The following is a 108,900-nucleotide window of genomic DNA, read 5'->3' on the forward strand; positions in this document are numbered from 1 at the left end:
CGAAGGGGTACCTGGATAATCATAAGTACCAAATTTTGGAGAATACTTGGTCATTTTTTTTAAAGTCTCCTGGTAGACGGAATATCGAAGACGTACTTGGGATATTCGTAAAGGTTTCTCACCTTCTGGTAACGGGAATATCGAGGACATACCTGGGATATTCATGGAGGTATCCTACCTCCTGCGGTTGGGGAATATCGAAGACGTACCTTAGATATTCATGAAAGTCTCTCACCTCCTGGTAATTGGGAATATCAAGGGCATACCTTGGATATTCATGAAAGTCTCTCACCTCCTAGTAAATGGGAATATCGAGGGTGTACCTTGGATATTCGTAAAGGTCTCTCACTTCCTGGTAATGGGAATATCGAGGGCGTGCCCCGTATATTCGTGAAGGTCTCTCACCTCCTGGTAGTTGGAATATCGAGGACGTATCTTGGATATTCATGAAGGTCTCTCACCTTCTGGTAAAGGGGAATATCGAGGGTGTACCTTGGATATTCATGAAAGTCTCTCACCTCTTGGTAATTAGGAATATTGAGGGTGTACCTTGGATATTCGTGAAGGTCTCTCACTTCCTGGTAATGGGAATATTGAGAACGTGCCCCGTATATTCGTGAAGGTCTCTCACCTCTTGGTAGTTGGAATATCAAGGACGTACCTTGGATATTCATGAAGGTCTCTCACCTTCTAGTAAATAGGAATATCGAGGACGTACCTCGGATATTCATGAAGGTCTCTCACCTCCTTGTAATTGGGAATATCAAAGACATACCTCGCATATTCATAAAGGTCTCTCACCTCCTGGTAATGGGAATATTGAGGACGTACCTGGCATATTCGTGAAGGTCTTTCACCTTCTGGTTTACCTGAGATATTCGTGAATATCTCTCACCTCCTGATAATTGGGAATATCGAAGACGTACCTCGCATATTCATGAAGGTCTCTCACATCCTGGTAATGGGAATATTGAGGACGTACCTGGGATATTCGTGAAGGTCTCTCACCTTCTAGTAATGGGAATATCGAGGACGTACCTGAGATATTCGTGAAGGTCTCTCACCTCCTGGTATTATAAACTTGAATGTGGTATGAGGCTTACCTGGATTGCCGCAGGCACTTAAAGGGGAATATCGAGGACGTCATTGGATATTCATGAAGGTCTCTCACCTTCTAGTAAAGGGGAATATCGAGGACGTACCTTGGATATTCATGAAGGTCTCTCACCTCCTGGTAAAGGGGAATATCGAGGACGTACCTCGGATATTCATGAAGGTCTCTCACCTCCTAGTAATTGGGAATATCGAAGACGTACCTCACATATTCATGAAGGTCTCTCACCTCCTGGTAATGGGAATATTGAGGACGTACCTAGGATATTCGTGAAGGTCTCTCACCTTCTGGTAATGGGAATATCGAGGACGTACCTGAGATATTCGTGAAAGTCTCTTACCTCCTGGTATTATAAACTTGAATGTGGTATGAGGCTTACCTGGATTGCCGCAAGCACTTAAAAGGGGTGGAACACCTGGGTAGCCACAGGTGTACAAAGTACTGGAATACTTGGATTAACACAAGTATTTAATGATACAACCTGGGACCACTCAGTTGGTCCAAGTGTAAGAAAGCATACTTGGGTAGGCGAAGGCACACAAAGCAACAGAATGCTTGAATAGCTACTAGTATTCAAAGATACAATTTTGAGGACAACTCAAACAGGTCGAGTGTCATGAAAAGGGAGTACTTGGACAATGAAAGGTATTCAAAGGTAGTGGGATACTTGGTCAGTTGCAGGCATCCTAGCTATGAAGACAACTCAAACAAGTCGAGTGTTGATAAAAGGGTACCTAGATAGTGGGGGGTACCTAAAGACAAAGGGATACCTGAATAGTCGCAAGTATCAATACTCTGAGGACAACTCGGACAGGTCAAGTGTCATTAAGAGGGAGTACCCGGCAAGTGGTGGGTACTCAAAGACAATGGGATACTTAGACAGTTGCAAGCACCCGAACTCAAGGGACGACTCGAATAGGTCGAGTGTCAAGAAGAGAGTACCTGGACAGCAGTAGGTACTTTAAGACCAATGGGGATAGGGATATGCTTACCTGGCAATATCTCTGAGAGTATATCTGCTATTTGCACAATATGCACACATGATTGTATATGATGTTAATTCATGAGTTTAAATGAGATTCATGTATGACAATTTTGTCAGTTTTTGCATCATCCAAATTCCACTGGGGAAAATTTGAAAGACAACCTTCATTCCAAATGTAGATGTCTTGAGCATGCCAGGTGAGGGACTTTCAATCTGAAAGGTCTTTTTCACTCACTCTCATGGAAAAGGCTATCCTGACCATTGATGCAAGATTTATAAGGACTACACTATCTCACTGTCATCATGTCAACAGGGGTCCGAGTATTCTCGCAAGTGGTACGACTTTACCAACGTGAAAGATCTTTGTTGAAATTGTGATAAAGACTTGGTCAATGGCTCATCACATGGGACCGTTGAGGTCAAGGCTCATGAACGAAGTGCCGCACGATCATCTCCGGGTTTGCAAGTCAAAAATCCTGCGAAAAAAGATAGAGTAATCTTGTTTGTACTTCTTCGAGCGATGCTTATGTACACATGAAATCCTACGTTAATTGAAGTGCCCTAGTATGAAGAGACTTTTACAATGGGAATGTAACATAGACTTGGCTCATGTGTAAAAAGGTAAGAGCTGGCAATTGCCTTGGCACTTGTCACCGGTCTTTCTTCTCATAGTCAGATGAAGATTCCATTAATCGAACCACAATAGCAACTTCTCTCGGGAATACAAACAGCTGTATTTTTTGTTTGGAGACATTGGCCTTGCTTTTACCAGGCACACTGTGTTTTTTTTATATCCATAGTTTTTGCTTTTGTTTTTCATCCACAAGCATTGACCTTGCTTTTACTAGGCACACTGCTTTTTAATGCCCCTATTTTGTTCTTGTTGCCTGAGACCTGATCTTGACAAGTTCAAGCAACCGCATTTGTTAGACTATTGAGTCTTCATCTTTTGCCGGCGCTTCTGATTATGCTGCTCAAACGGCATTAGCTTTTGCTTTGCCTCCATGTGAGGGTGAATTTATAGACTCAATTGAGTTTGTACAATGGATACAAGTGCGTAAAGAAAGAATTGCTCTTCATGACTCTAGGGCACTTAAATTAACACAAGTGTTCATATGCAATAAAGACACTCGAAGATTGATGCAAGTGCAAGCAAGAGAAATTCTATCTCTCTTCTCACCTTGTGATGCTGCTTCGCCTCCGATCTGCCCCAATGTGGGGTGGTTCTTGACGAGGGTATGATTGAAATTTCACTAGTGTATGGGGCTCAATGGGGTGAGCGATGGAATGCCTCTCACTATTTTGGTTATCGTATCATTCGCGATAGAACTCTTTACCCTGCATGCGTGGAATCTTCTGCACTCATCTCACAAGTGTATAGATGGGGGATTGTGTGTAGGATATAGCTTGCCTACCATCATTCTGACGCGCCTCATCCAGCATGCTCAATCAATCTTGTATTCTTCAATTAGCTATCTATTCTAATAATTCTCAATGGAATCAATGATTTAGACAAACAAAATCATCACGCAAAATCCATTTGGAAAATGCATGCAGCATTTTAAATGTGATGGTAAGAAATATATTTGCATAGTTTTTGGTCAAAACAAATGAATGGTTTTGACTCAAAAAAGACCCTATTGACAATTTTAAGGGCTAACATAGTAGTGTTTCCAAATATATTAGATTTTGAACATCAAAAGGGTTATTCACAAATGGGTGTCGATGGTTGTCCCTATTGATTAGGGATATGACACACGAATGATCAACCAATGTTGGGGATTTGATCATTGATTTGATGGGTCTTTCTGCTTTTGCCCCTGCAGAAGAGAAGATGTGGAAATAGATCAATCAGTAAGGCCAAAATTGCACGTCATTTGAGGCCTAGAAGGTTTCTGTCATTTGCTTTAGTGATTACTTAGGACACCATTTCGCTTGGGTGAGCTTATTAGAGTCTGACATGCTTCTCATTGATTTGTTATCATTGCTTTTGATAGTCAAGTGATCCTGCAACAGACAAGATGAAATGTGTTAGTCATAAACTCTTTCAAGAGTCGAATAACTGGAAGTGATACGACTTTACCCTTCACTGGTTTATAGATGATTGGGTGAACCTGAAGTGAGAGGGGGACACGAAGTCCTACATCCCTTGCTTCATTAGGTCAATTATTCTCTGAATTGGCTCCTGGATGACACGTCTTTCTACACGAAGCCAGGTGAATTTGATGTGGGTCATTTCCACGTACTAACTTGGCCAATATTGATTTGTCAAACCTAACCATCAAGTTTGGCTCTTGAATCATGATGCTTCCTGCCAATAGAGGGAATATGTCAAAAGTGAATTCAAAGAGGGGGGAGTATTGGAAACGATATCAAATTACTCTTCTCCAAAGTTTGTATTTGCTAACTCCTATGGATATTTGAATGTCAATGACAGCCTTTTCGTCTCGGCACAGTTTGACATTTTTTTCGATTGGCCTTCCTCACTCATGGTCATGTATGCATGATTGATGGTCGTTGATTCATCTTCAACGCCTTCCTTCTGTGGAATTTTTCCTTCTACCTTTGATTATAGTAGTATCATGCAAAGTCATGTACCTCAAGCTTCTATGGAATTTGAGATAGACAATCAAAACTTTCAATTCTCCGATGGTAATTACTTCTTGCAAGAGCATGTGTCTGGAACAAGAAGTGAGGTTTCTAAGCCCTTAGTCATCATTTGAAATAAGGGGCTAGAGACTGCCTCAACTATCTAGATTTTCTCCATGTTGACAGTAGCCAATTCAAGAGAAGAAATTCCTTTTTTGTGCTTCTTGGCTTGTCAAAGCTGGAAATCTCATTGATGAAACCATGGCATCTAGTTGCTCAGGCACGTTATAAGGAAAAGATATTGCTCCGACTTGAGAAGGAGTTAGGCATGAGCGAGGTGGAGTGTATAGAGCTCTTGGGGATGGCTTGATTTCAACCGTATGCCTGTACCTATCACGTCATATCTTTCGTTTCTTGTAAATAGAAGAGAGTTGACATTATTTCCAAAATTATATTTAGAGAATAAAACTTACCTTCTTTGAAGTGGGATGATCTTTTCTGTTTGCCCCTGTTTTCTTGGCAAGGTGTCTTTGAATTTAGCGAGTTCACATGATACGCCAGCTTCAAATGCCCCATATCACACTAACTCAAAGGGGATAATATTCTGAGACACGAAGTGAATGAGTCAGAAAGACAAACATGATTAACTTTAACATCTTGTTTTGACGAAAGCTTTTGGTAATGAAATATTTTTTTGTTTTCAAAAGTATATCTTTGGAGGGAAAAAAAAAGCATGAGGAAGCCTAGCCCTCAATATTCTCCTTGGATGATATTTTTTCATGGTTGGATAGCATCATTGGGCTGGTTTGGAATACCACCTCATGCTCTCAAAACAAAATATTAGAACTGTACATTAGATTACTAGAATGAAAATGCAACAGTAGCACACTAGATAGGATAAGAAACATGAAATTATAAAAACAAGCAAAACCCATGAAAACTCCTATGAAAAAAGGAGCACTTTGATAGTGTTGGTTCTGAAATCAAGCACCTGAGAGTTCCTTGCCTCCAGTAGACTCGAAGTATTAGCATGAGAGGACCACTTCATTGAAGCTACGGAAGTGCAAACCATGTAACCAACAACGATGCTTGCGAGGTAAAGCTCCTATGAACACTTCATCATTTCTTCTTCAGCCAATTGAGGGTAGGTTTGCATCATAAAAGTCTTCCACCTCCTTTCATATGCTCAAAAATCCTCCATTGGTCTTTTTCTAAAGTGAACCAAGCTCTCGCAAGGCAGTTCAGTTCCAATCAGGCTTTGATACTGAAGCAGGAATGTAGAGGACAACTCATTCCAATCTCTCATGAGGTAGATATCTGCGTTGTGATGAACCATTGCAATGTAGGCCTTGTAAGACTTTCTTGGAAGGCCCGAGTTGTGAATGACATCGGGCTATAGTACCGACTCATTTCAGCGTGGAGATATTGCAAATGAGCCACGGGGCAAGTCGTGCCATTATACTTATGGAGATTAGGTATCCACATCTCTTCAGGAGTCATGATCCTATGAGTGCAAGACGGGCTTGATGTATCCTAGTTAGGCCACTGGTTTTCTCATTGCATATTCGTTGTAGTGGTGAATTTTTTTGTTTCAGGGAAACTGGACTCTGCCGAGATTATCCCATTGCTTTCTTCCGGGTCAAAATCACCAAACGAGGATGAGGCTTTTAAGCCATTTTCATGGTCAGGTGACAAGCTTAGTAGTTTATTGGGATCATAGCGGGTAAGGACGAATGTTCCCTCTTCTGACAAGCTTTTGACCTTGTGTGTGGGTAGAAAGCAGTTATACGATGAATTGCCAATTTCATCTATATAACACTAGTAGTCCTTGGGATTGTATAGGGACTGGAAGTCTTCAGGGTTGTATTCTAGAGAATGCTCGAAGTTTTGGTGCAGCAGCTTATCAGCTATTAGATTTTGCCTATACTCAGTGGCTGATGTTGAATTGAATTGTTTAGGCTTTCTTTTCTTGGCTCCTAGTCCAAACCTTTTGAGTAAGGCCCTTCATTTTGCCAGTTGGATTTTGTCAAGGGGAGTGAGAAATAATGGAGCTTCACTCTCTGCTTTACTCTCTAGATTGATAGGGGTCAGTATTTTTTGGACCCTAGCTCTTGCAGTAAGCTTGGGGAGCTGTCCTGTCGTGCCCTGGTCTTGAACAGGTTATATGTCTTTAACCTCATACATAGGCTCCTTGCCTTTCCCAGTGGGAATTTTTTCAGCAATAGGATGTTGCTCAATCGCCCATTTATCATGCAAGGCTTCATTAACATCTTCTTCTCCTATCTCGGTGACTAACGGCTCCTCGTGCTCCGTGACCATCGATTCTTTGTAGGGCAAGGCGATGTCAAGGCTGATGTCAATATTATATTCTTGGTGGAAAACATGAATTAATTCCCCCTAGGTCTTAAGGGGACTAATCTTCCTGACAATGTACCATCGCAAAGCGGGACCAGTCAAGTTTGATTGGTACGATCAAATCATCCTTCGGACCAGGTAGGCTTGCAAGTAGGTCTTTGGGCGGGAGATATCAGCATACCTTTCGCATTCAAGTGCTTTAAGCTCTTCAGGGATCTCAATGCCGGCGTAATTAGACAGATCTATGGGATTCTACCCCTGCAACTGGTTTAACTTTTTCATGATCTTTTCAAACTGTCTATGGTGTTGCTTATTCTCTGGCAAATTCGCAGGTGTCATGATGGTACTTAAAGCAGCTATGGAGTTGGGCTCAGCTTGAGTGGATTCCATTTGCCTTAAGAGTTGTCAAAGGACAATGGACATCTGTCCCACACCCTCTTCAATGTTGGCGAGGTGATTTTTTACATCATTATGATCAAGCCCTATTACGTGAGGCCATTCGCAGGTGGCTAATAGTCGATGATTCATAATTACCTGTCGTCACAAAAACAATGAATGAGCACGAAAGTAAACAAAGATTGATCCATGGCAATGGTCTAACTGCTTTTTTATTTATCAAAAGAGGATTTTATAGACCGCAGACTTTTGACATCTAAAACTTGAAATTGAAATGACAGAAGGCAATACTAGATATTAAACAAAAGTCCCTAAACAATGGGACAAAACTTTCACGATATTAACACTAAGAGGCACATGATTTCTATTTTATATGCGGCGGGAGCCTTGTTCTTGCGAGGATGCCTGCTTCCTTGAACTAGCTCTGAGATATGTATCTAGTCTATTCCCAAATCCCTTTGCATAAGCTGCTTGCTCTTGCTGGCTAATCTCGCTGATTGGGTGAGGGACCGATGGCTTCAGTTTTATCGGAATACAATGGTTGTGGATGTAGGACTCAGAGGTGTGGTGGGCTTTTTCCTGTCCCTCAAGCCCTTCAGGTACCACGATTCTTTTACGATGGCACCTGCTCCATGCTTCCTCGATGATGTCAATCTCGAATGCATATTCATGACTTTGATGGGTGAAAAGGAGTGGAGGGACCTTCCTTTTAAAAGGCGGTGGGATCTCTTGAAGGGCTCCATATTGTCATGCCACCCGATATGGGAAATAAGAAATGGCACCGGTGAGGCCAAGCAACAGAATTGGATGGCAGCGCTTGTAAGCGAAGCGAGCTCTCTTTTCATGGAACCAACCAGCACGCCATTGGAATGCCTCAGGAGCCGGGTCTCTTAGGAAGTTTTTACACAATTTAAACAGTTTTGATTAGGAATGTATGGTCCTAAAACCATAAATTTCTGTAATGGATTTTCAAAATAATTCGTTTCAGATGATCGCATGAAGAATCGAAATTCGCTTAGGTGAGAAAAGAACCAAACCTGTAAAATTTCCGGGGAGACCCGCATGATTTTTTCCGTGTTTTCTTTAAAACGATTAAGGGACAAGAATGTTTCGGTTAAAATCATGTTGACATAATTTTGCCCCCTCAAGATTTGATCAACTATCCATGCCATCTTAGGACTTATGACATTTCTTTAATGGGGGAAAATGATGAACCCGAAAAAGGCCAAGATGAAAATCTCACTTTTTTGGGTCATAGGCTGATTTTGAAAACAGGCATTCATAAATTCTAGTGGGCGAGTATTATGGTTGTTTTCAAGAATTTACCTCATAACATGAACTTTAGTTCTTAAAATTCGCGCTAATCCACGCAACGGGATGATGCCTGTTGATGGCCTGACAAGCTTATTCTCAAGAGGCATTCCAATGATGATGCTATATTCTTCCAGAGTTGGGGTTAGCTCAAACCTACCAAACACAAAAGTAGTTGTCTTTGGGCACCAGAAATGCGCCATGGCTTGTATGACTTCAGAATGAACAGTGATTTGAATCAATGATAGGAGATGACTGACTTTGGCTTTCACGCGCTCTTGGGCATATTGGTCTAATTGACCCCACCATCTGAAGAGCTCTGCTTTGGGAGCGGGAATAAATTGGATATTGTCTTCTCCCATCGCATATAAACTGGGACTCAAAAAACCTGTCCTAAATTGCCATGGGCCAATAAATAAAGACTGAGTAAGAGTAAAGAAATTACTTAACTTTTAAAGAAAATGGCAAGCACAGAGACATACAGATGGGACGTGCGGCTCGATTTCCAACTGAGAAGGTTTATTGAAATTAAAAGGGTATTCACTCGTCGCAGTCTCGCGTTAGCAGCATACCCTCTTAACCTCGGCTAAGAAATTCCGGGAAAAGAAAGGCAACTTCTACATTGCAGTCTTGCGTTTGAGGTCGTATCTTTCTTAACACCATCCTAGAAATCCTATGGCGGCCCAGGTCCGGCGGCCGGGTTGTGTGTGCCATGTGTAGTGTTTAAAATAGTAAAGCATGCACAACACTTTATAATCACAAGATAATCTATTTTAAGCAAAATTAAATTAAACTTCTAAGCTACTGACCCGCATAAAAAAAACAAAAACAAGTCAATAAAGTGTTTAAACAAGATAGAATGGCCTAAGTCCTCAAATGTCCCTAGTTGAGTCGCCAAGCTGTCGTGACCTCTTTTTTTCAGCGCCCACATCAGGGGCGAGTGCCTTGCAAAGGCTAATGGGTCGGCTGAATTTATTAGGCCTGGACTCTCCCAAGTCCACCAATTCACAACTTTAATAGTCTAAGTTTTTAACCTGTAAATGAATTTTAAAATGGAGTCACCACTAATCGGTTTGGGGTGGGTTGATTAGAAACCCAAGCGAAATATCGGGAGAAATACTCGCTCTTGCGCAACCAGAGAAATTAGGATCGGTGACTTGATTACACTAGTTAATCACTAATGTCATTTCAGTACCTAATCTTGTTTAACCCCGAGGTTTTTTTGGATACTTGGGGGATTTTTCATGCATTTTGGGGTGAAAAACATTCTTTGGGTCTTTTTCTCATTTTTTGGACATAAAAGGGATTTTTGGATTTTTTGTTGTTTTTTTAGAAAATACAAGTCTTTTTTGGCATTTTTTTTTTTTTTTGGATTTTTGGCATTTTTTGGAAAATATTAAATATTTTTTTATTTTTTTATTTTTCTGGAAAATAAAACATTTTTACTATTTTTTAATATTTTTCGAAAATAAATCATTTTTTGATTTTTTTGATTTTTTTAAAATAAAAATTATTTTATTTATTTATTAAAATATTATTTAAATAATAGAAAAGCCGACCCGGATCAGTCCGCAGTTGGGTTCGACCCGGATCGTTGACTTGAAACGAGACGGGCCCGCGATTTTTTTTTTTTTTTTTATTTTTCATTCTTTTGCGGCCCAAGAGCACGTTTTCGAAAAACCGGCCGACCCGACGACCCGGTTCGGCGAAACCCTACCCGACTCGTCGACCCGAATTCCCGCCACCCCAAAATTGTGGAAACCCTACCGACCCAACCCGGATCCAGTCCACTTCATGACCGGAAGATCGCAAACCCTAGGGTTTGCAAATCTGCGGCGCCGAAGGGGGAAACCGAGGCGTTACGGCGGCGACGGCGGTGATGGTGGCAGCGACAGCAACGGCAACGACAAAGACAACGGCGACGGCCCTTTTACCTTTCCTCAAACAGGGACGATGAACGGTGATGGCAGGGATCGATTGGCGATGGCAACGACAGCGGCGAACAACAACGGCGACAGCGGGTCCTAGATTTGGTCAGATCTAGCCGGGACACCTTCTCTCTCCCTCTCTCTACCCTCTCCTCCTCGCAAATCTGGGTTCGCACGCCGCCGGCCTCCACCGAAGTCTCTCGGAGGGAGGTTGTTGACCTCACGACCCGATCGCTTCGCCCTTGCTCACTCTTTGAGTTCCTCGAAGTCTCTCAGGGGATCTCTTGGAGCTTGCCGGCCTCTCTCTCTCCTCTGTTCCGGCGAGCCTCAGATCCTTAGCCGTTCGGCCTCGGACCTCCCCTGAAGTCTCTCAGTGGGTTGTCCGAGGTTTGCAAGCCCTAGATCCGACTCTCCCTCTCTTGATCTGTCTGTGTGTGTTTTGGCTGCTGGGATCGACGGCCTATTTATAGGTCGAGGGGTGGCTAGTCGCCGGAGTTCGACCGTTGGTCGCCGTGGCCTTCGACGGCCGAACCGGCGCCCCATCCGACGCCAACTACCCCCCCCGCACGTCCCCATCTGATGCTAGCTGCCCCCCTGCTCCACGTGCGCTACTGTTCCTCCCTTCTGCTCCAGCGTCGCGCCTCTAGCGCATGCTACCCACCCAGTCGGGCGAGGAAGGAGATGAAGGTGCGGGCCGGGTTGCGGGTTGGGCCGGCGGAGGCTCGGAGGAGGGGCTGCTTTTTTCTTTTTCTTTTTGCGTTGTTTTGTTGTTTTTATATGTTTTTTTTTATATTATTTATCCGAAAAGACAAAATAAAATAAAATAAAAACTTAATTAATAAAATAAAATAAACCTAAATAAAATTAAGGTGTCAACATCTACTCTTGGCATGTTCGCTCGTTCATTGTTATTGTCTTATGTAACGAACCAATGAATTTGTCCATGTAAACGATGCGCACCTCGTGATGCATGGCTCATACTCATGTTCTCCAAGTCACTTCCTGCAAATTCTCAAGTAATCGCATTAAGATTTTGTACGGCCCACAAAGGGAGTAAATTTCATCAACACTTCCACAGATTCATTATCACCAAGATGAAGGTCGTCGAATCAACGAAGATGTAGGCTCCCCTACCCCGGTTTGTGCCCGCAACCTCTGTCCCATTCACCAGCTACTGATCACGTCAAACCAATCGCCCCTCAAAGCTAAGTCTCTGCTTCTGCCGTTTATACATCAATTCCTTTGTCGATGAATCGCTTTCAAATTCCCGCCCTTCGTGAAAGTCCTCACTAGGTTCATTCTATATCATCACAAATTATTGTTCTAGCTACTAATTGGCACTTTCAAGCATGAAATAAACCTCGGTTTCATCCACGAACCAAAATTTGTTAGAATGGAGGAAGAGAAATGGAGAATCAGAATCTCAACTCTGTCTCAAGTTCACCCTATTGCACATGATGTTGGAAGAAGATGAACTTCCAAGCGAAGATGGTGGATCTTCAGTTGAAGATTTTTCTTTCCCTCCTAGAAATGGTTCATCTTCGATCATTGTGCTTCTAGGATCACCCTTTGGTTTTAGTTCCGACATCATCTTCAAAAATTGGACATTCCTATTGATAATTACCTTTTCCATGACTAAATTATATTGCTTATAACCTTTAGTCTGTGAAACTGAAGATGTAGATGATGAAGAATGGAATCAGATGAAGATGATGAAGAATAGACTCAGCAGAAACAAAATCTGTACAAGAAATGTTCTATATATCTTTGTATCAGAATCTCGTGTTTGTACAAAGTATCAACTACAACAATCAATACAAATCCTCTGTTCTTCCTCTTCTACTCTGTTTTCATTGTGTGTACATCTCATAGTCGAGCTTGACTCCCTCAACCCTACGGAGTTTTATTTCTCTTTATATATATAGGAGAGAAGCTAATTTTCCAGTAACAGAAAATTTGAACTACCAAACTTTGCCAACTGTTTACAACAGAACAACAACCCGTTAACTAAGCAAGCTTGGCGATTCGTGTCTTCTACATCGCATGTTCTTCACCGTTGATTAGTTTGGCGATCCGTGTCTTCTGTATCAACTCATGTCAGTCTTCATCACCAGCTTTCCATTGTTGATCATCAGCTTGTTTCTATTTTTCGCATACTTGATTTATCGTTTTCCTTCTCGAAGTCACCAGCTGACTTTATAGTAATAGAGTAAGATAAAGATCCTGATCCTTTAACATCCCCCCTCAAATTGGGAAGGGTGAAAAATCCCACTCCCAATTTGGTTCGGAGAGTAACATGAGCTAATCGTGAGAGAGATTTAGTAAAGATATCAGCTAATTGAAGATGAGTAGGTATATATATTGAACATGAATAGATCCAGAAGAAACTTTCTCACGTACGAAGTGGAAGTCGACTTCGATGTGCTTAGTTCGAGCATGCAGTATTGGATTGGCTGTAAGAGAAATTGCTAATCTGTTGTCACAGAATAAAGGTGTAGCTAATGGAAGAGAAATACCAATATCACGTAATACAAAGCTTATCTAAGTGAGTTCAGCAGTTGTTGAGGCAAGTGCCCGATATTCTGCTTCTGTGGAGGATCTTGAAACAGTGGGTTGTTTCTTGGCTGACCAAGAAAGCAAATTAGATCCAAGAAAGGTACAAAACCCAGTTGTAGAGCGTCGTGTGACAATACAACCTGCCCAATCAGCATCTGAAAACCCATAGAGGTTTACTAAACTTTGAGAATGGAGATAGATCCCAAGATGTATGGTACCTTTGACATATCGAAGGACTCTCTTTAATTGGTGAAAGTCCGCCACTGTAGGATGTTGCATTTTTTGACAAAGAAGATTTGTGGCAAAAGCCAGGTCTGGTCGAGTAATAGTTAAGTACTGAAGACCACCAACCAAGCTTCTGTACTCAACAGGATCTGTTAGCTGATTTGTAGCATCGATCATGGAAAGTGATCGAAGTGGCAAGGGTGTTGAGATTGGTTTGCATTCAGCCATATGAGCTCATTTCAGTAAGTCAGTAGCATATTTTGTTTAACACGGAAATAGATTATGTGAAGTACGTTTGGCTTCGATGCCCAAAAAATAGTGAAGATATCCAAGATCCTTCATATGGAAGTGAAGGCTGAGCTTCTAAATCAAGGTAGTTAAAAGTTGAGATGAGCTACCAGTCAAGATGATATCATCAACATACGGTAGTAATAACACTGTATGTGATTCAGCATGAAAGACAAATAAGGAAGGATCTGTTGTGCTACAGAAGAAGCTAGTTTCGAGTAAAAATTTGCTGAATTTATCGAACCAAGCTCTTGGGGTTTGTCGAAGACCATATAAGGACTTTTGGAGCAGACAGACATAACTCGATTTTTGAGGATGTATAAAGCCAGGTGGTTGTTCCATGTATACAGTCTCATTCAAATCTCCATGGAGGAAAGCATTTTTGACATCAAGTTGATGTATTGGCCACTGTTTCATCAGAGCTAGAGACAGCACTATACGGATTGTTGCATGTTTTACAACAGGGCTGAAGGTCTCAGTAAAGTCAAGTCCTGCCTCTTGGTGAAAACCTTTGGCTACTAGTCGAGCTTTTAGTCTGTCAAGGCTCCCATCAGGTGCGAGTTTGGTCATAAACACCCACTTGCAGCCTATTACATTCATTTGGTCAGTTCTGGGAACTAATGTCCAGGTTTGATTTTCATTTAGTGCACTCATTTCTTCTTCCATTGCGCTATACCAAGCTTTATCAGCTAAGGCTGATTTGATAGACCTTGGTTCCATAGGAACTTGATACTCAGCTAAACAAGCATACTTTGGATTTGGTTTTCTAACCCCAGATTTCAGTCAAGTCTGCATATGATGAACATTAATAGTACCTTGAGAAGAAGAAAGAATAGAATTGTGTTGCTCTTGATCAGGACTAATGTCAGCAGGTAGATCATTGTGTGAAGATAAAGAGCTGGAAGTATGTTGTTCTTGATTAGTAGAGAGATCTGTAGGCACAACATTTATTGAAGTAAAGACTGGTTGTCCATCTGTTACGTATTCATTCTGCATCGATACTGAGGAAGTGGTATGTGGCTCATGTCCACTATATAGGTGATGACTATAATAATCACCTATATCAGGATGATTCTGACTTTTGGTTGACTGATGAAGAGGACTATTATCTTGTTGACCCTGTACTTGGAGGTTCGAACAAATGAATTTCTCCAATCCATTGTTTATATAAAGTTGTATACTGTCCAAACTCATTAGCCAACCGCTTTGTGAATGGATAAAAAGTTTCATCAAAGACAACATGTCTACTGATATACACACGATTATCAGTAGGTACAAGACATCGATATCCTTTATGCATATCACTGTAACCCAAAAAGACACAGGTAAGAGATCGAGGATCAAATTTGTGGTTTGCATATGGTCTCAAGCAAGGATAACAAGCATAGCCAAACACCCTTAAATGATCATACCTTGGCTGTCTATTATGAATTTTGTTATAGGGTGTATCCATCTTTAGTTTTGGTGTGGGGAGAATATTTACAATGTAATTGGCTGTCACAAAGGCATCTACCCAAAATTTCAATGGAACTTTTGAGTGATACAACATAGCTAATCCTAGTTCAACTATGTGTCGATGTTTTCTTTCTAAGACCCCATTCTGTTCTGGTGTGTGTGGACAGGATATAAGTTGTTTTATCCCACAGTTCTTCAGATGATTTTGAAACTTGTTACTTATAAATTCTCCTCCTCCATCACTTTGGAAAGTTTTAATCTAATGATTATATTGCCTTTCAACTAACTTCTGGAATTGGACAAATATATCATAGAGCTCAGATTTCAACTTCATAGGATATAACCAGCTATATCGAGAAAAATTGTCAACAAAAATCACATAGTATATGAACTTCTAAAATGAGCATACTGGTGAGGGTCCCCAAATGTCACAATGGACCTTTTCTAATGGAAGACTTGATGTAAAATCCGAAAAAGATAGTGCTATACTTTTTGCTATTTGACAGCTGCTGCATACATTCTTAGATGTTGAGTTGTAATGGATCAGCTTCTGTTTCTGCAGATGTTTCACTATCTGTGAATTTGTGTGAGCTAATCTCTGGTGCCATATGTTTTCATCCACAGTCCTTTGCCTCTGAGTAAAAAAAGCTTCTGTGGTTTGTGGATTTACTTGATAAAGCCCTCTAGTTTTCCTTCCGAACTTCACCATTATTTTGGTATTGTTGTCCTTTACATAAACATCAGTTTTGTCAAAGATAAACGAGCAAGGATAGTCATCTATAAGCTTAGATACTGAAAGAAGATTCTTCTTTATTTATGGAACAATTAGAACATCATTGAGAGGTAATGTATTACCCTTTGTATTCAGTCAAGTATCACCAATGTATGTAACAGGTAAACATGATCCATTGCCGATCATAACAGTATCATGTCCTTGATATTTAGAAAGGGTATGAAGCATACCAGGATTGGCACTGATGTGGGCTGCAGCACCAGTATTAGGATACCATTCGCTTCCTGTTGAATCTTCAATATGCATTGCTGTTAATGCTGCTGGAATGTCTTCTGCTTGATAAGAGTTGTCAAAACGATACCAGCAACGAAGAGCATCATGTCCAGATCGTTTACATATTTGACATTCCAGTCGAATATTGCCTGTTTCTTTCTCATCCTGTAAGTTCTTATTTGAGTTTACAGAAGGATAAGTTTTGGTGTTTTGGTACCTTTGAGAATAAGTGGCATGGGGTCTAAATCCTTGATTAGTTGTAGAGAAAGTATTTCTCTGTCTGAGATGCTGATCTCCTTGTCCTTGGATTAAGGCATCTGTTCTGTAAGTCTGATTTCTTTCAGCATAACCAAAGCCTCGACCTCTATTATTAATAGCTCTACCATGACCATAGCTTCGGCCTCCTCTGTAACTTCCTCTTTGAGGTATAAATCCAGAAGTTTGAGAGATGTATTTTCCATTAGTATTTTCTTTAAGCTGTATCTGAGATTGTCTTTGCCCAAAATAGGCCAAATTAGGATTGAACTGATAGGTCTTCAGCCTTGATTCAAACCTTTCTAATTGGGCAATAACCTCATCATAATCAGGTTGAGGCTTTAAGCAGTATATGGTGGTTCGAAATTTTTCATATTCAGGGCCTAAACCTTCCAATACACCAAACATTTTGGTTATTTCATCCACAGGTTTGCCTATTGCATTCAACTGATCGCATATGGACTTATATTCTCTTAGATAAACAGAGAGGGCTTGATCATGCTTCCGACACGATTGTAGCTTTCCTCTCAGTTCGAACTCTCTAGCAATTGACTACTGTGTAAATCGTTTTAGAAGTGTTTGCCATACTTCAAACGATGTTTCTAATCCAATTATTAAGCTCAAAATATTCTCAGTAACAGCCCCACTGATCCAAGATGATATCAACCGATTAGTTCTTGTCCAATCAGTATAATCTAGATTAACAAGTTTAAATTCACAGCCTTCAACCTCTCTTTGCAGCATTCGAGGAAGTGAAGGGATATCACCATTAACAAAACCAAAAAGCTCTTGACTTTTCAGAAATCTCTGGATTTGAGCTTGCCACAACAGGAAGTTGTCTTCAGCAAGTTTGATTGTGACAAAATTCGAGATGTTCACATGTATTGGAAAAGGATACTTTGGTGTTCTGATCGCCATTGTTAAAATCCTTTAGCTTGAAGAAGAAGATAACAGTAATACTATGAGTTCTGATATGATTACCGTGATACTGAATGTTGCTGGTGCTTCAGATCTTCCGTCTTGATGTAATGACCTACTGCAGAATGAATCTTTTCATCAAATGTAGTAGAACCGGCTCTGATACCATGTGAAACCGAAGATGTAGATGATGAAGAATGGAATCAGATGAAGATGATGAAGAATAGACTCAGCAGAAACAAAATTTGTACAAGAAATGTTCTATATATCTTTGTATCAGAATCTCATGTTTGTACAAAGTATCAACTACAACAATCAATACAAATCTTATGTTCTTCCTCTTCTACTCTGTTTTCATTGTGTGTACATCTCATAGTCGAGCTTGACTCCATCAACCCTACGGAGTTTTATTTCTCTTTATATATATAGGAGAGAAGCTAATTTTCCAGTAACAGAAAAACTGAACTACCAAACTTTGCCAACTGTTTACAACAGAACAACAACCCGTTAACTAAGCAAGCTTGGCGATCCGTGTCTTCTACATCACATGTTCTTCACCATTGATTAGTTTGGCGATCCGTGTCTTCTGTATCAACTCATGTCAGTCTTCATCACCAACTTTCCATTGTTGATCATCAGCTTGTTTCTGTTTTTCGCATACTTGATTTATCGTTTTCCTTCTCAAAGTCACTAGCTGACTTTATAGTAATAGAGTAAGATAAAAATCCTGATCCTTTAACATAGTCATGTCACCATAGTCAATAAAAATGCACTTTTGACTTTTGCCATCCAACTTTTCCTCCTAGATAGGAATGTCACACGCAAATACTCATAGGAACATAACATTTGACCTATTGCTGCTCCGAAATATTCTAGGGTTCTTCCACCAACACTCTTTGGTAGACATATGTTTGGCACAAATACAGCACAGGCAATGGCTTTTGTCCCAAACTTCTTTGGCAAATCTTTAGTCTTTAATATATTTCTTGCCATTTCAAAATTAGCATATTTTTCTTTCTATTATACCATTTATTTTAGGAGTATAGCTAGTCAATGAGAGATGGCAAATGGGTGACTTAAGTTAGGTTTGGGTCAATCATAAATAGGTTCAGCCCAAATTCATTCATTTAACTCACATTAATCCATTTATTTTCTATACATTTTAAATGGCTCATATCCTACCCAATTCAATCCAGGAGTAACCCAAAATCACCCACATAACTCACTCTTTTTAACTATAGCAAATTAAGCATTTAGCAAATTTAAAATATATTAAAAATAAAGAAATAACATCTCCACAAATTTCCATGGTGTAACTCCGCCCCTTCCTCCGCGCTGGGACCACCCTGACCGCTGCAGCTCCTCAGCCACAACTTAGTTCACCAGATACACAAAGACTTCCTCCCAACCAACCCCCAATTCTCACCGTCATCCTCCGCGGTCATCGACTAACGCTCCGGCTTGAACAGCCAACACTCCATTCTCCGCAGACCTTAGAGCCATGACCGCGTTCAAGTCGGATGTGGAGGCACCGCCACGGACAAGCAAGGACAACGGGGAACTTTTAAATCTAGAATGGCGAAGCCATGCGCGCGATAGGCCTTGGAGCCATCGCCGCACCCAGATCTGGAACCACGCAAAGCCACGACAGCGATTTGCAACTCCGACCATAAAGACGACAGAGATGGTTCGACGCCCGGCTGTGGTCACCTTAGACACGGTGCAGGCAACTCCGCCGGAGGGAGGCGGGGAGTGGGCTCAAGGTGAGCGCGTCGATGGAGGAGAAAAAATGGGGTGGATGAGTAAAAAACACGTTTGTACGTAAGTGTCAATTTGGCTGAGAGGCGGGAAAAAAAAATGCACCACACGTCGATGCTTGCATTTTCTGGCTTAAGTGCGTCCACCCTAGCCTAGCCCTACATCACCAACCAATCTTGCTGGGGCATGCGCCAGAGAGACGCGAGGAAGCTTCCGCCTCTCCTTCCTCTCCCCCTCTGTCTGCTTTGTTTAACGTGTACGAGAAGTCGGAACAAATTCAAAAGCTGCTTCCCTCTGCTTCTCGTGGGATATTCATACACGCACGTCCAAACAAAGTGATGGTGGCGTAGAGGTGTGCAGCTTTCTGAAAAGCGTATCCTGAGTGCGTCGACAAGGCTGGTGGCGAGGACGGACTCGTTGAGGCCTCATGGGGCTGCTTCTCGATCGAAAGAGCGACGTTCGATAAAATGGTGCTGAAGTAGTCCCTAAGCATGCAAAGAGTGGGGTTCGACAAAGGGAAATATATCAATTCAGTTCTAAATCTATTAGATTGATTTCAATTTGTTTTAAATCTTTTAATTGGACAAAAATTCAATTTTAGCCTATTGGCACTGATGTAATAACTTTTAAATAATTTTTATTTTTTTCAATTTTTTATTAGCTTTTTTCTTTTCTTTTTCTTTTCCTTTTCTTTTTGCTCTTCTTCCTCCTTGGATCCCTCCAATGGCCGGTGAGGCTTTGGCAAGGACTTCACGGCCCGAAGCTCCAACAAAGAATAGGGAAAAAGAAAAGAATTAATAAAAAAATTCAAAAAAATAAAAATATATATCTATTTAAAAATTTGCCTTATTAGTATTGGTCGGATGAACAAAATCCATGTCAGCGCTAGCCAATCAAAATTGACTGGATAAACTGAATTAATATTAATATAAAAATGTTTAAGACTGAATTGGTCCAATTGAAAGATTTAGGACTAAATTGTTATCAAATGTAATAGATTTATGATTTTTTTAGCATTTTTCCCATTAGACGAAAGGTGTCGAGAAACTAGCGAAACTTGGAGCAAGCGTTTCTGAGTGGAGGACTTGCTCTTCTGCATCCAGTCAAAGAGGCAGATGAGGATGCCGAATTTGGTGTTGGCAAACACTCTCGATGGTGACAAGACAACACGCTGGAAATCCATTCGTTCTTCTAGGTTATGTTTTGTGGACTCATGAATATGGCATGGCGTCCTTATCAAGCCCCATGACAGCAATCCCTATGAGCTCGACTTTAGAGATTAAATTTTTAAAAATCAATTAAAAACAAGCAATTTATGTCGACATATTTTCCATGCATCATTTTTTAGCCATGCCAACGGGGCATTTCATCTTTGCATGGATAAATTTATCACAAGTGTACTAGTGTGGGATTTTTTATTGTCAAAAAATGTATTTTGGGATAAATTTGTCACGAGTGTATTTATTTGAGATATTTTGTGGCATCAAGTCCTTTTTTTTTAGCTCTCCAAAGCTCCTTTGATAGGTTTTGGGGAGAAAATTATAGATATTCCTTTTATGCACTCAATATACACTCTTCAATGTGATTATGATCCAATGGTCACAATACTTGCTTGAGATGGCAATAATATTTTTGGTAATGACGGAAATTGTTATTTGATTAGTGTCAAGATCGCCAAGGTTGAACAGCAGATGAAAGAAGTTCACCTATACAGAACGTCAAGGTTGAACAGCCATAAACAAAGAAGTGACCCCAAAAAAAAAAATTTGCCACATGGTCCGCCTTATGACCGCAAGCTATGTTGCCATGCCCACAAGCTCCGCGGACAGCTCGACATTGTAATACCCTACTAGGACGTTACATTGAAGAAAGACATGGTAGAAGTTGGAACTTGTAGAAAACCAAGCGGAGACGATGAAGGGATGCTCCGGATCAGGAGCTCCGGGACCAGCCCTCGTGAGCTGGTGACGACTAATCTTCCCTCGGATCACGACATAGGGAGCTTGAGCGCGAGAGCTCGGAAGGGAAAGTATTATCAGCACTAAGGATAAAGAAATTTTCAACATGCTCATCGCCATTTTATTTCATTTCAATACAGTAAAACGTTCTTGGGTTGACGGAGAATTAGTGCTACGACCCCCTATATATAATGTCCTAAGGATGGTTACCTTTTCATTTGTCAAATGATCGAAGTAGATACGGGAAAAGTGAATCCCAGTCACTCGTCCGTTTTGTTCTTGGAGCTAAAAGATTGGATTGGACATTGCTTTATTTGAATCTTCATCTGTTCAATCTTACATATCCAAACCATGCGTGGAGATGCATTGTCGTGTATCGTCCAGGATTAAACAAAACACCATGGCTCTTTTGCTCGAACTCTCTCTTCTAGTACGTAAAGAACTGTTAGTGGTTAATGCCTAATTTCTTCTGTATTTTCTTGTTTTTGACCTTTTGAAAAGGCTTTAAAGTTGGGTCGGTTGTCTCTGCGTATATGGTTGTGGCTAAGCCTAATGCTTTTTCAAGGGAGAAGTACATCAAAAATACCTTTAACTTGTGTACGGTGTTCATTTTAGTCTCACAACTTTTTATTGGCTCACTTAAGTGCTAAAATCGAAGAAAAACATGCCCCCAACGAAAAATTCTGACTAGAGAAATTACATGGCTTTTATAATTAAAAATTTTATATGATGTGGCATTTTTTAGCACTGAAGTGATTACTTTTTAATTAAAATTGACACTGAATGGATCATTTTTTTTACAATGACTTACACTAAAGTGATCACTTCTTAACTTGCCATACGACATTATTTAGAGATTTTTTTTTTGTACTGAAGTGATCACTTTTTCATTAAGAGTGGCACTGAAGTGATCATTTTTTAACTAAAATTATCATCTTTTTTACAACAACTATCATTGAAATAATCACCTTTTAACTTACCCCACAACATTGTTTAGAGATTATATGCTGACCGGGTAGGTCGGCAAGCCATGTAACATTAAAAAATTAATAATATATTATCACATCAAATTTCCGACAACTTAGATCGGAGTTGATACATAAGTAATTATTTTTTATAAAAAAGTAGCACTTAAGTGAGCCCGTAAAAAGTTGTGACAGTAAAGTGAGCACTATACACAAGTTAAGACACTTTTAGTGTATTCCTCCCACCTTTTCACCATTTCAAATGATCTTTTGTGTCCTCATGATTGTCTTACAACAAGAGAATGTTGGTTCTGATTACTTTCCCTTTCCTTAATACATTTGGTTCACTTTGAAGATCACACCATCACTAATGTATGTATTTAACCTTTTTTTTTAACTTTTGAGACTGGCTCAATACAATCTTGTTTGCACAATTGGTCTCGGTCCAAGTGGACAAAGTCTTAGCTCTCGATTCCATGGTGGGAGCCAACCCATCATGGAACCAATCATCCCTAAATTGAACAATAGAGATTGTAGCTTTGTGAAATTAGATTATTTCTCTTTGATTAAATATGAGGATCAATGATAGGTAATGTTCGGGAATCAATTTAACCAAATTTCTCAATTTGTAAATTATTGACGCATTTAATGATGTCGTTAGTCTATGAATTATGCGCCACACAATTTTCAAATTTTCTTTACCAAAACTTTAAGAACAATCAATTTAGTGTCATTTATAAGTGCAACTCCAATGAGTCACATCAGATTTTTCACCATTAAAATTATTTAAGTAATAGCTCCTTAAGCATTGTGGCACGTAAATAGTTATATGTAATATATTCGTATCAAAGTGAGCGTCGCATAATAGTTATGACATTGATACAGTCTTGATTACCACTTATTCTTAAAATAAATTATCTTGATGTTGCTTTTCGGCAAGTGTTCATTCAACTCCATTTTTTTTATTAAACTTCTTTTCAATTTGAAAGTGTCTTAAAGTGTCCCTAACATAACTTCTTACACATATGGAGGCTTCGAAATTAGTGGATGCTACATCCTCAACCAACGATACTCTGTAATGACGTTTTTGGTCCAAACTAGTGGAGAAGATTAACGCATCTAAAGTATGATGTTTCATTTCTTTCTATTTTTTTTTTCTTATTTGACCCTAATCCATGCTAATGGTCTGCTTGTGCTTATTCTCTATTTATCCAAATATGCAACATCATGAGGACTTGTCGCAATGGGAAAAGCATGGTGGCGTTGTAACATTCCGGGTACACATATTGTCCGCTTTGGACACTAAGTACTCACGGTTTTGTTCCTCTCAGGGCAGCCCATATTACCCCAAGAAAACGCGTATGTACAGTTAGAGGAACCCAAGCCTTATAAGTTAGCCCAGGACTCCCTCCCTAGACGATGTGAGACAAGAGAGAAACCCTTCCTTGCGCACATCCGAGGACCACCGCTTGGGCCATCACACTCTCCACTTCTTAATAGAACAGCGTCCTCGTTGTGGCCCCACACGAGGTCGGAGTCAGAATAGCATTTTGCTGTGGCCCCACACGCGGTCAAGAGTCGGATACCACATGTTGGACGCAAATTGCGCAACCCCAAAATTTCTATAACTAGAACAAGAATATGCATTTTAGAAAGATTCCTATTTTGGGATCCATCATTCTTGAAGCAAAAAGCAAAAACACAATGTTCCACGTGCAAGTCATTCTCCTTTATTGCCCTCCATATCACTAGCTCAATGAATATTGCCCTCCGTATCACTAGCTCAATGAGTATTGCCCTCCATATCACTGACTCAATAAAACGGTCCCCCTCACATTTAACGTTAGGTAAACGCTCATTAGGTGATGATACATGTGAAAATTATGGTTAAAGAAGAAACTTGAGCACTATTTATAGAGTTTCCAACCATAGGCTCCCTCATTACGGGTTAGGCTCAACTCAGCCCACACTAGTTAGCCTTATAATAGACTAATTAATCAATCTTATATCTCACCTTAGACTAACCATGGTTTACAGTAACCGTAAAAACAGTAAATTACAATATAAATTAATGTAGTCAACATTAGAAAAACTCTTACAAACGTTACCATCCCGTGGACTTCAAATTTGTCGTCATGAGGTCTTGGTTTGTATTTGATATCATCATAGCTCTTTTGGCTCCACTACATTGGATCTTCTCCAAGTTGTCAAGATTCAAAAAGCTTAGAGATAACAAAAATGCCAACATAATTATTCAAAAATATATTAGCCTTGCTCACAGCAAGTATGGTTGGCCTTGGCTTGTGGTCAGCGAGGGTTGCCAGCCCTTGTTGATGCTTAGGGACCAGGACGAGGGTCAATGGCCGCTGCCAACATATGTGGGTTGGAGGTGCCAAGCCGTTCAAACAACCTAGCGAGACGTGTTCTTTTAATTTTGGGAAATTGTGCTGATGTGGCATCTAGCTTACATCAAATCAATGCCACAGGACCGCTAAAAATATTGAAAAATGTCTTGTCAACAATTTTCCTCTACCGCTCCGGTAGTCATTTTCTTCCTAAACCCCAATTCATTTCCTTTTAGCTTCGGCTTCTTCGCATCTACTTCACCATCTCATCCCTGCAACTCCCTACATCACTTCGATGGAGCTCTCCATCTCCCACACTTTCCACCCTTCCTCCTTCCCTTTACGATTCTTCCTGTTTTCCCATTCCATTTTCTCCGTCTACCCACTATCCCACCTTCTTTGCTGGTTCTATCTAAGTCGTGCATGTTCATCTAGCAACTTCACTGATGCCATTCCCATGTTCTGCATACAACCTCTGTTGCAACCATCACCACCAAATCGAACTTTGAAGTTGTTTCTCCTATCGCAACGATGGACCCAGTTGAAGATGCTCGATTAGCTGCCTTATGTAGCCGATTAGGCAAACTTTGGTCATCTAATGCAATTGAAGCTTGGGACGATGCTCCTCCTACAGCCACAATAGAAGAATGTAAGTTAACTCTTGTCGGTAAACTCCTAGCCAACTCAAATGTCAATTTTCCTGCTTTCCAGCAAACTATGAAAAAAGCCTGGCGGATAGACACTGTAAAGGTTACTCCAAGAGAAAAAGGGTTCTATGTTTTCAAATTTATATCAGAAGCAGACAAACTGAAGGTTCTTGACAATGGACCTTGGTTATTCACTAATAATTTGCTTCTCCTCAAGCCTTGGGTTCCTAATACGCCTCTGCACTGCTACAATTTCACAACTTGTGCCTTTTGGTTACAAATCTTGGGCTTACCCCTTGAGCGATGCACTGAGCAATTCTTGAGAAGAATCGCACAGGATGTCGGCCAGCCTCTAGAGGTCCGGATTGATGCAAAAGAATGACCTACATCCAGAGCAGCAAGAGTTAAGGTCGATCTTCCTCTCACAGAACCTCTCAAACCAGGCAAACTTATACGTGTGGAAGGGAAAAATATTTGGCTCGACTTTCGTTATGAACGGTTGCCACATTACTGCTATTCCTGTGGTGTTTTGGGCCACTACACCTCATATTGCAAAGAAATTCCCTATGATGAGACTCAGTTTGATAGGAGAGACAACATGTATCATGGACAGTGGTTACACGCTGAAGCTAATGAACACAGTCCCTATTGGCAGACATTTTATGAATTTCACATTAACCCGGAGGACATTGAAGAAAGTGCACCTGAAACACCTCAGCCAGGGCTTCTTTTACTTCCTCCTGCCCCTGTGGAGATACCAACTCAGCCAGTTTCTATTGATACACACCATTCAGAATCTTCATAGCTCACCTATTGACAGTCATCATGATGTTCTGCTCTCTCAGAAAGAGATAACAACCCCCCTGTTCAAACACATATAACCGAGGTCAATGTACTTCACACTATTGCATCTCCATCAAAAAAACCTAAACATCCTCGCTTGCAGGCTAAAACTACTCAGTTAAAGAAAGCAAAGAAACGTCATATACTCCTAGATACTGGATGAAAGCACTGTTGGATACCCCCTGTTCTTGGTGGCGGGGCCTATGACGGGCTGTGGTGGCTTGCCCAAATAAGCCACCAACTAACAAATGAAGATCCTAAGATGGAACTGTCAGGGATTGGGCAATTCCCTAACAGTTCGTGCTCTTCGGGCCATAGTGGCTCAGGATAAGCCCGATATAATTTTTTTGATGGAAACTCGGAACCAGCAACCAGTTATTGATCAGCTCCAACGCAGGCTAAACTACAGCAATTGTTTTGTGGTGAACCCTCAGGGCTTGGCTGGAGGGATGGTCCTATTCTGGGAAGATCACATTTCACTTCATGTCCTGGTCCACACCTCTCATCTTATTGACACTGTTTGTTCTGACAATAGGGGTATTTCTACTATGTGTCTTACTGTTTTGCATGCTCCTCCTGTTTATCATCAGAGACAACTATTTTGGGCTGAATTGAGGCAACTTTCATACTCTCACACTCAACCTTGGGTGTGCTTAGGAGACTTTAACGAAGTTTTGTATAACTGGGAAAAGGTGAGTAAAAAACCTGCTGAACCTTATCGACTACAATCTTTTCGGGAAATGCTCCAGGATTGTTCCTTGATGGACCTAGAGACTAAGGGTTGCGCCTACACTTGGAGCAATAATCGAAGTGGACAGGAGTTGGTTAAAGAGAGAATTGACTGAGCTCTATGCACTATTGATTGGCGTTTGACATATCCAGAAGCAGAGGTTGTGGCTTTCCTTGCCATAGGGTCGGACCACAGTCCTCTTATTCTATCTACTCATATAAAATCAGGGAGGGGAGCAAGAGTTTTTACCTTTGAATCTTTCTGGCTTGAGCATGAGGAATGTCGTCGTGTGGTAGGGGATGCCTGGTCGGCTCCATCTCTCAGTAACTCTTCCATCTCCCATAAGATTCGAGCAACCACAAGAGCTCTAATAAAGTGGAGCAAATCAGCCTTTTCTGCGAACCATACTCAGATTGCTCTTCTCCAGCAGCAACTTCAACAACATACTAATCAACCTGTAGGTATTTATGACGCACATCAGGTTCGAGCTTTGAATGATCGGATTCAGAAATGCTGGTCACAAGAAGAACAATATTGGGGAATGCGTTCCCGCATTAAATGGATGCGATGGGGTGACAGAAACACTCGTTTCTTTCATGCAACCACAGTTCAACGAAGGAAAAGAAACCGCATCAGCATCTTGAAGAATGATAATGATGAGTGGATTTGAGACATTGATCAGTTGAAGCATCTAACTCATTCATTTTTTAACAGGCTTTATACATCGTGTGGTCATCGAGATTTTCAACCTATCCTATCACAATGTCCTCCAATTGTCACAGCAAAAATGAACTCATCCCTAACAGCAGACATAACTCGAGAAGAAGTCAAGCGAGAAGAAGTCAAGCAGGCTACTTTTCAATTAGGAGCTACATCTTCCCCAAGACCTGATGGTTTAAATGGTTTATTCTATCATAACTATTGGGATATTATTCAAGAAGATGTTTTTACTACTGTCAACAATTTTTTCTCCATAGGAAGTGTGCCAGCAGACATTAACCGCATTGCCATCTCTCTAATCCCAAAACTACCCAAACCGGAACGGTTAGATCAATTCCGCCCTATCAGCTTGTGTAATTTCATTTATAAAATCATTTCCAAAGTGTTAGTTAACAGACTGAAGCCCTGGCTGCCATAGCTTATTTCTAAAGAACAGAGCGCTTTCATGTTCTCCTTGTTCAAGAGGTCATTCACCGGCTGAAGATTCGAAAACGAAAGAAACACTTTCAGGCAATACTAAAACTGGATATGCAGAAAGCTTTTGATAGGGTAGAGTGGGACTTTCTACAAGCTTACCTTTACCGATTGGGATTTCATAAACGTTGGGTCACGTGGCTGATGCAATGTGTAACTACTACCTCTCTCAGCATTAAGTTCAATGGTGAATTTCTATCCTATTTCCAACCATCAAGGGGACTTCGGCAAGGTGATCCCCTCTCTCCATACTTGTTTATTCTCTTGGCCAACCTTCTCTCCACCCTCATCACACAAGCAATTGACATGGGTAATCTACGAGGTATCACTCTCAATAGAAGATGTCCAACTTTATCCCATATGTTCTTTGCCAATGATGCTATCTTTTTTCTTAATGGTACTATTAAAGAATGTCAGAACTTATCGAATATTCTAAATCAGTATTGCCTAGCTACAGGTCAAGCAATCAATAGGAACAAGTCTGGTTTATTCCTTACCAAATTCTGCCCTTACCCCCCTTAAGACTAACCTAGCAAATGAATTACGCGTTCCTCTGCTGGCTAAAACTAGTAAGTACCTTGGCATTCCATCTGATTGGGGGTCTTCCAAAAGGGATATGTTTGCCTGGATATTAAGCAGAGTCAATTCTAAGTTGGAGGGATGGAAAGAAAAACTGATTTCCAGAGGGGGGAAAGAAATTCTGTTGAAATCTGTGGTTCAGGCTTTACCTCAGTATACTATGATGACATTCAAGGTTCCTGTTTCTATTTGTCAATCTATTGAGAAGAAAATAGCTTGATTTTGGTGGCAAAACAGCAGTAATAAATCTGCTATTCACTGGAAAAGTTGGGATATCCTAACCGATTGTAAAGAGAAAGGAGGAATGGGCTTCAGAGACCTCATATCCTTTAACAAAGCCCTACTGGGAAAACAAGCCTGACGACTATTTCATAACCCTACATCCTTATTAGCCAGTGTATTTAAAGCATTATATTTCCAATCTACATCTTTATGGAAAGCTGAACAGGGATATCGACCTTCTTGGGGATGGAGGAGTATTCTTCTTGGCCGAGACTCTATTAGTGAGGGACTTAAATGGTCAGTTGGAAATGGATCTTACATTAATGCTAGAGAGGATAGATGGCTGAACATTGGCATCCTAGGTAGACCAGTGAACAGAAAGGAGCCTAAACTGGTCGCAGACTATATCCTTCCTGAACATAATACATGGAATGTAGCCCTTCTTCATCAGACTTTTCTACCTCAGGCTGTGGAAGAAATTCTAACCATTCAACTATGGACAATCACCACTGAAGACAAACTATGCTGGACAGTCACTCACGATGGTAACTATACTGTTAAAAGCAGATATCATTACATTACTCAATCTGCTTCTCGCAAAGCACATTCACAAGCTTCATCTTCTTATCACACACCAACAAAAATCTGGAAGCAAATATGGAAGATAAAAACGGCACCCAAAATCCACACTTTCCTATGGTCTCTATGCCATAATGCATTACCTACCAAGGCCAATCTATTCCATCGCCGAATTATCCCCGACCCTTTTTGCAAATTATGCTCAGCTACTACTCCTGAAACTACTGAACACCTGTTTCTACTTTGTCCATCATCAAGAACTATTTGGAGCAATCCGAAAGTGAACATCACTTTTCCCAGTTCATCAACAACCCGCATCGATCAATGGCTTGCATATATTATTGAGTAGAAGGGGAACATACCTATCTTAGAGATCATTGCAGCTCTTTTATGGCATATCTAGAAAGCTCGAAACCAGCTCATCTTTCGCAATCAACGAACTCATCCAGATCTTCTTGTTGATACAGCCCTGCATATGGCCAAATTTTGTCTCAGCTCAAAACAGATAGCAGTCTCAATTGGTCCTCAACGCCAACACCCTAACTCTACATGGCTTCCTCCGAGACAAGGATCCATTAAGGTGAATATGGATGCTGCTTTCCTTAGCCCTAATCATACAGGTGCGATTGCAAGTATATTTCGCGATCACACAGGGAAGATGATCGATGGATTCACACGCACTATTCCAACCTCAACCACACTTGAATCAAAGACTCAAGCACTTCTACAAATGCTAAAGTATCTTATACTCCATCAGCAAACTGATTCTCACCTGCAGCTTGAAACTGACAATCAGATCCTTGTTGAGACCATGAATCGGAGCCGTTTGCCGCCATGGAACTGTCAAGCCCTATTCGCCGAATGCCAATCCCTACTGCTCTGTTTTCCTCATCTCTCTCTGCAGCATTGTCAACCAGAATGCAATGCCCTAGTTGATTGGGCTGCGAAGGCCCACGGGAGTGGCCTCCTTCCTTCCAACTGGGTTTCCTACCCACCTCAAGCTATGTTGGATTTAATCTGTAATGAAGCCCTGGTTTCGGGTTGTACTACATTTCCTATTTAAATATATCTACCTTTCGACCAAAAAAAAAAAATTAGTCATTTGTAAAGTTCACTCTAAATTTTTTATAGAAAATTGACAAAAAGTAGGCATAATCTCAAAAGAAAAATTACAAAGTAAATATTTTAACTTCATTACTAATTTCTTTATTTTGCTCAAATAAAAAAGTAAAATCATAAAGCAAACGATCCGTACAAATAATTTCTTCTAAAACATCAATATCTATCTGTTTTCCTGAAAAAGGAAGTACAATTTTCTTCACCTCTTGTAATTTCGCTTTTGTTTCTTCTCTGACTTCGCTCAGTTTTGAGATTGAACTAAGAGTGAGTGACCAGAAACCGGACCAAACCAGCTGCTTCTAGATGATTCTCGCAGTATTGGGAATTGGCAATAACTTGTTAGGTTCCTGTATTTGCACAAAAAACCGGAACGGGCCAGTATGCCTTAATTTTCCTTTTTTCTGGGTAATTTTTTCGTCTAATTTTCTAAACTAAAGCAGCCTATCAGTGGTTTTTAGGAGAAAAACAAAGCCATAGCCTCTCAGACTCACTCTCAAATAGGCTTACCTCTCGACTCCCTCGCACCGGTCGCCTCTCGTCTTTCCCCTCCCTCGCCTCTCAGTTCACTCTCGCCGACGATGTCGTACGGCCGAAAAAAGGAGTAAATTTCATTGACACTTTGGTTGGAAGTCACTAGCTTAATTGCGTCGTTACTTGAGGATTTTGATTGCAAGCCAACCAGTTCACCTCTTTCGCCCTGTCGCTTTGTGCTTTTTTCCTACGTCAAAACAGAAAGGAGTCGCCCCCAGCTTCTAGAGCTTGTAATTACGTAAGATTAGGGCTAAGAAAAGATTTTGTGCTAAACCAGTCAAAGGGTATCGACGACACGGTTCATTTTTATTTTTATTTTATAGCCAAGCATGATAAGAAGGCATGACCGCACCCTTTCTAACGTAAATGATGTCGTCCTCGTCGGAGTAGCCCTTTTCTTCAGTAGTTCCAAAGTCGTTAAGAGTAACTTAGGATAAAAAGGCATATCCACATCTGAAAAATTCTTCAAAAAATCATAAATCTATTGCATTTTTAACAACTCAGTCTTAAATATTTTAATTGTACTCATGAAATTATAAACATTTTCATATTTTTTAAATTAAGTTCACTTGGCCAATTTTGGCTGGAAATCATTTATGTGAATGTGAGCCATTTTACATAGCATAGTATAAATTATTTTATATATTTTTTCAATTATTTATTTATTATTTTCTTTCATTTTCTTTTCTTTCTCCCTCTCGTTTTCTTTCCCTTAGGTTTTTTCATTATTCCCTTCTTTCTTTGGCCAGTTGCTAGGCCTTAGCATCTAGCCAAAGGCGAGGACCAGCGAAGACCAACGAGATCCCGCATTAGCCCCTAGCAAAGAGTGCATCCGTCTTAAAGTATCAATTTCATGTGCCATTCTTATTTCTATTTGTACGTGAGAGTGGAATAATATTCCACATCTCTTATTTATAGGTTTTATATCAGGAGAGTTATTATTATTTTTTTTTTAAAGTCTTAAATATATTGTAATTGTGATGATTCAATCCTAAACTTATTTATTTATTTTTTTGCCAATTTAGTCATAAAATTTTGTAATTATGTCAGTTTAGTCCATCCAGCCAACTCACATACAAATAGAAATAAGAATGGCGCATGAAATCGATACTTTAAGATGGACAACAACACCATTGATAAAATAATGCTTGCATAGGAGCATATCTCTTTTGGCTCCATTCTCCAAGTTGTGAAGATTCCAAAGCATAAAGAAAACAAAAATGCCAAAATAGTTAGTCAATAGCATCTATATTAATGCTTCACTACTATAAGTCCAATTATGATGAACACGTTACTTGTACTACTTTTCCTTGCCATGCCCAAAAATTGAGGCTGACCTCACTTAGCAACGGCAAGGTCAAGCCTCATCCGCCCTAGCAAGGCTTGACCTCACTAGATCTTACTAGTTCGAGCCTCACCTAGCCATGGTGAAGCCGACCTCACCTAGTAACAACAAGGGCAAGTCTCGCCGAATCTAGCAAAGTCAAGCCTTACCCAATCACAACAAGGCTCAACCAAGGCCAACGAGGTTGACCTTGTCGGCTCTCACCTCTCCACTAAGGGCAAAAGGGAAGAAAAGGAAAAGAAAGAAAGAAAAAAAAATTCAAAAAAAATATTAAAATGTTTTTAAAAATTGTTCACGTTAGAATCGACTATCGACATCCACATAAGTAATTTTTTGACCAAAATTAACTAGATTGACTCAATTAGCAAAACATAAAAATGTTAATAACTTAGTTAATAAAATTAAAAGATTTAGGATCGAATTAATAAAAGTGTTGTCCATTTTGTTCTTCTAGCTAAAATGATTTGATTGGACATTGCTTTGTTTGAAATTCTATGTCATACAATTTTATATTTTCCCACCATGCCCCGAAGACACATCATCTTGTATAATATGTGACATAACGTCATAGGATTCCTTATCTAAATAGTCATTAATCTGTTAAGTGATTAATGACTATTTCAATATATATAACCTCTTGAAGAAGCGTTAAAGTTGGGTCTCTCTCTCTCTGTTTTTTTTTTTTTTTTTTTTTTTTTTCGTATTTCGTTGTGGGTGAGCATAATGCCTTTTCTACTCTTGGCATGATCGCTCGTTCATCATTATTGTCTTATGTAACGAACCAATGAATTTGTCCATCTAAACGATGCGCACCTCGTGCTGCATGGCTCGTACTCATGTTCTCCAAGTCACTTCCTGCAAACCCTCGAGTAATCGCGTGAAGATTTAGCTCGGCCCACAAAGGGAGTAAATTTCATCAACACTTCCCACAGATTCATCATCACCAAGATGAAGGTCGTCGAATCAACGAAGATGTAGGATCCCCTGCCCCGGTATGTGCCCCCATCGTCCGTCCCATTCATCAGCTACTGAATCACGTCAAACCCAATCGCCCCTCAAAGCTAAGTCTCTGCTTCTGCCGTTTATACATCAATTCATTCGTCGATGAATTGCTTTCGAATTCCCGCCCTTTGTGAAAGTCCTCACTAGGTTCGTCCTGTATCCTCACAAATTATTGATCTAGCTACTTTGGCACTTTCAAGCATTTGTTAGAATGGAGGAAGAGAAACGGAGAATCAGAATCTCAACTCTGTCTCAAGTTCACCCTATTGCGCACAATGTCGAATTGAAATCGAATCCTCAATAACTAGGCACCACACGCATATATGTCCATCATGCATTTACTGTCTCACGGAATCAGTATATAACAATTTGCCGTCGCTTCTTCTAAGTTGATTTGATTGGCAAAGAAACTTTTGCTAATAACTCATACATAACAGAGGGAATATCTTTCTAGGGATCATGAGAAGTACTGTCAACATAAAATCATTATCAAGTTCATACTATGAAAAGGTTTGGCGTCTCTCTATTTCAACGAACTATAGCTAAGGATAGCATAGACTTTTTATTCTTGCAACAAAAGCAATCAACCCTTTTATTATCACATAGAGATGCAATATCATGTGGTCAATTCCATTCACATAGAGATGCAATATCACCCACTACTTTCTCGCCTCTATGAGGAATAAAGATTCAACATCAAAGTTCACAATCGATGGAGTGAAAAGTGCGGAGGATCTTGAACAATTAATGTCAAACAATAGTTGAAACTAAGTCTCTCTCAATTTCGCCCCTCAATGATGAGAAACTACCTAGCAAATCATAACTAGCTAAAGACTCCATAATCAGAAAGGGGAAAAAAAAAAAACAGAAATTAAGTGAGGCTAGCAGGGTTTCACGAATGGATGATACAATTATGATCCACTAAAGAGCAATTACTTCAACAAGTGGAGGCAAGCTTCAAACTCTATTACATGATTAATCCACGGCTAACGGAAGGCAAGCACTTACCTGGAAAAGCTCGAGCAGAGTAGAAATAGTCGACAAAGATTAGTTATTTCCCTCGCCTAGCGAAAAGGAAACACAAAATTAGTCCCAATCGACAAAGGCAGCACACAGAGATAGCATATCAGAAGAATAAGACAAAACTTCAGTGCTCAGACAATGACTGACCTGAGAGAAGTTAATGAGTCAACTCCAAGATATTTGTCTGATATTAATCATACAAGGCACGTCTTTGCTTGAAATTTATTTTCTTCTTTGCAAAAATTGATCAACATCTTCACTAAGAGCATCAAGCAGAAGCATTAAGTTTGAGATTTGCAATGCTTTAGTACTGCAGAGTACATCTAAGCACTTCTCTTCAGCATATTCAATCCAGCAGTAATAGATTCTTGCTTTTATTGAATATGTATTGTCAGCAATTTAGCCAGATTTAAGGCATTACAGTATCTTCATTTACCATTCTAGGAACTCTAAACTTCGGACTCTGCTCCAAAAAAGCTGGTGGCCGCTCGTATACCACTGATGCAGCCCTTATTAAAATCCCCGCCGTCAACCCCCATATCAAATACTTCTTGTTCCCCGCCTCATAGTCGAAGAAATGAATGATATATTTATTGCCCAACCACTCTCTCTCTTCATCTCTTCGGTTTTCATCCTGAAAAAAATATACACAGCTCTTGTCATGAGGACCTGCAAGCTCCACTGAGATAACTACAGTCACATGGTGTGTCGAATGAAGCGGTACCTTGATGAACATCTCCAACGGAGCATCAAATACTGCTTCCACTTCTGCAGGATTTGGGATGGGTTTAAATGCTTTTTTGTCGGTAAGTATGCCTATCACCGGAATGACTCTCAAGAGATGCTGCAAAAGATTAATTGGTCATTAAACCCAGACATTCATACAAAAGTAAGACCAAATGCTAACATTTCATTAATTCACATGATGGCAGGAAATAAGCAAACTGACGTAAACAATTTCTAAAGGAACTCATGAATAGGTATAGCCCAAGAGGTATGTCATGACTAGTTTTGTTTCCAAAGTACAAGGAAGACCATCCTTAATCACTGGTCGAGAGACTCTTCAGAACTTCCTTTTGTTGATGATGGAATTCTATTTAAGCATTTTGTCAGAGGATGATAGACAAAGAACCCGGAGGAAGAACCACGAAATGAGAAAATGGGATTAGGCATATGTGCACTTAAATCACAATAATTTATCGAAGGACCAGCATGATATTCCACAGAATTATAGCAATCTCCCAATGCACATGGTAAGAACAAGATAGTAAGACAGTTATATTTATCCTGGTAGGTTTCATAATGTGACTCAGCCCAATTTCGTTTCCTAAACATCCCAAGTATGTAACTCCTCCACAGTTGATGAGTTGGGGAGAACTGGATAGAAATGAAATAAGTTCCGTGTTAACTAGGATTGATTCCAAGGAGGGTTGCCAAACATGAAATGAGTACAGCGAACTGGTTTTTAAACGGAATAAGCAATCAGTTACACAAAAAGAAATGTAAATAATCATTGTTTCATTGCAGACCCTAAACTGAACCACATTAGTTCGGCAATTTCAACATTTTATCCTCCTCTTTTCCCATCAGACAAGTCCCTTCACAAGTCAATCAGTGTGTGAAATTCACAATAACAGATGGCAAACAATGATCATAGACCATTGCGTGTATCAAGCATGGTTGAAGATGAAGTTCTTCTGTCATTCTGCTTTAAGAAGACCCTATAGATGAACACCACTGAAGCCCATACACTGAAGACACCATAATCTCATACAAGCACCAGCATCCCCCCTTCTCCTGCACACAGACTCCAAAAGCACAAGCATGCAAATACAAGTATGCATCCTTCACGTTGAAGAATCAAAGTTGACAATGCATATGCAAATGTTTGACAAACATTGGAGCTATTAAGATCATTCCTTTCCTGAGCCCTTTACCGAGAAAGTTATCAACTGAGAGCATGAAGGAAGAACATCCCACTAAGTATTGCTGACACTATTAAATGGACCGATGGTATCATTTCTTTCTAGAAAGAACATGCCAGTGTACACTCACCACACGATGCACTGAAAAGATCAGAATAAACAGGAGAGACTGCATTCATAACATCGTGGAGCTGTCTTAGTTTGAAAGAAAACTTGATATAAACCATTATTGTAAAGTGGTTTCACTAGGATTCAACTCGGACATGCTTTCATTGTTCCAACTGAACTGCAACTCAATTCTCACAGGGTTCCTATCAATGCCAACAGGCAAAGCACGTGCCATATATGCAGAATGTTCTGGAGATACCATGTCAAGAATGAAAGCCTAACAATGGAAATGGCTGGAGAGATGAACCTTGGAAACAAAGGAACGCTCCATTATGCAACATCAAACATACACTCTTCTTGATGACTGTGCTCAAAAGTACCTACATTCTATTCAACTACTACAGACTATTGTCAAGAAAAGTGGTGAATGCTGGTTTAATGATGCTTTATATTAATTGAGAAGAGACTGCTGACATAGTTCAATCTATTACTACTAAAAGCGGTTCAACGTTCAGCTATAAAGCTTGTTGTTCAGGTTCATACTTCTAAAATATTATCCATTCACATCAAATCCTCAGAAAAGGCCCCCACAACTTTCCATTTTATTATCATGGGAGAGAAGATTTTTAAGTGAAGTTCAACATTTCCATGGCAAAAGAGCGTAATGTATGCTAATACCTTGGACAAGAATGGCTCGAGTACAGTTACCACGTTGACAAGGGAAGGATCCAACCCGATTTCCTCATTGGCTTCCCTTGTCGCAGTATCTCCATCATCCTTATCACCCTCCTCTGCTTTCCCACCTGGCAGTGATACTTCACCTGCAACCCAAAACAAAATTGAACTTAGATCACTGGACAGCACCTTCATGCTCTTGTAGTCACCATGCTTATACCTACTGCAGAGATCCTAATCACCTGACACAGTACAAAACCAAACTTTCTGCGTTCACTGTAGTTGAAGTTTCAGTCCCAACCATTTCTGCTAGCATCGCCTTTCTCTGCCTCGATTTTCTAGAAACAGAGAAATTCAACTTGGCACTAAAAGTACTACAAGATCAAAACCTCCCAATTCAAAGACTAGACTTAAGAACCTACCACTTGATTAAACTGAACCCACATTTTCCGAATCATCAAGAAACCTACAAATGCACACTCGACATGTGACAGCGAATCAAACTCTCTCATCTGAAGCAAGAACAAGAATCGATTACTTCACATCTAATCAGTCATCGTATACGAAACGATACAAAAGGAAGGACCCAAATTCTTGAAAACGAAAAATCCAACGACGACCATCGAAAGAGACGAACCCGAGTGGGTGGACAATCTGGAGGACCTCTTGGTGAGGATGACCCGCAACTCCCCATCATCGCCTTCGAAGAGGCAGATCAAGACCGCGGCTCTTTTGGGCGTGAACCTTCCCGGGTCGCCAGCGATCGGGGTCGCCGACTCCGGGAAGCCCACTTGGGACACGACCTTGCCGGCGGCCTCTTCGATCCGCTCCTCCTCGGCGTCCTCGGAATCGGGCGGCGGCGGCTTGTACAGCCGGAGCTGCTGAGCCAACGCCGCCAGCCTCTGCGACGGAGGAGGAGGGGGCGGTGGGGAGCTGCTCATGAGGTTCAAGAATCGAGACGCCGATGCCGATGCAGAAATTCTTCGGAGAACCGAGATCATCTGCACTGGATCTTATACAAGAAAATGAAAAAGCTTTTGTACTTTGTTGTTCTTGTTTAATTTTAATGCAAATGATTATTTTCTCTTTTTGGCGAAATGTCCTGATACTTGAACCAGTCGTCTCAAAAGCTAAGTAATGACCAATCTATTTTCTTTCGATATCTTAAGTTTGCCTGTGCGACCGTGCTTTCTGATTTGCCCACAACAACGTTGAGAGCGATGCGAGCAGGCCACGTCCTATTGCACAATGAATTTTTAATTTATTCAATATGATCTATTAAATTTTTAATTTGTTTCATGAAGTCCATAAATTTTTGTACATGTTTAATGTAGTACTTGGATTATATGATATTTAATGTTGTCCATAAATTTAAATTAATACAAGAACGTAGTCTAATATTTTCATATAATTAAAGGATTACATTGAACATATACTAAAATTTAGAAACGTTGCATATCATATTAAAGTTTAGAAATTATATTAAACAAATTAAAAATTTATAGACCAATCAAAGTTGGGAAAATTGTTAAATGTGTTAATTCAATTATAAACTTCAATCTTAATTTTTGCATTTGAATTAATTCAGTTCATGCAGTTAATTTTGGTTGACTACGTATTGAAGTGGACTCGAGACGACATTGATGTATTAATTTTAATATTTTTTTCAATTTATTTTATTTTATTCCTTTTTTTCTTTCATTGACATGCTAATCTTTAATATTTTTTATTTTTTTATTTTATTTCTTTTTTTTTCTTTTTTTCTTCTTCCTTTTTTAGTCGCTCTACTCGACCAGGGTTAGCGAGGTCGACCTCGTTTGGCCAAGGTGAGGCTCGCCCACCCTGGCGATGCCTCTCCATCGCAAGCTGAGATGATGCGGGCGAGATTAAGCTTACCTAGCCATGGCAAGGGTACCTCATTGACTTTAGTCTTTGGCTGTGCAACAACCAACTAGAGGAAAAAGGAAAGAAAAAAAAACAAAAACAAAAAATAAAAATATATATATATATTAAAAAGTTACTTTCTCAACGATGTTTTGCAAAAATTGATCAAATTGACTCAACGAGCACAAATGCAAAATGATTAAAACTAAATTGACATAATTATAATAAGTTGAAGACCGTTTTGATAATTGTTTCAGATAAAATTCAACGGTGATTTATGTCATTTCCTCAAATTATTTTGGATATTACTGAGCATTGAGCTTATCGAGGAGCAACATGTCGGGCGTAATGCTAAAGACCAACCAGGCTGTACTGCCACTCTTCATTTATGATGATGGCCGTAACTCGAGACAAATGAAATCTGTCTTACAAACAACAAAGCCCTCACTGCCAATGGATGAGCAGGAGCTATACAAGAAGTCAACTCCAGAAACAACAACATACCACAGTTCTGACAAGTGGAATCAAGGTACTAAATATATACAGCATAAATACAATATAAATCACAGCATTCAGGATTACAGAAGGAAAAAGTGAACAGACAAGTTTATGTATCATGCAACCGTTTTATCCTCAAACCAACAGAATTTTTTAGCAAAAGCTATACACATAATTTCAGCAACAATGAATGATAAAATAAAGGCTTTTCTCTCGCCGTCTCTGCAACTCGAATGATGAAAAAGAAAATGAACACCGGCCATCAAATCTGTGCTAAGCAACCGTGGATACTTTCTTGTTGTTTGCTTCCTCAGATTTACTTTCTGAAAGCAGACTGGTAGGTTTTCCAGCCGCTGGATAAGACAATCTCCTTGCCTTTGTAGTTGCCTTTCCATTGGAGGACGGAGGAGGTTTGGGTGAAGTTACGGCCTTTGGTGTTTGCTGGTTCAAGCTTTTAGCGACATTACTTCCCTGCTTGTTAAGTGGTTTCTTCGGGCTAATGGTCTGAACGGGTACTCGGCTTTCCCATGGGCGAGCAGCGATCCATCGCTCCATCCAGCTCCAACCCCAACCTGCTTTTCCGAGTTCATAGTTCTTCAAGCCATTGGTATTAGAGTCGGCCCTCCACTGTGAATCATCAATTCATAAAATGTGAGGACAACAGGAATCGTATTCAGAAACTATAACCACCTCTGATATGTGAGCTGGCAAGATAAACACCTTAGCAGTATCATCTAAGAACCAAATCCTTCAGCGAATTTCTTTTTTTCTTTACAATTTATTTCCTTTTCCTTGAGAAGACAGGAATTATATTGCATTGCAGAACACAGCCATGAGACCCGAAAAAACTAAAACAATACTAGTTAACAACAAACCATGCCTTATCCCACTATATGGTGAATCTTATCATGGCATTGTGCTTGGTCCTAAATAGAGCCTTAAAAAAATAAATCTTCACGTATGTTATGTGATCTCCCTCACCTGATGGTTAAATGCATATGCCATGCTTCGTTCCCGTTTAACTGCTGCTTCTTCTCTCTGGTGTATCCTTGCAAGAATTTCTTCCATGGTTTCAGAGCCACCGCACCAATCGACCTGTCAGGCATGTAATGATGTAGTTGTAAGAGAATGCCAGGTGGTGTCATTTCAAACACATTACACATTCTTGCAGAACATGGATATATAACTATAAAGCCACAATGGCCACTGGAGAATATGCAACTTATTTCAATGACTAAAATTTGAAGCAGAAGGCTTCAACGACTACAATCCATAATCACATGCTGCAGTTGCCTTTTACGCTACAGACACAGAAAGTATGACTCGACAAGAATCCTTAATCTGGAGCTTTTATGCATAGAACAGGACCATTCTCCCAGCTGGGTTTGATATGCTGCAGGGGGCCATTGATCCCTTCCTTAATCAGTTTTCGATGTCCAAAAAGTTTTGATATGGCTGATGAAATTTACCTCAAGATCGTGGAGTTTAGCCTCAAGTTTCATCTGGTTCTCCAATTTCTTCTGTTTTATCCGCCCTTCTGTCACCATACAGAGACGGCGCTCTCTAACCTGAGACTGTATTTTGCTCCAGGAATGAAGATACCCCAATGTGGTCGTTGCTTGCTTTTTGACCGAAAAGTTTTGTGTCAGAATCTGCAATCTTACGATTCCTTTCAAACGTCGTAACATTTTCCGTGCCTAGAGCAGGATGAGAACAATTCTGTCAAATAAATGATAAAAACGCATCTTCCAAAGAGTTAAGCAAGACAATCACTGAGGACCAGATATAATGGGAAAATTTACATCTTAGGTACCATATAAGTTGTGCCAATGATGATTCAATAATAGCACAATTGAACAGCAAAATTGCCAGCTCAAAGTGAAAGTGAAAACAAATATCTATAGGACATGCTGACACAGATGCAGGACATCTTCACAAGATGCTGTATTTAGCTAGTAGCTATCTAGCCATGGAAAGTTTTAAAAGATGACCAATCAACAGGATGAACCTAAAGGCAAACCATAATTGAATGAAGCATTTGGTGAATGTGGTACCATATATGCCCGGAATGCTGTTTGAATTCGTAGTGCAGCTCTATTCTCAAGGGACATGCCAAGAGAACTTTTTCCAGCAGTAGCACCATTTTCCAAAGTTGTAGACTCTTTATTTGAGTGGGTCTTCCACTTGAAGGAATTTGACTTCCCAGGAGATGAAGATGCCTGTTTTCCGGGCTGAAAGCATAACATCAAGCAGCAATGCAACGTCAAAAGTATGAAAGGCACAACTAAATTTAACCCTATTATCACATATTTGCTCCCTAAGTAACAGAAGTAGAGATTTCTTTAAAATCATAACCAGCTTCCAACTTTTACTCCAATTATAATTTTCCAATGGTTTGATATAGACAACAGAAAGAAAGAATTCACTTAAGACTTCATGATCTTGGTAAGCGCTAAAGTAGAAATTTATTTGAATGTTCTACTCTGTGTCCATTGAATAGTTCATATTAGAAGCCTTTTCAGATGGTGACCTGAGAAGCACCGAACACAGCAGAAGCTCATTAACACTACCAAACACTTATCAAGCAACTAGCCATTACTTCCGGAAGCTGGCACCAATCATGGCAAGTTTCTTATCACAGCGAATCTAATGGGAAAGTAGAGATGACACAACAGATTTTATACAAGGAAGAACAATAAGATTTCAAAGGATAGAAATTTAATAACGAGCAGGAGAAAAGGCAGAACATTTTCAGAAAGCAGATTATTTCATCAAATGACTAATGTGTTCAAAGGGTCACTGTAAAAAGCATTACCAGGAAACGAAAAACTATCCATGAGATAAAGCCCAATCATGAATAGTTCCCATATGCATATAAACCCTTTACGTCATTAGAAACGTTTGCGCAAAATTCGCACAGTTTCAGGAAAACAACTCCAGCAGAGATGTTTCATGATTAGCTAATAACCAGAGAACATGCAATTTATACAGGTAGAATTTAGAGCTGAAAGATCTTTAGACAAGCTTGAAACAGTCTCATCATACCCAACTCAACTATGCTGGAAGCAAAAATGGTTGATCCATGCTTAATACAAATGCGACAGGACTAAGGAAAGAAAAAAAGTATCTGGACTGTTTTATACCTTCGACTGCTTCGAACCATTGTTCTTCACTCTCTTCAGGTTGATTATAGACTTGAACCAGTTCCCAGAACCCATATCTTTAAGTTAAATGCCTTTACCCGTGAAGAGCAATACCCTGTTTCACGAAAGATCAATGACATGAGTGTTGGCACAAAATACACCTTGGAAGATCGCACAATTATGAACCACACCGCCATATATTCAAATCTCTGATTTTTTTTCATCGACTCGAGAATGAAAAGTCATAAACATCATGATATCATCACAATCGATCTCAATAGCATCATATAACAACCCAAGATCCTATTTCTACACTTATAATTGTACGTAATCAGTGCTTTTCATTAAGAGAGCTACAATATAATGTCATTGTATCTCAATTAGGAACACGTAACCACCACCTCAATCAACCACTCTGTTAGACTGCTAATCTCAAACCATGTTGATCCAATTCCAAGAGAACAGCACTTGACATCTCATCAAATACGGACCACATGGAAAACATCAAAACGAAGCAGAACCCTCCATAATTCGAGCGAAATTGCAGAAACTCTAATCAGATTCCCAGATCAAGAAACCAAGCATTTGCTCCGCCAATTCCCCCTAGCCCAGATCCCAGTCTCCCCCCATCACCAAGAAACGCCTACCCCACATTAGATATTCAGGCGGAAAAACAGAATGGAACAGAACAAAAAGCAAAAGGGCATTACTTCTATGAACAATGATGACGTACCCACAGAAGCAGCAACAATGAGGTCCAGTCCAGCGACGACCTTTTTCTTCCTCTTCTTTTCACACAAATGGGTACTCGATGGTCTTGCCTAAAGACTCTGGTGGGGATAGCATTAGTAGTAAAGCACAAGAAAGCTCGAAGAAAAGGTCAGGCTGTCAAAGCAAAGAAGAGAGAGAGAGAGAGAGAGAGAATAAAAAGTGGGTGTGGAATGTGGATATGCAAAAGGTCCACCTCCAATTCTACCCAGAATTTCCTGTTCTTTACTTTAAAAAAATCATTCATTTAATCAGATGGGGTCGATGGAAGATGTTTGCATTCATCCATCTCATCCTTGAATGGAGCACCCTCTCTCTCTCTCTCTCTCTCCTCTCCTTGGTCCACCATTCTCGGCTCAATCAAAGTCTCAACCAACGAAATACAACTCACTCGAAAGGGGTCTTCAGTTTGGTGCGAGGCAGTGTTGTTGGGGTGAAGAAGTCAGCAAAAAACAAAGGAGTCGAACGAGTACAGCGACAGCAGAACAAACCAATGAGAGCCTGACGGTGATGGCCTGCCTTTCTAATTTGGTGTGGAAGAAAGTTCGGATTTTTATTCTTTATTTTTCGTTGAATTGTTTTGGATATTTTTAAGTGTTCTCAAGCTGTGCTACAGTACAAGCAGGAGCTGCAATGATTGGCATTGTGATATGATGATTGGGTTGGTGCAATTTTAAGAAAGGGAAAATAAAAGAATTCACATGAATTTCTAAATCTGGATTGCCTGCTCAAGCAGATATTTATTTCTCAAATGTAAACAGTTAGGGAGCTAATCAAGATGGAGTTTGCTGTCAAAATAGATCTTGTACCGGCATTTCGAAGTTAAATTCATGAGGAACTATCTTTAAGACTAAGCTTCCATATCCCGGGGTAATGTCAAAAATGTCATAACTCGCCTGCAAGATTTGATGAGAGATTCGCGAAACTGTGATGTCAATATCATAAATCATTTTCTTGCGAAACTGACCAAGAAATGAAATGATTTTTGAGAGATATTACTTTAAGAAAACATGTAGATGATCGCTTCTAAGAACGGAAAATCTCTAAAAATGAAGTAATGCATTCAATTACATGGAGGAGTAGTCTATATTTATATTATTAATGAAAAATAAATGTATTTCCTCCTTGCGAGTTGCTTAGAAAAATATAAGTTTAAAAATAGAAAAATGTTAAAAGGGGTCACAGGCATTTTCGAAGTTAAATTTACAAGGAACCATATTTAAATCTAAGTTTTCCTATCACAAAGAATGCCAAAAATGCTACAACTTACCAACAAGACTACCCAAGAGTCTATGAAAATCGTGATATCAATAATAGAGACCAGCTTTTTGCGAAACTTAATCAAGAAATGAAATAAATTTCAAGAAATGTTACTTAGAGAAAACACACAAATGATCATTGGTAAGAGAAAAAACTTTCAGAAAGAAAGTATGCATTCAATCACATAGAATATATCTTCATTTTTTTCTAATGAAAAATAAATGTATTTCCTCCTTACAAGACTCGGCAAGAGTTTGCAAAATCATGATATTAATATTAGACATCAATTTCTTGTGAAACTTGATAAAAAATAAAATGATTTTTCACAAATATAACTTTAAGAAAGTGCGCAAATTAGTACTTTTAAGAACAGAAAATCTCCAAAAACAAAGTATGCATTCAATTACATGGAGAAGTAGTGTATTGTCATTTTTCTAGTGAAAAATAAATGTATTTCCTCCTCGAAAGTTGCTAAGAGAAAAATAAAGTAAAGAGAGGAAAATGATAAAAATAAATAAATAAATAAAAGGTGGTCCCGGCGGGGCTCGAACCCGCGACCTTCGGCTCATAAGACCAACGCTCTAACCAACTGAGCTACGGGACCACGCCGCGGGGGATTTTCCTTGTTTTACTAATTTACTATAAATCAAACATTCTTTCTGTCCTACATTTTTGGGACAAAACACGCCAAGATTTTTCTCTTTCTTTTTCTTTTTTTGTTTGATCACATCCACTTCTTTTGCTGATTTTCGAAATAATTAATGGCCATACGTGACTTTCGACTTCGATTTGACAATTTGCAAGGGAAGAAATTATGTAGCTGAACCTGTTCTGGCGAAGACAAAAAAGGGAAGAATTAAAGGCTATAGTTGGGGTCGGTTCAACCGCCAAGCTCCCCATTATCAAAACATTAGATAATGGCAATAATTACTGAAATGATTTCATGGTAAGGAATATCAATAATTGTTATTGTTCTTATCATTATGCATTAGGAGCCTCCAGATATGGCCAGCACATTTTTAGCCAAATTTAGGTAGTGACGCTGCATGATCTGGACCCTGAGGCAGCATTCCAAGCCTGCTTTCATAATTAGGTCTATTTCGAGCAATGTTCCTATCATCATTATATTTCAACAGCTCCTGATTTAATCATGAAATTATTATCATTATTTCTAGCACCTCCGTTGCGTAATTCAATTAAAGATGTTTTTATGTGCCGAAGCCGCTGTAAGGTCCGTCTGCCTAGTGTTACCCACATAAATTGGGATCTTTGGTGGGATTATCCAATTATTATATTGGGTATTGGCCATTGATTTTATTTTTTTTTTTAATTACTGGAGGAAGATTTTCTAATCCAGACAAGATGACGGTTTTTTTCTCCCGAAAAATAACCTCGTGAGACTATTCTCCAACTAGATTCATGAGAGAACAATTTTTAAGATATGGACTCACGTCACAACACCATATATCAAAATAGGCATAGCAAGGAATATTTCACTAACTCCCCTCTTCTCTACGTGTATGATTCTCCTCGAGTGGTTATTCAACCCATCATCGATTCATCGCATAATCTCATCTACATGTTGCCTTTCGTCGAAATCCAAATTATGAAATGTTGGGCAGAAATGCGTTGCTGCTTTATTTTTCTTCTTGGGAAATGCAACTGCGTCTTAGATTCTTTTGCAAATGATATAATTAAGTCAATCGAGTTCTAAGTCTCTATGGCGATATAATTGACTACTAAAAACTTCATGGAAAGAGTTGCAGCCCAATCATAAAATATTTACTAAAAAGTAGAGCCGTTAAACGGGTGGGTAGGGTTGGGTTTGGGTCGAGTCATTAATGGTCTAACCCAAATTGACCCATTAACTCATTTATGACCTATTTATGCTTAATGTAAATTTTCGACCCAAACCCGGACCCATACTCAACCCATACCCGACCCGACCCAACTAATATTAATAAAATATTTTCATATTTAACAAATTTAGAAAAACTTATTCCTATTTTTTTTTAAATATTATATTATTAAAATACTTCCAAGCTTTTATATATATTATTTTTTTTAAATTGTATTGCTAAAATAATTTTATACAATACAAATTTAATGGACAATTTTTATAAATTTTAAAATAATTATTTAAAAAAATCGAAATTTAATTATTTTTAAAAAATTAAATTTTTAATTATTTTTATTTTATTTTTAAAATATAATTTTCTTTTTCTTTTTCTCTTTTCTCTTTTCTTTTTCCTTTTTCTTTTTCTCTTTTTCTTCTCCTTCTTCTTCTTCTTTGGCCGGTATGTCGGCCACGACGACGGCCAAGAACCGGCCACGGGCGAGCCTCGAGCTCACGGCGTCGGCGAGCTCGAGGCTCGCCGGATCCGGCGAGCTCGAGCTTGCCCGACTCCGGCGAGCTCGAGGCTCGCCCCGACGCCGGTGAGCTCGAGGCTCGAGCCTCGCCGGGCGTCGGCGAGGCCTCCGCCTTGCTAGATCCGGCGAGCTCGAGGCTCGCGGCCGGTCGCGGCCATCGCCGTGCCGGCGACCGGAAGGAGGAAGGAGAAAGAAAAAAAAAAAAAGATAAAAAGGAAGAAAAGAAAAGAGAAAATAAAAATAAAAAAATTATAATTTCGATTTTTATAAAGTTAAAGAGAGGGGGATTATAATGTTTTTGTTGAAAATGAGTTTTCAACCCAACCCATTTAAAAACCCACTTAAGACCCACCTATCTTAAACCTTTAATTGTGAAACCCATTTAACTATCTTTTGTTATAAACAAGTGACCCATTTTAACACCTCTACTAAAAAGTGCAATCTTAAGACCGACACAAAGAAAATTTGGGGTAGTCACATAATCATTTTAATATATTGTAATGGAAAGGACTTGATTGTATTCTATATTTGTCACTTTTTGATCAATTAAAAGAAAATTATTCAGCTATTATATTTTTTTTTTATCAATTTAGTTTTAAACCTTTCAATTTTGCTAGTTGGGTCATAAACTTTTTTTATCTTTTGTCGATTGAATTCATACTTCCAATTTTGGTTGGAAGTTGATGACATGGATATCGACCGTCCACTTGGCATGACCTGACAATGTTAACATAAACAATTTTTAATAATATTTTTTCAATTTTTATTTTTTTTCATTTCCTTTTCTTTTCTTTTCTTTCTCCATTTGTTTTGCTATAGTTGGCGAGGTTGGGCCCTCACCAGCCCCTAGCAAGGGCGGCGACACTCTCGCCTGGCCTCGTCTAGATCTAAGCGAGGCCATCACAACCTGCATCACTCCACACAATGGCTTTAGGGTTCGTCTTCTTCATTTGTAGCACTCCATCTAGCCATTGCCCAAATCTTCTTCTACTCCTTCGTCTTCTTCTTCAAAAATTCTCTGCAAAACCTCTAGGGTTTCCGAGAGCTTCAACCTTGTTGTGACCTTGAACTTGTTTTGATTTCCATGTTGAATTCTCGATTCATCTGTGAAACCTAGGGTTTTCTTTTTTTGTTTACTCGGCCACCACAAAGCTAGAGCTTGAGCTTGAGTGGCCATGGCAGCTACAAGCTCAAGATCTAACAATCATAGCTGAGAGTTGAGCTTGTGTAGCCATTATATGGCCACCTATGCCTGTGGCCGATGAGGCCGTGGGGAGGCTGGGCTCCCCTAGATCTAGGTGAATGTTGCACAACCCTCACCCTCAGCCCGTGAGGTTCCGGCGGTCCTCGCCGTTGGCTGGCGAGAATTCAAAAAGAAAAAGAGAGAGAGAGAGAGAAAGGAAGGAAAAAAAAAAATGAAAAAAATATTAAAATATTATTTAAAGATTTATGATTAAATTGGTAGAAATGCAATAGGTTTAAGGATTTTTTTGACAATTTCCATCAATTAAAGGCAACTAAATCCTACTTTCTCACTACAAGGTCGATCAAAACCGATAGATCTTTAGGTTTGTTGTCCTAGGGTTGACCAAAGATAATAGAGTCATAAGTTTGTCGCCTTAGGCCACTGCCAAGAGGCGATGAAACACCAATTTTGTCACCTTAAGTAAGGGTGTGCAACCAAACTAGTTATACTAAAAAATTGGATTGGATTGCCTGAAAAATAGGTTCGAGAATCGGTTCCTATTGGAATTGGTGTGGGAACAAGTTCATAGTGAATACCCACCTGAGAACTAGACTAGACTATCTTGTTTTGAAACCAGTTTCAGAATTGGTTTTATAAGTTAAAAAACCAAAATCCTAATTTTTTTCCCTAAATTCTAACCTTAGCACTTTTTCATTTTTTGTCTTTCCTCAAAACTCCTCTTCCCCTAAATATTTATGGATGATTGGGGAATGAAGATTTATATTTTATGTTTTATTTATGTGTTTGAACTTTATATCATTTATAAACTGTACGCGACTATGTATTCATATTATGGATTGTTGTTTTTGTGGATTAAGATTTCTATTGTTCATCTTTTACTTTGAATCATATCATTACTCATGACCTAATATGATTTTGCTGTTAAAAAATGAGCAAAAAAATAAAATAGGTTTTCGGGTAGACCCTGGAACCAGACCCGAAAAATAGGGTAGGTTCTATAATCGGTTCCAAGCAAATAAGGTAGATTCCAAGGTCCAAAAACTATGAACCAATTATAATAGGGTAAGTTCCAAGTTCTAGCTTTAAAACCTATCCACCTTAAACCCAATCATCCCCTAATCTTAAATTGTGTTTGGTAGTTCAGATTTGAGCCTGGATATGATAACAAAATATTCGATCCAATATTTGTCAATGTTCTCTGGATTGGATAAATCGGATATACTTGAATAAAAAAATCTGAGCTAGGGGGTGGGATAGACCTGGATTAGATAAAAAAAGTTTTTAAAAAATAACAGTTTCCTTTCAACGATGGAGTGATGGAGTCTGGCTTCGCCAACCATCGCGCAAGGATCACCACCACAACAACCTATCACTCCTGACCACCGCGCAAGACCACCGCCACAACAACCTATCTCTCCCGACCACTGTACAATCATCATCATCTCTGACCAACACCGATTGTCATCGCTGTCCAACCGATTGTCCTCCGACGACTATCGAACCAAATTGGCTATGGATGATGAATGACCGAAATCGATAGATCGACCTGAAAAATCATCTTTGAAAAAGAAGAACAAGAAAAAGGCAAAACGCATGAAGTTTTGGGCATTTGTATTCTGACCAACACCGATTGTCATCGCTGTCCAACCGATTGTCCTCCGACGACTATCGAACCAAATTGGCTATGGATGATGAATGGCCGAAATCGATAGATCGACCTGAAAGTCATCTTTGAAAAAGAAGAACAAGAAAAAGGCAAAACGCGTGAAGTTTTGGACATTTGAATGTTGGTCCTAAATGGTGGTCACTTGATTTTGCTGCGATGCTTCGGCGTCTGATCCTGTCCTCTACTCAGATCTAAGACTTTGCGCTGACAATCTGAAGATTTCATGGAAAAGGAGGAGGAGGAGCTTTGGCGAAAATGGCGATCTTTTAAAGTGGTGCAATTCTCGGCCTTGCGAAATTACGTCAACAAGATGCTACCCTAGGTTTGGAAAGTTTCACCTTTGGGAGCAAGTGAGATATCAAAACATTTTGAATCTTATCTTATATCGCACCAAATATGGGAAAGGATTTTTGAAATTTGAAGGATATTTGAAGGATTTCTAATCCCACCTTATCCTATCTTATCTTAATCCAAATCCAGACAACCAAATACCATACTAAAGACAAGGATATACTACTTTTTGTTGTCTTAGGATTTATCCAATGGGGAACCAAAATTGATTTTGTATCTTTAGGTCTACCTAAGATGACAAAATTTTATATTTTCACTGCAGATTTGAAAGTTTTCCCACTCGATAGCGACAAATGTTGAATTTTGTCACTTGGATGTGAACCTTAGGTGACAAAACCATGATTTTGTCACATCAAAACTCACTCAAGGAGACAAATTTCACGTTTGTGGCACGAAATTCAAAACTTAATGCTGTGAAACTTCGATTTTGTCATCTTAGGATATGATCAAATCGCCTTTGGTGGACCAAAGGCGACGAAAACTATATTTTGCCGCTTTTAGGTAACCTAAAGGCGACAAAAATGTTTGGTCGCAAAAATGTTGTCGCCTTAAGGTATTTTTCATCTAGTCTACCTTAGTGGCACTCTTCGTTCTGCTGAACCAACTCCAACTAAGAGTTGGCCCTTTACCAACGACGACGAAATTGCACAACACAAAATGCTGCCGTGGACATGGACAGTTTATATAATAAATTCTTCTAGCAGGTACCATCCACATGTCATCCATGTAAAAACAATCCCCTCCTCCTTCACACGTACCTATCTCGAAATAAGTCCATTGCCTCACTTAGGATGTATTTATTTTTCAGAAAATGAATAATTTGGATATCATATTTCTAAATATGATTTTTTTTATTGTTTGAAATAATTAGCCGATGAAATTTTTGTCGATTTTTATACACCAACGATGTGGATGCCTTAAATTCACAAAATTCCTTTGATTAAAACATCTTGTTAACCAATCCAAACGGGATGAACAAGTTACATATTCGAATCAAAATCACAAAAGACAATGCCGTCTTGAAATCAATCTCCTCTTCACTAATGTTTCCGTCTCTCTTCTGTATATATAAATCCGATTCGATCTGCGTATCGTAGAAATCGTTCTTGCTGTATATCACTTCTTGACACGACGGAATGTGGCCCTAAGACCAGCCTAAAACACTCGTGAGGATATAAAGAAGCAGAAGAGATAAAGGGTAGAGAGCATACGAAAGAATACACGTCCAGAGCTGGAACTTGGTGCAGAAGCTTGTGATGAACCCCATCAAAGTGCAGATCAGAAGCACGACCAGAACCTCGGCCGGGACGTCCCAGGCTATGTCCTTGATGTACACGAGGGCCAAGAACGTGGCTAATCCCATCACGTTATTCATGAACACCCCGTTGTAAACCTGCGATGCGAAAAAATCGAATTCTTACAACCCAATTCTCGTGAAAATGCAGAAAGATCTGTTAGCAAAAGCTTATACTGTGATTATACAGAACTAAAGTTGTCGTCAATATGAATGCGGAAGCTAAAGGATTTTGCAATTGAGATGGGTCTGCGCATATAGGATTATCCTCATTTGACCCTTCAAGAATCATAAAGTTGATTAATGGCATGATGATCAATGAATTCTTCAAAATAGAGAGGTTCGACATTCTTAAATTTGCTTCCAGCATTAGAACTGTACCTGCCACTCGCTAAAATCTATCTCTGTCAATGATTTCCTTCATTGAACTGCAAATTAGGGCTTGTGGGTATTATAAAAACGACTTATTGGCTGCTCAAAATCAGGCAATACTGATTTAGTTCTTGAGCCTATGAAGGTAAACTCGTTCTAGAATTACTTCGATGACATAACCTGGGGATTCATAGGATAGACAATTAGATTTTAGAGAGCTCTTGACATCTCCGGCCTCGATGTACACAAAAGACAAGAACATGAAGGAAGGAGAAGTACATGTGCTTATATATTCACCTCAGTTAACGCCCCGGAAATGTCCCTTTTGGTCTTCTTCTTCACTGAAATAACGGCTGCGAGCACTTGACGGTAGCTTGTGGCCAAGGGAATCAACACGTAAGAGATGAAGAATGGGCGAATCCCCGCAGCGCGCCCGAATTCTTCGAAGCTGTCCCCGAGGGGTCCTGCGAGCAGAACTGTTATGCCGGATCCTACGATTATCAGGAAACCAGCTTTTGTATAGTTCCACCACACGTCAAATCGACCTGTGGACTTGCTTGTTTTATAACGAGGCAATAACAAGCTCTCTTGCTCTGGTGTTGTTTCCTGCAGATTCATGGCACCAAGAAAGTGCTGAAAAGCAAAATAATCTCAGTAGGTGAGTAGGTCATGTTGATGATATACGGCGAACACATTAGTTAAACTAAATCAGTTGCTAGTTTCAGAACATTTGGACCTCTTCTCATGAATTTCCAAGCCCACTAGGCGACAAGATGATTGAAAATCTTTAGGGAGCATTTCATTTTGCCAACGAAACCCTAGAAACTAATAATTGAGCCAAAATGCACCTTCATTTGCACCTCATGATGTATCGCAAAATTTGCTACTGATACATATCTGAAATTCAGCATATGATTAGTGATGTAACTCAGTCATAAAACTAAGTGTTGTGTAAGACGACTAGGAATGCGTTTGTAGGTACTAAACATAAGTTTGAGAATGTAACTAGAGTTTTTGTGGATGGTTGCACCGAACCTGTGACTGGTTGCCAGCTGAGGATCGAGCTTGAGCAAGACTGTTTACAGGGAGCGTGTCCTCGTCCAACCATTCAGAAATTCCTTGCACAAATTCAGATTCACTTATAAATGCATCAATTGAAGAGTCGAATAGCTTCATCACAGAATCGGTGAAGTCGTCTGTGTTCAAACCGGCTTCCATGATCTGTATTCCCAGCATAAATGAGTACAGTTCGGTTTTTGGTACCCGTGAATCCTTGTTCTGGTCCATCTTTTGAAAGAGGCTGCATGTACAACCAACTGAACTTCTCCAAAAAGCAAACAATAATAACAAAAGAGGCAATAGGAATCTGAAAATCTTGATTAATTTGCACTGTGAATGAAAAATGAAGATAAATTACTCTTTTATACGAAGTACATTCGGCTTGCCATGGACGGTGAGAAGACTCTGCAGTATGCTCTCTCCTTCGTATAATCGCACTAGATATTCAAGTCTCTTCTTCTGAATCCATGGCTTAAAGACCTGCACCAAGATTTCGTATTTCATCATTAAAATTGCAGGAAACCATCAATGAACTCAGTAATTCTAGCAATTCCTAGATGATCAAGAAAGAAGATTAATTTTGCTAGAAACTTTAGTAGATCATCGAATTTCTTTTTGCCTTACCTGGTAAGTGCAATACGTGACGAGGAAGATGACCGTAACTATGAGACTGACCAAAATCACAATTCGTTTCCCAGCAGTAAAATTAACAATCTTCGCCGATTGAAGAATGAGGAATGGAATCATGGAAACGAACATGATTCTGGCAATGTATTTAGTCTCCGGGTCAGTTTCGACACCTGAACCTGCAAATCCAGAGGAGTAAAACATCCAAACTATCACGAATATGAAAGGAAAGAACCCCTTGTTCAAGGTATACGTTAGAAGGAGAGACAAGATTGATGGAGAGAACCTGTCAGACGGCATGGCTCTCTGGTGGGTTGTCGATCGGACGAAGAAGGCGAAGAGCTCGAAAAATCACAACTGCCAAAAGCAACAATGGAACCCCAAACTAGCGAGAGGCTGAAGATTGCCGATCCTGCAAGCATGGCCATTGCCATCGTCGCCACCGACTCAGTCTTGTCCGAGCTTGCTGATATTGCGTTAGCTACAAAGGAATTGAGATAATACAAGATCAAGAAGAAATAGAAGAAGGTGAAATTGCAAAGCTAGGTTAGGAAGATATTTAGTACACCAAAAATTAAGGAGAAATATGTTTGTGTTTACCATATGATTCAAATCTAGTCAAACGTTAAAGTCTTGTTGTGATGTCGCAATGAATGTACATTAGACTGGTCAAATAAGTGAGTCGGGTTTGATAAAAAATGATTCAACCCAAATCAACCCATTAAATCGTTATGACCCATTTTATGACCCATTTCAAACAATAAACATCTAGTGACACATACCCGAGACCCAACTTGTGTTGTTAAAACACTTACGTATATAACCAAATTTAAGAAAACCATTCCCAAACTAAGATGAAAACACTAAATGGGTGAATGGGTGAACAAATGAGAGCAAGAGAGAGTGAAGTGAATCATAGAGGTGGGTTGGGTCTAAGTAAGTGATAAATCTATTTAACATCCGTATTAAACCCGTTTATGACTCAAAGAGTTAGGTCTAAATCCATAAATATAATTAACCAATTTAAGAACCTAGCCCATTAAATATGAGTTGAAATGGCTCTATGGTCCATTTTGAAAGGTCTAATGTACATAAGCAAAAATATCTCAAATTTGCTGATTATTTTTGTTAACTGAGTGCATAAATGATGAATATTTTTAGACAAGAAATAGCCTCAAACTATATGACCTGTAGGCCCGCCCAAAAAAAAATGTGAGAACAGGCCACTTTAGATAATACTTTATACAATCCATCATTTTATAAACTGTACTGTAATTAGTCGCCCGCAAAAATTTTCACATGTTATGACTTTAATATCCCACGTGACGTCATAAATCATGGTGGAGCAATTACTTGAACTTTTCATATAAGCGAGTCTACGTGGTGACGCGATTTGCAAGAAGACGGTATTTAATAGTATTTTGATGTTTAAGTTATTGTTTTAGATAATTCTTTTTTGACACCCTGGTGATCTGTGGTACGAAAGAGACTTCTTATATTTTTTCCCCTCGAAATTATTTGTTTTAATATTGATCTTCTTCATTTGCGATCTGTGGAAGCTTCCAAGTTCGAAGGACCAAAGAATATTAATATAATTTAAGAGATTTTTATTACGTACTGAGATTGCATTAAATGCCCATCAGCAGAAGCTCCTTGGATCAAGTGTCACGTGAAGTGCACGAATGGTACAAACTTAAATGGAGATATTGTTATATTTCTAGGGTCAAAAGGTATAATAAAAAGATAATTTAAAAAAATTGAAAGTGGGTAGAAATGAAAACATTATTCTAATCTCCAAGCAACAGTTTGGTTACAATAACTTATAAATAGTATCGAGGCCTTATTTGAGTTGTTATGAAAAGTTGGGAAATTAGACCAAACAAATTAAAAGTTAAAAATTAGATTGAACATTTACAGATTGTTCAAAAATCACATTAAATAAATTAAAGTCTAAAATATGACATTACACATTGAATTAAATTTGGTGTCATTTTTCCCTATATCCAAATAATGTAGCTGTCACTCTCATATAGTAACAGCGCAAGAATATTCGCCCATTTTGTTTGGCACGCGATGGGGGACTAGAGAAAAAAGTCATGATATTGATGTTATATCTAGAAAACATAGATAGTGATTTTATGCGAGGAGAAAAAACATGAGAATTTGAGAAGCAATTTTATGTAATCGATGGAAAAAGGAATTAGTTTAGCAATAATTCAATTGATGAAAATAGTGTAATCGGAGAGAAATAACTCAATTGAAGATGATAGTGAATGGTGAGGGGAATCACGCGATCTATTTAATTTGTAACGTGGAATCAAAACAAATAAATTATTTCGTACCTGTGCTAAATTAATTTCTTTACATTTTTCCTTTTATTTTGGCCAATTTTCTCTTAAGAAAGTTAGCACTCGGCTAACCAGGCACATAAGTTACCTAGTTTCCTTGAGAGATTACGCGGTGGAGATAGCACTATTATTCTCCTAGTCGTAACGAGTAGTAACACTTCATATGTTAATCAATATAAAGCACAACATAACTTTTTCTAGATATATAAAAGGAGTTTATCACTTATCGGAAAAAAAAAATTGGTAAGAATAAAGTACGAATATGGTCAAACTTGAAGTACCAATTTCCATTATCAAACTATAAACAATATCTCTTTGGCTCCATAAAGAGGGAAAATGCAAACCGACGTATAGCATAAGTCATTAATACTCGCTTGAGGTTGGCGGAAGATCAAAGTAATAAGCACGTTCATCAATCCCAATGTCGAATTTATTGACTAGAGAATTAAATTAAGGGTAATAAATAGTGCCACGTGAATAGTCATAGTCGGTGCAAAAGCAAGCAATTGACATCCGATTACTTAATTTATTTACCCAATTTATCAAGGAGAAAATTTTTTATTAGAAGAATTGATGGATTTTGAGAATATTTTAAAAAATCAATTTTCTCACTTGAAATAATTAGTCGATGAAAATTATTTTCACCATTGATGGACATTTATGTCTAAAAATTTATGTGAATGATAAAAATATTTTTTATTAATTAATTTTTTAAGCGATATAAACGATAATTTTTTAGAAAATATTTTATAAATCATTCATTTTCCGCCAAATAAGTGAAACCTTGGTGATTTGTGACTATTTAATGCTTAATGCAAATTCAACTTTTTCCATGAATTTAATGACATAACTAAGTACCGAATAAATAATATTGGAAAGAGAAGGGTTTGTCTAACTGGAATAACGAGAAAATAAAATGAAATCAGAATTTCTTACCGAGCATTATGATGACTTGAGGGAAGGTTCCCAGCATTTGGAACAGAGAGGCACCGAAGATCCCAGTTCCGAACATGCGGAAGAAGAGCTCCGACCCCGAAGACACGTACTTGCCGGCGAGGGCGAGCAAGCATTCGTACACCGCCACGAGAAACAGCTCGCCCCACAGCTCGGTCGTGCACGGCAAGAACCCGTAAGTCGGCTCGCATGTCACGGTCGCCGCTGCTGCGAGATCCAGGGCCGAGGACGGCGCCCCATCGCTCCTGCCCGAGGTGTCCGGTATCAGGTCGAAGGTTCCTTTAACAGACCGGCTGTCTGCCAAAGCGGTCAGTATGGCCAGAATCACGAAGAACGCAAGCCTCATTGAGAGAGAGAGAGAGAGAGAGAGAGAGAGAGAGAGAGAGTTGTGTAACTTAGAAGGGGAAGGAAGGAGAAACTCAGAAGAGAGAAGGAAGGACGAGGGGTCACGAAGGTATATATGATTCAAGTCAGTAGGTGATGCACTAAAGTTCTGAAAAGAAGAATGTCGAGACAGAATATAACCGTATATTATAGTCTATGAAGAAGTCAAAAGGGTTATTTAATTCGGTCCTTAGAATGATACCCTTGAAAGGGTGTACCGCCTCATGAACTTGTCAGGGACAATGTGGTGATATGATATAATTATTTTCTCAAAGATGGAGTTATATCAGGAATGATCTTTTAATAAATACTTAAAAAAAAACAATATATTTTGTGTCAGTTTTGTCTAAGCATCAATCATTTCAATGTGTTTATTGTCTTTATTAATGACATGGTGGATAGTCTTTTAATCTTTTGGACAAAAATATTCAAGCACGTAAGATGTTTTTTCAAAATTTCAAGGCATCACTTGTTTAGAATTGGTAATTTTCATGAGGGGATGTTGCTAATAAACTGACTTTCATGAAAAAAATTGCCACCTTCTTGCGTTATAAGTTTGAAAACATATAGACGACTTGATAAATAACAAATTAGCATAGGATTAGCGGACACAATTTTTTTTTTTTTTTTTTTTTTGGCGCAGATTACGATTACCATGGAACTCATTTTGTGAATTTCGATACAAAGAATTAGAAATACATGTACATTAGATGAAAGTTAAATTAATTGTGTTTGTATATATTTTCACGTATATAGTTAACATGTATCCACTATGCTAATTTTTGTGTCGAGATCAAGTTGCATTCTTGTATATTGCATCGTAATGCTACCTTGTTGTGTTAATTAATGTGTAGTGCATTTAAACTTATTCTTTTTTTTTTTAAATGCATGAAACGAGGAAAAAATGCATATAAAACTAAAGAAATAAAAATCTTGGAAGTTGAAGTAGAAAGTGGAAGTTAGGTGAAGGTGAAAGTGGCACTTTGTTGACACCCAAAATGCCCTATATTTAATTATTATGGATGTGCGATGATCGTTCAAAAACAATTAAAATGGACTCAACAATCTCATATGCAACCATTAAAAATAGCGATGAAAAGGGAAAAGAGTGAGTAATATATTATCCAAGCATATTTGATCATCCGTAAAGGAAGCCAATTTAATGGATTGAATATTGGTCGATATTACCTATTTGATGACTCAAGTGTAAATGTTGACAAATATCAAGAAGTGGCAAATGATTGCGAATTATTTTAACAAAGTTGTCAATGAGCATGGAGCAAGGTGATTGATTAAAAGGATCACATCAAGGCTCTAGCGTGTACACCTCCCAGTGAAGATCATGGAGAATGGTTACGATGGGAAGTAAACATGGAAAATTGAGGTTGGTGCATTGCATCAAGGCTCAATTTGAAGAACGGTAACAAGAGCATGTGTAGACCTGGAGAATAGTCAAACCGTTGGAGAAGTGGAGGACTATTTGAAAGGAGCTCTGAAAAAGACTTTCTGACGTGGGTTGAGGGGACTATTTCAAAGGAGCTTCAAGGAAGACTTGCCGACTTGGGTGCATGAGACTGAAATTTCGGAAGAAACTACTCCCAAACAATTATAATAGAATGTCTATAAATACCAAGTTTTCATCAACTAAAAAGGCCCCTGATAATCAAAATGTAATATTTTATTATCTTTGCTTTCCTGCACTTTATTTTTCCTTAGTTAATTTCCAACACATATCTTTATTCTAGTACTTCACCGTTCCGATATGCATATCTATCATGGTATCACACTGTTGATTAAATCCCAGCGATACATCTTTGCACGTTCTCAAGTTTTGTCATCGATTAAATTCCGACACATTTCGTGCACATGTATTGCTATGAAAATGGTTGTATTTTCAGGCCTTGTTTTTAATTGAATTTCGGCACGGTTTGTATGTATAATGTGGTTCGAAGTTCAAAATAAATGTTTATAGTTATTTCTTGTCTGTATGGATATTTCCTGTCCGGAGTCGTTATAGAACCCGTCTCCTCTTAGCAAAAGCCGAAGAATGACTTTGGGAAAAGATATATCGTCGACTATATTCCAATGAAACACACTTCAATGCTACTTTCCTCTTGTGGGGTTTATTTTTATCGGCCTACCAATTTTAATGTATTAAGAAATTGGTGAGAGAGGGAAGAACAATCATATGACATGCTAACTTGGCATACAAAATCACTGCATTATCGTCATTGTGTATTTGCTAACGTATTTATTGCCATCTTATGTTTAAAAATCGTGATGAAACTAGTATATTTGATGCGTCTAATTATTTACATGTCAATTAGGGAGGAAAGTACCCAAAAAAGGCATAAATATTTTATATTAGTACCAATTTAGTCATAAATCTTTTCAAATTGATATCAATTCAGTCAATTCAATTAATTTAAACTGGGAATTACTGATGTGGACATTGGCTGTCATACACAATACAACTGACGTTAACGTGAACATTTTTAATAATTTTTTTTTGAATTTATTGAATTCTTTTCCTTTTCCTTTTCTTTTTATTTCCTTTTTCTAGTGGCCATTGTCGATCGCGGGCAAGGGTTGGCCTCGTCAAGCTGAGGCAGGGTGAGCATCGATCATCTAGGCTAGGACCCCCTTGCCAGATTTGGCAAGCCGACCCTCATCCAAGCTAGGATGAGGGGGGGCGTAGTGAGGTGAGGTCGCCTTAGCCTGGGCAAGGGTAGGTCTCTCCCTTGGCCGCAATTGGATGGCTAGCACTCTCCTAAGTGAGGCTAGCCCTCACTAGTTATTGCTTGTGGCCATGGCTGATGAGGGCCACCGGCAAAAGGAAAAAGTGAAGAAAAGGGAAAGAAAAAAAAAATCAATAATTTTTTTAAAAATTCAATAAATTCAAAAAAAATTATTAAAAATGTCTATGTTAGGGCCACCCACATCACGTAGGATGGTCAGCATCATGTTAACAATTTTTAGCCTAAGTTGGATGGACGGATTAAATTGGTGCTAATGTGAAAAAGTTTAGGACTAAATTGATTCAATTGAAATGTTTATAATTGAATGAGTACTAATGCAATAAATTTAAAAAATTTTTGGTATTTTTCCTATTAGTAAGGCCATGTGGTACTAGCACCTATATATGTTTCCACAAAATCGAGAGCTTGAATTGGCAAATGAATGTATTTTAGCTTCCGTCGGCATCACAGAAAATTAATTGTTGGAAATATTGCATTTGATTTTTCCGAAAAATCAATTAATAAAAAAAAAATTCATAGATGTCAACGGAAAATATTTGGAAATACTAACTTTCATCAAGTAACTTCTATCTTTGCAAAGGACTACTAAACACGAGGAAATAAGACAACTTTCCTTGAGAATTATTTTTTTTAATGATTTCCACTCTAGTATGAAGCAAACGAATTTTTTTTAGGCCCTACTGTCTCCCTCTTGCAAAGCTAGTCATGTAATTAGCACAAGCGTAACACAAGTGCGATGCCACATTTAGGCTCCGTTTGTTTTGTAGAAAACATTATTTAGAAAAACATTTTCCTCATTTTTCAGCATTGGATTGCTTTGAAAAATGAATTAATGGAAAATGTTTTCATAGTCAAAGGAAAAGTTTTCCCATCAAAGTTTAAATTTAGGTTAAAAAATCGGAATTCATTTTCCAAAGTATGACTAGGTATTGACACTTGGACTAGAAACTCTATGCTTGAACATGCGATTCCTAACACTCTTTCTTGTGCCCTTAGCAACAAAGCTAAGTCCTTGATGCCTAGGCCCAAACCTAGGTCCATCGAGGCTAGGCTTAGGACTCTAGAGCCTTGGCCAAGGTCCATTTAGGTAGCACTTGAACCCTCAGCCACAACACCTTGGTCCATCAAGGCCAAGCCTGGGACATAAGGCTTGGTAATGTCGAAGCCAACCCTAGGTCTTTGACACCCGTGCAAGGGTCCATTGAGGCCAAAATTATGTCAAATAATTTTCAAAATTTTTAATATTTTTATTTTATTTTTTCCTTCTCTTTCTTTATTTTCTCCTTCTTCCACCATTGGTTGCTAGGGCCTTGGTGACGATTGGCAATTGGCCACAGGCATGGGCCGATGGCACGTGAGGCTCTACTTTGCTAGATTTGGAGAGCTCAAGCCTCATTAGCCTCTAGCAAGATTAAGCCTTCTTGAGGCAGGCAAACTTGAGCTCGCTAGATCCCCATGACATTAGCAATTGCTGACCTTGCTTGCAGCCGCCACTGAAGCTAGACGAACATCAAAGGAAGAAGGTAAAAGAAAAGAAAAGAAAGAAAAAAGAAAACAAAAAAATCTAAAAGACTAATTAAAAATTTGTTTTTTTTTTAAATTGTCCATAATAGTGCTGCCATGTCACGTAGGATGATCAATGTCCATATCAACAAGTTTTGACCAAATTAGATTGTCTTTACCAAACGATAAGAAGTATTTACCAATTTATTTCCAGATTTCAACCAAACACCAGAAAATTTTGTTATTTTTCTTGAAAATGATTTCCTAGAAAACTTTTTCAAAAAATATTACATTTTTCGCAGAAAAAGTGAAGTCTAAGTATAAGAAAATGACTTCTATCTTCGCAAAGGACAATTGAATACAAGAAACTCAAATCATTTTCCTTGAAACTCACTACCTTGGAAAATAATTTCCAACAAAAGTTCACGGGGCCGATACTCAACAGACCTTACCATGTCCACCTTCATACATAAACCGGATTACATTTCTATAACAGAGAAATTATTCTTTTGAGATATATATCGTTTCCTGACGCAACAAAATAGACCTAAGACCAGCCTAAGACACTCGTGAGAATATAAAGAAACAGAAGGGACAGCGGGTAGAGAGCATATGCGAGAATACCCATCCAGAACTGGAACTTGGTGCAGGAGCTTGTGATGACCCCCATGAAAGTGCAGATCAGAAGCACGACCAGAACTTCAGCCGAGACATCCCAGGTTATGTCCTTAATGTACACAATGGCCAAGAACGTGGCTAGTCCCATAACGTTGTTCATGAACACCCCATTATAAACCTGAAATGCAGAGTGCTTTCAGTTGAGGAGACAAGAAAAGGGATACTGTACAATTCTCATCCATGTCAAGATTGATGGTGAAAGATGTAGAGAAAAGAGTCGACCATTCTTATGTCGTATTAAAGCGCTTCCATGCGTGGGATTATAGTTGAAATCTCTCTTGTTCGTTGACCGTAATTATGCAATAGATGATGGGCAAGTTACTTATGTTTACGCAAAATTCATCTGCTCATAGATGTTCCTTAAAAAAAAAAAAAAAAAAAAAGACATGAAGAAACGCGATAAGACTCTTCAATAAAAAAAAAAGGATAATTACTCTCATAGAGATTTTCTCACTGATTTTGTTAGTTGGTAAATTTAACGGATTGGTGACCAAGACAAATAAAATTTGATAACTCAACAGAAAAGTTAGATTTAAAATAACAAACCACGTCAATATTGATAAATAGTTCAAACGAGAGTTGGAAATTCAATACTAAACGGCTGGTAACCTAACAAGAGAGGAATTTTAAATCACAAAGATAAATGTGGTAAATTATAAGAGATGACAAACTTAATATGTGCGTAGGAAAGAAAATTAAAAGGTGGTAAATTATATTTAAAATTGATAAATTGAAAAGAAATACAAATAAACGTTAGTAAGTAACTCAAATGAGAAATAATAACTCGACATTAGCTAGTAAAATCGGAAAAATGTTGTTAAGTCACTCAAATAAAGATAAGCGAAATCTTATAAGGGTTCATAATTTTAAGGGATTGGTAAGCAGGATAAGTAAAAGTTGGTAATTTTCTAATCATCACAAAGGAGAGAGTGATTTTACAAAAATATTGGACTTATTGATGAGTTATGTGGAAATTAGGTGACTAGGAACTTTTTTTCTTTTTTTACTAACGGCTTTTTGGCACTTACCAACTTTTCAAGATACTTGGAAGGAAAAAATCCATCATTTTTAATGGTGTTTTAATAAAATTAATTGGCTAAATTAGGATCACTTAAACAAGATTACCGCGAATTCTTAAAAAACTAGGTTCAGAAATTCAATTGCACATGCGATGACCTACTTGAAAGAGAGAAAATCAAGGAAACCAGTAGTATTCATATACCTCTGTTAATGCCCCGGAAATGTCTTTCTTGGTCTTCTTTTTCGCGGAACTAATGGCGCCGAGAATTTGCCGGTAGCTCATGGCCCAGGGGATCAGCACATAGGAGACGAAGAACGAGGGAATATCTGCAGCAGTTGCGAATTCCTGCAAGCTTTCCATGAGGGGTTGTCCGATCAGGATCATCACGCCGGTTCCTAGGATTATCAAGAAACCGGCTTTTGTGTAGTTCCACCAGATTGCTAATTTGCTTGTGGGTTTGCTTGTCTTGTCCTGAGACAGCAAGCTCTCTTGCTCATCTGGTGTCCCCTGCAAATTCATGTGCACCATGGAAATGTACAATTACAAATAGAATGACCAATAATGTTAGCTAGGCATAAACCTAAATATGTTGTGTAAGACTACAAAAGCCTTCGTTTTATATATAAACAGTCTGAAGCAACTATGAGTTTCCCAAAAAGATTTGAGCTGTACCTGCGATTTGTTACTCGTCGTTTTCGAAGACTCCGATGATGATGACTGAACTGCAAGACCATTAGTCGTAGGATCTGTGTCCTCGTCCAACCATTTGGAAATCCCTTGCACAAACTCGGATTCACTTATCGCTGCATCGAGGGAAACATCAAACTTCTTCATCACGGCATCAGTGAAATCGTCGGTGCTCAAACCAGCTTCTTCGATCTGTATTCCCAGCATGAATGCATACAGTTCGGTTTTCGATACCTTCGAGTCCTTATCCTGGTCGATCTTTTGAAAGAGGCTGCAAAGCACATATTTGAGCGAATAATAAAATGGGAAGAGGAATCTCAGAAATTTCAATTGCACCACAGAAAGAAGAAAAAGAAGATTAATTACTCTTTGATTTGAAGTTCATTCGGCTTGCCGTTGATGGAAAGAAGACTCTCCAGTGTGCTGTCTCCATCATATAATCGCCTTATATATTGAAGCCTCTTGCTTTGAATCCATGGCTTAAATACCTGCATCAAGATTTCCTTTTCAGCATAAACTTAATCACATTGAACCATATTCTAGAGATATACATCAAGATTTAGCCATGGAATGATTAGGTAGGAATCTAAATAGTGCACAGAATTTTCAATTTACCTGATAAGTGCAGTAAGTGATGAGGAAGATGAGCGTGATTATGAGACTGATCAAAACCACTATCCGTATCCCGGTAGTAGAATTAATGATTTTTGCCAATGAAAGAATGAGAAATGGAATCATAGAAACGAACATGATTCTGGCTATGTACCTAGTCTCCGTGTCAGTTTCGACACCGGAACCTACAAAATCAATATGAATAACAAAAGGAAAACATCAAATTATCACTATTATAAAATGGCCATATAACATGTATCAAAAGAAAATGCACGCATTTTAATTTATGTGGGATTTAAAGCTTGGGATTTATATAGCGTATAATTACTAGCTAATTTATACTTAGCACATGGCTCTATTATCTTGATATTCTGATCTTCAAATGTATTACAAGGACAGGCAATATCAAAGAAGAGAACCTGTTAGGCTAATCAACTTTTTGGTGAATTGATTGGCTGATGTTGAAGATGATGAAGAGCTGGAAGAATCACGGCTGCCAAAAGCGATGATGGAGCCCCAAACCAGCGAGAGACTGAAGATCGCTGACCCAGCCAGCATTGCCATCCCCATTGCCGCCATGGACTCAATTGTATCCGAGCTTGATGTTATTGCACTTGCTATACATGTGTATAGAGATAATTCACAACTATAACATAATGAATTAGTTACAGACATATACTTAAGAGTAAGTGTTTGTCAAATCTAGCCTGGATCAATACGTTGTTTTTGAATATGCAGATAAAACATGTTTTGCTGATTATTTTTCTATTAAATGGATGTACAAGTGCTTGAATATTTGCAGAAAAGGTGAAACAAATTGCCTTAAACTAGAAGCCCCAACATCAAATCTGATACACCACTTCTTCATGCCCTTCAACTCGGGATATAGAGTCAGTTAATTGCATGCGTGCATGGGAAATTGCTCTCCAAAATTCTTAGGGTTCTATCCTCATTAATATGCCTCCCTATAGTAACATAAGAGCATCGGCATGAATGAATCATATGGTTATTGCTACCAGGTGATGTTACAGATGCATACTGGACTGACTTTTCTTCATTTTATCGAGGCAAAATTTGCGAAGGATGAGCTTTGGAGGTCATAAACCCTTATCGAGGCCACTAAGTAAGCTAATGATTGCTTGTGTTGGATGGTCATGATTGTTGATGAAGTCCGACATCAATGGATCTATATCATAACTAGTCCCTAGCAAACACCAGCAAATTAAGCAGTACACAGCAAGAGTTCACGTGCGACGACTTTGTGATCCATGTGACTCCTCAGGATTTATCATATTGCAATAATTAGTAAGCTTTTGGATTTACTAATCGCCACAACTTGCATAAGTTTCAGTTAATGAGATTCGCTTTTGCTTTTTGTTGTTTAGCCTACGTTGTCTTGTCTGCACAAGCCTCTCTCACCACCTTTTGCGGTGGCTTCGATGGCGTGAGAATTGGCGAACCGCTCTAGATGGTCTTCAGCCGATTAGGTTGACATATTTGGCGATTGTCTAAAAGCTATCCTTTTCGACACCCTGGACTTGGAGTGATCTGTATTAGGATTGGTCATCCTTTCTTTTTCTTTCTTCTTTATCCAATTCCGGTTCTGTTTATATTGTTTTAAGGTTCTTCAAGTTTACAAGTAATATAATAGTATATATTAACGAGTATGGGTTATATTTTCGAAAACCCTACTAGGAAGGAATTTACTTCCATCTATACACAACCCTGATTGATAGATTCAAGTTATGAACATTGTCACTTAGCAAACTTAACTAAATATAATTTTGAGTGATATCTGCATCTGTAATCTACCAATCAAAAGCATGATCAGAGGAAGTTTTCTCCAACTAGCCAACCGTGGCCCTTGCGATAAGGGAAAATAGACTTTAGATCAACTGTGCAAAGGAAATTTACGTGAGCCACCTTATTCGCCCTTAGTTTAAAGGTGATATTAAAGGTGATAATTACCCATTGTCTCAAATTAACGATGTATAAAGCCATTTGTGTAACTTTTATTATACCGTCAGAGTGAGCTACAATTACTCTTTATGATGATGCCCGAAAAGAAAATTTGAATATACACAAGCAGTATAAAGAAAGCTTTAGACAAGCGATCTAATCCATATTTGATTTGAGGGTTTTAACTGCTCATTCTCTCGCAAGCCATCAATCAATGGTGGATAAGATCACTTGTGGAAATTTTTCTGTCTACAACTCTAGTGTATGCTATAATTACTCTGGAAAGAAGCTAGCTTTTTGTGACAGGGCTTTTTTTTTTCTCAATTATGTCTCTAATTGGTAGGTTATAAACGGTGAACTTAGCTACATACGATTGTGGGTGATACCCACGTTTATAATCCATCAATGAAAAGAATGGTTGGAGTAAGTTTCTCTCAGAGAGATGGAGGAAAACATGGCACTCAGCCACAAAAGATAGTTGGATCAATTGTCAAGTGTGCTTGCTATCTCTCTAATAAGGGTCAAAGTTCCATCTATTTGCGTGACGAACTTTTGGCCGATCTACAGGTTTTATATTTCTTTAGCAACTTTTCAGAAAGAAAGTATAACTTTTTGTGCAAATGAATGCAAATGAATAAAGAAACATTTTTTATTATTATTATTATTATTATTATTATTATTATTATTATTATTATTATTATTATTATTATTATTATTATTATTATTATTATATATTATTATTATTACGACATTGATAGTCATTTCCAAGGAACAGATTATTGTTGAAATAGCTATTCAGTTTTTGTTTTAAGGGGTGAAAACATTGTAACTTACCAACTCTTGTCACCTATTGACTCATCATTCTCCCCAACAAGAATTTGTAAAATCATGCTTTCATGCAATGGGTCCTATAAGCATATTTTTACACGCGAGTGTAATCCACCCATAATTTATCTACATCATCGAAATTGATTAATCTAACATGATTTAACTTAGACCTATCAATTGAATTTAATGATTGATATGGATATAGAATATAATAATTCGATATATCTAATAATTTCTAGTAGATGTAGAGGCTGAGGAAGCTAAGAATGGTAAGAATAAAGTACGAAGATAGTGGACAGCACATTAATAATTTCTCCTGCAACTAAAAGGACTGTAAGACGAAAGCAAGATCTAAACTATGCATCGTCAGTGCTTGATTGGGGCATTGGTAGGAGCGTAGGACTGAAGTGAGAAGCACGTTCGTTGACCGACGGATGAGGATTTAAAAAAACACTAAACAATACCCTCAACTTGCTCACCACCAATCGGAATATGGAAACCACGATTAATAATTTGACGAAATCAGAGCCGGATCGAGGAAATTTATAAGATTCTATGTAGTCCCTCTTGAATGGTCAGAACTGGAGAGATTGACATGCGAACCTTCCCATATATTAAAGAGAGAAATATATCTTGGAAGAATCCACAAAGTTGGTGATCTCATTTAAGAATCCGTCGCAATCCAACGTGCGCCTTAGTTGTTTTGAAAATGTCCACTTTACAGAGAGATTTGGGGATGCGACTTGAGACTTAGATATGTAAATGTGTATTGAATATATGCTATTTGAGTATTTAATAATCAAAGCATCATCTTCTGAAAGAAAAGAGGATAGATATATACCACATGGTAGGTAAAATTAGAATAATAAAAATCATTAATGTATAAGAACTAAAAGTTTAGAGGTACTCGTCTCTTTGGTTTTGAAGGGAGCCTATCGGAACCCCTTCCTACTTCAAATTTCTGTTTTCAAGTACATCCGCTACATTGTTCAAAGTACAACAGAGGGATTACTTCTTTGTAACTCTGGTCCTCATTTTGGTCGGGAAGATAAGAACAAAACCATTGCAAGGACATTTTTCTTTCTTGATCCTGTTTTCTAACCAGGGTTTCATAATTTCACTCGAATTGCAAACTGAAGATAAAAACGAAAAGTTCTCTAATGCTCTATGACGCTATGAATACAAAACACCGAGTAGATGATGGGAAATATTGGACCAAAGCAAGAGACAAAAGGTCAAAATTACCAGCAAAAGAGATGAAGAAGAAGGGTTTCTTACCAAGCATTATGATGACTTGAGGGAAGGTTCCAAGCATTTGGAACAAAGAGGCCCCGAAGATACCAGTCCCGAACATGCGAAAGAAGAGCTCTGACCCCGAAGATAGATAGTGGCCGGCGAGAGCTAGCAAGTACTCGTACACCACTATGAGGAACAACTCGCCCCACAGCTCCGTCGTGCACGGCAAGAACCCGTAAGTCGGCTCGCATGTCACGGTTGTCGTGGTGAGACCAAGGGCCAAGGATGTCCCATTGGTGCGATCCATGCCGTCGGAAATCGGATCGAAACTTCCTCGGATAAACCGGCTATTCGCCGACTGGGTCATCATGACCAGAAGCACAAAGAATGCGAGCCTCATGGTTGTCGGACGGGGAGGATGGTGGCGTGGTGTTTATTGCTCAGATGGAAGGGGAAGGGAAGAGACTTAAGAAGAAAAGAACGGGGAAACGTGATTCGGCCATCAGTACGTGACGTACGAAATTATAAAAAAAAAAAATTTGAGGGGATTGGATATTGAAGAAGTCAAGGGACGGCAAGCGTTTACTTACGTTTATTTTTACTTTAGTCCGTAAATACCTTGATAATTTGTCTAAACAGCATCTTTATATATTTATTTCTATTAATTAAGCAAAGTCCACAGTCACTTCAGCCTCAATACGCTTATAAAAAAATCAATGAAGAACTCAAGCATACAGTCAAAATGCCCTCTAGCAACATATAAATATAAATGGACGAAATTCATAATTTTATGATATTTAGATGATTAGCAAGTCATCAACAGATCTTCCATTCTAAATTTGAATTCAGAATATTTGTTAGGCAATTGCAACATGTTCTCATACGTCTTTTTCACAACAAATTGAAATTACATTAAAAAAAATACATCAAAAATTGTACGTGCTTTTTCATTCTTTATTAATGTAGCAGTTTATATCCTATGGCATGGTAAGCTAATGTCCAAAATCAGTGAAGCATCAGTTGATAATCATACCGTGAGAGAGAGAAAGAGAGAGAGAGAGAGAGAGAGAGAGAGAGAGAGTTAAACGCTGAATTGATAGTCGTACTGGAGAGAGAGAGAGAGAGAGAGAGAGAGAGTTAAACGCTGAATTGATAGTCGTACTGAGAGAGAGAGAGAGAGAGAGAGTTAAACGCTGATTTGATAGTCGTACTGAGAGAGAGAGAGAGAGAGGGCGAGTAGGGTAAGGTACGAGTGACGTTAGAAAAAATTTTGCTAGCCGCCTCCCTCCATGTTAAACCTTGGTCTTCAACCATTCTGATAATAATAAAAATAAATAAAAATAAAAAAAAAAAATAAAACGATGCTCCGCATGCTAAATTTAGTTGGAGCATTTGAGCTAACATTCCACCAGTTAGCCGAGACCCACGTGATTGTTCCCCACAGTATGCCAATGAACATGGAAAACCAACCATGGCCTATTGACAGTTCGTAAATCTTAGGCTCCGTTTGTTATAAAAAGATAGTTTTGGGAAATTATTTTCTGATTTTCCAGTGTTTAAATGATAAAAAACTAATTGATCTAAGGAAAACCTTTTCCTTAAAAAGAAACAACTTAGATTGAGGGAAAAATGATTTATCATTTTGATAAGAAGGAAATCACTTTTTCTAAATCATAAAATAGAAGAAAACTAATTATTTTCTTAAAAATGATTTCATGAAAGACATTTTCATTTATTAAGAAGTTTTCAGTAAAACAAATGTACTCTTAGGTTTCGTTCATTTCTAGAAAAACAAATCTTTTGGCAAATATTATCCTAAATAGATTACTCGGACTATTTGAAATAATTAGTCAATAGAACATGTTTTAATTATTGACAATAATATATTTTTAGACATTTTCGTAAATGATGAAAATATTTTTTATTTGCTCATTTTCGTGAGTAATATAAGATAAGCAATCGATTTTAGGAAAATAATTTTCAAATTATTCATTTTTTGAGAAAGGTTTTGTATCCCGATAGCGTGGCATACTTTCTATCCCCAGTAGTCCTGGGTTTATGAGGAGTTACTAGGTAGTCGGATGCCGCGCTTGAGATTGTATGATCAGCTATTAGATTTACATTCGAGTTGATGATGCTTCATTTTTCTCAAAGAGAACTACTTACTAGATGGCTATTCGATGTTTTACTTATTTTATTCGCATAAGAAAGAGTGGACTCTCTCATGGGTGGAATTTATATAAGCAAACAAGTTCAACCTTTACAAATTAGTCAAAGTCGGAAATGTGAAGATCAAGCACATCGGAAATAATCGTCTTCCAATCTTGCATCATTTATAACAGCAAGGCTTTTTAAGAAAAGAGATTACTCTTACGATTTTTCTTTTTATTGTTAGTGTTATTTCACATTTTCAAAAAAAAAAAAATTATAGACAAAATAAATAAATAAAAAATATATCTTTTTTCCCATAAAGTGTACACGGGACGGATTCATGGGGTCGCGAGGGCTGACATAGCCCTGCCTAGTGCCTCGTGAGGCATTTTTTGTGAGGAAATTCTTTGTCAAAATCGTTTCAAAGTTCAGGAATTCCCTTGGGGGAAATTTTATCTTTTTAGAAATCTTTTCAATACTATTTGCATGTTAAATATAATGTCATATTGAAGAATATAGCTCTAATGTGCTAAATTTCATGTGAATGCTCGCGTCGATGTGTTGGGCAGGGATTGGACAAGTACTTGGGGGTCGAAGGCAGATTTGAGAACACACCCCCGCCCCGCCCCGCCCTAGTTCTATGACATCTTGAAATATGACTTGGCAACCTCCATTTGTTAGTTTGGGAGCTTCCCATAAAACAAAAGACAGGCTGACGAAAGGTAGCATAACAACTCCTGAAAAAGATGTCTTTGCTATATGGTACATGCCAAGGATTAGCTAGGGAAAGTTGCTCCCATTTTCTCTTTATCGTGTAGCCAATCTTAGAAGAGAAAAAGCAAGAAAGGTTTGATCATGCTGCTTCATCATCAATATCAATACATATATAAAATGAGCAGTGACGTTTGTGATATCCAGGCCTTTTCTTCTTCCTGACAAACCAAAAAGGAAAAGACAAAAGGGCAGAAACAAAAAGAAAAGAATTTAAATCTTTTTATTATCAGGAAAAAGGAAAGAGACTCAATGCATCACATGCTGAATAGAATCATTTGACTTGAGCTAACAGTCCACATCTCAACTTGGAATTGTTCACACAAAAGGGGCACGGAACCATGTCCCAGAAACCCGAGGTTGATTGGTTAGTTTTAGATTGTAATCGACATGCATGATGATGTCTTTAGTATCTTGACTTGACATTCCATGTTCCTAAGTTTGACTTTTGATTTTGTTTACTTGGACTGGCAGGTTTAGCTATGAAATAGAAACCGGCCTTTCCTGGTCAGAAGCCTTGAGTCAAAGTCGCCGATGGCTACTTTGTACCTCTTTAAGCATAGTACAGTTGTCGGGGGAAAAATAAATGTAGTGGTCAGTTTATTCTATTTTGTTGGATAATATCCATATGGTTTATCGATTAATCCAAATTTCATGCTCATGCAATGATGTCAATCCTCATAAGAAATTATTATCAAACACCCTTTTCCAAATCGTGTATGCTCGCAGACGGGCTTACAAAGTTGGTATATAAGGCCATGCTGGTAAAGTTTTTTTTTTTTTTGGGGGGGAGAGGGAGTATCGGGTCTGAGGTTTGATCATTTTGAGCAATGCACACACATGTACATAGAAGAGAGGAGTGAGACAAAAAAGTGTGTATGTCCAGCTCGCCAAAAAAATATTAAGAAATCAAGAGAGAGTATGATTTGGATTACTTTAGGAAACAACTTCAAATTGTTGGATGTTGGGAAAGATTTGATGCAAATTTAAACTTCGTGATATGTTTATGGGATAATTTATTTTGTTGATTCTTTGAAATTATTTTTTTAATGATAAGTTGTTATTATACGTCATATTAATGTACATCATTGGAAAATTTTAGCTTGCATTTTGAGATAGAAAATGAGTAAGATTTTGTCAATCCATTGCTTTAAGTTTGAGAGATTATTTCGTCATAAATTATGAGGTTAGATATTGTGTAAGTTATTAGATGTAATTGGGGTTGGAAAACACCAATAATATTTGAGTGACTTGAGTATGATTGTAACTCTGTTATATCCCTTGATTTATAATATAATTATTTACTACTTTTCTCGTGAATATAGGTCATATCAACCAAATCACATAAATTTATCGTCCAATATATTTTCACACTCTTGCCGTGGACGTAAGTCAAATGAGATAAAAGTTTGATAAAAAGTAAATTGTGTGTAAAAATCGAGCAAAGACATACACCTCCTTATTATTAAGCTTGGACATGAACCTTGAGGAGCTAATCCTCAAAATCCAAATTGAAGTTTAAGTTTGACTAAAATAATTACATTATCACTAAAAAAAATACTTAAGAGCTCATTTGACAATTGACCAAACAGTAAAAATTGATATTCTTTTATTCCTAGAGGTAGATTTGGAATAGAAATCTATCTAGTAAAATTTTTGTTTCCGGAAACAAATTTATATTTTTTTGTTCTCAGAAGCAGATTTGAAACAAAATTGAGAAGTAACAAAAAAGTTGATTGTTTGTTTTCGAAAATAATTCCAAAATCAAGTCTATCCATTTTTTTTTCTCTTCTCTCTTCTTTCTTTTTGTTCTTCTTCCCCTCTCTCCTTCTTTAACCGCCACCTGCCACTACCATTGCCATTGTTGTCCACCTCTGCCGGTTGTCGGCGACTAGTTGGGTGAGGTTCGACAAGCTTGCTAGAGGCTTGCCCAGCCACCAAGCCATAGGTGAGCCTCGCTTGGCCAAGGGAGGCTTGGCCTAGCTTGCCTAGCCACTAGTGGGGCTCGACCTCGTCGGGCCACTAGGAGGTTGGTGGGCACCGGTGGCTAGGCGAGGCCGCTCGCCTAGCCAAGGCTTGACCGATGAGGCGTAACCTCGCTGAGGGCTGGCAACACTTCGGCAAGGTCGGTGGCCCTTGTCTAGCTAGTTGCCGATCGTCCCAAGGCCGGTGCGGCAAACCTTGAAGAAGAGAAAGAAAAGAAAAAAGTAATAAAATTTAAAAAAAATTAAAAGAAAATGATTTGAATTGGAAATTTTAGAATGGTATTAAAAGTAATTCTATTTCGGAAATAAAATTTTTTGACACTTATAAGATGGTTTAAAATACTTAAAAATTGTTCTCGAGTTTTTTTTAATAGATATTTATTTAGAATCATTTTAAAAAGAATCATTTATGATCTAAAATTGTTTCCGAGAATAGAATGGTTACCAAATACACCATATTAAAATGAAAATGAACTAGCTAACCCTAAAAAGTAGCTCTAATGTAAACACTAAGACTTTATATATATATATATAGATTTTTATTTTTATTTTTCATTTCATTTTATTTAATTTTTATTCTCTATGCATTTTTAATTTTTGATCTTGCTATGTATTTCATTGAGGGAAAAACTATAAAAAATGCAAGTTGCCCTTAAAATCAAGAAATGGAATTTTCCTAAACTATATGAGCACTAACTAAAATGAAACTGGGCTAAATCTAATCCTAAGATCTAATTAGCTAAATCAACGGGTGTCAACATGGCCAAATTAAAAATAAAACTGAATTGGCGGTCGCACAATAAGTTCATGAATTTTTGGACAATTTTCACTATTGAAATAAACCGGGTAAGATTATAATTTCTATCGATTAATTTTGGTATTGAACAAATTAATAAAACGCTGGCTTGTTTAGTAAATTAAGTGATTTTTTTTACTTAATTAAGCACTTTTTTTTTTGTATTAGTTGGGGCAAAAGCCCATTAAAAAATTAAAAATTAATCGAATGTATCATCAAAGAACATACTTGATCTCATAGAATGGAAGGAACTAGAGCCAAAGGGGGTCGAGAGACGATCTCATTAACACATTTATTATGTAAAGCTAAATTCACTGACCAATCGCACATGAGTTGCCTTCTTTATAAAAATGTTTTGAAATAAAACTCTCCAACTAATTGATTACCCATTGCATTTGTAAAAGCAAATTCTCTTCTGTTGCATTTACCTTGGTGGTCGATCTAATGAGAGGAACGGCTACTTCGGAATCACCTTTATCTTTTGGAAGCCCAACGAAATTATGAGATTCAAACCACATGAGCAAATGTCAACAATCTAGTAAAACCACATAAGCAGTCGCCCACTGTAGCTCGGGTTAAGCCATTGGTAACTATATTTCCTGGGTTATCCATAGCCATCTCATTCGTGTTCAATTTAACTCAACTTGAGAAACTATTATGAGCCTCCTTTGCTGATGAAATATCCCTTATATACATTTGAATAACTTCAATGGAGAGTTGAGTAATGCAAAAACTAATTTTGAAAAGTCCCTCTATTCCTCCGTTGCCAAATTTTGCCAATATTTGACACTAAATGAAGCTAACCATTGAATATCCCCATGAAGAAAACTAAATGAATTTAGGTGTTGTGGAGAATCAAGTAATAATTCATCAAGAACTAACCCAATTCAATATTAAATTTCCCCAAAACTGATCAAATCATTATCGACTTAATCCAAGCAACGACCAATAGTATATTCTATCAATAAAACTTAAAGATAATATAATGTTGAAATATTAAAGAAATAAGGCAACAACAACACCAAGATTTTTACGTGGAAAAGCCAATGTGAGAAAAATCACGGACCGCTCAAAAAAGTTTTACTAATCACCAAAAATAGTATGATACACAAAAGTTCTTCTCTAATCACACATCAGAGGCTCTACATTAATGATACACCAATATTTCATCACCACAAAGGTGGATTAACACAAAGAGAGTAAGAAAACCTGACCGTGATTGAAGAGTACGAGAGACAATTTGGAGAAAAATTTCAACAAACGAAACCAATTATCTTGTAGACCTTGATCTTAAGAATGATATAAGAAAATTTCAACTAATTTCGACAACATTTGGGCATCAAAACTAGACTAGAAAACCTGCCTCTTCTCCCTTCTCTCTATTTGCTCTTTGCCCTTTGCAAGAACACTCACTCTCCTCTCTAGCATGCAAGAAATTTTTGTCTCTTCATTTGTTTTCTTTTTGAGTTTTTACCCTTGTTTTGTTTTATGTTCGTTAGGCCCCATAGAGATGAACCCAGCCAATAAATCTCCTCATTGTCTATATTATGGTGTTGGTGTCTCCTCATTATTGTTTACCATTATTGATAGTGACAAAAACCTGATACTTACTTTCATTTGAAAAGATTGCCAAGAGAGAGCCTATCAACATATTTAATTGGACTGCTCTTCCTTAATCTATATATTCTCTAGCACCTACCTTCATCCATGGTCTCCTTCTCTAAATCGAACAATGGAGGCTACCATTAGGAATGAGTTGCCACACCACAACGCCTATCACTTGGATCACAAGATTTCTTTCTTAAGATACATACCAAACACTTGAATAGATTGGGAGGCCACCAATTTACAATTTCGTTTTGATATCAATTGTTGGAAGTATGCAGCAAAAATCGATACCTTCACTTGGGAAGTTCTAAGCCCGTCAACATATCTAATTAAACCAACTTTTACTAAAAGCTTAAAGTAATGAGTTATGGGCTATTTATGATATATTAACTATTCAATACTACATCAATTTTCCGATATTGGACTTATCTAACACAACTCACACGTGCATCTAAACATTAAGGCTTTGTTTATTTCATGTAAAACAAATGATTTAGAAAATATTTATTAAAAATGATTGCTTATAAAAATAAATGAACGATAAATATTTTCATACATAAATTGTTATCGATAATAAAAATATTTTTCATTAGCTAATCATTTTAAGTGATACAAGTAATCATTTTTTTGGAACATGTTTTCTAAATTATTCAATTTTTGTAAATTTGAAAGCGGCCTAATACTCAAAAAATCTTTCAACTTTAAGAGCTAGGGGCCCGATACGATAGGGCCGCGGCTGGGCTTACGAAACTGGGCCGCATATATAAAACATGAATAGCCGAGAAAGAGAAATGGGCTTACTTGCACGAGCCCAAACTGATTCTAAACTGAGTAAGCCCGAATCAGAAAATTCCCAAGTTAAATCTGGACCTCTCGGGCCGAAACCACAATCTATTAGAATTGGCTTAATCCTAAGTCTAGGAAACTCTAATTCAGCCCAAATTTAGCTATTAGCGTAATTAAGCTCACTTCCTTGCTGTTCTATCTCTACTGCGGTCCTCTTTCAATAAGCATGGTCCAGGTGGGTGGCGATGGGAACTGCCTACTAAAGACTGGTTTTGAAAAATTAAAATCAAGAAGCTGTTTGTTGGTTTCATAGATTCATCCAAGAATTGGACCGCTAGTTGAGTCTGGTTCTCAGGTGGGTCTATGTTCCATCAAGCTTCATTTTCTGTCAAATCAAAGTAAAGCAAAAAAAAAAAAAAAAACTTCCCTATTATTAATTGCAAGATTAATAAAAAGATTCGATTTATATTAAAAGTTGAGAGTTGACATCATGAGTCGATAAGTATTAAGCTTGAGAGTCAAGACCGTAAGTGAGAGATATAGAGACGGCTCATACGAGTTAAGAGTGAGACAAGATGAGTGCCCAATTAATGGGTGTTAAGTTTTGGATTAAGGATTTTAAGGTTTTCATTTTTCTTAAATTTTTTTTGGTAGGAAATTTTTCCTAAAAATTAAATATACTTTTATATATTACCAATTTGGTTTGTGTAAATATTTCCACACTTAGAACTCGGAATCGCCAGTTTCGGTCTGGTTTCGAACAGTTCTCGGTTTTTTTTGTATACTCCTACTCAACACTTTCTTCCCAACCAACAAAACACAGACCCACCATGGTTGAAACTCACTAAACCAAAATATCAACGAACAAAAACCCTACACACCAAACCATCGAGACACTGAACATGCGTAATCAACAATCAAGTTAAAGGGTCACTACTACCGGATTCCTCTAGTCATCGAGCTGCTCTTTGCTCGGTAGAAGCAAAGAGGAGAGCCCACGCACATTTACAACCGAGACTCCCCGAAACATAACGTGAATAATTCTTCTCGCCGTCAATGACGCAACTATCCCCCAATCTTCATAGCAAGCGACTTTCGGCCGGTCACTAGACAACCAGTTGTCTCCGCGACTAGTAACTCGAGAGGCTCACGCTCCCTTCTCGGCGACGCCAGCTGCCCTGACCGATCTTCTTGGCCGAGCGTTGCGGGCAACGTTCACCTCGCCCCTCTCCTCCTCCGTATCGTCCTCGCGTCCTTTTCTTTTTTGTTGTTTAGCCTGCGTCCGAAGCGAGAGAGGAGAAGGAAGGAGAGAAGTAAGGGCTGGGCCAGGGAAAGGAGAGAAGCGGGCTGGCCCGTGCCGGTGGGAAAGTAGGGAGGGGGTTTTGGGTGGGGGAGGAAGAAGAGGACAGGTCCAGCCCTGGCTTGGCCTCACTCCATTTTCCATAATAATTTTTTTAATGATAAAAATAAAATTTAATTTAATTTTTTTTTAGTTTTAATATTAGTAATGCAAATAATCCTAACGTCTACATGCAATGCAATTTAATGAAAATTATTTTTGTTTAGGAGTAAGAAATTAATCTTTAATTATCTATGTGATTGAATCCTAAATAAATAGGCAAAATTTAAGTATTAGTAGGTGGGATGAATGTGGATATGATTGTTAATATCCACAATAAGAAATTTATTATTCTAGAAAAAATAAATTCTTAAATTAATAAAATTAAAATTATATTTCAATATAGATAACGGTGTGAATTCATATAAGAAATTTAAAATAAAAACAAAAATTTATTTTTTTAATTTAATCTTACTTTTTCTAGCAAAAGAACAATCTTCTTTTGATTTATATATTTTCATATAATTCTATCATATAATATAAATTCAATAATATAAATATAATATATTTATATTATTATTTATTACACATTTTAAGTATTTTGGTATTTTAGATATATTAGTGCAGTTTATAATTTAATAAATTAAGATGGAAGGGGAAAAAAGAAATAAAATAATAATTAAAAAATAGAGGAAAAATTAAAAAAAAATTTAAAAAAAGTAAGCAAGAGTGCATTAAGCGATTTTTACTATATTCGTTTGTGTAACTTTTAGGTTCATTTACATTGATATGCCATTTTATACCAAGCAATATATATAATATGATGTGGAAATATATGATTTTTATTATTATGATTCATCAAACAATGGATGCATATAACAAAATTCTTAGATTTTACCAGGTCTTGCGAATCGAAATAAAACCGGCTCAATGAGCTCCGGATTGTACACACAAAGCTCTTTTTCCTTTTTTCTTTTCCTTTCTTTCTTTTCTTCTTCCTTCCTTTCCCTTTCCCTTTCTCTTTTGGCTCTCCTTTTCCCTTATATCTCTTCTTTTTCTTTTCTCTTAAAGCCCACTTTTTGACCTAGTAAAAAAGAAAGGAAAAATATTGCAAAAAGGGGGGATCACTTGCTATTGTTCAGCCTTAGATAGTTGATTGGGCCCTTCTCAGACTCAAAGTCCGTGCATTCTCGAACACGACAAGAAAAAAATGGAGAGAGAACACAGTCAAGGTCTTATTTTCATATTGCTTTCGGATTAGAAATAGTCAAGGTCCTAAAATTCACTATTTTTGGGAGAAGTCTTGGTCAACCTATAATGGAGACCACTATCAAAAAGGTAAAGCATTTCACAGCTTTTATTGCAAAGTGACCAAAATGACTTGTTTTCATTATGCACAAGTTCCGAGATGATGAAGTAGGCATTTAAACATTCAACATAATATAGGGTGTATGGACCTAAGTATGTCCTTAAACTACACTCTAAGAACATAAAATTCAGAGATATTCTCTATCAAGTAGGGAAGATAAATATATACCTAGGAATTAAGGAGCTCTCTCAAATGGGGAGGGTAGACTCTACCGCAACTTCTTCGAAAGTTGTTTGAAGAACAGTAGACTGGTATAATAGCCACCCACGGCGGTGAAGGTGGGAGAGGGAGGTGAAAGCCTTCCTACTAGATTAACCTGTGCATTGTATGAAGGTGGGAGGGGGAGGTGAAAGCCTTCCTACTAGATTAACCTGTGCATTGTATAGTATCTTTCAAAACCGACTCGTTGGCCTAATACCCCTAGTTGAAAGACATTGGTTTTGGGAGAAGTTTTGGTCAACTTGTAATGGACATCACTATCACAAAGGTAAAGCATTTAACATCTTTTATTGCAAATTGACCAAAATGACCTGCTTCCATAATGCACAAATCCCTAGATGATGTAGTAGGCATTTAAAATTTCAACATAATAATGGTTGTATGGACCTAAGTATGTCCTTCAACTTCACTCTAGGACATAAAATTCGGTGATATTCTCTCTTAGGCAGGGAAGACAAATATATACCCAGGAATTAGGGGGTTCTCTCAGATGAGGAGGGTAGACTCTACCACAACTTCTTTGGAAGTTGTTTGAGGAACTAGTAGGCCGATGTAGTAACCAATTACGCCGGTGAAGGTGGGAAAAGGGAGGTGAAAGCCCTCCTACCGGGTTGAATTGTTCTTCGCACAGTGTATTTCAACCAACTTGTTGGCCTAGTACGCTCGGTTGAAAGATACTGTGCAAATTAGTGCAATGCTTTTCATGCTCAATCCGTCAATAAAAGTGCTTGGGAATTTTTTTTTTGTGGCCCCCCTAGAAATGGCAAAATCTTATTTTCATATTGCTTTCGGATTAAAAAAATAGCCAGGGTCTTACAATTCACTATTTTTGGGAGAAGTCACGGTCAACCAAAAGTGAACATCATTATAAAAGGTAAAGCATTTAACAACTTTTATCGCAAAGTAACCTATATGACTTGCTTTCATTATGCACGAGTCCCTAGATGATGAAGTAGGCATTTAAACATGTTTCGACATCCATGGTTATAATTCTGCATTCATTGATACTTAAAATTAATTATAAGAGATGCTTAATGTTGATGTGTGTTATCTTGATGGCTTTATCAAATTGATCATAATTGCCTTTATCTTTCGTTCAATGAGTCCAAACATATTATTCATTTACTTAATATTTCTTTGCAAAACAACAGCGAACATCAAATCTTAGTTATTTATCTCATTTGTTTTATTTTTTTTGGCGAAGTAAACCCTGAGCACATATTTTTATTTTATAACTTTGGTGAAATCATTAGTAACTCTTTTTTTCCCCCTTATGTTGATTTGCTAATAACTATCTTTATCATTTTACAATACTCATTTTGTAATCTTCATATTTCTCTTTGGAGTTATGCTAGCATGATAGTGTGACCGTGCAACAGTCAAGCGATAGCCATAAAATTTTCCTTTCTCCAAAACAAGGGTGTGGAAATCGCCAAGCAAAACACAAGTCAAGTCAAGTCAAGTCAAGTCAAGTCAAGGGCGATAATCACGGGTTCGGTGGAGTTGGCCCCAGCATACTTGACTTTGAGGTCATTTCATGGAGTTGGCCCAACCATGATAATCACACAAAAGGGAAAGACTCTGCATGTATAAATCAAGTGCATGAGCCTCATAAATTTGTACATAGTAAAGCAGAGAAACATACAACACACAAAACACCATACAAACATGAAGTGTCTTTCATTATGTATGTGGACTTGGATGTTGCTGGTATCGATGGGACATGGAAGCTTGAGGTGCTTGGAAGAAGAGAGGAATGCACTACTCAAGATCAAGGTCGCCTTCAACTACCCGAATGGGTCCTCTTTCCCATCATGGCGTGATGGCGATAGTGACTGTTGTGGTTGGGAAGGCGTCAAGTGTGATGCCACTACTTCACGGATGACTGAACTATATCTGAACGGTACACGGTTTTGGGGATTTGGAGTGTCATCGCCTTTCGTTATTGATGCATCTTTCTTTCTTCCTTTGGAGCAACTTCAAGTGTTGGATTTAAGTGAAACTTTTCTCTTAGGTGAATCTCTCTCTCTCATAGCTATTTTATTCATTTTTCTTTTTTGAAATATGTTTGTAAGTAGTAGTTTACTTATCATTTCTAAATAATAAGAAACGTCATACCAGCATTGTATAAACTATAAAGTGGATTAAGTGAATGAATAACAAAGACATGATTGCACAAAATGATGCAATTATTAAAGTAGTTGATTGCACATGTCATAAATAAGTAAGAGACTCATCTCCACAAGGATAAGTCCAAAAAAGCAAAAATAGAATTAGCTCAGTAATCAATTATTTTATGAATGCCGATTCTTTTTCCATAATACTTGTTTGGAGATGGACCAAAATCTACTTAATAATTTTATTTGTGATTTTTTCTCAATATTCAAACATAAGAAAAGGAAAAAAAAAGTTTCATCATATTATGAAAGAATTATAAGTAATTCTACATATCAATGTTTACATTTTTGGAAAGATTTTGAGTGTTTCATGATAAATAATAGTCAAATTGCCAGAGCCATAAAATCTACAAATAATTAAATATTTAAGAATCACAAAAAAATAGATTGGTTGAGGGGCTTAGTTTAGAGTGAAGGGAAAGGATTTCAAAGGTATTGTATTGCCTTCAAAGGTATAGTATTTGAATTTCTTTTTTCCTTTTTTTGTTTTTACTTACCTCTACCAAACACCTATATTTATCTAGATGCATGGACTCTTGCCTAATGGGTGAAGGCAAATGGATCCAAAAACCCAAGCCACTCCACCCATGCATCCAGACATGCCAGAAAACCAGAACACCCCTTGGTCCTTCCCAAGTCAACTCTTAGTCTACTTAGAGGGGGAACTTCACATTTAGTATTATGCAGATAAGGCGATCAAACATAAATAGACATTACTCGAATCAGAAAATAGATGGCACATTGATCAAACACGCTAGAAAATTTCTACGAGTTGAGTTCCTCTAAATTTAAGAATAGAGTAAATTTAGCCCCTCTTGAAAGTCTAATATCTTAGCACGAGGACCATTGGATAGTCTAAATTGATGACCCATATTATTTTCTTTTTGCTCTTTCTTTATTTCCTCCCCCCTCCCCCTCCTTTAGTCTCTCTCACGGCGAGTGAGCAAATCAGGCCATGAAGGATGCCACAATCTGAAATATGGGATTGTTTAAGACCAAGGCTATCAACATATTCAGTTGGACCCACCATTATTCAAAAACTTAAGTTAATGAGTTGTGAGCGAACTTGGATATATTAATTGCTCCACACTGTAACGATTCTCCAATATAGGACTTTTATAACACAACTCATATGTTCATTTTAACATATCAAGTTATACTATTTATAACTTAGTAACGCATCATAAAGTAGGATTGAAAGATGATAAGAGAAAGAAAACACATCATAACGTCATGTTTAATAAGTCGTGCAAAAATAGCAACAGATACATTTCAAATGATTAATCCCTAGGTAATATTAAGCTAAGCAAGGAAAATAATGATGTAATTAGTACGGAAAATTAAATTATATAGCTCTTTATTTATTTATTTATTTATTATTTCTTTCTGGATTTGTGAAGTTTGCTTCGAATCTTTTTGGCTCAAGTTCTGCCTTGCAAATCAATTGGATGCCCATGATCAGTAAACAATTAGAAAAACCATAGCAAACCTCGTGACCTGCGGAGATTTCTGTCAAAGAAAGGAGGATGAAGATAAAACACCTTTTTCTTTTACTTCTATATACTAATTAAGCTAAGGGAATGCTTATTTACATAGCCTAAAAAGCTAGGAACAAAGCCTTTTCCTTTACTGGACCGAAATCCCCCTTTTCTTTTAGGCGTCATTTAGAAACTGATGGAAAATGGGAGGATTGAGAGCTTTGGTGGAAAATTTTAAAATGTTTACAATTTTTGTTGAGATGGAAGAATAGGCTAATTTAAACTTTCAGTAACTTTCCTTCTTAATTTTCTTCACCTCTTTCTCCTAAATAGAGCATAGTCCAAAATATATTGCCTGATTCGCATCACTTCATAAGAGATGGTACTCAATTCACAGTATCTCCTTACACCATCGAAGTTCTTCATTGGAAAATACGATCCCCATTTCCTCCAAATGGATAATATTCATTTTGAAAATATGATTCTTTTTATATGATTATACAAGGACATTTTGGTTAGTTAATACAGATCCCGGCCATTTAAGCCGGGGAAACATCTGTACCCTATACTAAAAGCTTCCACCTTTAACCTTCATATTACTCAGTTTATTTGAATTGTCATTAAAAAAAAAAAATGTTGGAGCACGACAGACTAATGCTCATGAACTTCGCCATTATGGATATATTCGACAATTTTTTTTTATGTCTAATCAAGTGAATTCACAAATTAAGTTATTTAAATTTGAATAAAATTACAATATAAAATAATATACTAAAGTTTTAAATTATTATATATTTTATTGTGTGTGTATATACACACACACACTAATTATCTTGTATCTTTGAAGTAACATGCATTTCACATTTTGTTTTATATGCTTACAGTCAACCGGAATAGAGCGAATGTATTTGGATTAATTTATGATGTGTTAAAATTGTGTTTAATTTTTTTTTTTTTTTTATTCAATAAACTGAACTATTTGAACAGAATGAATCGCACTAGTTTATTTGATAAACAATGTTCAAAAGTATGTTCCATTTTGTTTGCTAATAAATTAAGCCACATCGCAGTATCCTCTGTTTATCACTCAATTATTTGAAATCTACTTGAATTGTGAAATTGGAAGAAAATGCTGTAGCACAAAAGAATAAAAATTTATGGACTTTATTCTTGCTTATATCATTGACAAATTTTAAATTCGAAGTAAGTGAATTTATAAATTAAAATTTTAAAGTTCTTAGTCTTAACTTCTAAATAAAATGTGAATATTTTACATTTTAAATAAAGTCGTGATCTTTAGCTATTTATAATTTTAAAGACATTGCAAGTTTAAAATTTTTATTGTAATCTTGAGTAATAGGATTTTATATTCTACTTAATTTCCTTATAATTTAATGTAAGAAATTGATTAAACTTTATTAAACTAAACACTTATTGAATAAAATAGTAAAGTTTAAAAAATTGATATTTCATGACGTATGAAATATATCACTAGTTTGCTGCATTTTACTGAGTTTTAAATGCAGCCGATTTCTTTGTTGGAAATTTTTCTATATTTGAGGAACATGATAATTTCTTGTTATGCATTTTTTGGCACTTAATTAATAGGATTTGAAGTTTGGGATTAGCAAAGAAACTACATCTTTGGAGATCAAAAGTCGTTAAACTAATGCTTATTAGTCAAATGGGGCCACATGGCTGGACTATCCCATGAGTCTAGCCATACGAAGGTTAAACTAAAATGTCACATGGTAAGCACTTAATGGAACATTCTCCTGGCAAAATAAACAATATTTTCAAGAATACATCTAAGATTCTTTTCTTTTTATTCATGTTTTGAAACTTAAACTCAATCAGAAATGGAAGTTCAGAAATGGCAAATCAAATGAACTAATGCTTGATAGTTCGAATGCGGGTCACAGGGCAAAACTATGCCATGTATCTCTTGCGACAATGATAGAGGTAAAGTCAAAAGTCACATGGGGAGCATACGAGGGAACATTCTCTTAACTCCGCTAGTTAACTACATATAATAGAAATCATTAAAGTTATAAGTCATTTGTTTATGAAATTGGTTTACGAAGTCATGTGACATGAACTTTTTTTATGCTTACATATGTTGGACCAACTGGTTTTTGTTTATAAATCAATTCTCATGAGGAGAAGATAGTTAGACATCTTATATACATAGATAATTAATTAAACATAACGCATTTATGGATCTTTCCATAATTAGATTTAAATGGAACGCTACCCTTGAAGAATCTGGAGGTGCTGGATCTTTCGAGTAACGATTTGATCAATGATGCTCTCACAAACCTTGCGAGGATAACATCTCTTAAGGCCTTAGTCATCAAATCTTGTGGATTGAATGCTTCAAAGTTCTTGGAAGGTACTTCTGTGAAATTGCATTTGTTTATCATTATTGGTAACTTATCACCTTTTTAAATAAGATAATGAGCCTAAAAGGCATGACTGCATTATATTCGGCGTCCTCCAAAGATCATATTTTGGCTGCACATTTTCTGCATTATATTCAATGTCAATGACTCCTGGAAGCACTTGACTAGAAGAATTACATTAGAATTTCAAACAAATATCTAGGGTTACATTGGTAAAATTGGATAGTTTAGAATTAAATTGGCATCCGTACAATACTTTTAAAATTAATTTGGTAATTATTCCTAAAATTTTACAATGGATTTTCCATGCAACTCTTTCATATATGAAATAATAATAATAATAATGCATATCCTGATTCTTCAACATCATCATTACCATGACTGTGTATATAATTCATCAATGATAGTGCAATATTTTCCTTGAAATTTTAGTATATTTTAGCTAGGGAAATAGATTATCCTATTCAATTGTGTCGTTTAACTTACAATATGCATTGCTTTTTTTGACGTATACTGATCCTCAAAGCCATCATACGGTGCATCTTATCATTTTTGTTAATGAGTGCAAAAAATGATAACAAGACATTATTTCGTTATTAGCTACTAGCTCCAGGAGCGAGGGCAATAGGGTTAGGCGAAACTGGAAGGGCCTTTCTCGAAACTGAAAAATAACTTATAACTAACTCCTACTAGGATACTAAAATATAAAACAATTATGAAAAAATCACAAAAAACCCTAAATTATATTCACCATGACATATTTACGCAAAACTTGTACCCATATGATACATTAATATTTTTGTTTTTTCACTCAAAAATCCAAATTTGTCTTAATGTGACACATTAAAAACCTTATGCGGCTATTGACATGGACGATATATTGAAAATTACTAACGAAAACTTCACCGATGTAGTTTCAAATTAGGGAAAATTGTCAAAAAAAGTCATAAACCTATTATGTGAAGGCTAATTAAGTCATTAATTGTATAAATTTAATTCTAAACCTTCGACAATTTGACAATGTAGTCATTTTGACTAAATATCCAACTAAAAGACAAAGTCACACCTCAAAGTGATTTGTCATGATGTGATCATGAATTATATAAATGAGTTCCTTACTCTTAAGGACAAATTAATTTGTAGTGAATAGAATATAGTTGTGGTAAGTTGCTTATGAATAACACGATGTATTTGATGGATGAGCCTCATACATTACGATCATGAGAGCCGCCATAAAATTAGAAAATAAGAATAAGATTTGGGCCCATGCGAGCACGACACAAGCAACTAAGTTTATCCTAAACCAAAGTTCTAAATACACTAAGATTTGAGATAATTATTAAAAAAGTCTTAAACTCATTATATGGATGTCATAAACTTTTCAATTTAGCCGATTTAGTCATAAATTTTTTGAAGATTTACCAACGTAGTCATTCAAGCCAATTTTAATATGCAATGGTTAACGTGGCACTACTGATAGCAACATGGATGATTTATTGCATTTCTTTTATTTTTTTTATTAATTTTGTTAAATGGTATGATTTTTTTTTCTTTTTTTCCATTTTATTCTTCATTGGTCACCATGTCCGGTGGCCTACCACAAGGGTTGGCAGGGGTTGACCTCATTGAATTTTGCGAGGTCACCACCAAAATCTTTGACTTTAGTTCATTAGGTAAAAATATCATCATTGGATGGGATATCCTCAAGGGCCGACCTAGCTAGATTCGGCAAGCTCTTAGCTAACTAGTTTGGCCGTTGTGTGTGGCTGGTTGCCAACTATTTCCAAGGCCCAACAATTTGCAGAAATCGTTGAATAATGAAAGAGGGTAACTTAATTTTTTTTTTATTGTTACCATTAAAAAATGATTTTTTTTTTCACAAAATCATTTTTTTAAACAGAAATTAAGAAAGGATAATAATACATCTCGTTAATTGTCATGTCAATAAGTAAAGTAAATACATTTCACTGAGATTTAAACATCATAATGAAATTAATTATGGAATAAACTAAAAATAAATATCAGTAAAATAAAATGAGAGAAATTAAAATAAAGAAAAACACATTTGTAATGAATACATTAATTTATTTGAAAAATGGTTTATATCATTAAGGGAAAAAAATATATATAGAGTAGAATAAAATTAAAATGATGAGAAAAACTCAAGCGGCCTTAAAAAACTTCGCATCTTCAGCCCCGCTGCCGTTGCCGCCTCCACCCACTTCAGCATTCAGACCCATCATCACCACACGAAGCTCGGTCGCCATTACCATCACCAGAGTTGACACCACCACAGCCAGAAGATCCTCGCACGGCCTTTGGTTTGAGGCCCGATGACCTCAGATCTGAAGTGACGTGGCCTCTGGTCTGCACTGCAACGGCCTCAAATTTGAGGCGGCGACGCCTCCGAGCTGAGGTCAGGATGAGGATGGACAGGCAGCGAGGTGGTGGTGATGGATAGTGGGCTGGGACGATGGTGCGGATGGTGGTGGACGATGGTGTGTTGCGGTGGGAAGTTGTTGGCGCAGAGGACACTGAAGGGCAGGATTGGGCTCCCAGGCTCCCCAGGGGGTGGCGTGGGGTGCCCCCGGGGGGGGGGGGTGGGGCGCAGTGTGGGATATAATTATACGAATTATAATTATTCTAGGGGGCCTCCACTGCTTCCTTGGCGGGCATACAGCAGAGAAAGTACATAATCTGGCACTAGACAAAAAAAGAATAAGATTGCATCGACGTGAATCATGATCCTGAGGTGAAAATATTGGATGATCAAGTGATAAACACCTCAACATTACACAAATCCATTTAACATATGATACGTGTCATTTTGAGCCCACAATTCAGAAACCCTTGCATCCTCTCTTTTCTCAATTAATGTTTTTACTTTTTTACTTTTTTCCTATCTTCTTCTCTCTCTCTCTCTCTCTCTCTCTCTCTCTCTCTCTCTCTCTCTCTCTCTCTCTCTCTCTCCTCTTTCTTTTGCATTTTATTAAATAGAGAACAGATCCACTCTCCTTTTTTTTTAAATGCTCTCTCGCTTCCAAGACCCTGTTGCCTCTGCACGTTGCCTCCATCTCTACCTCCATCTTTGCCCGTTTCGTCTCCAACCTCTAGCGCTGCTGCATCCTATCCAACTCCTCTTGTGCCCTCCGTGTTGACAAGCCATGCTGCTACCTTCAAATCTACATCCGCCTCATCCGTTGCCTATGCCAACCCTAGTTGACCTTGATATTTAAAGGTCGAGCTAAGCTCTAGATCGCAAACCTAGGGCTCACTTGGGTTTAAATCCAAAATATGAGGCTCAAGTTTGCCGACGGAGCTCAAGCTCTTCAACAGAGGACCGGCGATGGAGGATTGAGACAATAGTGAGGTGGTGGTGGAAGGTGATTCACTAGATTAAGTCTTCGGTGGAGTGAAAGGAGGAAGTCTTTGGTGGAGTGAAAGGACGAGGAAGAAGAAGAAAAAAGCAAAGAAGACAAAGAAGAAGTATAAACATTAATTGAAGGGAGAGAGAGTGTAAGGGTTTCTGACTGGTGGGCTCAAAATGACACATGTCGGATGTTGAATGGACTTGTGTAATGCTGAGGTGTCTATCACTTAGGCACCTAATATTTTCTCCAATCTTGAGTGTTTTAATCATATAGTGATGATACTAATAGTTACAATGTCCACTTCAACAGGTTTGTGCCGATTGAGGAAACTTGAAGAGTTGGATATTAGTGATAACGGATTTGGGGGTCTTCTTCCTTCATGCTTGTGCAACATGACGTCACTCCGTGCTCTTGATGTTCGAAATAACAATTTTAGCGGGGCCATTCCTCCATCTCTCCTGTCTAATCTCAAGTCACTTGAATATATTGTGTTTTCTGGAAATGCTTTTGAAGGATCACTTTCGCTTGCTTCCTTGGCTAATAATTCTAACCTTGCGGTATTCCACCTCATCGACAACCGTAATCGTTTGGAAGTAAATACAGAAAAGCCCACTTGGTTTCCTTCATTTAAGCTAAAAAAGTTTGGTTTATCAAACTGTATGCTCAACAAAGATGCAAATGGTGTGATTCCCGGCTTTTTGAAAGAGCAACATGACTTGACCAGTGTTCAATTCAGCCACAATGGAATGAGAGGAAATTTTCCAAATTGGCTATTGGTCAACAATGTAAATCTGGCATGGTTTGATCTCATAGGCAACAGTTTTTCAGGTGCTTTTGACTTGCCTTCCAATTTGATTCTTGATAGCATGTGGTGGTTCGATGTGTCTGCAAATGCTATTGAAGGAGAGCTTCCACCATGGATTGGTTCTATCCTCCCAAGTTTGACACATTTGAACCTGTCAAACAACTTATTAAAAGGTAGAATCCCTCCCTCAATGGGCTTTATGAAACTGCTACGAATATTGGACTTGTCAAAGAATGGCTTCTCGGGAGAGATTCCAAAGACACTTGCTAAAGATTGCTTGTCACTTTCTACATTGATATTGTCAAGCAACAAATTGGAAGGCCAAATGCTCCCGAGGTATACTAACTTGAGAAGGTTAAACTTTTTGTATCTAGACAACAATCGTTTCACAGGGGACATATCACCTGGTTTATTGAATAGCTCCATATTAAGTGTTTTGGATGTAAGTAATAATTTCCTATCTGGAACACTTCCCAATTGGCTTGGAGATCAACCCTTGTCTGGGCTTATGCTCTCGGGCAATTTATTGAGAGGTCCTTTACCATTGAGCTTGTGCAACTTACCAATTCTTGAGCGTTTAGACCTTTCAAATAACATTCTTGGGCCAGATATACCTCCCTGTGCCAACTTTATAATTTTGAAGTACTTGCATTTAGCAAATGACAGGCTTGTTGGGCATTTTCCTGAGTTTCTTTATGGAGTTTCTTCAATTGTCACATTGGATCTTAGATACAATGCATTGTCAGGGGAGATCCCTAGGTGGATTGGTTCTTTTCGGAACTTGAAGGTTCTTCTATTGCAAGGAAACAATTTTGAAGGTTCAATCCCTCTAGATGTATGTTTGTTGACAAATATGAGCATGTTGGATCTCTCCAATAATAATCTTTCTGGAAAAATTCCTTCTTGTTTGAAGGATTTGACATTTGGAGAATATGGGACATCAATGCAGTATCTTCTCTCAAGAAGATGGGTAGAGTTTTGGGAACTACACAACTATAAGGTCAGATTCAATTTCACGTATTGGTATAATGAAGGGGACATATTTGGCAATATGGATGTACTAGAAGAAGTAAACTTCATGACAAAGAGGAGGTTGGAATCTTATAAGGGCAACATTCTAAAACTCATGTTGGGAATGGATCTCTCTCAAAACAATTTTACTGGCTTTATTCCCCCAGAGGTTGGTTACTTGAGTAAACTTCTGGCATTGAACCTGTCACATAACCATTTGACAGGACCTATCCCAGAAACTTTTTCCAATTTAAAGAACGTAGAGAGCTTGGACTTGTCCTACAACAGCTTAATTGGTCCCATCCCTCCACAACTCTTAGAGCTCTATTTCTTGGAAGATTTTAGTGTTGCTAACAACAACTTGTCAGGCAAGACACTAGATCAAAAAAACCAGTTTGGAACTTTCAGTGAAGCAAGCTATGAAGGTAACCCTTTTCTTTGTGGACCACCATTAAAAAGCTGTAATGGATCAAGTCAGGAGCCGAGAACACTACCAACCTTTAATCATACTAGGGAGGATGACTCTTGGACAGAAGCCTTCTTGTGGAGTTTTGCAGGATCATATGCGGTGGCATTCCTTGGTGTGGTTCTTTTTCTCTACATGAACTCATACTATCGATATGTACTATTTGAGCTTGTTCATAAGCTTATCCCATCATTTCCCAGATTCTAAGAATTTTGTGATGGAAAAATACGATGAAACGGTGGAGAACCTTTTATAATGGGATTGTAGGCATTTGAGTCTTGATTATGCCTTTTGAATGATTGATCCTAGAGTATCGCATTGTATTGCTTGGGGAACCTTTTTTTAATGGGATTGTAAGTGTTTGAGTCTTGATTATGCCTTTTGAATGATTGATCCTAGAGTATTCGCATTGTATTGCTTGGAGAACCTTTTTTAATGGGATTGTAAGCGTTTGAGTCTTGATTATGCCTTTTGAATGCTTGATCCTAGAGTATTCGCATTGTATTCCTTGTCCTGCTAATTTGAATATTTGGAGATCTGATTTAATTGAGAATTGATAGAGATAGTTTAGTTCACAACCAAAATTGAAGCCAGCATTCAAAGAAATTTGTAAATATTACTCAAAACGTGAAATATCTGATCGCTACTACCAGCAACATCAAACGAACCAGGGTTTAGCGTCTCAAGAATCCTACTAATACATATCCTGATCCTCCCGAAACGAGAGTTTCCTCGAGGAGGTTTGATAGATTGCCAAACAGACACGGACACTTTCTCCCGTGAAGAGGTGCCTGCACTTACCTTGGTTTCTTCCTAGCCCTACCGATAGCAATTTGGTTTCCCAGATTGATTAAGAAAGTTGATTTTCACTTTTGGAGTCACCACTAATTTATTAGAGGCCAAGTAAAAAGTGAGAAGTCATTGAGATTCAGGTTTGGAAATTTGATTGCGCTGAAGATTTATCCAACGGCCAAAATTGGTACGTTTCCTCTTTTGAAAACGTTTATCACCCAATATTTTCGATTTTCAAAAGCAGTAAACTTGTTCATGCATGTGTCCACCCATAATTCAGCTCACCATAACGGGCTAAACATGTATTGTAAACAGCCAAATAAATAAGGTGTAAACTCTGACAGAAAAAAGAGAGTTGTAAACATGGAAGTCAAAGTGCGAAGATAATAAAGTAATTAAAGTGCGGTAAGTAAACCGTGATACGAGTTGGACAAATGATAGACATGACCTTGTTATAAAGCTCCAGGACATAATCCTCGTCAGCTATGCATAAATCAAACGTGCAGTTAATTTAAGACTATAACATGCAATTCCCTGAACTAAACACCAATATTAAACTAAATGCAAAGAGCTTAAATCAATACTGTTCCTCAAATGCAATTATTGCATGAAGAAACATATGGGTTTTTACTTTTTCATTTATTTATTTTTAATAAGAGGAAATGATCTACATTAGAGTTAAGAATATTATATAAACTATGCAATGCAACTTCCTAGACCAAATGCTGAATAGACATGGTCCTGAATAAGATAATTTAAACCATTTAAGATGCAATTACTACCTAAAAATACAATACCCGTTTTTTTTAATCATTTTTATTTATCCGTTTTTATGCATCCAATTAAATCGATATTGTAAGCACTGAAAACTTTTCACCTAAGCCCTGCAGTGTTTTTTTTTCTTTATGGGTAAGTTAAGTTCTTACTTCACAAAGGAAAATATGGGAAGACTATAACTTTTTCATGGGAAATGTGATATTTATGGAAAATATTTTTCAAAAGTCATTTTCAAGAAAATGGCCATATCAATTAGAAAATATTTTTCACCATTTTGTATGAAAATTTGATTTACTTTTCTTGAGGAAAATTATCAAAAAATTTGAATTTTAAATTATTTTTCTTTTTACTTTTTTCTTCTCTTTTTTCTTTTTCCTTCTTCCTTGGCCGGTCACAAGCCACAGCAACATCCAACGACCGGCCACGTGCAAGGGATGGGCTTGCCCAAGGTCAACGAGGCTTGACCTCGCCAAATTTTAGCGAGCTCTAGCATCGAGCCTCGTCGGCCTTAGGCAAAGCTCCACCTCATTGGATCTGGCAAAATTGAGATCAGCCATAGTGAGGGTTAACAATTGGCCACCGTCAAAGGACGACTTTGCTTAAGGTTGACAGGGCTCAAGCTCATTAGATTTCAATGAGGTCAAGCCTTGCCAACCTTGGTCGAGTCATCCAAGCTCAATTTAAATAAGTTCACATATGTAATGTAAACATGCTCAGCATACATGCTTAGCTTATACTTGTAGACATCAACTTATATCACATCATCAACGCACTACACAAGCTCACGAATCACCTACAAAGCTAGTTCACCCATCGAGTGCGCAGCAAGAATAAACCATTTTCATTACTACTCTCGTATCGGCTTAGACCAGCAACAATGGCAGAACCTCTAACTTGATTTTTTCTCCTTGAAATATAATGTAACAACTCAACTAGGATGTTTATCTGACCCCCCAAAAAAGAAAAAAACTGGGATATATAACTAGCTTCCTAGTTGTGGCGTCCCAATCTGCCACTTTTCTAATGCGAGATATTAATCTTTCACTTTTTAGCACATGCAGAAGACAAATTCAAACATCAAACAAACATCAATCATAAAGGACATACACCAGAGAGAAACAAGCAATAACTTTTGTGTCTTGCATCATGTATAAATAGGGGCAATAATAGGGCTATAGTAGGGGGTCAAAAGGGTAATGCTACTCTCACAGGCTAACCACTCAGCCTTCATTTGTGCCCTCAAAGTCAGCTGGGGTGCTGTAGCATGCTGCGGGGATAGCAGGAATCACATCCATGACTACGTACATGAAAAATGTGAACAACCACAAGGGTGAGCTAAAGCCTAGCAATGAAATATCCAAAATGCTATACCATACGATTCACCCTTCATGCGTATGAAGAAAAACCGTCTAAGATACGCGACTCACTTTCCTCTGGACTTGGTCTATCCCCACTATTCTTAAGATCAATGAACTAGAACAACAAGACCCTAGGGTGATCTAGACCCTCAATATCAACTTGTGCCATCACGATCTATCGATCTCGAAGAACACATGCGCACAAGCATCTTTCACACATCTTTTAGTTTTCACTTTTTGTTTCCACTCCAAGACACATAGTCAGTGCACTCATCGAACCACGCAAGGAGGAATAATCCTGTCTAGTGAAATTCTGGTGCTGTATGTTGGTTTGCTGTCTAGCCCACGCAAGCTTCATGATCCACTGACCATGTCATCCCTACTTCGAGGTATCTAGGGTTCGTTGTCCCTAGGCATTCAGGTTCGCTGTCCCTGAGCATCCCGAATTTCTCTTCAACTCCATAGGGCATCGTTGGTTTGTTGTTCAACGGTATTCATTAAACAGTATCTTAGGCATGCAAATTCACATGCAGTTATCTTGGTTTAAGAATGCAAATAACAACCATGTCACATTTATGCAAGGATCTATACCATCACGCATCCAAGGACTCGCCCTCTAGTCAACACTAGTAGAACTAATCATGCAGTCAAAACCTAGAACTAACTGTCCAGACTCCATTAGGGAAAGAGAGCCTAGTGTTTCTAGTCCTAGCTGAAACAATCAACTTCACTGCAACTTGGTTCTTCCAAACCTACGACACTTTCAAAATCAATCCAAAACATAATAGACACTCCGAACCTTATATAACCTACTTAGTGGCCTTCACAACCTCATGAGATACTTCACTAGCCTCACGACCCCACGACAAGTCTCAACCTTCACAATCCACAAAAACGCTCTTGGAACCATGGCCCACTAATACCACACTCAGGCCTCACGACTCTCATCTATGCCGCACTCCGACTCACAGCCCACTTGCAACCCAATCGGGCCTTGTGGTCCACGCATACCACACCTGGGCCTCGTGGCCTACTTGCACGCCATTTGGGCCTCGCGGCCCATTCGTCCACTCTTGGGCCTCACAGCCTGCTTGCTCACTCAAGCCTCACGACCCATTGCCTAATTCGGGCCTCATGGCCCACTAGGCCAAAATCAGTCCTTATGGTCCACTCTCCTAAATCAACCTTCACAATTTTAGCTCAATTTCCACAAGTAAATGGCATTAGATTAACATCAAATACACACTATGGGTAGTCAAATAAATGTAATTTCTATCGTCAATAGACCACAATTTAAGATTTCATAATCTTCCTATAGAATTGAACCAAATTCAGACCAAAGAATTGAACCGACCAAAATTGCACAGTCATGGAATTCAAAGCCAAAACCATAGTAAATGAACTTGAAAAATTCTAAATTTTAATATGTTATAGAGAAGACCTTAGAAAACATTTTTTATGAAGGAGATTAAGTCCAAAACAGTTTGTATAATGAGCAAAAAATTGCACAAAGTAACTCAAAAATCTAGTGCACTGTTATAGAGCAACTAGTCTTCAAATTATGCTCAGCTCACAGCCCTAAACATGTCAAAACATCTTGAACTTTGGATATGCTTCCTCTACAACTTTTATGAAGGAAGAAAGTCCAAAATCTAAAAGGAAATTTTTTTAAAAATTCAGTAAGACAATCGGTACATTATTCCTACTGCACTGGATAGATCAAGCACGGTGAAAGAGTAGGCCATCATACCATCCATATCATCTCAGAAAATTCCAAAATTAAAATATGTTATACTTCAAGATGTCTTGTCCAACTTTGAAGGAGGAATTTTTCTCAAATTTGAAATACAAAACTCCACAAAATTAACAAACCAGCGAGGTTTAACAACTCCAGTTTCAGGAAATCCAAACTAAGGCTCTAAACACAAGTTCATAGCCCAAGAATACTCCAAGATCAAACATTTTTGACCACATGCAACATATATCTTTAGCCATAGATCATAGAAAACTTCTACAAGTAAAGTGCAAATGCTAGAACCCACATGCAACATTATCCGAGCAGCGAAAACAGCATGCATATCAACCAAAATCCCGACCATTTCACTGCAACAGCAATCTTCCAACTCTTGAGACATGATTCCAACCATCAACAACATGCAACCAACAACTCAGCATATCCAAGACAGAATTCATCGATCCGCACAATGAACAAACTGATACAACATAGAGAGTTAGAATTTCACTTGCCTCAACAACAATGGCTGGACGTGGCACGGTTCGAACAGGGGAGAAACAATCGCAGCTTGGCCTTCCTCGAAGCCCGACGTCACTCCTCGAGGCTTGAATCCCCACGGAACAGCAAAAGGAAGCCACCGTGGAGGAGGTTGAGAGGCGGAGGAGCTTCAGGATGGGAGAAGGAGAGGTCGAGGGTAAGGGAGGGGAAAGAGACAAGTGACAGGAAATGAGCGAAGAGAGAAAAAAGAGAGAGAGCTTCAGGAGAGGGGGACACTGAGAGAGATGAAATGATGGCAATCATTTGCCTTGGAAAGGGAAGGCCATGACGGCCTCTTGGGGAAGAGATATGCAAGTATGGGCATGCATTAGTAAGGAAGAGAGGGACTGCCACTTGGCAGCGGCAAGAGAGAGGAGGAGAGAGAAGAGACATAAAGAGAGAGAAATAGCGAGAGGCAGTCGTGCCCTCGAAAATTTGGCACCGACCATGTCCAGTTATCATGTACCACAAACATTTGCGATCGAGGATAGTGTCTACGACTCAAACAAACAAACTGAAATTTCTTTTCTAATATGCAAATAAAGGCGCCATCATTCCTAAAATTCCATAATTATCTAAAATATGACTAGTGCCCATTGACACCACCTAAATATCAATACTTTAATTCACTACTATTCAGGCGGATGAAAATCGAGTCGTCACAAATCTTCCCTCTTAAAAATTTTTGTCCTCAAAATTTAATGCTTACTCGATCAATCAAAAGGATGTGGATAACAAAGTCTAAACTTTTCCTCACTTTACCATTTTATTAATAATACTAACGAAGGTTCTGGTACATTTCATACCTCCAAGATGAATGCTATAATTACTCCTATGTGCTTCTGATAAAATCGCATAAACGCCCACGATCATCATCTGCTACTTGGTCATCTGCTAGTTGGTCATCCAATTTCTTTCCTTTCAATGTCTCTTCGCGTATCTTTTAAAATTCTAGGTCAGATTGCTATAGGGCGTTGATCTTATGTATATTTTCTAGCTTGATCCTTAGAGTAGCTAGTACATTCATAATACCATGTATCTCAACCGTGAATTCAGCATTTGAAATCTTTTCCATAAGATTCCATTCTTTAACCATCATACTTGCCACTACTAATACTGACTTTCGACTAAAAGCATCCGCCACTTCATTTGTCCTTTCCGGATGATACAAAATCTCATAGTCACAATCCTTCGGCAACTCCATCCATCTTCTTTGTCTCATGTTCAACTTGTTGGAGAAATCTTCTTGAAGTATTTTGAAGTTGACAAATCGTTTCTATCAGTCTAGTCTGAAGGCTTGCAGACTCTGCTATTTAAAGTCTCGAAGACCTTGGGACAGCCGGACTCAAGACTCAAAGTCTATCTTCATTGTGTCTCTAATCCGTTGAAGAAAGGTTATCCAGAATCTGGATGTTTCGTTGAGAATTTAACCTTATCAACTCGGGAGAAGATCTCATGGCTGGAGAAGACATAAACGGAGTCCTTTGATTGATCGAAGATTGATTCGATAAATTGAAGATCCGGTGATTGCCTAAATATTATTGGAAGGTTCGCTTATGGAAACCGAGATCCCGATTGTATGGGCGAACAGGATTGATGGGCTTTCAACACGTTCCATTTATAGCTTGGACAATCTTCCTAATTGATTCCGTCCAATGGGTAGATTGGAGGAATTCCTTTGGTAAGTGCCAACGGGTATGATGGCATAAAGGAGTATATAAGGAAGACTGTCTTAGTTGTTCAAGGTGTGCGCGATAGAAGAATTCCAAAGTCTGAAGCTCCTTTTTGTTTAGACAAATCCTTTGAGCGAATACTTATATACGAAAGAGAGAGTCTATATTTGTGAGAGACCTTGAGGAGGTGTAGTAGAACATCTACACTTTGTGGAATCAAGGCAAAGCTGTGCTGTAACTTCTCTTTTGATCATAGTGAAATCTAGCCGGTGGGCTGTCAGTGCGGAAGAGTGGACGTAGGCTTGGAATAAGCCGAACCACTATAAATCCTGTGTTCAATTTTCTCTTCCTTACTCTTTCTACCTCAATCGTATTTCATTTTGTTAATTAAGAGAGAATTTACTTTCTATTATATGCTAAGAATCGCTTCCGTATATCGATAAATTGTTTAGGCACCTATTCACCCCCTCTAGGTACTCATACTAGCAATATCAATTGGTATCGAGCCCGTGTACTTACTTTATTTGAAGTGTTTTACTTCATAGTAAAAGATCCATGGCTAGTATGCTAGCACCGGGGGGCTGATGGAAGGGCAAAGCAATACCGGACCACCCTACTTTGATGGAAATGATTACAACATCCGGAAGAACAAGATGAAAGCTTTCCTACGATCAAAGGATCCTACGGAATGGGACGTTGTAGAAAAATGAATTACTCCTACCTTTGCATCGGTCTCGAAAGAGGAAAAGAAATCAAGAAACCAGCAGAATGTCTCGGGAAGAAATAATCAAGAGACAAACACTCGATGCAAAAGCAATTTACTCCTTATATTGTGCTTTATCACCAACTGAATATAATAGAATATCTTCTTGTGGTACAGCAAAAGAAGTTTGGGATAGATTGCATATCACTTATGAAGGAGCAGTTGAGTGAAGGAAACAAGAATCAACATTCTTCTCGGTCAATACTGAAGCCTTCGAATGAAACCAGGAGAATCTATATCGACATGTTTAGTCGTTTTACGAGATATTGTGAATGGTCTTGAAAATCAAGGTCAACCAACTTCCGATCCCATGAAGGTAAACAAGCTACCGCATGGACTCTCCAGGATTGGAATCACATAAAGACTTCGATAAGAGAGACGCAAAGAATTATGCCACTATCTATCGACGAGCTAATTGGAACTCTTCAGTCTTATGAAGTGGAACGGATCAATGAAGATGAAGATCCAAAAGGTAAGAAATCCATTGCATTAAAATCAAATGATGATTACGATGATACAGATTCGAAGAAGATATGGACGATGAGGAGCTTGCTCTCATGATAAGAAGATTGAAAACTGAATAGAAAAGGAAGAATGTTCAACTCAAAGAAACAAAGCTTTCAAAGACAGCAGACCAAGTCCGTTGATGATGAGGAACCAAATAAAGACATAGTCTGCTTTGAATGTAAGAAAAAGGGACACATCAGACCCAATTGTCCTCTTCTGAAGAAGAAGAAAGGAAAAGCTGAAAGATTTCGAAAAGCTCTCAAAGTCGAAACATGGAGTGACACAGAGTGTGAAGAAAGTGATAATGAATATGCCAATCTATGTCGATGGCACAATCAGACTCGGAGACTGGATCGAGACTCGGACGGTGAATTTGAGGCAAGTGATATTAAAATTCTGTCAAAGTTTCTAAATATATTGATGAATTATGTTTTAGTCTTAAGACTTCTCTCAAAAGAATTTCCGAACTAAAAAGGAAAACTCAGCTCTAAAACAAAAGGAAAATGTTTTAGTAGAAAGAGTTAAAAGTCTAGACTTGACTATTTCCAATCTTAAAGAAAATGGAGATAATCTTTCAAAAGAAAATGTCTTTTTAAAAACAGACTTATAAAATATATCAAAGAAATTTTCAATAGGGTATGAAAAACTTGAGAAAATTCTTTCAGCACAAAGACCTTACTTCAATAAATTTGGTCTAGGTATGACAGAAGAAACAATTCCCCTGATTGATTTCCCTAAAGTAAAAGAAATAATTAAGAAAAGACTCTCGAGTGAGGTTTACAAAAATCACTTCAAGAAAGTCTTTGTTAAATCTGTAGGTAGAAATGCTCTAAAATGTTCAAAATGTAACAGTCCGGATCATTTTGAAAAAGAGTGTCCTATGGTTTGGAAACCTGTTAAGAAAATATGGGCTTATACTGCTTATGTTACTAACACCAAAGGACCTAAGAAAGTTTGGGTACCAAAGAAAGCTTGAGACTCTTTTTTTAAATGCAGGTCACCGTCAAGAGAAAGGTAAAGTGGTATCTTGACAGTGGATGCTCAAGACACATGACGGGGAGACTCAAAATGTTTCATAAAGCTTGCTCAAGTAAATGGTGGAAAAGTTTCATTTGGAGGAAACAGCAAAGGAAGTATTGTGGGATTTGGAAGCTGTTAAAATTGGAAATCTCACAATAAGTAATGTTTCCTTAGTGGAAGGACTCAATTACAATCTTCAAAGATCAGTCAATTGTGTGATACTAGTTTCAAGATCTTTTTCAAGAAGGAATATGTTCGGAATCGGTAAAGACTCTACTCGAGTCTTTCATGGGTCGTAGACATGGAAACATTTATCTTCGGATATGAAACCAAATGAATCGCAATGTTTTATCTCAATTCAAGACGAAGCAAGCTTATGGCACAGAAAGCTTGGGCATGTCAACATGAAGCAATTAGCCAAAATCTCATCAAAGCAACTTGTTCGAGGACTACCCAAATTACCTTATCAAAAGACTGATCCATGCACTCCATGTATTATGGGAAAGCAGGTAAGAAATTCATTCAAGCCAATAAATCATGTCTCTACTAATCATGTACTACGGTTGCTGCATATAGATCTCTTCGGACCAACGAGAACACGAGTAGTGGAGGTAAGAAATATTGCCTAGTAATTGTGGACGATTACTCCCGTTTTACTTGGGTATATTTCCTTGCAAGTAAGTCCGAAACCTTCTCGTATTTTGAAAAGTTTGCTAAAAAGGTTCAAAATGAAAAGGCTGTGTTATCTCTTGTATAAGAATAGATCATTGAGGTGAATTTGAAAATCAAGATTTTACAAAATTTTGTGATGAATCCGGCTTTAATCATGTGTTCTCCTCTCCATATACTCCTCAGCAAAATGGAGTTGTGGAAAGAAAGAACAGATCTCTTCAGAAATGGCTAGAACTCTTTTAATAGAAAGCAAGATTTCTTCACGATTTTGGGCTGAAGTCAGCTGTTTCAACAGCTTGTTATATCATCAATAGAGTCTTCTTAAGACCTATTCTAGAGAAAACCCCTTACGAATTGTTCAAAGATAAGAAGCCTATTGTTTCATTCTTTCATGTATTTGGTTGCAAATGTTTTATATTGAAAAATGCAAAAGATCGAGTTGGTAAGTTTGAAGAAAGATCGGATGAAGGTATCTTCCTTGGATATTCTACATCAAGCAAAGCCTTCGAGTCTATAACAAGAAGAGCCGGTCGTGGAGGAGTCAATGAATGTCAAATTTCAAGACTCAACACAAGATGAATCAAGTCGACTCATCAAGAAGAGTCTGAACCTGCTCCAGACCTTCCAAAGCTTACGACTCAAGAAGCATCTCAAACTCTGGAAAACCAGCATCAGGATGTTCGTGAAGATTCAATCAAAGAGAGAGATCATCAAACAGACATATCAATAAGTAACTGGAAGCATAAGTCCAGTCATCCCAAAGATCTTATAATCGGCGAAATTAATGAAGGAATTCGCACCAGATCCAAAAGGCGAGAAGAGTCTAGTCTTTGTAGCTCTTGTTTCTGAAATTGAACCAAAAAGCATAGAAGAAGCTTTGTCTAATGAAAGCTGGATTGAAGCTATGTAAGAAGAGCTCGGACAGTTCAGCATTAATGATGTCGGGAATTGACATCCAAACCAAAAGGTAAAGCATTATTGGAGCCAAATGGGTGTTCGAAACAAGATGAATGAGAAAGGAAAAGTCGTACGAAACAAAGCAAGACTCGTGGCCAAGGGATATACGCAAGAAGAAGGAATAGACTATGATGAGACTTACGCTCCGGTAGCAAGGTTAGAAGCTATTCGACTATTACTTGCGTTTGCTTGTTATAAGAATTTCAGGTTATTCCAAATGGACGTCAAAAGCGCCTTCCTAAATGGAGTCATCCAAGAGGAAGTTTATGTGGAACAACCACCAGGGTTTGAAGACCCAAAGAAGCTAGACTCGGTCGGGGCGAAGAAGGCTCGTATGGTTTAAAGCAAGCACCTCGAGCTTGGTACGACAGATTAAGTAAGTTTTTAATACAAAATGGTTTTGTCAAAGGTAAAGTGGATACAACTTTATTTATCAAAAAGGAGAACAAAAGTTTCTTACTTGTTCAAATATATGTGGATGACATTATTTTCGGATCTTCTAATGAAAATATGTGCAAGAAATTTTCTAAGTCTATGCGGGATGAATTTGAAATGAGTATGATGGGAGAGTTAACATTCTTTCTTGGTCTTCAAGTAAAACAATTGAATGAAGGAACCTTTATTTATCAAGAAAAATATGTTAATGATCTTGTCAAAAGATTTGGACTGGAAAAATGCAAAAAGACCGACATACCGATGTCAAGTTCTTTGAAGATAGACAAAGATGAAGAAGGGAAGAAAGTTGATCAAAAGCTGTACAGAAGCATCATTGGTTCACTCCTTTATCTTACCGCTTCTAGACGACATCTTGTTGAGTGTTTGCATCTGTTCTAGGTTTCAATCAGATCCTAGAGAATCCCATCTCAATGCTGCTAAACGCATCATTAAATATGTTGCTTCATCATCAAGCATCGGTCTTTGGTATCCTAAGAAGGGAGACTTTAATCTTGCAGGATATTCGAGACGCTTGAGATCTGGCTGGTTGCGAGTTGATAGAAAGAGTACTTCGGGAACTTGCCGGTTGCTTGCGGGTGATGGTGTCTTGGTTTTCAAGGAAACAAAGCACTTGTGTCTCTTTCAACAACGAAGCGCAGTATGTAGCCACGGGAAGCTGTTGTTCGCAAATTCTATGGATAAAACAACAGCTAAGAGACTTTGAAATTGAAGACTCATGCACTGAGATTAATTGCGACAACACCAGCGCTATCAACCTCACCAAAAATCCAATTCTCCACTCAAGAGCAAAGCACATAGAGATTCGACATCATTTTATAAGAGACCATGTTCAAAATGGAGATGTTTCAATTCAATTTGTTGACTCAAAGAATCAAGCGGCGGATATATTCACAAAGCCTTTGGAGAAAAATCAATTTGAGTCTATACGCTCGAGACTCAACATTTTGAGGTATGAGGATATCAAAGTCTAAAGACTTTCAGACTCAGACTTACAAGACTTTATCTGAAAGACAGTCTTGGTACGTCCGTCAGACTGTAAGTCTTTCTCTCTTGAATCTCAACTTGGAAAGGTACGATTGTCAGACTGTGTTTAAATTGTTGCTATATTTAATTGACGAAAATATTGCATCGTTTCATTTTCAAAAGGGAAGTTATTTTTGAAATGGCTATTTTTGCGGAAAAAGACAGTTATTTTGAAAAGGCATATTTTTATTCCCCTAATGACGGTTCGTTTATCCCTCTTTTAACCGATCTTGAACTGTCGATTCCTCTTCACTTTTCTCTCAAAAAACCCTAGAAAGCATCGATCCTCCATTCCCGTTTGTCTTCTTCGCTCAATCCTCAAAAGTTGTCATCTTTCTGGGAAAGTCAAGCAAGGAATCTTCCAAAAGCGAGAAAGATGTCATCTTCAAGAAAGTCTTCGAGAATTGCAAGCGGGGGACCACGACGGATGAGTGAGGGGCCTACGCACTTCGATCTTGCGAAGATGAAGTGACTCCGGATCAGCAAGCGAGCCCACAACATTCTCAACAGCGTCATTCTCCTCCATCTAGTCCTCAAGGCGTTGATCAACAACAACATGAAGAAATCATCGAAGATGCGAGACCGTAAGAGTTCAAAAGCCCGCTTATATTTATCAGTTATATCGTGCCCTAAAAGGAATTCGTACCCCTTTGAACTACATTGATGATTTTCTTAAAGATAAAGGACATGGGAACGAATATATCTTTCTGAAAAAAATGGAAAGTTTGGGAATTGCTCGAAAAGGGGTGGTGAGGAAACCCTTGCAAATATCCCAAGTGATCCTCGTGGATAGGGGGCCGAATCCGTAGATGGGAATGATGATGATAAATTGTACAAAGTCAATTCCAACCAAAAATGGGTGTTGCGGTTGATAACCAAGGAAAAATGGGAGATTTGTTCAGATCAAAGGAGCAAAAGGATCTGTACTCTAAATTGCTGAAGCGTGGGGTGATAAACCCTAGGAGCGTAGATTTTGATTTTCTGGATGCCGTGAATATGAACTTGAGGGAAAAGTTCAGTTATCTTCAACTTGAAAAGTTCTCGCTCGACTCTACGAGAGGCCTATGCTGAATTAATTGCATATTTCTATTCAAATCTAAGCTTTTGGATGCGAATAGATTCTCGTTCAGCGTTAAAGACAAAGATTATGTTGTGGATATGAATATGCTAGCGGATGTGTTAGAAGTCGAAAGAGGAAGATATCAGCCAATCAAAGTTTCTATTGCTCGGGCCACTCTTGAACTGGTGAAGGACAGACGAACAGATGAAAAGATCACCTACTTAAGGATGGGTGCATTCAACATCTTGCTTCACAAGATTGTGATTAATTGCCTCCGACCAAAATCGACTTCCAAGACTGATGTTTCAAGTTCAGAGGCCAAGTTGATGTATGCCATTCTCTTTGGAAAAAGATTTTCTCTCCCTCACACTGTGATGTTTCACATGTATAGAGCAATGATGAAGGACAGAGGTCAACTCCCTTATCCAAGCCTTGTTACGAAGTTATTCAGACATCTGAATATTCAACCTCCACAAATCTTTTGTGTTCGACCATGCGATCATATGGTGGTAGGTCTGAAAATGGTGACCAAAATGCGTCTGAAGGAACTGAGCAAGGAGTTGGAGAAATTCAAGGAGAAGACTCTGCAAAATCTCATCAAATATCTTCGCGGCTAAAAGAAAAAGGAAGGAGCCCATGGTTGCTCCATCCAAGAGAAGAAGAGCTCTCCTTGTTGAGGATGAAGATGATGAGGAAGACATCACCATCTCTGCATTGGCTTTGAAGAATTTAAGTCGTCTGTTCCACGAAAGAATCGGAGCAAATGACGAAAGAAGCGAGAGGAGAAGGAAGAAGAAGAAATAGAAGCTGAAAAAGAAACAGAGGAGGAAAGACCTGAAGAAGAAAGAAGAGAAGAAGGAGAACCTGAAGAACACTCTTCTCCACCTGTAGGCATGGAAACAGGGGGAGATCAGGAGAAAGGAGTGAAGTCTTCATGTCCTGATGCAAGTGAAGGAGTCAGTCGCTCACCAGCAGACCCAGAGGATGTTTATGCATCTCAATTTCCAGAAGAAGGTCATGAAGTTTCATCGCCAAACCTGCAAGATTATGCTGATCTACCATCTTCTGCATTTACTCTATCAGATCGAGCCGAAGCAAGTACTCAAACTGATAATGGAGCAGATTTTTGCAGAATCATGGATATTCTTTTGGAGATGCGAGGTCAGATTTATGCCTTGGGATGCGAAGTTCAAAGCTTGAAGAATGAAGGTCAAGCTTCTTCCTGTTCATTGAATGATAAAATGCAAGCCCTCTCTATTCAGAATCAGGCCAATGCAAAGAGTGAGGAGGTTGCACAGCTAAAGGAAGACTTTAAAAGGCTGGAAGGCATCGTTCGATCTATGGAAGATTTCCAGCTTGTCCGCGTTCCCAAGCAATCTTAACTTCATCTCATCCTTTTTAATGATGACAAAAAGGGGAGAGATGCAAGATTTGATCAAAAAACCTTTCATTCAACTTTTAATTGTTTTTGTTGGATTGTTTTGTGGTTTGAATCTGTTTGACTTTGGTTTGTGTCGGATGAGAACCGAACTAGACTTGGACTTTTGCTTCTATTAAACTAATATTGATATCTTATGGATGGCTTCATCATATCTTGGACTAACCTATTTTCTGTGGTTGCAGATTCTAGTGTTATTCTGTTAAGACATTTACCTCTATAAGATATGCATATGTGTTTGAGAAATGTTTTGCGAGGTCAAAGATATCCAAATCTGCGGGAAAGTTTTGTCACCATCAAAAAGGGGAGATTGTTGGAGAAATATTCTTGAAGTATTTTGAAGTTGACAAATCGTTTCTATCGGTCTAGTCGAAGGCTTGAGACTCGCTATTTAAAGTACGAAGACCTTGGGACAGCCGAGACTCAAGACTCAAAGTCTATCTTCATTGTGAGTCTCTAATCCGTTGAAAAAGGTTATCCGAATTGGATGTTTCGTTGAGGATTTAACCTTATCAACTGGAGAAGATCTCATGGCTGGAGAAGACATAAACGGAGTCCTTTGATTGATCGAAGATTGATTCGATAAATTGAAGATCCGGTGATTGCCTAAATATTATTGGAAGGTTACGCTTATGGAAACCGAGATCGATTGTATGGGCGAACATGATTGATGGGCTATCAACACGTTCCATTTATAGCTTGGACAATCTTCCTAATTGATTCCGTCCAACGGGTAGATTGGAGGAATTCCTTTGGTAAGTGCCAACGGGTATGATGGCATAAATGAATATATAAGGAAGACTGTCTTAGTTGTTCAAGGTGTGCGCGATAGAAGAATTCCAAAGTTTGAAGCTCCTTTTGTTTAGACAAATCCTTTGAGCGAATACTTATATACGAAAAGAGAGTCTATATTTGTGAGAGACCTTGAGGAGGTGTAGTAGAACATCTACACTGTGGAATCAAGGCAAAGCTGTGCTGTAACTTCTCTTTTGATCATAGTGAAATCCAGCCGGTGGGCTGTCAGTGCGGAATAGTGGACATAGGCTTGGAATAAGCCGAACCACTATAAATCCTGTGTTCAATTTTCTCTTCCTTACTCTTTCTACCTCAATCGTATTTCATTTTGTTAATTAAGAGAGAATTTACTTTCTATTATATGCTAAGAATCGCTTCCGTATATCGATAAATTGTTTAGGCACCTATTCACCCCCCTCTAGGTACTCATACTAGCAATATCACAACTCCTTATGAAAAAACAAATACTTCAAGCTCTTACGGTCTGTATAGATTTTGAACCTCTCTCCATACAGATAATGTCTCCATAACTTTAATGCAAACACTATTGCTACAAGCTCCCCATAATGTGTCGGGTATTTCACTCATACAACTTTAATTGTTTATTTTCTTTTCGATCATTTAGTTCCGCAATAGTTGCTCAAGCTTAGATATACAATCTAACCTCGAGCCGAGCCATTTCCCTGGTTCAACATGTCCTTTATTATTATTATTATTATTATTATTATTATTATTATTATTATTATTATTATTATTATTATTATTATTATTATTATTATTAAAAAAACTCACGTTTCTTGTAGTTGCAGGTGAAGAAGATGAGTCACTTTACTTGCAATCTGCTTTCTAGAACGTTCAAAGCAGAGACAAGAGAAGAAAGGAGAAGTCAATAAAGCAAAGTAAATCCCTAAAACTTGCAGCCCAACAAGTGAAATAGATTTACTTGTATTTTGAATCAATAAAGCACACCCCAATGCTAACCCCATTAAGTAATTTTGAGTGTGTAGTTGCTACACTTTGTCGGCTCACTTTCACACTCTTGCAAACTTCTAGCAACCTTCCTATTTTCATCCCTTTCCCCATAACTCTCTTTTCTTGCAATTGCACTGGATCTACTTCATTAAGAGAGAAAAGTCGAGAGAGAGAGAGAGAGAGAGAGAGAGAGAGAGAGAGAGAGGAAAACACTAACAAAAGACGCACAACTGCTTATACACCTAGGGTTGTTTGACCACAAAAAGCAAAAAGAATTATCTATAGGTTCTGTACGGGTTGATTGATTTTGTCCCAAAACCAAGAACGAAACCATACAGTGTCAGTCCCAAAAATTTGGAATGAGAATTAGACTGGAATTGGCTAGTCCAATCCTATTCCGTGGTTGACCCAAGGCCAGTGTTCCCCTCTACCTTTCAATACCTTAATTCAATTGTTTATCAATAAATTTATGAGTCTTAAGGTTCTTTTCCACTATTTGTTCGTGCATCACTGTTTTTATTTTTTAAATCATAGAGTGTGATCTACCCATCAAATGAAGATAAATGAATCATGTCATGGAAGTTATATAAGAAAATCAAAGCAACACATCAAAAATAGTGATAAAGAGCAAGTAAGAATGGAAGTGCAGAAAATAACCCAATATAAGTCGAGCAAAGAATGTTACGTGATCTCCTTACTAAACCCTGGGACAAGAACCCATAAGCTAAAACTAAAAACCTTACGCCACTCAAATGATTTAAAAGAACAATAAAAAGTAAAATGCAAGTAAGTAACTTGATACGAATTCGACAAAAAAATACACTGCCTTATCATTGGGACGATACATTAATGCCAAGGAACTAATTTTCAAAATCAAAATTGAATCTTAAGTTTGACTAATAGAATTATCTTACTACTAAAAAACAAAGGCTTAGTGATATTAAGGTTTCGTTGTTTCATAGAAAATAATTTTTAGGAAAATGTTTTTCGAATTTTCTTATATTTGTTTTACGGAAAATGAACTAACCAAGGAAATCATTTTCCGCTATTGAAAAAACACCTTCAAAATTAAGGGAAGAGTGGAAAACATTTTCAATAATTTCTTTCGCATCATTTTCTTTCACCAAACACATTTTCCTATTTTATTCTTATGTTTTTAAAATTGAGTTTTTAATTTTTTTTTCTTTCCTTTTCTTTTTCTTCTTTCTTAACTAGTCACTAGTCATGGCGGTGG

At 38.0% G+C, this 108,900-nt stretch overlaps 5 protein-coding genes, 1 long non-coding RNA gene and 1 other non-coding gene across 11 annotated transcripts; 1 reads left to right on the top strand and 6 right to left on the bottom strand.

The window, feature by feature from the left end:
• Nucleotides 1-24,753: 24,753 nt before the first annotated feature.
• Nucleotides 24,754-32,879, bottom strand: LOC120293520. The gene is made up of 6 exons (XR_005551485.1): nt 29,974-32,879; nt 29,564-29,670; nt 26,877-27,082; nt 25,759-25,917; nt 25,348-25,437; nt 24,754-25,035 (listed from the first exon to the last, which is right to left on the bottom strand). It is a non-coding gene; the product is annotated as an uncharacterized LOC120293520 (long non-coding RNA).
• Nucleotides 32,880-33,814: 935 nt separating this feature from the next.
• Nucleotides 33,815-37,998, bottom strand: LOC104444983 (nudix hydrolase 15, mitochondrial). 2 transcript variants are annotated; one of them, XM_010058763.3, is made up of 6 exons: nt 37,567-37,998; nt 36,933-37,075; nt 34,946-35,065; nt 34,658-34,855; nt 34,369-34,480; nt 33,815-34,262 (listed from the first exon to the last, which is right to left on the bottom strand). In XM_010058763.3, the coding sequence occupies exons 1-5, from the start codon at nt 37,928-37,930 to the stop codon at nt 34,478-34,480; spliced, it is 828 nt and encodes a 275-aa protein (XP_010057065.2). In that variant the 5' UTR covers nt 37,931-37,998; the 3' UTR covers nt 33,815-34,262; nt 34,369-34,477. The 2 variants fall into 2 exon arrangements, with proteins under 2 accessions (XP_010057065.2, XP_010057064.2); XM_010058762.3 differs by having other exon boundaries at nt 33,840-34,262; nt 34,369-34,855; nt 37,567-37,997.
• A 1,241-nt stretch (nt 37,999-39,239) lies between these two features.
• On the bottom strand, nt 39,240-43,527 carry LOC104444982 (protein IQ-DOMAIN 1). Of its 4 annotated transcripts, none has more exons than XM_039313143.1 (6): nt 43,165-43,527; nt 42,455-42,569; nt 41,366-41,542; nt 40,781-41,008; nt 40,293-40,406; nt 39,240-39,938 (listed from the first exon to the last, which is right to left on the bottom strand). In XM_039313143.1, the coding sequence occupies exons 2-6, from the start codon at nt 42,527-42,529 to the stop codon at nt 39,585-39,587; spliced, it is 948 nt and encodes a 315-aa protein (XP_039169077.1). In that variant the 5' UTR covers nt 42,530-42,569; nt 43,165-43,527; the 3' UTR covers nt 39,240-39,584. The 4 variants fall into 4 exon arrangements, with proteins under 4 accessions (XP_039169077.1, XP_010057060.2, XP_010057063.2 ...); XM_010058758.3 differs by having other exon boundaries at nt 43,188-43,526; XM_010058761.3 differs by lacking the exon at nt 43,165-43,527 and adding an exon at nt 42,856-43,100.
• Nucleotides 43,528-45,012: 1,485 nt separating this feature from the next.
• On the bottom strand, nt 45,013-45,086 carry TRNAI-UAU. Its single transcript has one exon. It is a non-coding gene; the product is annotated as a tRNA-Ile (tRNA).
• Nucleotides 45,087-51,220: 6,134 nt separating this feature from the next.
• LOC104446874 (sodium/calcium exchanger NCL2) lies at nt 51,221-57,076 on the bottom strand. Its single transcript, XM_010060674.2, has 7 exons — nt 56,713-57,076; nt 53,715-53,909; nt 53,426-53,607; nt 53,160-53,281; nt 52,778-53,042; nt 52,040-52,348; nt 51,221-51,469 (listed from the first exon to the last, which is right to left on the bottom strand). The coding sequence occupies exons 1-7, from the start codon at nt 57,074-57,076 to the stop codon at nt 51,221-51,223; spliced, it is 1,686 nt and encodes a 561-aa protein (XP_010058976.2).
• Nucleotides 57,077-61,740: 4,664 nt separating this feature from the next.
• LOC104446873 (sodium/calcium exchanger NCL2) lies at nt 61,741-68,852 on the bottom strand. The gene is made up of 7 exons (XM_018873010.2): nt 68,440-68,852; nt 64,794-64,991; nt 64,378-64,559; nt 64,129-64,250; nt 63,748-64,033; nt 63,277-63,582; nt 61,741-62,172 (listed from the first exon to the last, which is right to left on the bottom strand). Exons 1-7 carry the CDS (start codon nt 68,795-68,797, stop codon nt 61,924-61,926), a joined length of 1,701 nt encoding a protein of 566 aa, XP_018728555.2. The 5' UTR covers nt 68,798-68,852; the 3' UTR covers nt 61,741-61,923.
• Nucleotides 68,853-81,137: 12,285 nt separating this feature from the next.
• On the top strand, nt 81,138-91,338 carry LOC104446872 (receptor-like protein 13). Its single transcript, XM_039313747.1, has 2 exons — nt 81,138-81,324; nt 89,159-91,338. Exons 1-2 carry the CDS (start codon nt 81,138-81,140, stop codon nt 91,336-91,338), a joined length of 2,367 nt encoding a protein of 788 aa, XP_039169681.1.
• Nucleotides 91,339-108,900: the final 17,562 nt, after the last annotated feature.

This window comes from Eucalyptus grandis, chromosome 5, assembly GCF_016545825.1.
Source record: "Eucalyptus grandis isolate ANBG69807.140 chromosome 5, ASM1654582v1, whole genome shotgun sequence".
In the NCBI taxonomy this organism is placed as follows: Eukaryota; Viridiplantae; Streptophyta; class Magnoliopsida; order Myrtales; family Myrtaceae; genus Eucalyptus; species Eucalyptus grandis.

Bases quoted from the DNA above. Each gene is read 5' to 3' on its own strand.
- LOC104446873 (XM_018873010.2), bottom strand. From the start codon at position 68,797: ATGAGGCTCGCATTCTTTGTGCTTCTGGTCATGATGACCCAGTCGGCG. The intron at 64,992-68,439 runs GTAAGAAACCCT...ACACATGTATAG, and splicing joins TCAAGTCATCATAATGCTTG to CAAGTGCAATAACATCAAGC. The intron at 64,034-64,128 runs GTAATTAATCTT...TGTGCTTTGCAG, and splicing joins AATGAACTTCAAATCAAAGA to CCTCTTTCAAAAGATCGACC.
- LOC104444982 (XM_039313143.1), bottom strand. From the start codon at position 42,529: ATGGGTTCTGGGAACTGGTTCAAGTCTATAATCAACCTGAAGAGAGTG. The intron at 41,543-42,454 runs GTATAAAACAGT...TTATGCTTTCAG, and splicing joins ATGGTTCGAAGCAGTCGAAG to CCCGGAAAACAGGCATCTTC. The intron at 41,009-41,365 runs GTACCACATTCA...ATCCTGCTCTAG, and splicing joins CAGCATTCCGGGCATATATG to GCACGGAAAATGTTACGACG.
- LOC104446874 (XM_010060674.2), bottom strand. From the start codon at position 57,076: ATGAGGCTTGCGTTCTTCGTGATTCTGGCCATACTGACCGCTTTGGCA. The intron at 53,282-53,425 runs GTAAGGCAAAAA...ATCTTGGTGCAG, and splicing joins TCACGTATTGCACTTACCAG to GTCTTTAAGCCATGGATTCA. The intron at 53,043-53,159 runs GTAATTTATCTT...TTGTACATGCAG, and splicing joins AATGTACTTCGTATAAAAGA to CCTCTTTCAAAAGATGGACC.
- LOC104444983 (XM_010058762.3), bottom strand. From the start codon at position 37,930: ATGATCTCGGTTCTCCGAAGAATTTCTGCATCGGCATCGGCGTCTCGA. The intron at 37,076-37,566 runs GTTCGTCTCTTT...TTTGGGTTGCAG, and splicing joins CAGATTGTCCACCCACTCGG to GTGAAGTATCACTGCCAGGT. The intron at 34,856-34,945 runs GTACCGCTTCAT...TATTTTTTTCAG, and splicing joins CGTTGGAGATGTTCATCAAG to GATGAAAACCGAAGAGATGA.
- LOC104446872 (XM_039313747.1), top strand. From the start codon at position 81,138: ATGGGACATGGAAGCTTGAGGTGCTTGGAAGAAGAGAGGAATGCACTA. The intron at 81,325-89,158 runs GTACACGGTTTT...CCACTTCAACAG, and splicing joins GACTGAACTATATCTGAACG to GTTTGTGCCGATTGAGGAAA.